This window comes from Lactuca virosa, chromosome 5 (genome assembly GCF_052849685.1).
Source record: "Lactuca virosa cultivar CGN04683 chromosome 5, Lactuca_virosa_CGN04683_v6, whole genome shotgun sequence".
In the NCBI taxonomy this organism is placed as follows: Eukaryota; Viridiplantae; Streptophyta; class Magnoliopsida; order Asterales; family Asteraceae; genus Lactuca; species Lactuca virosa.
The window spans coordinates 79,527,845-79,672,023 of record NC_136430.1 but is presented as its reverse complement, the minus strand read 5'-3'; the positions used below and the strand labels follow the sequence as shown (position 1 = coordinate 79,672,023).

Below are 144,179 nucleotides of genomic sequence, written 5' to 3'. Positions count from 1 at the left end.
ATAAGCATAATTTTGAGCCTCCTTCTTCAATCTAAGTCAGCCCCCATCCTCTAAAACCCTAGAACTCGTCCATAGTCATTCATGGTGGCATTTTGAGCTTATGGAGTCCTTTTTTGGAGTTTTTGGTCCATTTCCAAGAAGGTGGAGTTTGATGCAAAGATGGGGATCAAGGAGAAGCTTATGGATCTGGCTTTTGTGACTCATTTTCAGCTTGATGAAGGTATAAAGCTTTGAACTTGATCATTGGTGTCTTAGATCTACCATTTATGGGTTTTTGTTCATTTTGGTCCTCTTAGTGTTTCTGAGGTTCAAGGTCCATAAAGTTGGCACCTTTAGAGTTTAAGACCATCTATGTTGGAGTTTGAGCCATTTCCATGAAAGTACAATGCTATTTGGTCTTATTGGGGTATGCAAAGTCACCAAGTCAGTGACTTTATGGGTTTAGACGTTAGTTGGGACTCAACTATGTGGTTTGGACTTATTGGACCAAGCATTAAGAGTTTAATGAGGATGTGGCTTAATAGAGTAGTAAGCTGGGCGTACAAGTCTGTACGCGCAGCGTACAATCCAAACAGCCTGTACGCTTAGCGTACAGCTGAGTACCCCCTGCGTACTCAGTCAGATGGAGTTATGAGTATTGGGCTTCGGTGTGGGCCAGTTGTTGGGCTTGTTTGTCTTGGGCCCTGTTGGGCTATCAGGTTTTGGGCTGTTAGAGATGTTGAAAAGGCCCCGGAAGGAATTGGGCCCAATTTGGAAAATCGGGCCATGGTTTGGGCCACGAGTGGTTTTTAGCATTTTGGGCTTAAGTGTTTGGATTATTATTGGACCATCAGAATATAAGTGTATTGGACTGAAAAGAAGGATTGGGCCTCATGGCAAGACCATGTAGGGGTTTGGGCCTAATTTGGAAAATTGGGCCATATATTGGGCCTTGGTTAATTATTTGGCTTTTGGGCCTTCAGAGTGTGAGTTTGGGCCTTGGTTTTGAACCAAGCTAGGTTAGGGGTAAAATGGTCCATTTACCCCAAGTGTGGATTTATGGTTATGTATTGAAACCCAAATGGTTAATTAGGTTTTGTCTTGATGATTGATAGTATGAGGATCGGTCAGACAGCAGTCAGGGATTTATTCGCGGGTCTTCAGCAGTGTGAGGTGAGTCTCCTCACCATACCAATGGTTCGAAGGCACCAAGGCCGACCCATTTAGTTAGTTGTACTATTATTGTGGGTTCACTACTAATATGTATGGTATGGATGTATATGTGAATGTGCTAGTACTTTATTGATTAGATATGTGAGGACCCCAGGGGGGGAGCCCGTGGCAGTTGAATACAAGACCATGTGAGGGAGCCCATGGCATTCCAGGTAAATACCATGTGGGGGAGCCCATGGAAAGTAGTTAAGACCATGTGGGGGAGCCAATGACACAAAGGTCTAAGAACCTTGAGGGAGCCCACGACATCCTGGAGTAAGACCCTGGAGGGAGTCCATGGCATCCCTATATGTTTAGATATGTGTTATGTAGTATGATAGTTATTTCTGTGATATATGGTATGCTAGTTGACTCTGTGTCATTTACATGGAAGACCCCGGGGGGAGCCCATGGCATTTAGATATTAGACCATGGGGGGAGCCCATGGCATTCCAGGTAGAGACCATGGGGGGAGCCCATGGCACATAGGTATAAGACCTTAGGGGGAGCCCACGGCATCCTGGAGTAAGACCCCGGAGGGAGTCCACGACATCCTTATATGTTTATATGCATTGTTTATGTGATATGTGGTATACTAGTTGTTTATGTGATATGTGGTATACTAGTTGTTTATGTGATGTGTGATATGCTAGTTGTGTTTGTGATACTTGCATGGAAGACCCCGGGGGAGCCCGTGGCAGTTGGATATCAGACCATGGGGGGAGCCCATGGCATTCCAGGTAGAGACCATGGGGGAGCACATGGCACATAGGAATAAAACCCAGGGGGAGCCCACGATATCTTGGAGTAAGACCCTGGAGGGAGTCCACGACATCCTTATATGTTTGTATGCATGGCTTGTAACATCCGGACTCCTAGGTATATTACTTATATATTTATTTTTGAGATAGATTGAGAAACTCTATGAGTTGGTGCCTCAACTCGCCGAGTAGAGATGATTGACCACGTGGGTTTAATAACGGACTCGGTGAGTCAGAGAGTCGATTCGTCGAGTTGGCGTTGTGAGATGAAACCCTAAATCTCCGGGGTTGGGGCCTATTTAAAGGAACTTATGTCCTTATTTCCGCCTCACCAGCTACCCAACTCCCCTGTGTGAAACCCTAATCATCCATTGAGCCAAGAGAGAGTGATAGAGATAATATTTGAGTGTTTTGGTGAATCTTCTGGAAGAGAAGAAGTGAGATACAAGCAAGGAACGAGGAGAAGCTATGGGATCCAGTATTCTTTCACTTGGAGTTTCTGTTGGAAGGTAAAAGTCATCACCTTGCTCATCATGTTGTTTAGATCTTGTTAATGAGGAACTTTTGAGGCTTTTTCCATATTTCCTTGAGATTTGGTATGACTTGTGCTTGCCAAGCATTGAGACATCATATCTGGACCTTGTGAGGTCCATAGAGGCTAAAGGTTCCAGCTTTATCCAGCCATAAAAGAGTTATTGTGCCTAAACACCTTAGTTAGAGCTTGTAGTGGTATTATGGAGCAAATATGCCATGCATGAATGTAAAGATCGAAGCTTTACGTGAGATTTGAACCTTGGGAGGCTATATCTAGAGTTTGGAGTGGTAGAACTACCTTAAAACGTCTGAATGAGATTTTGACTTAAGGGACTCGACGAGTCAATGAGTTGACTCGACGAGTCGGCTAGGGTTTTCCCCGATAAGTCTGAACAAGGGTAACTCGGCGAGTTGATGAGACAACTCGACGAGATTAGTTAGGTTTTCGGGATGTTGATCTGAGGAACAATGGGGACTCGGCGAGTCACATAGATGCACTCGGCGATTCAGGTCAACATGGACAGTTGACTCGAATGTTGACTTTTGTTGACTTTAGGGTTTAACCAATCATGACTTATGGAGACCATGGAGGGGAAAATGGTCTTTTTCCCAATCCAAGAGTTAGATTTAGAATTTGTGATTAAGGTGTTAATTAGAGATAATTATCATATGTGATAAGGCGGAGGCTAGATTCGGTGATTTGTGTTCGAGGAGTACACATTTTCTTAGCCTACTTATGAGGTGAGTCTTCTTACTATACTTACCATGAGTGGTATCTTTGTGCGAACGGAGGGTCCTATGTGCTTACTTAAGTTATATGATATTATGAATTTTGTATGTGTGATATATAGGCTATATTCTGTGTTTACTGAGATAGCACCGGAGGGTCCAAATCGAGTTGTGGGACCGGAGGGTCTTCACTGAGATATTGGACTGGAGGGTCCAACCGAGTTGTGAGACCGGAGGGTCCTCACTGATACACATGACTGGAGGGTCCACATCGATACGCATGAGACCGGAGGGTCCACATCGAGACGCATGAGATCGGAGGGTCCATGTCGAGTTATAGCCATGAGAGGCTTATTATTTGTGTATGTGGTATTTTGGGGAACTCACTAAGCTTCGTGCTTACCGTGTTGTGTGTTATGTGTTTCAGGTACCTCTCAGGACCGCGGGAAGGCACCGACATGATTGTACACACTTGTTCGATACTATGTTGAGGATTCTGGGATTAACTTTATTTGTGGATTTATGTTGATATTTTGGGACACTTGTGGCTTTATGAAATACAATATATGAGTTTTTTTATGTGTTTTTAAATATGAAAAATTTGGTTTGAAAATTTATGGTGTTACCAGTTGGTATCAGAGCGTTGGTTTGAGGGATTCGGATGCACCTTCGGGTATGTCTGGACTCAAAGTGAGGATTTGAGAAAAAATTTCAAAAGAAATGATTTTTCTAAAACCGAGTAAGAGTTCTAAGAGGAAAACAAGAAGGAGCAGTGCGTACAATCAGCCAGAGCCCGAACAGTGGTTTTCCAATATACCCTTAGTTGTTTACTTTATGAGATATTATGAGATGTTTATGAGATATTAAAAATGCATGCTAGAGAATAGGCTAGGTATTTCATATTCTAGGGCTAGAGTTGCCTGATTTGTGATGCCTTAGCCTAGGAGATGCTATTGATCAGTGTTATCTGTTATTTTCCCTGAGAGTTTGATGGGACACAGGATCTGATTGCTACCATGAGATGGATCACTGACATTGAGGGATGCTTTTATACATGTTCATGTCCAGAGCATCTGAGAGTCCGGTTCGCGCTGAACCAACTTTGCTTGGGAGCGAAGGACTGGTAGAAGTTTGTGACGACTGATTTTACCCCTGCAGATCATGCTGCGGTGACTTGGGTGAGGTTCAAGAACTTATTTTGAGATGAGTATGTTCCCCAGGTGGAGAGGGAACGTTTGGCGCAAGAGTTTCTGTCTCTCAAGCAGAAGACAGAGTTGGTGACTGAGATTACTAGGATGTTTCATGAGAGGGCGATGTTCTGCCCTAAGCACGTGTCCACGGAGCAGGCACGTGTGAGTCGGTATTTGAGCATCTTGAGGAGGGATATTCGAGAGTTCGTGGCGAACTCGTCTTACCGGACATTGCCTGAGTTGCAGACCAATGCCAGGAGGAGGGAAATTGAGTTTGAGATTCAGACCGTAGAGGAGGGAGAGTAGTAGTGGAGAGAGTGGACACCGACATAGTCGCAGCCGGCGGCTAATCAGGCTAAACCCACTGATTCGAGAGTTGGAGGCCAGAAGGGCCGCACTTGTAGCAAGTGCGGCAAGACCCACGAGGGATCTTGTCGGGCAGGTATTTGCGACAAATGCGGCAAGGGAGAGCATATGGCGAGGGACTGTCACAAGGGATTTTCTGTTTGCTTTCGCTGCAACCAGACAGGCCATCGGAAGGCCGAGTGTCCTCAACTTACCCAGGGATCCGCCCAGACTACCACTCCTGCTGCTTTGCATGTTACTGATGGCCGGCCAGGGAAGGCCGAGCCTCCGAAGGCTCGTGGGAGAGCATTTCAGCTGACAGCGGAGGAGGTCTGTGCCGCACCTGATGTTGTTGTTGGTACGTATCTCCTTATCAATGTTGTTTGAATTTTGTTTATACTTACATTGTGCTGTCCATAGGTACTTCTCTTGTGATTTATGTACATGCTTTAGTGTTGTTTGACTCGGGTGCGATTCGATCTTTCGTGTCCTTAGCCTTTAGTCGCCACATCAGTATCCGACGTGAGGCGTTCAGTCGACCTCTGATAGTTTCTATAGCTGAAGAGCATGCGGTTTTTGCTACTGATGTATTCCGAGGGTGTGTACTAGAGATTTTCGATGTTGAGTTCCCGATAGACCTGGTGCCGATCGCGATGGGTGATGTCTGTGTCATAGTGGGCATGGACTCGTTGAGTCGGTTTGGAGTTGTAATCGACTATGAGCGTCAGATGGTGACTTTACGAGACCCTAGTAGGGGAGTGCTTAATGTGTATGGAGAGGGTACCAGATCTGGAACAACTTTCTGCTCTGCTGCCAGCGCGAGACAGAGCCTACAGCAGGGTCGTAGGGGCTTTTTGGCGTACGTGATAGATACGCGGGTCGCTACAGAGAGGCCGAGTTCTATCTCTGAGGTTCCGATAGTGTGCGAGTTTCCAGATGTTTTTCCCGAGGAGTTTTCGGGTGTACCTCCCGACAGGCAGGTGGAGTTCCGGATTTATTTGATTCCGGGTGCGGCGCCTATTGCCAAGGCACCTTATCGCCTTGCACCGCAAGAGATGCATACAGGCTAAAGGTTCTAGCTTTATCCAACCATAAAAGAGTTATTGTGCCTAAACACCTTAGCTAGAGCTTGTAGTGGCATTATGGAGAAAATATTCCATGCATGAACGTAAAGATCGAAGCTTTACGTGACATTCGAACCTTGGGAGGCTAGATCTAGAGTTTGGAGTGGTAAAATTGCCTTAAAACGTCTGAATGAGATTTTGACTTAAGGGACTTGACGAGTCAATGAGCTGATTCGACGAGTCGGCTAGGGTTTTCCCCGATAAGTTTGGACAAGGGTAACTAGGCGAGTTGATGAGACAACTCGACGAGTTTAGTTGGGTTTTCGCGATGTTGATATGAGGAACAATGGGGACTCGACAAGTCACATAGATGCACTCGGCGAGTCAGGTCAACATGGACAGTTGACTCGAATGTTGACTTCTGTTGACTTTAGGGTTTCACCAATCATGACTTATGGAGACCATGGAGGGGTAAAATGGTATTTTTCCCAATCCAAGAGTTATATTTAGAATTTGTGATTAACGTGTTATTTAGAGATAATTATCATATGTGATTAGGCGGAGGCTAGATTCGGTGATTCGTGTTCGAGGAGTACACATTTTCTTAGCCTACTTACGAGGTGAGTTTTCTCACTATACTTACCATTAGTGGTATCTTTGTGCGACCGGAGGGTCCTATGTGCTTACTTGAGTTATATGATATTATGCATTTTGTCTGTGTGATATATATGCTATATTCTGTGTTTACTGAGATAGGACCGGAGGGTCCAAACCGAGTTGTGGGACCGGAGGGTCTTCACTGAGATACTGGACTGGAGGGATCAACCGAGCTGTGAGACTAGAGGGTCCCCACTGCGACACATGACTGGAGGGTCCACACCGAGACGCATGAGACCGGAGGGTCCATGCCGAGTTATAGTCATGAGAGGCTTATTATTTGTGTATGTGGTATTTTGGGGAACTGACTAAGCTTCGTGCTTACCGTTGTCACACCCCCGGACCAGACGACGGAAACGTCCGGAGGGGGGTGACTTCATTATGCAGTATCATAACAATTGAATATAAATGAAACAGAGCAATCCAAACATCATACATTGAGATAACAAACTTACATTGTTTACATATTGTATTTGTTCTTTGAGTTACACAAAAGAGACATAAGCAGAAAAATCCAAGCTACAGCTAAAAATCTTGCATTCGCGTCCCTTGTTACCTGCTTACTAGATCCCTGAGAATACAAGTCGTTTTGAAAAGCGTCAACTAAAAAGTTGGTGAGTTCATAAGCATTTTTGTATAAAATCGTTTACAGTTGTTTAGAATCGTTCGTATTGTACTTTCAGAAAATCCGATATTTTCTATGAAATCGTTTGAAGTCTTGCCTTGAAAATCATGGATATATGTGTGCATGTCATTACTTTTATTCATCCTTATAAGGAGTGATTTTGAAAAGTAGTGTGATTTGTAAAAGCGAGCTGTGTACGAGAATAGTTCTTTTGAATAGTAATAGTCAACCGTTTCTAGAAAAATCCCTTATTTTCAAAAAGAGAATATGGTTGAAAATCTTGTTCCTCTTATCGAGTAAAATTGAGTGTGCGTTCTAGTTTATCGTTATCGAAATCGTAGAAAATCGTTTTCTCCAGAAAATCCTATATGTTCTGCTATAAAATATCCGTATGTTCTAGTTCCAACTATGTACATGTGTGGTTTAGATTATCGTTTTCAAAATCATTTACAAACGTTTTGCATAGAGTCCTACACTTTTTAATTTGTAAAATAGCAATATTACGACTCTATACTTGTTAGGAGAAAGAATTAACATGGCTATTGTGGACGTTCTATGCTATGAAAAAGGATAGTGAATGCAACAAATGCGGACCATCACTTATCACTTGTAGGACAGTCGACACAACATGCCAAAATTTATTTATGAGGTTTTCCTTACATAAATTTCTAGTTAATATAACATATTCTAGTGAGCCGTTATAACCATACTAATCTGACGGAGTGCCTGTTTTGGCGTTTCTCAGGCGCCCTCGGTTTGGAAAAGACATTTGTCACCCTAGACTGGCATGTCTAGCTGTAGCGAACAGCGAAGGTGCGGGGTGTGAACCCCGTATAGATCTATACACAAATTCCCGCTCTCCCTCCAGGAGACTCTGGCTATAACTCCTTACAGGATATTAACAAACTTTTGAGCAATCGTTAGAGATCCATTATTTGTTAGATAAATAATGAAATTCGTAGTTATTGAATAAAAATATCGTTATCGTTCCATATCGTTGATTGTGCTCGTTAACTAGGTGCTCGTGTTCGTTCCTTGTATAAATTTATAACTGCCGGTTATGACACGCATTTTCTGTTTTATGACACATAGAACATTACTTATGTTGTTGAAGGTTTTACGACAACAGTTTATGACATGGAAATATTTCTATCATAAAGGCACTATTTGTGTATTTTCTTGACGCAAACTTTTATATTGGATATTTATAAAATACTCCCTGATGGTTTGCAAAAAAGTCACAAAGTTCCCATTTTCGAAAATCACTAGAAATAGTGTCAACTTATCAAGGTCCCTTTTTATAAGTTTTATCTCTAGACATGAAAGCATAGATAAAGGGGTTAAGTTGGACACAACCAATAGTTGGGAGGCTCTTTTGTTCACAAAGTATCCTCTGTTCCTTATGAAGTTGTGAAATCTTACGTTCATGAGGATATTACTAAAATAAGAATTTAATAATATTTCACACACACATACAAACATACATATACATGCAATTATTCAAGTATTTAGGCAAGATTTGCCTTGTACTCCCCCCCCCCCCCCGAAAAAACATTAAAATATTGAAAAAGGTGGGGTATGAAGCTCACCTTGAGTTGGTTGAGGAGTTGTTTGGAGTGGTGGAGTGGAGATTCCAAGCCTAAACTTTGGCTGAGATGAGGAACTTCTTTGGGGAAAATGTTTTCTTTAAGGTGATTATCACATATTATTATGAATAAATAATATGGATTCATCTTGAAATATTATAAAATATTAGATGAGTGGAGGAATTTACCTTACAATTTCCCAGGAAGAAGTTGAGAAACTTCCTTTCAGCAAGATTCCTTGTTCTTTCTTTGGAGATGAGTATGTGAGAGAAGATGAGAGGAGTGAGAGGAAATGGAAAGCCCAACCTTTCTTCTACTGTCGTTGCTTAAGAGTATAAGAAAAGGAAGGGAATCTTTGGTGCATGGGGATCTGGTGTTCCATGCATGGTTATCTGGTGGGTAAAGCATGGGATACTGTGATTTGCATGGGAAATGAGGATTTCATCAAATCACAAAGTCAAACTTCCTTGTCCTTTTCTTGATTTAGGATAAGGTTTTCCTACATCCTAAACCTTTTATTCTTATGTAAATATAATTTAAATAATTAAATTTGGTATAAAATAGAGGTTTTAGGGGTCTTAGTTAAGAGAAACACGAGTTTGGTGGGATTCCCGACCCCAAAATACCCCAAAATGGAGAAAAGGTCCGAAATAGTCCAAAATCTGGAGCTAAAGGATGAATTCTGGAGTCATAACGTGAAATCCAAAGTTGTAGTTCAAATTCCGGAGAGGAGGGTTAAGCTTGCGAGGGTCCGAAATGGCAGCATGGGAGTTCCGGAGTCACAGCCAAGTTTCTGAAGCTCTTCTATTTCCGGAGTACTCCCTTCGGATGCGAGGCCAGCTGATCCGGACCGAAGTTGCGAGGCAGGTTAAGGATTCCGAGGAAACTAAAGTGTCCGGGTGGGTGGCTTATTCCGGAGTGAAGCCTTCCGGAGTGAGGGAGGTTCCGAAGCAAAGGAGGTTTCGAAGTGTAATTCCTCTTGGCTCCTTAGAAGGTGTTCCGGACTAAGAGGGTTCCGGACCAAGAGGTTCAGGACCAATAGGATTCCGGACCAAGAGGGTTCCGGACCAAGAGGATCCGGACCAAGAGGTTCCGAACCAAGAGGGTCCTTTTGGGGTTTCCTCTTCCGGTTTTGAGCTGTTTTCGACTGAGGAAGGTACTCAGGGAGATCTGAGATACGTGGAGAGATTTGGGAGAGATTTCACAGAGTTAGAGAGATTTCGGAGAGATTTCACATACTTGGAGAGATTTGGGAGACATTCACTATACTTGGAGTGATTTCGCATACTTAGAGAGATTTGGGAGAGATTTCACACACTTGGAGAGATTTGGGAGAGATTTCACATACTTGGAGAGATTTGGGAGAGATTTCACATACTTAGAAAGGTTTGGGAGAGATTTCACATACTTGGAGAGATTTGGGAGAGATTCACTATACTTGGAGAGATTTGCATTCTAACACTTTATGGCTCCTTAGGAACTCATATTGAACACTCAGGTGTGTTAGCACCAGTCTCACAATAGTCCTTGCTTATTTAAGGATGAAATTTCCTAGCCAAAAAGGCTAGTTGTGACAACCGTGTTGTGTGTTATGTGTTTCAGGTACCTCTCAGGACCGCGGGAAGGCACCGTCATGATTATTCACACTTGTTCGAGACTATGTTCAGGATTTTGGGATTTGACTTTATTTGTGGATTTATGTTGACATTTTGAGACACTTGTGGTTTTATGAAATACAATATATGAGTTTTATGTGCTTTTAAAAATGAAAAATTTGGTTTAAAAATTTACGGTGTTACAAGTTGGTATCAGAGCCTTGGTTTGAGGGATTCGGATTCACCTTCGGGTATGTGTGGACTCAAACTGAGGATTTGAGAAAAAAATTCAAAAGAAATGATTTTTCTAAAACCGAGTAAGAGTTCTAAGAGGAAAACAAGAAGGAGCAGTGTGTACAATCAGCCAGAGCCCAAATGGTGGGTTTCCAACATACCCTTAGTTGTTTACTTTATGAGATATTTATGAGATGTTTATGAGATATTAGAAATGCATGCAAGAGAATAGGCTAGGTATTTCATATTCTAGGGCTATATTTGCTTGATTTGTGATGCCTTAGCCTAGGAGATGCTATTGATCAGTGTTATCTGTTATTTTCCCTGAGTATGTGTTGAGTTCTGAGTCGAGGGGTAATCTAGGAGAGATACCTATATGAGCATATGATTAGCCTACTGAGAGAGTAGTCTGATATTAGTGAAAGGTAGAGTACTTGTGAATTAGAATCCTAGGAGGAGGACTTGGGATGACTACAGGTTGGTGTGGAAGGTAGTATTGGACATGTACTACTGAAAGCACCGGATCTGTATGCAACCCAAATAAGAATCCTTAGGATACTAAGGAGCGTGTAGAGGTGGTAATTCGAGTGTGAGTATGCTCGAATGAGTTTCTGATTATTTTCATGTTGTGTTTCAGAGACACTATGGTGGGTACACGCCACAATCCTGAGGGCACCAGTGGTACTAGTGATGAGGAGATCCGTAGGATCATCCATGTTGAGGTGGGCACAGCTATCTGAGAGGCGATACCGGAGATGTTTAGGTCTATTAAGACCACGTTGATTGAGACTTTCGATGAGCACTATGTGGCTGTTACTGAGGTTGCTGCTGCCACACCTACCGCATCCCTAGCTGCTTCGAGACCACAAGGAGATGACTCGTTGTTGTTACGGGAGTTCAGCAACACGAACCCATGAGAGTTTGATGGGACACAGGATCCGATTGCTACCATGAGATGGATCACTGACATTGAGGGATGCTTTTATACGTGTTCATGTCCAGAGCATCTGAGAGTCTGGTTCGCGCTGAACCAGCTTTGCTTGGGAGCGAAGGACTGGTGGAAGTTTGTGACGACTGATTTTACCCCTGTAGATCATGATACGGTAACTTGGGAGAGGTTCACCAAGTTGTTTTGAGATGAGTATGTTCCCCAGGTGGAGAGGGAACGTTTGGCACAGGAGTTTCTGTCTCTCAAGCAGAAGACAGAGTCGGTGACTGAGATTACTAGGATGTTTCATGAGAGGGCGATGTTCTGCCCTGAGCATGTGTCCACGGAGCAGGCACGTGTGAGTCGGTATTTGAGCATCTTGAGGAGGAATATTCAGGAGTTCTTGGCGAACTCATCTTATCGGACATTGGCTGACTTGCAGACCAATGCTAGGAGGAAGGAGGTATTTTTCTTATGAATTTTGTACCTGCTTTAGTTTTGTTTGACTCGGGTGCGAGTCGATCTTTCGTGTCCTTAACCTCTAGTTGCCACATCAATATCTGACGTGAGGCATTGAGTCGACCTCTGAGAGTTTCTATAGCTGACGAGCATGCATTTTTTGCTACTGATGTAATCCGAGGGTGTGTACTAGAGATTTTCGGTGTTGAGTTCCTGATAGACCTGGTACCGATCGCGATGGGTGATGTTTGTGTCATAGTGGGCATGGACTGGTTGAGTCGGTTTGGAGTTGTAATCGACTGTGAGCGTCAGATGGTGACTATACGAGACCCTAGTGGGGGAGTGCTTACGATGTATAGCGAGAGTACCAGGTCTGGATCAGCTTTCTGCTCTACTGCCAGAGCGAGACAGAGCCTACAACAGGATTGTAGGGGATTTTTGGTGTACGTTATGGATACGCAGGTCACTACAGAGAGGACGAGTTCTACCTCCGAGGTTCCGATAGTGTGCGAGTTTCCAAATGTTTTTTCCCGAGGAGTTGTCGGGTTTGCCTCCCGAGAGGCAGGTGAAGTTCTGGATTGATTTGATTCCAGGTGCGGCGCCTATTGCCAAGGCACCTTATCGCCTTGCGCCGCCAGAGATGCAAGAGTTATCCTCACAGCTCCAGGAGCTGCTGGGGAAGGGGTTCATCAGACCGAGTAGCTCACCTTGGGGAGCTTCGATCCTTTTTGTCAAGAAAAAGGATGGTTCACACCGGATGTGTATTGATTACCGGGAGTTGAACAAGCTGACGGTCAAGAACCGTTATCCACTTCTGAAGATCGACGATTTATTCGATCAGTTGCAGGGGGCATCTTGGTTTTCCAAGATTGATTTGAGATCTGGATATCATCAGATGAGAGTTTGCGAGGAGGATATTCAGAAGACGGCCTTTAGGACTCGTTATGGGTACTACGAGTTTATGGTGATGCCTTTCGGGCTCACCAATGCACCGGTGGCGTTCATGGACCTCATGAACCAGGTGTGCAGGCCCATGTTCGATCGATCGGTGATCGTGTTCATCGACAATATTCTGGTGTACTCGAGGTCCAGAGGGCAGCACGAGGAGCATCTTAGAGAGATTCTTGGAGTATTGAGGTCGGAGAGGCTTTATGCCAAATTCTCCAAGTGCGATTTCTGGTTACGAGAGATCCAGTTCCTGGGACATCTCGTTAATAGGAATTGGATATTGATCGACCCTGCCAAGATTGAGGCAGTTATGAGATGGGATGTGCCGAGATCTCCGTCCGTGATCAGTGGTTTTCTGGGATAGGCCGGTTACTATCGGAGATTTATCAGAGACTTCTCCAAGATCGATGTTCCTCTCACTAGATTGACCCGGAAGGGTGTTACTTTTACTTGGGGGCCGGAGCAGTAGGCCTCATTTGAGACTCTTCGCCAGAGATTGTGTGAAGCCCCGGTGTTAGCCTTTCCCGAGGGAGTGGAGGATTTTGTAGTTTACTGTGATGCCTCTATATCAGGAATGGGAGTGGTGTTGATGCAGAGGGGACATGTGATTGCATATGCATCGAGGCAGTTGAAGCCTCATGAGACGAGGTATCCCACCCACGATTTGGAGTTGGGAGAGGTGGTGTTCGCCCTCAAGATCTCGCGTCACTATCTGTATGGGGTCTGGTGTACCATATATACGGACCACAAGATCCTGAAGTGCCTCATGGACATCAGATCTGGACCTTGTGAGATCCATAGAGGCTAAAGGTTCCATCTTTATCCAGCCATAAAAGAGTTATTGTGCCTAAACACCTTAGCTAGAGCTTGTAGTGGCATTATGGAGCAAATATGCCATGCATGAACGTAAAGATCGAAGCTTTACGTGACACTCGAACCTTGGGAAGCTAGATCTAGAGTTTGGAGTCGTAGAACTGCCTTAAAACGTCCGAATGAGATTTTGACTTAAGAGACTCGACGAGTCAATGAGCTGACTCGACGAGTCGGCTAGGGTTTTCCCCGATAAGTGTGGATAAGGGTAACTCGGCGAGTTGATGAGACAAATAGACGAGTTTAGTTGGGTTTTCACGATGTTGATCTGGGGAACAATGGGGACTCGGCGAGTCACATAGATGCACTCGGCGAGTCAGGTCAACATGGACAGTTGACTCGAATGTTGACTTCTGTTTACTTTAGGGTTTGACCAATCATGACTTATGGAGACCATGGAGGGGTAAAATGGTCTTTTTCCCAATCCAAGAGTTAGATTTAGATTTTTTGATTAAGGTGTTACTTAGAGATAATTATCATATGTAATTAGGCGGAGGCTAGATTCGGTGATTCGTGTTCGAGGAGTACACATTTTCTTAGCCTACTTACGAGGAGAGTCTTCTCACTATACTTACCATGAGTGGTATGTTTGTGCGACCGGAGGGTCCTATGTTCTTACTTGAGTTATTTGATATTATGCATTTTGTCTGTGTGATATATATGCTATATTCTGTGTTTACTGAGATAGGACCGGAGGGTCCAAACCGAGTTGTGGGACCGGAGGGTCTTCACTGAGATACTGGACTGGAGGGATCAACCGAGCTGTGAGACTAGAGGGTCCCCACTGCGACACATGACCGGAGGGTCCACACCGAGACGCATGAGACCGGAGGGTCCATGCCGAGTTATAGTCATGAGAGGCTTCTTTTTTGTGTATGTGGTATTTTGGGGAACTGACTAAGCTTCGTGCTTACCTTGTTGTGTGTTATGTGTTTCAGATACCTCTTAGGACCGCGGGAAGGCACCGGCATGATTGTACACACTTGTTTGAGACTATGTTGAGGATTCTGGGATTTGACTTTATTTGTGATTTATGTTGACATTTTGAGACACTTGTGATTTTATGAAATACAATATATGAGTTTTATGTTCTTTTACAAATGAAAATTATGGTTTGAAAATTTACTATGTTACAAGTTGGTATCAGAGCCTTGGTTTGAGGGATTCGGATGCACCTTCGGGTATGTCTGGACTCAAACTGAGGATTTGAGAAAAAAAATTCAAAAGAAATGATTTTTCTAAAACCGAGTAAGAGTTCTAAGAGGAAAACAAGAAGGAGCAGTGTGTACAATCAGCCAGAGCCCGAACGGTGGTTTCCCAAAATACCCTTAGTTGTTTACTTTATGAGATATTTATGAGATGTTTATGAGATATTAGAAATGCATGCTAGAGAATAGGCTAAGTATTTCATACTCTAGGGCTAGAGTTGCCTGATTTGTGATGCCTTAGCCTAGGAGATGTTATTTATCAGTGTTATCTGTTATTTTCCCTGAGTATGTGTTGAGTTTTGATTCGAGGGGTAATCTAAGAGAGATACCTAGATGAGCATACGATTAGCCTACTGAGAGAGTAGTCTGATATTTGTGAGAGGTAGAGTACTTGTGAATTAGAATCCTAGGAGGAGGACTTAGGATGACTACAGGTTGGTGTGGAAGGTAGTATTGGGCCCGTACTACTGAAAGCACCGGATCTGTATGCAACCCAAGTAAGAATCCTTAGGATACTAAGGAGCGTGTAGAGGTGGGAATTCAAGTGTGAGTATGCTCGAATGAGTTTTTTATTATTTTCGTGTTGTGTTTCAGAGATACTATGGTGGGTACACGCTACAATCCAGAGGGAACCAATTGTACCAGTAACGAGGAGATCCGCAGGATCATCCATGTTGAGGTGGGTGCACCTATCCGAGAGGCGATATCAGAGATGTTTGGGTCCATTAAGACCGCATTGATTGAGAGTTTCGATGAGTGCTATGTGGCTGTTACTAAGGCTGCTGCTGCCGCAGCCACCGCAGCCCTAGCTGCTTCGAAACCACAAGGAGGTGACTCGTTGTTGTTCCGGGAGTTCATCAACACGAAGCCACGAGAGTTTGATGGGAAATAGGATCCGATTGCTGCCATGAGATGGATCACTGACATCGAGGGATGATTTTATACGTGTTCATCTCCAGAGCATCTGAGAGTCTGATTCGCGTCGAACCAGCTTCACTTGGGAGCGAAGGACAGGTGGAAGTTTGTGACGACTAATTTTACCCCTGCAGATCATGTTGCGGTGACTTGGGAGAGGTTCGCCAAGTTGTTTTGAGATGAGTATGTTCCCCAGGTGGAGAGGGAACGTTTGGCACATGAGTTTTTATCTCTCAAGCAGAAGACAGAGTCGGTGACTAAGATTACTAGGATGTTTCATGAGAGGGCGATGTTCTTCCCTGAGCACGTATCCACGGAGCAGGCACGTGTGGGTCGGTATTTGAGCATCTTGAGGAGGGATATTCAGGAGTTCTTGGCGAACTCGTCTTATCGGACATTGGCTGAGTTGCAGACCAATGCCAAGAAGAGGGAGATTGAGTTGGAGATTCAGAACAGAGAGGAGGGAGAGCAGCAGGGGAAAGATAGGAGACTGACACAGTCGCAGCCGGCGGCTAAGCGGGTTAAGCCTGCTGATTCGAGAGCTGGAGGCCAGAAGGGCCGCACTTGTAGAAAGTGCGGCAAGACCCACGAGGGATCTTATCGGGCAGGGATTTTCTACAAATGCGACAAGGAGGGGCATATGGCGAGCGACTGCCCCAAGGGACTTTCTGTTTGCTTTCGCTGCAACCAGATAGGCCATCGGAAGGCCGAGTGTCATCAGCTTACTGATGGCCGGACAGGGAAGGCCGAGCCTCCGAAGGCTCGTGGGAGAGCATTTCAACTGACAGCGGAGGAGTTCCGCGTTGCGCCTGATGTTGTTGTTGGTACGTATCTCCTTATCTATATTGTTTGAATTTTTTTTTATACTTACGTTGTGCTGTGCATAGGTACTTTTCTTGTGAGTTATGTACTTGCTTTAGTGGTTTTTGACTCGGGTGCGAGGTGATCCTTCGTGTCCTTAGCCTTTAGTCGCCACATCATTATCCGACGTGAGGTGTTGCCTCGACCTCGGAGAGACGAGCATGTGGTTTTTGCTACTAATGTATTCCGAGGGTGTGTACTATAGATTTTCGGTGTTGAGTTCCCGATAGACCTGTTACTGATCGCGATGGGTGATGTCTGTGTCATTGTGGGCATGGACTGGTTGAGTTGGTTTGTGTGACAACCCGAAATTTCCATTCGTACAAACCCTACTGTCAAGCACTTCAGATAAAAGTCAAATAGTTTTCTGCTAAAATTTAGCCGGTTTAAAGTCCGTTTGAGTGTATTAAAGCTTAGTACTTCATGAGATAACTGGAGAGAGGATACCCTAGGGTTTATTGTGCAACAATAAAGTCTAAAAACTCCAAGAGTTTGGAGTTTACGGCCCAAACATGGTGTTTACAGTCGTAAACTCTAAGGAGTATACATATGACACTTAGTCATTTCTATCACTTTTTCACCATTCCAAGCCTAGAAAACTCATTTCTCTCTCAAGTATCATCCGAATTTTCTTCAAGATTTTCAAGAAAGTAAGTGTTTTCCTCCTTGATTAGTTGTTATCTACCTTAATCTAGTGATCTTACATGATTTCATCCATGAAATCATTCCATTTGTGTAGATCTTCAAGTATTCTTCATTTCACCAAGAACACCAAGAACACACACTACTGTTCTTGGACTTTAAACACTCTTACAAGCTTCCTATAAGTAAGTACACTCTTCCTATCTAGTTGTTTGCTTAGTATACTTGCTAAACCATTGGAAAACATCAAAAATCCCCAAGAACACATGGGTTTACGGTCAAGGGATCTCCTTGAACCGTAAACACCATGAAGTGGTGTTTAAGTGCCCCCAACACTTTCTAGGGCTTGGATATTGGACTAGAACCTTACATGCATGAGCTAAAGACCCCAAATCACGAAATGGTAGGAGTGACCATGATTTTACGGCCGTAAACTCATGGGTTTACGACCGTAAACTCCATGGGAGTTGGTCCCAAAACCGTAAACTCCAAAGAAGGGCCATTTTGAGCCCTAGTCCCTTCCTAAGCCTTGGATTCAAGCCTAGAACACTTCCTTGAGGGGTATAAGACCTTAAAACACACAATGGTACAAGTTACCATGAGTTTACGGCTGTAAACTCATGGGGGACATGACCATGGGTCGTAAACTCATGTGTTGTTACCATATGGGAAGTACACTCCAATGTGAGGCCATACTCTCTTTAGATACAACCCTTTAGTACTCCTAGCACTTGAAACAAAGTGTTTCCATGTATTAGGGTGTCTTTACTTGATTAATTAGTTGTTAAATGACTAATTAGATACATTTATGTATCACTACATGTTAAATAGGATCCGTGTGTGTGTGTTCAAGTCCTCACTTGACACCTAGCATCCTATCCGGCACTTCCATCCGAACCACTCACTGCAGGTGAGTTCATACCCCTTAATTAACCTTTTAAATGTTTTAAAATGCTTTTATGGGGGGGGGGAATACAAGTTGAATCATGATAGTTATCATATCAATCACATGTGATTAATAACTATTAAACTATGGATTTACTACACTATTAGCTGTTTTATCAAGCAAACTACTTCAAAATGATTTCTCGAATGCTTTTACACGTTGAACTCTTTATCCAACTTGTTTTCTAAACTACATCTTTCCTTTCAAATTCTGTTATGACCATGTTTCAAACAAAGGTTTTCTTGTACTTTAAACTATGTTCCAAATAAGGGATTTCTTATACTTTAAACCATTTATATCAAACAAACGGCTTTTAAATCGTTTTATAAATTGACATCAAGTCATCAAGTCTTATTTTTAAACTTTTCAAATGTTTTACGAAACTTCTTTTAAACTGTTATATTGTCAAATGCATGCCTATATATATATATAGTTATATAAGTAATGTTTAAAGGACTTAGGACTGCTAACCCGCCTTATTTCATGTTCCTTGTTTGGTTGTGGACTTAGGGTATCCTGTTATTTATCCGAAGGTCGTCTAAATATTAGTTATATATTATCTATACCTATATAGACATAAAAGTTATATCAGTCAGTTCAGTACCTTTGGGTAGCAAAGGCATACTTCCATTTGTTCATATACTTATATTACTAGTAACTATAATGGGTATAGTTAGGAGATACTATTTACTATTCCTAGTGCAAGGAATCACACAAGAGTCAGTTCATTCATGAGTCTATACAAATATATTACATGCTATTTGAAGAGACACTATTGTATACTATATGAAGATGCACTAGTACATACACTACTCCCCACGGGACTGACCATCCTACACCTGGAGTCTGCATTTCATTCATTTAGACTTTCCGAGGCGTATTGTTCATTCAATACCACCTGGAGTCTGCATTTCATTCATTTAGACTTTCCGCGGCGTATTGTTCATTCAATACCACCTGGAGTCTGCATTTCATTCATTTATACTTTCCGAGGCGTATTGTTCATTCATAACCAGCTGGAGTCTGCATTTCATTCATTTAGACTTTATGAGGCGTATTGTTCATTTAATACCACCTGGAGTCTGCATTTCATTCATTTAGACTTTCCGAGGCGTATTGTTCATTTAATACCACCTGGAGTCTGCATTTCATTCATTAAGACTCTCTGAGGCGTATTGTTCAGTTAATACCACCTGGAGTCTGTGTTTTAATCACTTTATAGCCAGCAGTGTTACTGCTGAGGTAAAATATTATTTTCCCTATCACAGTTACTATGTGATTTTATCGTATACACATTTATGTATAATTATATTCAGATAATAATAGTTATACAGGGGAAAAACCTTCATTTTTGCAGAGGGGTAAACCTTCAAAACAGTCGGGCCTTGATAGAAGACTGCTTTTATACTAATACGAAATATGGGATTTTCTAGGGTTTTCATACTTATACAAAGTTTTCATCAAACAATTACAAGACTTTTCTTTACAGTTTTACAAATCAATGACACTAAAATACTTATGAATTCACCAGCTTAAATGCTGACCTACACTTTCAAAATAACTTGTATTCTCAGGTCACCAGTAGACAGGTACGATGACCAGGTTTTGAGAAGACGGAGCAGTCAAGACTCGTCTTTTATTTTGATACATTATATTCATATCTTATTCTATGAAAGAACACATGTATTAAAATCTTACTATTAATGCAATGGATGATGTTGTTGCTTGTTTACTACTTTACACTGTTGTGATACTTTACATGACTTCCTCCGCCCCAGAACGTTTCCGCCGTTCTTGGTTATGGGGTGTGACAGATTGGTATCAGAGCAGTGTTTATAGTGAATTGAGTATATCAACCCATAAAAGATATACAGACTATAAATACAATGGGATTAAAATACTCTGACCAAGAGTTATACTTTTAAATAATAAAATATTTAACTAAGTATACATGCCTGCATTCATACTAAAATCAGTGTCACAATGACAAAAACAAAAGTATTACGATTGTTGAATATCACAAGTAAGCTCGGGGATGTATGTTCAGTCCTGGGAGTGGCATAGCCTGATCAACTATGCTGGTCCGAAGAGTGATTAGCATATGCCCAAGAATGGTTGTGATATGGCAACAAGTCTAAAAACTTACCAACACTACCGCAATGAAAGCATTAGGAGTACTTTGTGTTACTATAATTACTTAGTTGAGAACTAAAGATCTTCATTAATAGGTCAATAGTTGCTAAGTGGATACGCTAAGGTTATATGTAACTAGGATGACATAGACTTAGAATCTGTGAAATTTTGCCTTACCCCCTGTTCCTTGTGAATTTGGAGTAACTGATGAAGATTATCAAATAATTATCTAGTACGCCTAATAATTATTTTGTTACCCCAATTCTCGTGTAGATAACATGGCTGGACCCCATCCCCACGGCGACCCGTACTTCCCGAACGAAGGCAATGCTGCATGGTTTGGAGAAGAGCCAGGAAATGATCATCCAATCCCTTTGGACGATCACCCTGCTGAAGGCTTTTCGGATGGTGCTAACTCCGAGCCCGAGGTTGAGAACCTACCCCCGGTGGCTCCCAATCCAAATCCTAACCCTCGTCCGGCTTTCCAAGGCCCGAAGAGCAAGATCAACCCATGTCGTTTAACGGAGACCGAATCTTCTATAACATGTGCGAGGGAAGCTCAACAGACAGGGTTCTGCCAATCCTGGTCCGCAGGGTTGCCCAAAACGACATTCAGGGCAGGACAACACTCCGTCAAATCACGGAAGTTGACGCCAATGCGAGAATGCATACCCTCTGCACCATTCATCTGGAAGATGCTCGCGAGAGATCTAGGGGAGACCATGAGGCCCTACTGCAAACACTAGATGAAACTCGAGCCAAAGTCATAGAGCTTCGAGTACGCCAGAGGGTGTACGAAAGACACCTGCTAGATGTGGAACGTCAACTGGCTGAACTAAGGGTTCACCAGAGGGATGACCATCACCAGTAAAAGATGCTCTATTTTTCCTTCCTTGTGACAAGGAATCGTTTTCCTGTCTATGCCCTATGTAGCACTTTTTTATGTAACTACCCCAGTACCGTAAGTACTTTTAGTTAGGCCTTTATGCTGTCAAAACTTTTCTACTCCAGATATGATGTAAGACCTAATACAAGGTCAATTTTCCCAAACTTATTACATCATAAATATCAACGATATGGACAGTCGGCTAATTTCTGTGTCAATCTTTGTTCAAATACTTTCATCCTACTATCGCTAGAATTCTATCTAACACTCACTCTAGTCAAGTTATTGAGCTATGGTAATTTAGCTCAGGGATCACTTCCAATCCTTGTCGAAGGCTGGATAGCAATCGTCTTATAACCATTCTATGAACTTACTTCTACTCCTTACTAGGACTGCATCATAGGGATGTAGGTCAAACCCTCGAGAACTTACTCCTACTCTTTACATGAATGGTCGAAATACATCTAGGTTCAACCATAATCACTCACGAACTCATTTTCTTTTGTATAATAGAATCATGTCGTCATCCAGAAATAACCAGCCGAGCAACGAAACCCCTATCCTTCATATCGACGCCGCTACATTCCAAGCCGCGGTAACAGCTGCAGTGGCAGCTGTCCTTGCAAACCTCAACGCTAACAGCGCAAGCAAGGCTGGCAAGGAGGTTGACAATTCCGATCGTTGTATCGATCCGGGAAGCCAACAAATGATGACAGTCACTGACTTGCAAAGCCGTAAAACGGAGAATAGGAAACAAAAGCGTCAGGCCCAAAAGGAGCGCAAGCGATCCCAAAGACTTTCCATGCAACAGCAACAAGTGGCAACCCCTGCCATCCCAGCACCGATCAGACCATACGAAGGAAAACTTCCGAAGTGTGACAAGTGTAGCTTTCATCATAATGGGGCTTGCCATGAAATGCAATGCTGCAATTGCCACAAAATAGGGCACCATGCTCGTAGCTGTGGAGCACCGGCACGACCCATCACTCAAGTCCCTGACATCGGAGCCAACCAGGCCTGCTATGGTTGCGGTGAAATCGGACACTTTAAGAGGAATTGTTCGAAAAGGAGGAGCAACGAAAGCAACCGTGTCCACATAACTCCGACCCGACACATCACTTCCACCACCGATGTTGGTGCTAGCCAGATATGTCACCTAAGCGGTGAGATAAGACACCTCGAGAAGGATTGTCCAATAACAAAGAACTATGGCGCAGACGGGAAGATACTAAGGATCACTGCCGCGGGAGAGACTACTCCGGACCCACGTTGAAATACTAGGGCGTTTCGTTATAATAGACTTGTAAACTGTTAAACACTAGTGCAACTCGAGTCTTGTCTTTTGCGAGATCCCGCCAGTTAAGGGGCTCTCGTGCTGCGTATACTTGCTTTTGTAGTATACCTTATTCGCAGCAGTAGTCTTGTAGTAAACTAAAGTACTGAAACTCTGTTAAAGGTTGCACCCTTGTGTTTAGTTTGTAACATCTTTATGAACTAAGTCTAATGCCTCTTATTCCGAGTAGTCCGACATTTTCATATAACTTGAGCAAATCCTACCTTCACAATACCAGTCTCACACGTAAATTCTTTTCTCCAAAATCGCCTTTCTAGCGAGGCCGTCATTCCAGAACTCCGAGGTACTCATGCGGAGAGTATCTTATGTTTCGTATCCTTCCCGAAGACACCTCAGCAAACCTCCCTAGAGTATCACTCGTACAGTACGTCAAGTTCAACCCGAAGACCCATACGGTTGATCTATCGCTTGAGAAGGTATACGCAAGGGTGGTATATAATCAAGGTTCTACAGGCTTAGAATTAATGATTCCGCTTTAACTTCTTTTCCTTGTTTGGATGTGAGCTTAAAGAAGAATCATTTATTCGACTGCCTTTTCAGTCTTAATTATATACGACTCGTATACACGAAGTTGTGATTGATGAACCAAATATGACTTCTGATATGAACTTTAGGACGGAGACTGCCCAAGACTACGAGTGATTGTACTGCCATGTGGATAAACTTAGAATCCAATCAAATACCTCCTCGCCGATCGAGACAATAGATTCAGATAGAACAGAAAACTCCCAGGATTACCTCCGCAACGTCAAGGCAAAATTAGGATCGACTTGGTTTCAGGGGCTACCCCAGTAGCCGAACCGCCCTATAGTCTAGCACCTGCATTGATGCAAGAACTGTCCGATCAACTTAATGAACTGCTCAGCAAGAGCTTTATAAGACCAAGCTTCTCACCCTGGGGAACTCTGGTCTGGTTCGTCAAGAAGAAAGACTGATCACTTCGTATGTAAGTCGACTATGGGGAGCTCAACAAGCTTACCATCAAAAATCAGTACCCTTTGCCTATCATAGACGAATTATTTGATTGACTGAAAAAGAGCGGTCTTCCTTTCAAAAGTCGATCCAAGATCCGGGTATCGCCGACTACGAGTATGAAGGGAGGATGTTCCGAAGATAGCCTTCCTAACTTGTTATGGGCACTACTAATTCGTAGTGATGCCGTTCGGATTAACAAACGCACCCGCAGTATTCATAGATTTAATGGATAAGGTGTGTCGTACTTACTAGGATCAGATCATCATCGTCCTCATCGGTGATATACTTATCTACTCTCGTAGTAAGGAGGAGAACAGTCAACATCATCAAGAGATCTTGGAAACATTTAGATCAGAGGAGCTCTACGCGAAATTCTCTTAAATGCGACTTTGGATTCGAAGGGTCAAATTCCTGTGTCGCATTGTTAGCGAAGAGGGAATTCAAGTAGACACTTCCAAATCCAAGGCTCAGTTGCATTTTGATGTAACGAGGTAAGATCATTACCTAAGCCTCCCATCAGTTAGAAACCCTCAAAGCTAGCTATGAAATTCACGATCTAGAGTAAGAGGGCATCATTAGAGAAAATCGTCCAGATTAGTGGACGATTAAAGCCTCTAGTGACCGACAGAAAAGTTACACAGGGCTTTTCGAGATTCTCGCTAGAATCGGCCCTGTAGCTTACAAACTTAACTTACCCCGCGAACTCAGTAACGTACATTCTACTTTCCACGTCTCGAACTCAAAAAAGTGCATGTCCGACGAGACTCTCGTAATCCCACTCGACGAGATCGAGATCAACGAGAGCCTCAACTTCGTAGAAGAACCTGTAGATATCATGAATCGAGAGGTCAAGCAAACAAAGCAAAGCCTAATCCCGATAGTGAAGGTTCGCTGGAACACCAAGCGAGGACCTGAATTCACTTGGGAGCGAGAGGATCAGTGGAAACGGAAATATCCTCGTCTTTTACTTAGTTACTTGTGACTACTTTATTTGCTTAAACTCTAATTTCGGGACGAAATTCCCTCTAACAGGGGGATGATGTGACAACCCAAAATTTCCATTCGTACAAACCCTACTATCAAGCACTTCAGATAAAAGTCAAATACTTTTCTGCTAAACTTTAGCCGGTTTAAAGTCCGTTTGAGTGTATTAAAGCTTAGTACTTCAGGAGATAACTGGAGAGAGGATACCCTAGGGTTTATTGTGCAAGAATAAAGTCTAAAACTCCAAGAGTTTGGAGTTTATGGCCCAAACATGGTGTTTACGGCCGTAAACTCTAAGGAGTATAAATATGACACTTAGTCATTTCTATCACTTTTTCACCATTCCAAGCCTAGAAAACTCATTTCTCTCTCAAGTATCATCCGACTTTTCTTCAAGATTTTCAAGAAAGTAAGTGTTTTCCTCCTTGATTAGTTGTTATCTACCTTAATCTAGTGATCTTACATGATTTCATCCATGAAATCATTCCATTTGTGTAGATCTTCAAGTGTTCTTCATTTCACTAAGAACACCAAGAACACACACTAGTGTTCTCGGACTTTAAACACTCTTACAAGCTTCCTATAAGTAAGTACACTATTCCTATCTAGTTGTTTGCTTAGTATACTTGCTAAACCATTGGAAAACATCAAAAATCCCCAAAAACACATGGGTTTACGGTCAAGGGATCTCCTTGAACCGTAAACACCATCAAGTGGTGTTTAAGTGCCCCCAACACTTTCTAGGGCTTGGATATTGGACTAGAACCTTACATGCATGAGCTAAAGACCCCAAATCACGAAATGGTAGGAGTGACCTTGCGTTTACGGCCGTAAACTCATGGGTTTACGACCGTAAACACATGGGTTTAAGACCGTAAACTCCATGGGAGTTGGTCCCAAAACCATAAACTCCAAAGAAGGGCCATTTTGAGCCCTAGTCCCTTCCTAAGCCTTGGATTCAAGCCTAGAACACTTCCTTGAGGGGTATAAGACCTTAAAACACACAATGGTACAAATTACCATGAGTTTACGACCGTAAAATCATGGGGGAAATGACCATGGGCCGTAAACTCATATGTTGTTACCATATGGGAAGTACACTCCAATGTGAGGCCATACTCTCTTTATATACAACCCTTTAGTACTCCTAGCACTTGAAACAAAGTGTTTCCATGTATTAGGGTGTCTTTACTTGATTAATTAGTTGTTAAATGACTAATTAGATACATTTATCTATCACAACATGTTAAATAGGATCCGTGTGTGTGTTCAAGTCCTCACTTGACACCTAGCATCCTATCCGGCACTTCCATCCGAACCACTCACTGCAGGTGAGTTCATACCCCTTAATTAACCTTTTAAATGTTTTAAAATGATTTTATGGGGGGGAATACAAGTTGAATCATGATAGTTATCATATCAATCAAATGTGATTAATAACTATCAAACTATGGATTTACTACACTATTAGCTGTTTTATAAAGCAAACTACTTCAAAATGATTTCTCGAATGCTTTTACACGTTGAACTCTTTATCCAACTTGTTTTCTAAACTACATCTTTCCTTTCAAATTCTGTTATGACCATGTTTCAAACAAAGGTTTTCTTGTTCTTTAAACTATGTTCCAAATAAGGGATTTCTTATACTTTAAACCGACAAACTGCTTTTAAATCGTTTTATAAATTGACATCAAGTCATCAAGTCTTATTTTTAAACTTTTCAAATGTTTTACGAAACTTCTTTTAAACTGTTATATTGTCAAATGCATGCCTATATATGTATAGTTATATAAGTAATGTTTAAAGGACTTAGGACTGCTAACCCGCCTTATTTCCTGTTCCTTGTTTGGTTGTGGACTTAGGGTATCCTGTTATTTGTCCGAAGGTCGTCTAAATATTAGTTATATATTATCTATACCTATATAGACATAAAAGTTCTATCAGTCAGTTCAGTACCTTTGGGTAGCAAAGGCATACTTCCATTTGTTCATATACTTATATTACTAGTAACTATAATGGGTATAGTTAGGAGATACTATTTACTATTCCTAGTGCAAGGAATCACACAAGAGTCAGTTCATTCATGAGTCTATACAAATATATTACATGCTATTTGAAGAGACACTATTGTATACTATATGAAGATGCACTAGTACATACACTACTCCCCACGGGACTGACCATCCTACACCTGGAGTCTGCATTTCATTCATTTAGACTTTCCGAGGCGTATTGTTCATTCAATACCACCTGGAGTCTGCATTTCATTCATTTAGACTTTCCGCGGCGTATTGTTCATTCAATACCACCTTGAGCCTGCATTTCATTCATTTAGACTTTCCGAGGCGTATTGTTCATTCATAACCACCTGGAGTCTGCGTTTCATTCATTTAGACTTTCCGAGGCGTATTGTTCATTTAATACCACCTGGAGTCTGCATTTCATTCATTTAGACTGTCCGAGGCGTATTGTTCATTTAATACCACCTGGAGTCTGCATTTCAATCATTAAGACTCTCTGAGGCGTATTGTTCATTTAATACCACCTGGAGTCTGTGTTTTAATCACTTTATAGCCAGCAGTGTCACTGCTGAGGTAAAATATTATATTCCCTATCACAGTTACTATGTGATTTTATTGCATACACATTTATGTATAATTATATTTAGATAATAATAGTTATACAGGGGAAACACCTTCATTTTTGCAGAGGTGTAAACCTTCAAAACAGTCGGGCCTTTATAGAAGACTGCTTTTATACTAATACGAAATATGGGATTTTCTAGGGTTTTCATACTTATACAAAGTTTTCATCAAACAATTACAGGACTTTTCTTTACAGTTTTACAAATCAATGACACTAAAATACTTAGGAATTCACCAGCTTAAATGCTGACCTACACTTTCAAAATAACTTGTATTCTCAGGTCACCAGTAGACAGGTACGATGACCAGGTTTTGAGAAGACGGAGCAGTCAAGACTCGTCTTTTATTTTGATACATTATATTCATATCTTATTCTATGAAAGAACATATGTATTAAAATCTTACTATTAATGCAATGGATGATGTTGTTGCTTGTTTACTACTTTACACTGTTGTGATACTTTACATGACGTCCTCCGCCCCAGAACGTTTCCGCCGTTCTTGGTTTTGGGGTGTGACAGTTTGGAGCTGTAATCGACAGTGAGCATCAGATGGTGACAATACGAGACCCTAGTGGGGGAGTGATTATGGTGTATGGCGAGAGTACCAGATCTGGATCAGCTTTCTGCTCTGCTGCCAGAGCGAGACAGAGCCTACGGCAGGGTTGTAGGGGATTTTTGGTGTACGTGATGGATACGCAGGTCGCTACAGAGAGGCGAAGTTCTATCTCCGAAGTTCCGATAGTGTGCGAGTTTCCAAATGTGTTTCTCGAGGAGTTGTCGTGTCTGCCTCCCGAGAGGCAGATGGAGTTCCGAATTGATTTGATTCTGGGTGCGGCGCCTATTGCCAAGGAACCTTATTGCCTTGCGCCGCCAAAGATGCAAGAGTTATCGTCACAGCTCCAGGAGCTGCTGGGGAAGAGGTTCATCAGACCGAGTAGCTCACCTTGGGGAGCTCCGATCCTTTTTGTCAAGAAAAAGGATGGTTCACACCGGATGTGAATTGATTACCGGGAGTTGAACAAGCTGACGGAGAAGAACCGTTATCCACTTCCGAGGATCGACGATTTATTCGATCAGTTGCAGGGGGCATCTTGGTTTTTCCAAGATTGATTTGAGATCTGGATATGATTAGATGAGAATTTGCGAGGAGGATATTCAGAATACGGCCTTTAGGACTCGTTATGGGTACTACGAGTTTGTGGTGATGCCTTTCGGGCTCACCAACGCACCGGCGGCGTTCATGGACCTCATGAACCGGGTGTGCAGGCCCATGTTGGATCGATCGGTGATCGTGTTCATCGACGATATTCTGGTGTACTCGAGGTCCAGAGGGCAGCATGAGGAGCGTCTTAGAGAGATTCTTGGAGTATTGAGGTCGGAGAGGCTTTATGCCAAATTCTCCAAGTGTGATTTCTGGTTACGAGAGGTCCAGTCCCTGGGACATCTGGTTAATTAGAATGGGATATTGGTCGACTCGGCCAAGATTGAGGCAGTTATGAGATGGGAGGTGCCGAGATCTCCGTCCGAGATCAGGAGTTTTCTGGGATTGGCTGGTTACTATCGGAGATTTATCAGAGACTTCTCCAAGATCGTTGTTCCTCTCACCAGATTGACCCGGAAGGGTGTTACTTTTACTTGGGGGCCCGAGCAGCAGGCCTCATTTGAGACTCTTCGCCAGAGATTGTGCGAAGCCCCGGTGTTAGCCCTTCCCGAGGGAGTGGAGGATTTCGTAGTTTACTGCCATGCCTCTATATCAGGAATGGGAGCGGTGTTGATGCAGAGGGGACACGTGATTGCATATGCATCGAGGCAGTTGAAGCCTCATGAGAGGAGGTATCCCACCCACGATTTGGAGTTTGGGGCGGTGGTGTTCGCCCTCATGATCTGGCGTCACTATCTGTATGGGGTCTGGTGTACCATATATACGGACCACAAGAGCCTGAAGTACCTCATGGATCAGCCCAACCTGAATATGTGACAAAGGAGGTGGTTGGATGTAGTGAAAGACTATGACTGCGAGATCTTATATCACCTGGGCAAGGCTAATGTGGTAGCCGATGCCATGAGCCGCAGAGCAGAGAGTGCTCCGATCTGAGATGTGTGTATGAGAATGACAATGATGACTCCAGTCTTGGATACCATTCGAGAGGCCCAGGTGGAGGCCGTGAGACCGGAGAACCGCAAGAGGGAGCGGGTGATTGGGAAGGTTTCCGAGTTTGAGACGGATAGTCGTGGGCTTATGACCTTCCGAGGGCGGATTTGGGTGCCCTATACGGATGGAGCTCGGCATATACTGATGGAGGAGACACATAGATCGATATTATTGATCCACCCAGGGGCCACTAAGATGTATTTGGATCTGAAGAGGGATTATTGGTGGCCCTGTATGAAGAGGGATGTGGCTTGGGTAGTCGAGAGACGCTTGACCTGTCGCCGGGTCAAGGCAGAGCACCAGCAGCCCCATGGTCAGCAGCAGCCTTTAGAGGTTCCCCAATGGAAGTGGGAACAGATCACCATGGATTTGATCACCAAGTTACCGAGGACTGTGCGTGGAGTTGACGCGATATGGGTGATTGTAGACCGGCTGACGAAGAGTGCTCACTTTATCGCCATCAGTGAGAGCTCTTCTGCAGAGAAATTGGTCGAGATCTACGTGCGAGAGGTAGTGGCACGGCATGAGGTGCCGACTTCGATAGTGTCAGATCGGGATGTGCGTTTTACTTCCAGGTTCTGGAAGAAGTTTCATGAGGATTTGGGTACCCTGCTGCACTTCAGTACAGCTTACCACCCACAGACACACGGACTGAGTGAGCAGACGATTCAGACGCTCGAGGACATGCTGCGTGCATATGTTAGGGACTTCGGTGGAAGTTGGGACACTTATTTGCCCTTGGCTGAGTTTTCATACAAGAACAGCCATCATACTAGTATCGGCATGCCTCCCTTCGAGCTTTTATACGGGAGGAGGTGTCGGACTCCCATCTGTTGGGAAGAGGTAGGGTAGAGAGTGATGGGGAGCACTGAGATAGTGCTCAAGATGACTGATCAGATTCAGCAGGTCAAACAGAGGTTACTGACAGCCCAGAGTCGCCAGAAGAGTTACGCAGATCGGCGACGATCCGAGCTAGAGTTCCAGGTCGGAGATTTTGTCCTTCTGAAGGTATCCCCATGGAAAGGGTTGATCTGATTCAGGAAACAGGGCAAGTTGGGGCCCCGATACATTAGTCCTTTCAGAGTGATCATCGGGGTGGGTAAGGTAGCTTGCTGGCTGGAGCTACCTATAGAGTTTATTCAGATTCATAACACCTTCCACGTGTCTCAGTTGAGGAAGTGTGTAGCCGATGAGACGGCGGTGGTACCTTTTGAGGACATTTAGATGGATGCGAGCCTGAATTATATTGAGAGGCCAATCGCGATCTTGGATCGGAAGGTGAAGGTTCTGAGGAACAAAGAGGTACCCCTAGTTCAGGTTCAGTGGCAACATCGGAAGGGATCCGAGTGGACTTGGGAGCCGGAGTCCGAGATACACGAGTAGTATCCAGAGTTATTTCTGGAGCATGACTTCGAGGGCGAAGTTTGATTCTAGTGGGGGAGAATTGTAATATCCGGACTCCCAGGTATATTACTTATATATTTATTTTTGAGATTTATTGAGAAACTCAACGAGTTGGTGCCTCAACTCGTCGAGTAGAGACAATTGACCACGTGGGTTTAATAACCGACTCGACGAGTCAGAGAGTCGACTCGCCGAGCTGGCGCTGTGAGACGAAGCCCTAAATCTCCGGGGTTGGGGCCTATTTAAAGGAACTTATGTCCTCATTTCTGCCTCATCAGCTACTCAACTCCCCTGTGTGAAACCCTAATCGGCCATTGAGCTAAGAAAGAGTGATAGAGCTAATATTTGAGTGTTTTGGTGAATCATCTGGAAGAGAGGAAGTGAGATACAAGCAAGGAACGAGGAGAAGCTGTGGGATCCAATATTCTTTCACTTGGAGTTTCTGTTGGAAGGTAAAATCCATCACCTTGCTCATCATGTTGTTTAGATCTTGTTAATGAGGAACTTTTGGAGCTTTTTCCATATTTCCTTGAGATTTGGTATGACTCATGCTTGCCAACCATTGAGACATCAGATCTGGACCTTGTGAGGTCCATAGACGCTAAAGGTTCTAGCTTTATCCAGCCATAAAAGAGTTATTGTGCCTAAACACCTTAGTTAGAGCTTGTAGTGGCATTATGGAGCAAATATGCCATGCATGAACGTAAAGATCGAAGCTTTACGTGACAATCAAACCTTGGGAGGCTAGATCTAGAGTTTGGAGTGGTAGAACTGCCTTAAAACGTCTGAATGAGATTTTGACTTAAGAGACTCGACGAGTCAATGAGCTGACTCGAAGAGTTGGCTAGGGTTTTCCCCGATAAGTCTGGACAATGGTAACTCGGCGAGTTGATGAGACAACTCGACGAGTTTAGTTGGGTTTTCGCGATGTTGATCTGAGGAACAATGGGGACTCGGCGAGTCACATAGATGCACTCGGCGAGTCAAGTCAACATGGACAGTTGACTCGAATGTTGACTTCTGTTGACTCTAGGGTTTGACCAATCATGACTTATGGAGACCATGGAGGGGTAAAATGGTCTTTTTCCCAATCCAAGAGTTAGATTTAGAATTTTTGATTAAGGTGTTAATTAGAGATAATTATCATATGTGATTAGGCGGAGGCTAGATTCGGTGATTCATGTTCGAGGAGTACATATTTTCTTAGCCTACTTACGAGGTGAGTCTTCTTACTATTCTTACCATGAGTGGTATCTATGTGCGACCGGAGGGTCCTATGTTCTTACTTAAGTTATATGATATTATGTATTTTGTCTGTGTGATATATATGCTATATTCTGTGTTTACTGAGATAGGACTGGAGGGTCCAAACCGAGTTGTGGGACCGGAGGGTCTTCACTGAGATACTGGACTGGAGGGTCCAACCGAGCTGTGAGACCGGAGGGTCTTCACTGAGACACATAACCGGAGGGTCGACACCGAGACGCATGAGATCGGAGGGTCCATGCCGAGTTATAGCCATGAGAGGCTTATTATTTGTGTATGTGGTATTTTGGAGAACTGACTAAGCTTCCTGCTTACCGTGTTGTGTGTTATGTGTTTCAGGTACCTCTCAGGACTGCGGGAAGGTACCGGCATGATTATACACTCTTGTTCGAGACTATGTTGAGGATTCTGGGATTTGACTTTATTTGTGGATTTATGTTGACATTTTGAGACACTTGTGGTTTTATGAAGTACAATATATGAGTTTTATGTGCTTTTAAAAATGAAAATTTTGGTTTGAAAATTTAAGGTGTTACATGGCTTATGTGGTTTATGTAGCTGATATAGCTAATATGGTTTATGTGGTTATGTGGATTATGTGGGGTATGCTCTTGGGAACTCACTAAGCGGCGTGCTTATAGTTATGTTTTTTGTTTCAGGTATCATCAGTTCGGAAAGGAAGGGCTTGTCTTGATCGCAGTGCACACACCCATGTTTTTCGCATTACGTGATTTTGGGATGGACTCTGATAAATGCTTTTAATTAGCAACGTTTTTGAATGTTTGGATTAAATGATATATGTTTTTTACTATAATAAAAATGAAATTTTTACCCTTGATTTTTGGGTCGTTACATCTCTAACAGTGAAGACTAGTACAAAGAATCACCTAATCATCAATATAGAAGTACCCTCACAGTCTACACCCTAAAATCCTCAAGCTGACCAAAAGTCAATTTTGTCATAAAGTCAACGGTTAAATTCAGCCCCAGCTGACCGTTACCACCTACAGGCCACGTCGTGGCAGCTACACAACAAAATAGTCGTGGTGACACCAGCCTCCATGTCGTGGCAAGCGGACGGCCACGTCGTGAAAACTACGCTCCAATAGCTTAATGATTTAATCTTTTAACCCTTAACCTCATGAGCTACAAATCTCAAATATGAATCTTCCCAAGGACTCGATGGATAAAGTTTCCAACTCTATCCATTAGGACATCCCAATAAGTCAAGATTTCAACTCTTAAGCTCTTAATGGTTACACCCATTGCATGGAAACCAAACTAAGGCATGAAAGTCCCATTTTCTAACCACCACAATGGTCTAGAAGTCAAATAAGGCACACAAAGGTTCTAGAGTTCACTCAAACTCCAAGAACAAGAAGATATGGATCAAAAAGCTCATAAAACGACCTAGAACGATATCTAGAGATCTCATGAGCAAGGTGAAGACTTTATACCTCCAAAAAACCAGAAATGTGATGAAGATGCTAGATCTAAACTGGAACCAAGCACACAAGCACCAAAATGGACTTCTTCTTCCTTCAACCCACCGCCATTACCATGAGGTAGTGGCTGCCACCGCCATTTTCTAACCAGAAATGTTGTTGTATGCCAGATCTGTGTGGGTGTGTGTTCGAGTGTACATACTGCTTTCGGTATTTGTGTTGTTGTATGCATATTATTTGGCCAGAAAACCCACCGCCATTACCATGAGGTAGTGGCTGCCACCGTTTGCTGCCGCCTGCCACCGCCTGGGTGGTTGTGTGTGTGTGTGTCGTTAGGTGTGTGTGAGTGTGTTTCCTCTATGTTGAGATTTTGATTGGGTGTTTTGGCCAAAGAAAGTCAAGGAAAACCCCCACCACCACCATGAGGTGGTGGTTACCGTCGTGAGCCGCCATCGACCACCACTGCCCAAGGTGGTAGTGAGTGGTGCTCGACATAGTGAAACTTTATTCAGCCAAAACAATTTGGACAAATTGGTTTTTGATTGGGTTGAAACCCTAATTAGGGTTTAGAAAACCCTAATCTTGGATATTTTAGTTTGGACTTGCCAGGACCCGCGTTTTGGACCATTGGATTGATGTTATGACTTATGCCCGGATACATTGTATGTTTGGCCTAGTTGTAACGCCCCGATTCTCAGCTATTGTTTAAATAAGAATTTAATTGGTTTCAAGGCCTACCTGACGAGTTGTTGCCCTACTCGTCGAGTAGCAGCGGGTTGGTTCGTGTATTTAGTGGCCTACTTGCCGAGTCCATGAAGGGACTCGACGAGTAGGAGCTGGCAGATGAAACCCTAAATCTCGGGGTTTTGCACCCTATTTAAGGAAGCATAAGTCTCCTTTGGCCTCTTTGCAGTCTTTTGAGAGCTTAGAAAACCCTAATTTGTGTGGTGCTTTACACTTGTGTGTCTAAAGCTTTAGAGAGGAGATCTTTTGAGAAGAAGAGCTTGGAGAACAAAAGGCTAGGAGCAAGGAAGTGTGGGAAATCAAAAATCTACCTCATATAGCATCATTTGGAGGTATCAAGTCGTCACCTTTTCTTCTTTTCCTTCTAGACCTCTTTTGGTTGAGATATAGGGTTTTTATGGTTTGGTTGAGATGGTAATGTAGGATATGAGCTAGATCTGAAATTGTAACTTCAGATCTGTACCCTTCTTGGGTTCTAGAGTCATAAAGCTCCGAATTTGGTCATGTATGAAGCCTCTTTGAGTATGAAACCCCCCATTGTGAGCTTGGATTTGACATTAAGAGACTTTGTAGCTATGCATGCACGTAAAGTTTGCAACTTTACGTGAAAAGCATGCCTTAGAAGCTTGGATCTATAGTTTGGAGCCGCTGCATGGCTCAAATGAGTCTGTATAGCAAAAAGGACTGAAGGGACTCGGCGAGTCATATGAAGATAGGCATGAACTCGGCGAGTTGGAAGAACAACTCGGTGAGTCCAATGAAGATTGTCGTAGACTCGACAAGTGGATGAACAACTCGGCGAGTCGGTTGAGGTTTCCCCAATTTATGTATGCGCGTGTAACCGTCGAGTTGCAAGAAGGAAGCTCGACGAGTGGCCTTAGGGTCTCGATCGTAAACCGAAGGAACTTGACGAGTCACTCAGGTGACTCGGCGAGTAGGTTAGTACTTCAAGGAACTCGGCGAGTAGCCGAGGGTACTCGGCGAGTCAAGGTCAACATGGACTGTTGACCTTGACTGATGACTTTGACTTTGACCAAGGGTTGACTAGTAGGTTTATGGAGTACCTTGTAAGGTTGAGGACTTATGGGTATATTCATACTATGGTAATAGGTGGTGGAGTTTGTGGCAGTGATCCGAGGGTTGAAGTTTATCTACCGAGTCGACATCTGCAAGGTGAGTTATCCTCACTATATCGATAGGGTCTAAGGCACCAAGGCCGACCCTTTTGTTGTTATCGTTATGGTATGCTACATGTGGATATGATCTGTTAGATCGGAATCAGGATAGATAGTATGTTATGCTCTTATGATCCGTAGGTATTGATATGTTAGTGACCTGCTAGGTCAGTGCTCTAGTTATGAGAGATTGCTATGTTTGGTAATCAGTGAGATAGATATGTTCGATGTTTGTATATGCCAGTAAATGTTAGTTATGCACACATGGTTATTTGCTAGTTGCTTGGGTTGAGTCGGTCCTGCTTTATGCTGAAGGCCAAAACACCTTATGAGCGGTCCGGGGAGACTGTAGGTCGGAGATGTAGAACCCCAGTCTGTTGGGGTGAGGTTGGACACAGAGTGATGGGTCGGACGGAGGTACTCTTGCAGACTACCGAAAAGATCCAGCAGATCAGACAGCGGCTGCAGACCGCTCAGAGTCGGCAAAAGAGTTACGTTGATAGACGCCGATCGGATTTAGAGTTTCAGGTTGGTAACATGGTACTTCTGAAGGTCTCGCCCTGGAAGGGTGTGATCCGCTTTAGGAGGAGGGGAAAATTGGGTCCCCGTTATATTGGGCCATTCAGGATTATTGCCATGGTTGGCAAAGTGGCTTATAGGCTTGAGCTACCGGAGGAGCTCAGCCGAATTCATAGCACGTTCCATGTTTCGCAATTGCAAAAGTGTATTATGGATCAGGAGGCAGTAGTATCGCTGGATGATATTCAGGTCGATGAGCGTCTGAATTACGTGGAGAGGCCTGTAGCCATCTTGGAAAGGAAGAAGAAGATTTTGCGGAACAAAGAAATACCTTTGGTAAAAGTGCAGTGGGAGCATCGGAAAGGATCCGAGTGGACGTGGGAGCCGGAGGCGGAAATGCGAGAGCATTACCCGGCGTTGTTTATTCCAGCAGACTTCGAGGGCGAAGTCTAGTTCAAGTGGGGGAGAATTGAAACGCCCCGATTCTCAGGTATTGTTTAAATAAGAATTTAATTGGTTTCAAGGCCTACTCGACGAGTTGTTGCCCTACTCGTCGAGTAGCAACGGGTTGGTTCGCGTATTTAGTGGCCTACTCGCCAAGTCCATGAAGGGACTCGACGAGTAGGAGTTGGCAGATGAAACCCTAAATCCTGGGGTTTTGCACCCTATTTAAGGAAGCATAAGCCTCCTTTGGCCTCTTTGCAGTCCTTTGAGAGCTCCGAAAACCCTAATTTGTGTGGTGCTTCACTCTTGTGTGTCTAAAGCTTTGGAGAGGAGATCTTTTGAGAAGAAGAGCTTGGAGAACAAAAGGCTAGGAGCAAGGAAGTGTGGGAAATCAGAAATCTACCTCAGATAGCATCATTTGGAGGTATCAAGTTGTCACCTTTTCTTCTTTTCCTTCTAGACCTCTTTTGGTTGAGATCTAGGGTTTTTATGGTTTGGTTGAGATGGTAGTGTAGGATATGAGCTAGATCTAAAATTGTAACTTCAGATCTGTACCCTTCTTGGGTTCTAGAGTCATAAAGCTCCGAATTTGGTCATGTATGAAGCCTCTTTGAGTATGAAACCCCCATTGTGAGCTTGGATTTGACATTAAGAGCCTTTGTAGCTATGCATGCACGTAAAGTTTGCAACTTTACGTGAAAAGCATGCCTTAGAAGCTTGGATCTGTAGTTTGGAGCCGCTGCATGGCTCAAATGAGTCTGTATGGAAAAAAGGACTGAAGGGACTCGGCGAGTCGCATGGTCGACTCGGCGAGTCATATAAAGATAGGCATGAACTCGGCGAGTTGGAAGAACAACTCGGCGAGTCCAATGAAGATTGTCGTAGACTCGACGAGTGGATAAACAACTCAGCGAGTCAGTTGAGGTTTCCCTAATTTATGTATGCGCGTGTAATCGTTGAGTTGCAAGAAGGAAGCTCGACGAGTGGCCTTAGGGTCTCGATCGTAAACCGAAGGAACTCGATGAGTCACTCAGGTGACTCGGCGAGTGGGTTAGTACTTCAAGGAACTCGGCGAGTCAAGGTCAACATGTACTGTTGACCTTGACTGATGACTTTGACTTTGACCAAGGGTTGACTAGTAGGTTTATGGAGTACCTTGTAAGGTTGAGGACTTATGGGTATATTCATACTATGGTAATAGGTGGTGGAGTTTGTGGCAGTGATCCGAGGGTTGAAGTTTATCTACCGAGTCGACATCTGCAAGGTGAGTTATCCTCACTATATCGATAGGGTCTAAGGCACCAAGGCCGGCCCTTTTGTTGTTATCGTTATGGTATGCCACGTGTTGATATGATCTGTTAGATCGGAATCAGGATAGACAGTATGTTATGCTCTTATGATCCGTAGGTATTGATATGTTAGTGACCTGCTAGGTCAGTGCTCTAGTTATGAGAGATTGCTATGTTTGGTAATCAGTGAGATAGATATGTTTGATGTTTGTATATGCCAGTAAATGTTAGTTATGCGCACATGGTTATTTGCTTGTTGCTTGGGTTGGAGCGGTCCTGCTTTGTGCAGAAGGCCAACACACCCTATGAGCGGTCCGGGGAGACTGTAGGCCCACGTGGCGGTCCAGTCATGTCGAAGGCTCGGTATAGATTCAGTTAGACTGTAGGCCCTGTAGGGCGGTCCAGTCAGGCCGATGGCCCAGTATGCATGATGATTGATTGATTATTACGGATATGGTATTATCAGTGTGGTATTGGTATTTTTTGGGGTAGCTCACTAAGCCCTCGGGCTTACAGTTTTCAGTTTATTGTTTCAGGTACTTCAGGAGATCATGGCAAGGCAAAGGCGTGACCGTACCGCTCCTCATCCTTATGATCTGGTTATTGGGACACTCTGATGAATAATGATTGAAAACATTTTGTAAACAATTACTATTTGGTTTTATTTATGATTGAAAAAGTTTAAATTTTGCGTAAAATTTTTGGATGTTACAAGTTGGTATCAGAGCCTTGGTTTGAGTGAATTGGGGGAAACACACGTGTGAACCCAGTCTCAAATCAAGGAAATTTTCGGAATAAATTCTAAAATGGTTTTCAAAATAAAGGATGGAGGATGCAGAGGGTACGATCAGCCGGAGCCTGTAAGTAAACCCCAAAATACCATACAGTTATTGATATTATGATATGTTAGAACAGTATGCTAGTGCTAGGCTAGGGATCTTCAGGAATCGCATGATAGACTTGCCTGATTATATGTTGCTTACAAGCCTAGGGTTTCTTGTATATGGAATTGACATCATTACTATAGTCGTTAGTGTAGGCATCACGGTTTGGATGGGGTATGATCTCAGAGGGTGGAGTGTAACGTCCCAAAATACAAGGTAAAATTTTCATTTTTAAATCAACTAATTTTTTCAGTGATTACTTCCCAAAAGATAGTCAGAGTGTTGAAAAGTGTTTTCAAAATAACATCAGAGTAGTAAAAAAATCATAAATGTGAAATCTCTAATGGATGCGATGCAATCGTGTCGGGCCCATCCCATTGGAACTAGAAGTACCTGAAACATTTAAACATAAAACCGTAAGCACAAAGCTTAGTGAGTTCCCCAAAATACCACATAACATGTGAACGTTGTGGTCCTCGCACAATCTTACAATCACTCATTGTTACAGTCCTCCTGCAGTCTTCATTGATATTGTTGTAACATTCTGTTTGAAATTAAGTAACTAAATCATAAACCGTAAACCTCAAGATGTAAATTTAAATTTATATTTTATTTTATTTTATTTTAGTCCATAATCCATAATATTTTAGCAGGGTGTTGGTTCCAGGAGTAAAATGTCATAATTTTGGGTTTAATGGGTTAAAGTGGAATATTCGGGGTAGTTTTTGTAAAGATTTTCAGAAGTCAGGGGGTGTTTGATAAATATTGGACTTAAATTGAAAGGATTTTGAAATGCTGAGGGCTGAATGGTAAATTATGTATTTGTTTTGAAAAGAATTTGGATAGGACGGACCGAAGTGTAAATTTGGTATTAAGTTGTAATTAGGGTCGGGGACTTAAGATGTCATCTCCCTTCCCCCTTGTTTCCCTTGTATCTACCCTAACCCTAACTACATTTTCAGCCGCCACCATTATTGAAGACATTTTCAGCCGCCGCCTGCTTTGTTGAGTCCGACCGCAGCCCTACTCCTCTACTACCTCGTCGTCGAGCGCCACCATCCACAACCACGCTGCCGGTGACGTCGTGGGCAGCCGGAAGACCACCGAGACCGAAGTTTTCATCTGTGATTGGCGAAGTTCAGGTCGTAAGCCACCGGAAGCACTCGGTAAGTCTAACCGCAACCCACCTTTCCTCTCTCTTGTTCTTTTATGTGGATACGACGTTGCAAACGTCGTTACTGTCGTCGGTGGCCCTTGGGCTGCTGTTTTCGTCTTTTCCGACGACGCCTGCCGCCTAGGCGGTGGCTGTGTGGCTGTGTGTTCGAGTGTACATACTGCTTTCGGTATTTGTGTTGTTGTATGCATATTATTTGGCCAGAAAACCCACCGCCATTACCATGAGGTAGTGGCTGCCACCGTTTGCTGCTGCCTGCCACCGCCTGGGTGGCTGTGTGTGTGTGTGTGTGTGTCATTAGGTGTGTGTGTGAGTGTGTTTCCTCTATGTTGAGATTTTGATTGGGTGTTTTGGCCAAAGAAAGTCAAGGAAAACCCCCACCACCACCATGAGGTGGTGGTTACCGTCGTGAGCCGCCGTCGACCACCACTGCCCGAGGTAGTAGTGAGTGGTGCTCGACATAGTGAAACTTTATTCAGCCAAAACAATTTGGACAAATTGGTTTTTGATTGGGTTGAAACCCTAATTAGGGTTTAGAAAACCCTAATCTTGGAGATTTTAGTTTGGACTTACCAGGACCCGCGTTTTGGACCGTTGGATTGATGTTATGACTTATGCTCGGATACATTGTATGTTTGGCCTAGTTGTAACGCCCCGATTCTCAGCTATTGTTTAAATAAGAATTTAATTGGTTTCAAGGCCTACTCGACGAGTTGTTGCCCTACTCGTCGAGTAGCAGCGGGTTGGTTCGCGTATTTAGTGGCCTACTTGCCGAGTCCATGAAGGGACTCGACGAGTAGGAGCTGGCAGATGAAACCCTAAATCTCGGGGTTTTGCACCCTATTTAAGGAAGCATAAGTCTCCTTTGGCCTCTTTGCAGTCTTTTGAGAGCTTAGAAAACCCTAATTCGTGTGGTGCTTTACACTTGTGTGTCTAAAGCTTTAGAGAGGAGATCTTTTGAGAAGAAGAGCTTGGAGAACAAAAGGCTAGGAGCAAGGAAGTGTGGGAAATCAGAAATCTACCTCATATAGCATCATTTGGAGGTATCAAGTCGTCACCTTTTCTTCTTTTCCTTCTAGACCTCTTTTGGTTGAGATCTAGGGTTTTATGGTTTGGTTGAGATGGTAATGTAGGATATGAGCTAGATCTGAAATTGTAACTTCAGATCTGTACCCTTCTTGGGTTCTAGAGTCATAAAGCTCCGAATTTGGTCATGTATGAAGCCTCTTTGAGTATGAAACCCCCATTGTGAGCTTGGATTTGACATTAAGAGCCTTTGTAGCTATGCATGCACGTAAAGTTTGCAACTTTACGTGAAAAGCATGCCTCAGAAGCTTGGATCTGTAGTTTGGAGCCGCTGCATGGCTCAAATGAGTCTGTATAGCAAAAAGGACTGAAGGGACTCGGCGAGTCGCATGCTCGACTCAGCGAGTCATATGAAGATAGGCATGAACTCGGCGAGTTGGAAGAACAACTCGGCGAGTCCAATGAAGATTGTCGTAGACTCGACAAGTGGATGAACAACTCGGCGAGTCGGTTGAGGTTTCCCCAATTTATGTATGCGTGTGTAACTGTCGAGTTGCAAGAAGGAAGCTCGACGAGTGGCCTTAGGGTCTCGATCGTAAACCGAAGGAACTTGACGAGTCACTCAGGTGACTCGGCGAGTAGGTTAGTACTTCAAGGAACTCGGCGAGTAGCCGAGGGTACTCGGCGAGTCAAGGTCAACATGGACTGTTGACCTTGACTGATGACTTTGACTTTGACCAAGGATTGACTAGTAGGTTTATGGAGTACCTTGTAAGGTTGAGGACTTATGGGTATATTCATACTATGGTAATAGGTGGTGGAGTTTGTGGCAGTGATCCGAGGGTTGAAGTTTATCTACCGAGTCTACATCTGCAAGGTGAGTTATCCTCACTATATCGATAGGGTCTAAGGCACCAAGGCCGACCCTTTTGTTGTTATCATTATGATATGCTACATGTGGATATGATCTGTTAGATCGGAATCAGGATAGATAGTATGTTATGCTCTTATGATCCGTAGGTATTGATATGTTAGTGACCTGCTAGGTCAGTGCTCTAGTTATGAGAGATTGATATGTTTGGTAATCAGTGAGATAGATATGTTCGATGTTTGTATATGCCAATAAATGTTAGTTATGCACACATGGTTATTTGCTAGTTGCTTGGGTTGAGGCGGTCCTGCTTTATGCTGAAGGCCAAAACACCCTATGAGCGGTCCGGGGAGACTGTAGGTCGGAGATGTAGAACCCCGGTCTGTTGGGGTGAGGTTGGACACAGAGTGATGGGTCGGACGGAGGTAGTCTTGCAGACTACCGAAAAGATCCAGCAGATCAGACAGCGGCTGCAGACCGCTCAGAGTCGGCAAAAGAGTTACGTTGATAGACGCCGATAGGATTTAGAGTTTCAGGTTGGTAACATGGTACTTCTGAAGGTCTCGCCCTAGAAGGGTGTGATCCGCTTCAGGAGGAGGGGAAAATTGGGTCCCCGTTATATTGGGCCATTCAGGATTATTGCCATGGTTGGCAAAGTGGCTTATAGGCTTGAGCTACCGGAGGAGCTCAGCCGAATTCATAGCACGTTCCATGTTTCGCAATTGCAAAAGTGTATTATGGATCAGGAGGCAGTAGTATCGCTGGATGATATTCAGGTCGATGAGCGTCTGAATTACGTGGAGAGGCCTGTAGCCATCTTGGAAAGGAAGAAGAAGATTTTGCGGAACAAAGAAATACCTTTGGTAAAAGTGCAGTGGGAGCATCGAAAAGGATCCGAGTGGACGTGGGAGCCGGAGGCGGAAATGCGAGAGCATTACCCGGCGTTGTTTATTCCAGCAGACTTCGATGGCGAAATCTAGTTCAAGTGGGGGAGAATTGAAACGCCCCGATTCTCAGGTATTGTTTAAATAAGAATTTAATTGGTTTCAAGGCCTACTCGACGAGTTGTTGCCCTACTCGTCGAGTAGCAGCGGGTTGGTTCGCGTATTTAGTGGCCTACTCGCCGAGTCCATGAAGGGACTCGACGAGTAGGAGTTGGCAGATGAAACCCTAAATCCTGGGGTTTTGCACCCTATTTAAGGAAGCATAAGCCTCCTTTGGCCTCTTTGCAGTCCTTTGAGAGCTCAGAAAACCCTAATTCGTGTGGTGCTTCACTCTTGTGTGTCTAAAGCTTTGGAGAGGAGATCTTTTGAGAAGAAGAGCTTGGAGAACAAAAGGCTAGGAGCAAGGAAGTGTGGGAAATCAAAAATCTACCTCAGATAGCATCATTTGGAGGTATCAAGTTGTCACCTTTTCTTCTTTTCCTTCTAGACCTCTTTTGGTTGAGATCTAGGGTTTTTATGGTTTGGTTGAGATGGTAGTGTAGGATATGAGCTAGATCTGAAATTGTAACTTCAGATCTGTACCCTTCTTGGGTTCTAGAGTCATAAAGCTCCGAATTTGGTCATGTATGAAGCCTCTTTGAGTATGAAACCCCCATTGTGAGCTTGGATTTGACATTAAGAGCCTTTGTAGCTATGCATGCACATAAAGTTTGCAACTTTACGTGAAAAGCATGCCTTAGAAGCTTGGATCTGTAGTTTGGAGCCGCTGCATGGCTCAAATGAGTCGGTATGGCAAAAAGGACTGAAGGGACTCGGCGATTCGCATGGTCGACTCGGCGAGTCATATAAAGATAGGCATGAACTCGGCGAGTTGGAAGAACAACTCGACGAGTCCAATGAAGATTGTCGTAGACTCGACGAGTGGATAAACAAATCAGCGAGTCGGTTGAGGTTTCCCTAATTTATGTATGCGCGTGTAACCGTCGAGTTGCAAGAAGGAAGCTCGACGAGTGGCCTTAGGGTCTCGATCGTAAACCAAAGGAACTCGACGAGTCACTCAGGTGACTCGAAGAGTGGGTTAGTACTTCAAGGAACTCGGCGAGTCAAGGTCAACATGTACTGTTGACCTTGACTGATGACTTTGACTTTGACCAAGGGTTGACTAGTAGGTTTATGGAGTACCTTGTAAGGTTGAGGACTTATGGGTATATTCATACTATGGTATTAGGTGGTGGAGTTTGTTGCAGTGATCCGAGGGTTGAAGTTTATCTACCGAGTCGACATCTGCAAGGTGAGTTATCCTCACTATATCGATAGGGTCTAAGGCACCAAGGCCGGCCCTTTTATTGTTATCGTTATGGTATGCTACATGTGGATATGATCTGTTAGATCGGAATCAGGATAGACAGTATGTTATGCTCTTATGATCCGTAGGTATTGATATGTTAGTGACATGCTAGGTCAGTGCTCTAGTTATGAGAGATTGCTATGTTTGGTAATCAGTGAGATAGATATGCTCGATGTTTGTATATGCCAGTAAATGTTAGTTATGCGCACATGGTTATTTGCTTGTTGCTTGGGTTGAAGCGGTTCTGCTTTGTGCTGAAGGCCAACACACCCTATGAGCGGTCCGGGGAGATTGTAGGCCCACGTGGCGGTCCAGTCATGTCGAAGGCTCGGTATGGATTCAGTTAGACTGTAGGCCCTGTAGGGCGGTCCAGTCAGGCCGATGGCCCAGTATGCATGATCATTGATTGATTATTACGGATATGGTATTATCAGTGTGGTATTGGTATTTTTGGGGGTAGCTTACTAATCCATCGGGCTTATAGTTTTTAGTTTATTGTTTCAGGTACTTCAGGAGATCATGGCAAGGCGAAGGCGTGACCGTACCGCTCCTCATCCTTATGATCTGGTTATTGGGACACTCTGATGAATAATGATTGAAAACATTTTGTAAACAATTACTATATGGTTTTATTTATGATTGAAAAAGTTTAAATTTTGCGTAAAATTTTTGGATGTTACACTAGTGGGGTGATGGACTTAATGGATTAAGTCCTTAATGGGTTAAGTAAGAACACTTAACCCTAATCGTCATTTTATGTGAAAAACCCAAATGGTTTTGGGCCTGGACTTGCTGGTGTTTGGGCCTGAAAGTATCTTTGGACCAATGTTGTAAAGGTTAGGCCTATTGGGCCTTGTGGCCCAATATAGAAATAGACTTCGCATTTGTGGGCCTCGGGTTGGGCCATTTCTTGGGCTAAGTTGTTGTGGGGCTTCGTGGTCTAATTGTGAACAGGTTTGTGGACTAAGGATATTATTGGGCTTTAGGATAAGGCCCATTGGAAAGGCTTGGGCCCAATTTTGAAAATTGGGCGTAAGTGGGCCATAATTAGGCCTTGGTTGATTATTTGGCTTTTGGGCCTTTAGAGTGTGAGTTGGGGCCTTGGTTTTGGACCAAGCTAGGTTAGGGGTAAAATGGTCTTTTTACCCCCAAGTATGGATTTATGGTTATTCTTTGGAACCCATTTATTAATTGGGTGTTGTTTTGATGTTGACAGTTCGGGGATCAGTCAGTCAACAGCTAGATTTTATCCGCGAGACTTCAGAAGTGCGAGGTGAGTCTACTCACCATACCAATGGGTCTAAGGCACCAAGGTCAGCCCATTCAGTTAGTTGTAGTGTTTATTATGGGTTCACTACTGATATGTCTGGTATGCATGTATATGTGAATATGCTAGTACTTTATTTACCCGGGAGGAGCCCGTGGCAGTTGGATTTTAGACCATGGGGGGAGCCTGTCGCATTCCAGGTAAAGACCATGGGGGAACCCATGGCAAGTAATTAAGACCATGTAGGGGAGCCCATGGCACATAGGTATAAGACCATGGGGGGAGCCCACGACATCCTGGAGTCAGACCCTGGAGGGAGTCCACGACATCCTTATATATTTATATGCATTGTTTATGTGATATGTGGTATACTAGTTGTTTATGTGATATGTGGTATACTAGTTGTTTATGTGATATGTAATATGTTAGTTGTCTTTGTGATACTTGCATGAAAGACCTTGGGGGGAGCCTGTGGCAGTTAGATATCAGGCCATGGGGGGAGCCCATGGCATTCCAGGTAAAGACCATGGGGGAGCCCATGACACATAGGCATAAAACCCTGGGGAGAGCCCACGACATCCTGTAGTAAGACCCTGGAGGGAGTCCACAACATCCTTATTTGTTTATTTGCATGGCTTATATGATTGATATGGTTTATGTGATTATGTGGATTATGTGGGGTATGCTCTGGGGAACTCACTAAGCTTTGTGCTTACAGTTTTGTTTATGGTTTCAGGTATCATCAGTTTGGAAAGGAAGGGCCCGGCTTGATCGCAGCGCACACACCCGTGTTTTCCGCAATATGTGATTTTGGGATGAACTCTGATAAATGTTTTAATTAACAACGTTTTTGGAATGTTTGGATTAAATGATACTTGTGTTTAACTATAACAAATATGAAATTTTTACCCTTGATTTTTGGGTCGTTACAACTTGGTATCAGAGCCTTGGTTTGATGGATTCGGACATACAATCGGCCGAGCTCGAGTAAGTTTTCCCCATAATACCCATATAGGTTATCTGTTATGACTTGATTTATGAATCTGTGAATCGAATGCTAGTTAGGGCTAGGAGAGATGCCTTTGTATGTATGTTGTATGAGCTGGTAGACTTGCATGCTAGTGTTGATTAGTCAGGGATACTGGATGATATGCTGGAATGGGAATGATTATTGGTATTAGTAGCTGCTAAGTGTATGCTTTAAAAATTGTATACGGTTAGGATCTTATAGCCTTAGAATAATTGATTTGGCCTTATTTCCTGTTCCTTGTTTGGTTGTGGTCCTAGGGTAAAGTCTATTATCCGATAGTCTATTAGATCCTGTTCTATGTATAATTTCCATGCATAAGGCAGCCGACAGTGAGGGTGGATGTGGATAGCATGAGTTGTGGTATGTGGGCTGAATGTTCTATGATTGTTTCATGGGTTGGAGAGTTACTGCACGAATGCTGCTTGCTTTGTGCTTTATGGAACTCTTGGATGATGTGAGTCAGCTACCAAGTGAATATGACGATATTCAGGAGGTGGATGGTTGGCATCATGAGGAATTCTTCAGCAGCTGATGGCAGGGTGAGGTCGGGAACCTAGGAAAGCCTAGGATATGCTCCAGTGAGTTTAATGAGGCGATTTAGCGAGGTTGGTGCTTTGGTTTGAGGAAGTGACTTAGAGAATTCGGGAGGATTACTGAGAAAAGTATGGATATGTGTGGAAGGTAGTATTGGGACCGTACTACTGAAAGCACAGGATCCATACTCGAATCGGTGAGAGTCTTGGAGAATCTAAGAATTCTTGGTTATGCTCTGACCGTGGGAATAGCTGCTTTTCCAGATGAGGATGAGCACACATGGGGAAGGACCAGGGTTTGGTCGCGGCTCCGGTGGTGATCCAGTTAGTGGAAGGACTGCCATGGATTTGAGTTCGAATTGGATTAAGGAGATGGAAAGTGTTTTCCGCACTAAGTCCCTACCCCTTAGGAGCTAAGGTTCGGTTCGCCTTGGATCTCTTGTATCGGGCGGCAAGGATTGATTGTGCGATCTATTGCGCTTTTGGGATTGGAGACTATGTCTTTGGAGTAGTTGTAGCCCATTTTAGGGCAGAGGTTGCCTCAGCTACTGCAGTTCATCCGTGGAAGATTGAGCTGGTGAGGGTGTCAGGGTGCCAGACCCTAAATGATATGAATCCCAGAGTCCGAGGGTGGGAGATCGATTTGGGGTACCTCGAGGAGAGAGGATCAGGTCAGCTGTATTAGTGGAGGTTCTCAGGAAGAGACCCAAGACTTCTGAACAGGGTTGGATAGGCCATTAGGGTCGGGGTCGGTGTAGCGCGTGCGAGAAAGGTACAATAGAGCTTGCAAATCCAGAATTATGGTTGCTACGACCGTAACAGGTTGATCATGTTAGTAGAGATTATTCCCTAGGGAGGCAAGGGAAGCCAGTGCTCTAGCAGGTGGTTCGGCGGGTGTGTTATCGTTTACGATTCTTTCGGTTGCTATTGGTTTCTTGTTGCCTAGAATCTTATAGTATGTTGGGTTCGCGTTATCTTTGGGCTGTGATTATGTCATCGTTGGGCTGTATCTTCAGCGAGTATCTTACGTCTTTTGCATGCCATGAATCAGTAGTGGGTTATTAAAGGGTCATTTCCCTATTTGCGGGTTGGGGTTGTTCAATATTATCTTGGTTTATTGTCGAGATCGATTCAGGGGTATTATGTGGAAGGTCTGCGGACAGGGTTCCGCAAGATGGCTATTCAGCATCGTCAAGATTCAATGGTTTTAGTAACGGTTATTGATTGGCTGATGGAAGCGCCAAGGGAAGTGGCTCGCTGCTGAGGTATTGGTTGGAGCATCTGTCTTTTGGGTCTTCAATATTTGAGTGTGGTATCATTTCAAGCATAAGGGGATATCGGTTTCGATGGGATTCGGGAGGTGTTCATCTGGTCTTTAGAAGTTTTGTGGTCTTTGGGAGATTGGCTAGTGATGGAGCACTAGTTGGTAAGCACTAATTGGCATCGGGTCAATCGTTGTAAGGTAAGAGGGATTGGGAATCCTTCAATTCTCGTGTGCTTTGGAAATTAGTCAATTCAAAGTGGGGAAGAATCATTCAGGTATTCAGAAACAGGAGCGGTTTTGAAACTAGGAGGAGTTTCGCATCCCCGTCAGGGAGGAAAGCGGCCCAAGCGGCTGTTTGGTTTGAGGGTTGTGTGAGTTGGGAGTTCGGTAAAACTCCCCAGCATGTGAATTGCGTCGTGTTGGTGCTTGATAGCAGAATTTGGGGAATCGGGTTGGGGTTCCGGTCATGAATTGAGTTCATTTTGGGTATTCGTCCGAGTGCGTGCTCGACTCTGTGTGTGATTCGAATTGATAGATTAGGGGTAAGGCATTGAGCTGCGGTTGTGTTAGGGAGAAAGTGTTGTAAGACTGCGGGGGAGCTATAGCATTCACTACTGGTCCATTAGGGCGAAAGTGTTGTAAGACTGCAGGGGAGCCGTAGCATTTATGGTCAGTTGGGGTGAAAGTGTTGTAAGACTACGGGGGAGCCGTAGCATTCACTAGTAGTCAGTTGGGGCGAAAGTGTTGTAAGACTACAGGGGAGTCATAGCATTCACTAGTAGTCAGATGGTGTGGGAAGTGTTGTAAGACTGCGGGGTAGATGTAGCATTCACAAGCGGTCAGATAGTATGGAAAATGTTGTAAGACTGCGGGGGTAGCCGTAGAATTCACAAGCGGTCAGATAGTGTGGAAAGTGTTGTAAGACTGCGGGGGAGCCGTAGCATTCACAAGCGTCTAGATAGTGTGGGAAAGTGCAGAAAGACTGCAGGGTAGCCGTGGCATTCACAGATTTGTTCATATGACTTAGGCCAGGGTGGGCCAGTTCGAAAGGTTGTGAGTAGGTCACAACATAATTGGAATCGGGAAAAAGTAAGTCGAAGGAGACTAGTATGATGTAAGACTACATATATTCTGGTAGCATTCACCTTGTTGCATCGGATTAGGTGGCGACAGGTTGTCAGCCTATCATGATCGGATGGATCAAAGGATTAAAGGAGCCATGAGTCGGATACGGCAGTTATTGTCAGACGAGGTATCCTTCGGAGGTCGCGTGGGACTGTTGTGTGTGTTTTGGGCCCAACAATCGGTTAGGTGTCCGGTGTTTTGAGTAGTTGACAGATAAGGTGGGATCAGAGAGGTCTCGGCTGCTTCTAAAAAGCAGCAAGTGGTAGCAAAAAGAGTCTAAGTGGGTTCAGTGACTTGGGATTCGTGTGTGGAGTTGCTTGTATTCGGGGTATACGCTAAGTTGTTTTCAGTTGGATTTAATAATCTCAGAGTGGTTGATTTGACCCTGTTGCGCAACTTTCGTCTGAGTCTAACCATTCCAGGGATAAGTCTCCTACTCGAAGGATTATCTGAGCTTCTGTTAGGTATAAGTGTTCTGCAGAGATATATGGTCTGTGATTTCGTTTCTCGTGGGAATCTCAAGTTATCAGAAGTTAAGTAGTCAGTGGGAGATAAGTGGACCGAGTTCAACAATAATCATTCAATATGGGCGGTCTGTCAGGGAGTCAGACCATCTCGAGACTTCAGATTTCAGATAAGTAAATGTTGTTACGTTGCAAGGAATTCTTTCAGCTACGGACTGGAGAGCTATACGAGGGTTGGTTTCGGTTGCCTGGGGAAGGTTGTGGTATGCTCGGGACTGTGGTCATGTTGCTCAGGCTGTTTGGCAGGTCGAGAATGGTAAGGAATGATTTCGAAGACAAAATCTAATTTAAGTTGGGGAGAGTTGTAACATTCCATTTGAAATTAAGTAAATAAATCATAAACCCTAAACCTCAAGATGTAAATTTATATTTATATATTATTTTATTTTAGTCCTAAATCCATAATATTTTAGCAGGGTGTTGGTTCCGGGAGTAAAATGTCATAAATTTTGGTTTAATGGGTTAAAGTGGAATATTCGGGGTGGTTTTTGGAAAGATTTTCAGAAGTCAGGGGGTGTTTGGTAAATATTGGACTTAAATTGAAAGGGTTTTGGAATGTTGAGGGCTGAATGGTAAATTATGGATTTGTTTTGAAAAGAATTTGGATATGAGGGACCGAAGTGTAAATTTGGTATTAAGTTGAAATTAGGGTCGGGGACTTAAGCCGTCACCTCCCTTCCCCCTCGTTTCCCTTGTATCTACCCTAACCCTAACTACATTTTTAGCCGCCACCATTGTTGAAGACATTTTCAGCCGCCGCCTGCTTTGTTGAGTCCAACCACCGCCCTACTCCTCTACTACCTCGTTGTCGAGCGCCACCATCCACAACCACGCTGCCGGTGATGTCGTGGGCAGCCGGAAGACTACCGAGACCGAAGTTTCAAGCTGTGATCAGCGAAGTTCAGGTCGTGAGCCACCGAAAGCACTCGGTAAGTCTAACCGCAACCCACCTTTCCTCTCTCTCGTTCTTTTCTGTGGATACGATGTTGGAAACATCGTTACTGTCGTCGGTGGCCCTGGGGCCGCTGTTTTCGTCTTTTCCGGCGACGCCTGCCGCCTAGACGGTAGCTGTGTACGTGTGTGTTCGAGTGTACATACTGCTTTCGGTATTTGTGTTGTTGTATGTGCATTATTTGGCCAGAAAACCCACCGCCACCACCATGAGGTGGTGGTTGCCACCCTTTGCTGCCGCCTGCCACCACGTGGGTGGCTGTGTGTGTGTGTCATTAGGTGTGTGTGTGAGTGTGTTTCCTCTATGTTGAGAAGTTGATTGGGTGTTTTGGATGGAGAAAAGTCAAGGAAAAGTCCCCCCACCACCGTGAGGTGGTGGTCGAAGCCGTAAACCACCACTGCCTGAGGTGGCAGTTGGTGGTGCTCAGCATAGTGAAACTTTATTCAGCCAAAAACGTAACAAATTTTGACATATTGGCTTGTGATTGGGTTGGAAACCCTAATTAGGGTTTAGAAAACCCTAATCTTGGAGATTTTAGTTTGGACTTGCTGGGACCCGCGTTTTGGACCATTGGAGCGATGTTATGACTTATGCCCGATTACATTGTATGTTTGGCCTAGTGGGGTGATGGACTTAATGGATTAAGTCCTTACTGGGTTAAGTAAGAACAATTAACCCTAATCGTCATTTTATGTGAAAACCCCTAATGGTTTTGGGCCTGAAAGTATCTTTGGACGATTGAGCTGGTGAGGGTGTCAGGGTGCCAGATCTCTTGTATCATGGTAGGCCTGCCACTACGTTGTGGCAGTGTCTAGGTAAAAACATTCGTGAGAAATGTATTTTATTTATATTAAAATCAGAGTATCCTTTTTGAAGAATAATATTGCGGAATTTTTTCCCAAAAAACGTGATAAAGATGTTATTAAAGCATTTCCGAATAAATGTATTTTATTTATATTAAAACATTGGGATGTCATCGTCAATACAGAAACATAAGCATAAACAGACATTGACACTAATGATTTACATCTCCTTTAATCTTTCAGTGTAATATATCTTTGCATCGATACCTGTGATACAAATAAACTGAGTGGGTCAGGTTGGGAAACGTGGTGAGTACATAGGGTTTTGCAACCCACAATAATATAGTTAATTTGTTTCTTCACATACTTCATGCCAAACAATTAACCCGATTACTCATCCCCGTTATCTTTATTTATTATTCCATAAGGGTCATGTCCTATATCGTATTTACCTCTCATCGCCTTAAATCGCATTTCCTTATATGTTTGTTCCTAAGGACTTTTCCTAAGGATCATCGCCTACATCTCATAGACAGTATTGTTTTCGGGGATTACTCCCCCAATACGTGTCCAATAAGGGTTAGAGTATCATCGCATGAATACGTAGTTACTACATCGCCTGAAATCGTAATTCATCACCTACATGTTATGAGCCTGCCTGTGTTTCCACATGACTTGTTTAGATTACTCAGTGGTCGTCGTCTATACTCTGGTAGATGACTACATCGCAACATCGTAACATCACAGGTCAACGTTATGGCATCTCATAATCATCTCTTATCTCACATCACCTATTCATCATCGCATATCTATCATCACCTAGTTATCATCACCTTTCTATCATCACCTATCTCTCATTACTCATCTACCCATCTTTACCCAATATATTTATAGGTATAAAAATACATATACAATTTAAATCACGTAAAACATTTATAAATCGTTCATCTAGAATAGATATCAGGAACATAGATAATAAGCACATATAGCATGTATTAATATTAAATATTTCATATCTATGTGTAAGATGAAAGTAACTATGCACTCACCTGTTAAAGTGATAACTCAAAATTTGGGCAGCGCTTCGCTTCTAAAAATCGTCTTTTCCTTCGACGAAATCTAGCATTATTATCGTTAAATTTTAGTCTAATATTTATTGCGACAAATTATTAGTCCAGATTCATCATTAACTCAAAGTCTACTTTCATGATCTATCAAGTAAGGAACAACCAGGTAGGATTATATCGGAGGTAGGTTCCTTTTGGTATACGAAGTGTATTGTTTGGAAAGCCCACTTTAAACACCTCACTAAATCACAGCCTAAACATCATCCCCGTAAGTAGATCAATCAGTATAACGAATTGGAATCACTATTAAATCTTTTTTATAGGTTCATAATAATGATAATGAACTTAAACATAAGTTATACTTAAAGTACGATAAGCATAACTCACTTACTCGGGGTTTTAGCGAGGAACCGGGCTCTACATGGACAGAACTTCTGAGCTGAAAGCTCTTCGTCTCAGAGCCTTTTGGTGCTTCGGGACTCACTACTAACTCCTAAGAAGGACTAGAGAAAAGCCTTGAGGCTTTGGGGAGGTTTGGGAGAGACGTTGAGAGAAGGTGTGTGGAAATGAGGTGATTTGCACCTCTATTTATGGGCTGGAAATCAAGCAACACGGCGCGTTACTGAGCCCAACACGTCGTGTTGGGGTGCCAAGTGTCACCATCTGGTGGCAAGGCGTGGAGAAGAAGCAGTGGCTTAGATCGTGCCACGTGTCACTCGCAGATTACTCCAAAAACTAATTATCTTCTAAAATCCGTAATTTTCGCATACGAGCTCCGTTTTTGACGTTCTTTATATCTACATGTAGGTAGCAAAGAGATCACCAACTTTCATTTAGACTCTGTCAGCTAATTTTGAATTTATTTTTAAAGTTATATTTTAATAGGCTTAGACAGTTAAAGTCCGTTAAAAATTCATAACTTTGTCATTCGACGTCCGTTTTCGGCTGTCTTTATATCGATGAGCTCCTATTAATGAGATCTTTAATTCTCATTTATGTTGGGTTGACTAAAAATGTAACGCATGGTTCCTGGTATGCATTTAACTCATTTATTTATTCATTTTAAGAGAGGAACTCGACGAGTTGGTGGCCCTAACTCGTCGAGTAGAAGGCAGATTATGCGCGGGGTTTGAGCCATCTACTCGACGAGTCAAGAGCCCTCGACTCGGCAAGTAGATCGACCAGAATGAAACGCTAATTTCAGGGTTTTGCACCCTATTTAAACTCCTTAACCCCCACCCATTGGCCTCATTTACAGCCTCCTTGTCCCAAACCCTAATCCACGAAACCCTAGAGCTTTCTTTGAGTGTGTGAGCCATTTTGAGTGACCATGTGTGCTATTGAAGCTTGTGGAAGAAGAAGAAGATAAAGGGCTCAAGAGGGAAAGAGTAGATCCAGAAGCTACACTCCATTTGCTACATTTTCTGGTAATCAAGTTTCTATCTTGGCCATTAGTTCATTAGATCTATTTATGTCCTCTTTATGTGGGTTTTTGGTCCAAGATTGGTAGCTTTTGGGAAATGGTCGACCCAAGAGGATATTCTTCCAGATCTAGTACTTAGATGGGCTGTCATGACATAAAGGTGCAAACTTTATGCCATTGGAGCCCCCATGCAAGCTTTAGAGAGTCATATTGGCCTTTTTAGCCCCAAAAGGCCATGCATGTGGGAAGGTGGGAACTTTACTTGTCCAATTAGTGTTAGGAGTTTAGATCTGAGGTTTTAAGATTGAGTTTGGTGTAAGGAAGGCTTAAGGACCAAGTTCTAGGCCCCAAGGAATTAGGGTTTGAGCTAAACCCTTTAAGAAGTGGTATTAAGGGGTAAAGTCAGAAACTTTACCCTTAAAAGGACATTTTCAGGGTTATTGTGAAGTATGAAGCTCGGATCTGAAATGTAGGTGCTTAATCCATTAAGATAGCCCATACAGACAGGGGAACTCGGCGAGACTATTAAGGGACTCGACGAGTTGAAACCGGGTTGTGCCGATTGTATGCGAGGTGGAACTCGACGAGTCGCTGAAGGAACTCGACGAGTTGACTCGGTTGACCACGAGTCTGAGTAGTACATGAACTCGCCGAGTTGGGAGATAACTCGACGAGTTGGGTTGACTGGGATTTGACCTTGACTTTGACTTTGACCAGGATGTTGACTTTGACCAGGGGTAAAATGGTCATTTTAGCCTAAGAAGGATTATCAGATTTTGATTAAGTGTGATTGTGAAATTGATAGTCGGGGAGTCGTTGGAGCAGCCGTTAGAGATTCCTCACACGAGATTTCACAGCTAGCATTCAAGGTGAGTTTCCTCCAGCAGGAACGGGTCTAAGGCACCAAGTTCGGCCCGTTTAGCTAGTAGTACTTCTGGACTATGATCTGATGCCGGGCGGGGCCCGATGTAGGTTTACATGCTTTCCGGATTTCGATCCGATTCCTGGGCGGTCCCGAGGAATGCTTGTATGCTTGATGTCTTTGTGATTCTCGCATGTGTTTGTATTGTATGTTTCTGGACTTCGGTTCGATGCTGGGGCGGTCCCGAGGAATGTTAGTATGTTACCGGACTACGGTCCGATGTCGGGCAGGGTCGGAGGAACGTTTAAGTGTTAATGTTATGTGCTTAGGTTTATGTGTATTATGGATTATGCTCTTATGTATTCCGAGATTTGCTCGATGTCGAGCGAGGCTCGATGTCGGGCAGGGCCCGATGCCAAATAGGGTTCGATGTCGAGCGGGGGCCTGATGCCGGGAAAGCCGATATCGAGCTTGTCTTCATGTAGCAGGGGCGGGGCCCAAGATATGTTTATGTGTTATGTGTATGGTATGTGGTAGTTAGGGAGACTCACTAAGCTTCGTGCTTACAGTTTTCAGTTTTTGTTTTCAGGTGCTTCCGCTAGTAAGGGGAAGAGCTCGGGATGACTGCATGGCACACACCACTGTTTTTAGCCTAGGAGGATTCACTCTGATTTATGATATATGATTTTGATACATTAACAGATTTGATGATGTTTTCGAGATCCATGACTATGATTTCTATGTGATTGAGGATATTGATGGTTTTTATTATCGAATTAAAACGAAATTTTTGGTCTATATTTTTGGGATGTTTCAAGTTGGTATCAGAGCCTTGGTTTGAGGGATTCGGGCACACTCTCGGGTGTGTCTGAACTCAAACTAAGGACATGGTATGAAAATTTTCAAAAGAAAACCATTTTTACAAAAAGAATTTTGAAAAGAGAAAAGAACTTTGAAAAGAGAAAAAGGGTGTGGTGCATGCTATCAGCCGAGCTCAAGTAAGTACTCCCAAATTACCCATAAAAGTTTATGTTATTATATGTCTAGGAGAACTGCATGCTAGATTAGGACTTATGATCTAGGAAGGATGCCTTATGTGCCTGTTATATGTGTATCAACTTTATGAACTGCATGCTAGTGCATATTAGTCAGTGATGGCCTGAATGTGATATACTTGATTATGTTTACTCGATCCTCGAATGCTGCTTACTTTGTGCTTTTAGGAGTTCTAGTTATCTTTTACTAATTAGTAAATGAATATGTTAAGTTACATATTGCGAGGATTAAATAATTTCAGAAGGTTAGGTCTAGCTCTATTGCGCAGCTCTTGTTAGAGTCCAACCGTTGTAGGGTATGATCTCTCATTCGAAGAATTATCTAGTCTTAGGGCTTGTTCGGCAAAATTAGTTGGTAGCGGGTAGCAGGTAGCTTGTAGCTTGTAGCGTTTTGTTAAACGCTACATGAAGTAGCATTTGGATTTGGAGCGTTTTGTTTAAAGTAAACGCTAGAAGCTTGTAGTGCCGAACGAGGCTTTCTGTTCAAAATGGAGCGTTTTGTCAAACGCTAGAAGCTAAAAGCTCTCAAACGCTCCCAAACGCTCCATGTCGAACACGCCCTTAGTGATGTCTAATAGTATTCACGAGCTAGCTATGAAGAGATAGTAGGGAATTCTTATGCAGCTGATGGCGGAGAGTGGGTTGGAGAGTACCCTAGGGCAAGCCTAGGATGAGATTAGCATGAGATCAGCAGTAGTAGTAGAAGGGACTTGGTGGAGTCGAGGCAGTTCTTGAGGAAAGTACGGATAGATGTGGAAGGTAGTATGGGCCCGTACTACTGAAAGCAGAGGATCCGTACTCGAGTCAAGGAAGGCTGAGATGAACCCAGGAAATTTGTAGAATGTGAGATCCCTCGAGTTATTATGAGTATACTAATGCTTGTTATGGTGTATTTTCAGTATGGTAACGCTACGCACTAGGCCAGTTGGCACTTCAGGAACTGGTGAGGGATCAGGCTCGGGCTCTGGAGCCGAGCAGATGGATGAGCAGACGAGGGAGTTTATCTCGTCCAAGATCACGCGCATCATTTTAGAGCAGACTCCTGTGACCTTTGGTTTTGTCAAGGAGGGTATTTTGGAGCTTCTTGATGAGAAGCTGAGCGCTTTCCGCACTGAGGTGGCGGCCATGACGGGGTCGCGCACACTGACCTTTCGGGAGTTCAGGGCTTGTGGAGCTCCCGACTATCATGGGGATCGGGACCCCATTGTTGGTAGCAGATGGTTGGCTGATGTCGCCAACGCGTTCCGTACGAGCCATTGGGGATGATACAGTTCTAGATGCTATGACCTGGGGTGATTTTTCGGCTAGGTTCAGGGCCGAGTTTGCACCTGTGATTGAGGTGCAACAGCTAGCGAGGGAGTTCCAGGATCTTAAGTAGACAACAGAGACTGTGGCGGAGATCACTACCAAGTTTAGGGAGAGGGCCCTTCTTGTTCCGCAGTACGTGGCGGACGAGGAGATGAAGAAGGCCCGATATCATGAGATGTTGCGGAGTGATATCGACCAGTTTATGAGCCGCTTCAGCTGCAAGACGCTGGAGGATATGATTGCTAGGGATCGAGAGAGGGAGTTGGATTTGGAGATGGAGAGGAAGAGGAAGAGGAAACCATATGGGGTTTAGACAGGCAGTTCGGGCAAGAAGCCCAAGGTATCAGATCACAGATCGATGAGCCAGCAGGGCCACAGCCGGTGTGGCAAGTACGGCAAGATGCACGAGGGAGCGTGCAGGGCGGGGAGTTCAGGCTGCTTCAAGTGCGGTCGAACTGGTCATATGAGCAGGGATTGCATAGCTACTACCACCACCACAACAGTTTCAGATCTGATTTGCTTTCAGTGCAATCAGAGGGGCCACAAGAAGGCCCAGTGTCCGAGTCTGGCAGCAGCAGGACAGGTGGCGGCACCCGCTCCTGCCATGTTGAGGATTACAGATGGCCGTCAGGGCCGGGCAGAGGCGCATACGGCAAGGAGTAGGGCTTTCCAACTTACTACTGAGGAGGCACGTGCGACTCCCGATGTGGTGATAGGTATGTATTCTCTCCTTATCTCTTTATTTGTTATGATTATTTCTTATGTTTATGTGTTTGTTATAGGATCGTTCTTAGTGAACGGTATATCAGCCTTAGTACAGTTTGATTCGGTTGCAACCTGATCTTTTTTGTCGCTCGCGCTCAGCAAGCGATTCGTAGGAGCTCCGGGGGATCTGGATTGCCCACTTGATGTGGAGATAGCATATGACAGGACCGCTAGGGTTGCGAGAGTTCATAGAGGTTGTACACTATAGTTATTCGACAAGCAATTTTCAGTGGATCTGGTTCCTATTCCCCTGCGAGGGGATAAGGTTATAGTGGGTATGGATTGGTTTAGCCCCAATAGGGCAGTGATCAACTGCGAGCAGCAGCTATTGAGGGTTCGGATTCCTAGTGGGGGAGGGTTAGTGATTCAGGGCGAGAGGCCACAACGCGGACTGGTTTTATGTTCAACAGCGAGGACGAGGCGTTATCTTCAGCAGGGTTGCGCAGGCTATGTCGCTTATGTGATGGATACCCGAGATAAGGGTAAGGCGACAATGGATGATGTATCGGTCATGCGAGAGTACTCGGATGTATTTCCGGAGGATTTTCCTAGGATACCTCCAGAGAGATAAGTTGAGTTCAGGATCGACTTAGTTCCCGGTGCGGCTCCGATAGCCAAGGCACCATATCGGTTGGCTCCCCCTGAGATGTAGGAGTTGTCTATGCAGCTGCAAGAGCTGCTAGACAAGGGATTTATCAGGCCGAGTAGTTCACCATGGGGAGCACCGATCCCTTTTATTAAGAAGAAGGATGGTTCGCATCGAATGTGCATAGACTATCGGGAGCTAAATAAGGTAACGGTGAAGAACCGTTATCCCCTCCCAAGGATCGATGATTTGTTTGACCAGTGATGCGACCTGGCTCCGAACCACCTTTGCTGCTGGGAGATGATCGATGGAATAGAACCTAAGAGGTCACACAGAAGGAAGAAATGTCAGCCCCCTTCCGGGGGGAGGTCCCGGAAAGACGCTCCGACGGTCAAGTTAATGAGAGGAGTATGGAAGTATGAGGGTGAATGATCAGGTTCTATTCCATGCAGTCGCCTCTCATGAGTTTCGGGCTCTGGTTATGCTCTTTGTCGCCTGGAGCCGTTATCCTTGGACTGTAGCTGAGGACAACCCTTGGCGAGGGCGGAATTCCCATGCGGTCGCCTCTCATGAGTTTCGGGCGGTCGGGGCGACCGAGTCGCCTACCCAGGCTTCGTTCGGGCGGTGGGGGTTCTCTTGTCTCTGGCCCGCTCTGAGGGGCGCGTCATCAAGTCCCCCGGTCCAGTAGTCATAGCGTATGCTAGCTAGCTATGACGTTCTGGACTTAACTGTTGGCGTACGTATCACGCTCTTACTTGGTCGTCGTTTCATTTTCGGCGATGTGACGCTTCGACGTGCGTGTGGTGGTTACGTCAGCCATGTCAGGGAGTTTTTGTAAATCCCACTTTTTCTTTTATTGCTTGCAGGTGGTTTTCATTTCAATTTCTATCTTCTTCCTTCATCTCCTTTCCCCTTCTTCTTATTCTGTGTTTCCATCATGGCTTCCTCTCTAAGTTTGATCCCTAGCTCTGCCGAGTTCGCCACTCTTCAAGAGGCTTATGGCCTTACTCCGGCTAATGGGGTAGTGTTTCCGGCTTCCCGATCTCTGATTACCTCGCCTCCGCCCGGGAAGGTGGGTGTTTACTTGAAAACCTTCGACGCCGGCGTTCGCCTTCCGCTGACTGATTTTCAAGAGGAGATGCTCCGGCGTAATGGGTGTAGCATCTAAATGTTGACCCCTGGTGTCGTTCCTAAAATGGTAGCTTTCGAGATGATATGTCGGGTTAACGGCATCATCCCTGACTATTTTGTTTTTAAGTTCTTCTTTTGGTTTGCTGCCACCAACGATAAGTACACCTTTTCTGCCTATCGGGGAGGTCATAATCTTGTCCTTGACAGTAAGCCTCCAAAGAACTGGCAGGACAAGTGCCTATGGGTCAACCGAGAACTGCTTGGTCGTGAGTACCTCCGGGCGAACACACTATCTGATACTATCCCCAAGCTGTTTCCCCATAACCAAGCGACCGCTGATCTCTTGCGCACTCTCCAGGTGGATATTGATGTGATGTCGGAGGTGATACTTGTTGGTGTTGGAATGAGCCCTAGTTGGCGTGCTCGGGGGGAGATGTTTTTCTTCTATACTGTCTCTAATGGTAAGTCATTTTTACTTCTTTCTTCCTTTTATCTCCTCTCTCCTCCCCCCCTCCCTTTTTTTTATGATGGTGGGAGCCTCATATTTGCTTTTGTTCTACTATGCTGCTCCCTTATGTTCGATATTTATTTGATAGGTGTCGAGTGTTATGTTTCCATGGACTCCTTCCTACAGAAACGAAACCAAAGGAAGCTGGAGCATCGTGTGGTTCCTTTGTACAAGACTTTGCCCCCACCCCGCCATTTGAGTACTTCTACCCCGGCTCCCCCACAACCGGTGGGGATCTCTACTGCGTCGAGGAGCCGACTGGGTTCCAATGTTGCTGTAACCCCACACATGATGTCTCGCCCACCTGTCGAATCATCCACTGATGGTGTAGTGGATAGTAAGGATGGGATCATTGCCAGCGTCCGTCGAGTTGCAGAGAAACGGAAGGCCGCTCAGGCAATGAGTGGGTCAGCACCCGAGGGCAGTTCTGGGCCTATTGGCCGTCGTGTGTTGCAACGCTGTGGACTTATGTGCTTGCTATCTTCTGCATTGTCGCCTTTAGGGGATGTTTTGGTGATACCCGATGATGACGTTCAACGGTCTGAGGGTATCGAGGGGGCGTCTCATCAGCCCATTGTTCCTATTCCAATCTCTTTGAGTCCTGGTTTTAGCCCTCGGTCTTTCGAGGGATAGTGTTGAATGGTTGCTTCACGAGTCTGCTGCTATAGGGATTCCTCATCATGCACCTGCTTTTGTTCCGGGATGGAGTTTGCGATCTGATTATCGCCTGTCTATTCGTTCTGTTGCTTTGGATTTTACTCGTCATGCTCTTCCTCCCGCCACTGTAGAGGACATGGATTCTATGAGTAACGTTGTTCTGGCTCATAACCTTGCCTACGTCGCCGCGCAAGCCATGACTTACTTGGCCGCCGGGTCTCGGCGTGTGTAGCGGTTCAGCGAGTTGGAGCATGCACATTCTGTTCTTGCAGCGAGCGAAGCTGGTCTGAGGAGTGAGGTGGCGGACCTTGGTGCCACCATTCGTCGGTTGGAGAAGCAAAACAAGTTGTTGGTGTCGGAAAAGTTGGTGTTGGAAGATGTTCGAAGCGCTTTGGAGACCCAGTTGGAATCTTTGACCCAGGCGAATGAGGGTTTAATGATACAAAATGAGAGTCTGGAATGCGACCTTGTCGACTATGAACGAGAGTTGGAGACGTCAAAAGTTGATCGTGATTGTCTTCTCCAGGTTGGCCTTGTACGTGTGATGGATAAGCTCATTGAACATCCTGAGTTTACCGGTGGTATTAGCCGTATCCGTCACGTTGCATTTGTTGTTGGCGAAGAGTCGGGTTGGGCTAGTCTAAGGGCACAGGTTGACGCTGGGACCTATGACCCTTCTGCTAGTGATTCGCGTTCGATTCATTCTTCGATCTTGGATGATGCTCTCTTGGCTTTTGCGACCATGGATTTTGCGGGCTTACTTAGGTTGGGTCAACTGGATGTGGACGGAGTGAAAGCGTTGTGTGGTTTTGATGAGGGGGAGGATGTTGTGGAAGGTTTGGGAGTAGGGATTTTTGGAGCGGGTGATGGAGCTGGTGTATTCGGTGATGCTGGTGGTGCAAGTGATGGTGGAGTTGGGGCTGGTGGAGCTGGGGCTGGTGGAGCTGAAGCTGGTGGCGTTGGGGCTGAGACCGGTGGTGTTGGTGATGGAGTGGATGACGGAGCTGATGTAGGTGGCGCCGATGGTGGTGCCTGAAGTTGTTTAGAGCTGCCCTTTCAGGGTGTTAAAAAATCTTGGTGAAGCTTTTGTTTTGTTTTATTTTGAACAATTTGTGGCCTCTAAGGCCCTTATCGCATTACATTGATGGTTATTTTGGCACAGTTTGTGGCCTCTAAGGCCCCTTATCGTATTATGTTTGTATGAATCGACGATGGCTTTACTTGCCTACCATGCATTTTGTGCTTTTGGGTGCTATGTTGCGTTGTTTGTTGAGTATGTTTGCTTACTTTGAATATTTCCTTTTTGTGCTGAACCTCCTGTGTAGGTTTTGCTGCTTGTTAAAGTTTTGTTTTGAGATTTTCCATCTCGTTTTGGATTCACTAAGTATCCTCTATGTTTTGTTTGTTTATATATATATATATATATATATATATATATATATATATATATATATATATATATATATATATGTGCGTGTGTGTGTGTTAAACATACTCATTGCACCACATACTGGGGTTAGTGCATCTTCTTTTATTTATGTAGTTCTGATACATGCTAATTTTTGCACTATAATTCCCTATCGGAATACCCTGAGCGTCCGCCTGCTGGTCCGGGTGATCAATCCGCCCAAGGGGTGTTTCATTGTCCTCCCTTCTACATAGGGGTTTGTAATTCTGCTCAACAGTGGTGTCTCCTCGTCCTCCCTTCTGTATAGGGGCTTGTGGTTCTGCTCAAAAGTGGAATCTTCTCAAATTCCTTGCGTTCCATGTTCTTGGTATTTGCCTTCCTTCCGGTGTTTCCAGGGAATACGAGTCGTTACGATGCGCCTCTATCACCTTGTATGGTCCCTCCCACGTCTAACTCAGTTTCCCCCGGGGCTGTGCGTGGCTGACCTCGTTCTTTCGCAGGACGTAATCCCCGACCCGGAAAGCCTTGTCCTTGACTCGCTGATTGTAGTATCTTTCTACTACTTTTTTGTAGGCGGCCTGACGCATACTTAAGCGCTCTCGTCGTTCTTCCAAGAGATCCAAATTTTCCCTTAGACTTTCATTGTTTTCTTGCTCCTGACAATACCCTATCATTATTTCTGCTGGTAACATCGCCTCGGCTCCGTAAGCCAGGCTGAACGGTGTCTCTTTTGTTCTAGTCCGTGGTGTAGTTCGGTATGACCAAAGGACTTATGGTAGTTCGTCTACCCAATTGCCTTTTGGTTTGCCCAATCGCTTTTTAATCCCTTGTACCAACGTCCTGTTAGACACATCTGTTTGTCCGTTGGCCTGGGGATGTGCTACAGACGTGAACCTTTGCTCTATTCCTCTTTCGATGCACCAGTTCCTGAAAGGATTCTCGGAGAACTGCAAGCCATTATCACTGATCAAAACTTTGGGCGTCCCAAATCTCGTTATGATGTTTTTCCACACAAACTTAATTATCTGTTTTCTGGTGATACATGTCATCGATTCAGCCTTTATCCACTTCGTGAAATAGTCAACCGCCACGACTAAGAACTTCACTTTCCCTGGTGCTTCTGGGAAAGGACCGACGATGTCGATTCCCTACTGATAAAAGGGCCACGGGCTGACTATACTCGTTAGTTTGGATGGGGGGCTCCCTACGCTGGTGAGAAAGTTTGGCATTCTACGCACGCCCGGGTTAGCTCGACGGCATCTTGATGTATGTATGGCCAGTAGAGTCCCATGCGTAGCACTTTGCTTGTGAGTGCCCGTGCTCCCTCATGGGCTCCAGCTGACCCCGCGTGGGCTTCCTTTAGAGCCTTATTCCCTGATTCGCCGTCTATGCATTTGAGCCATGGGGCCGTATGGCCTTTTCTATACAGCGCTCCCCCCAGGATTGCATACTGGGGGGCTCGTATCCTCGTTTTCCATGCCTCTCCCTGGTTGTCGGGAAGTATGCCATGTTGCAGGTAATCCATGATAGGCGTCATCCAGTTGGGTTGTGATTTAGATAGGGAGTAGACTTGGCGCTCGTCAATGCTCCTTTCTTTTAATACCTCCACCAAAACTTCCATAGAGAGGTGCCCGAAACATGTTGATGCTAGCTTGCTGAGGACATCTGCTCGCCTATTGCTTCCCCTCGAGATCTGCTTTATTGTGAAACTCTTCAGTGAACTTGTGATTCACTGTACTGCCTTAACATACCTTTCTATCCGTTTATCTTTTGCTTCGAATTCTCCCGTGACTTGGTTGGCTGCCAGGCGTGAATCAGTCAGAGCTATAACCCTCTCCGCCCTCATTTTTACTGCCAATCTCAGACCGGCCAACAAGGCTTCGTATTCGGCTTCGTTGTTGGAGGTATGGAAATAGAAACGTAAAGCGTATGTGACTTCTTCACCCATAGGGCTGGTTAGGATTAGCCCTGTGCCCGAGCCTTCTTTGCTAGAGGCTCCATCCGTGTAAAGAGTCCATTGCTGGTCAGACTTTTCCTCCGGACACCCTTGTCGGGTCGTACCTATCATTTCTTACTGAAATTCCCTTGGGATTTCAAGTAGGAAATCCGCTAGTGGTTGTCCTTTGATGCGCACCCTGGGATGATAACTGATATCGTGTTCTCCCAGTTCTATGGCCTATTTTGCGAGTTGTCTGGATGTTTCTAGTTTCAGGAGCACTTGCTTGATCGGGCAACTGGTTAACACCTCTATCTGGTGGGCTTGGAAATATCGGCGGAGCCTTCGCGCTGCGTAGATTAAAGCGAGCGCCAGCTTTTCGATGATTGGATAGTTGATTCTGGGTCCCTACAGGGCTCGACTCACAAAGTAGATCGGGATTTTCCGCTCTTGTCTCTCAACTACTAGCACTGACGAAATGGCGTCTTTTGATGCGGACAGGTAGACCTGCAGCGTTTCCCCCGGTATCGGGCTGGCCAGAGTAGGGAGCGTGTGTAGTGCGTTTTTTATTTTTTGTAGCGCGGACTCAGCTTTCGGTGTCCACCTGGAGTTGTTCTTTTCTATTCACCCCTTGAGTGTGTGGAACAGGGGCATGGCTTTTTCAGCTGACTTGGAGATGAATCGGTTGAGCGTTGTTAGCTTTCCATTCAGCCCTTGGGCGTCTCTTAGCATGTTTGGCAAAGGTGTCTCCTCGAGCTCGCTTATCTTGGCTGGGCTTTGCTGGATCCCCTCCTTTGTCAGATAATACCCTAAGAACTATCCTTCTTCCACCCCAAAGGTATATTTGGTGCGGTTCAACTTCATTTTGGCTCTTTCCAAAGTTTGCAATGTCTCATCCACGTCAGCACTAGCCTCTGCTCGTCCGGGATTTTAATAACATTGTCGTCGATGTAGACTTCGATGTTCCTGCCAATTTGGTTGGCAAACAGGGAATCGACCAGTCGCTGGTAGGTTGCACCGGCGTTCTTTAATCCAAATGGCATTTTTGTATAACATAAAGCGTCGTGATCTATGTAGAAGGCTGTCTTCTCTTCGTCATTTTTGCTCATCAGGATTTGGTGGTACCCCTTGTATGCATCCAAGAAGCCTTTCCACTGGAAACCTTGCAGGGACTCTGCCTTCTGGTCTATCTCCGGTAGTGGGTAGCAATCCTTGGGGCATGCTTTATTGAGATCTGAGTAATCAATACACATGCGCCTACTGCCATCGTGTTTCTTCACCATTACCGGGTTGGCGATCCACGTGGGGAAAATCGCTTCCCTAAGGATTCCGGTGCTGGTCAACTTGGCCACCTCTACGTTGATTGCCTTGTTTCAGTCTCCTCCTTGGACTCGCTTCTTCTGCTTTATTTCCTTAGCTCCCAGTTTTATCATAAGTTTGTAATCTATGATTCCTCGGTCAACCCCCACCATGTCTGTGGGCGTCCAAGCGAACACATGTTTATACTTCTATAATAGTTGAACCAACACTTGCCTTGTTTTGCGGGAAAGGTCGTTCCCACATTCACTTGCTGGTCTGGGTATTCCCTATTAATTATCTCTCCCCCATTTGATGAGTCTGGCCTTGGTCTCTTGGCTTCAGCTAAGATGTCTCTGGGTTGCATGATCTCGTAGCATTTGAACTCCCTTGGGGGAGTAGCTAGGATTGTCCCAGGTCCCCGGCCTGTGCTGAATTTCACTATCTCATGTATTGTTGATGGGATTGCTCCGAAATTTAGTAGAGTCGTCCGCCCCAATATGACATTGTGTTCTGACGAGTGTCGTATGACCACAAAGTCCACCAGGGCGGTCCGTCGCTTGGTTTTGTCTTGGCCGGTTAGTGTAAATGGTAGGTGAATCGTACCTAGGGGCCACAAGTTGTGCCCTGTGAATCCTGTGAGTTGGCATGCAGCTGGCCTCGGGCCTTCCTTCCACGCATTCGGTAGCAGCCGAAAACAATGTTCATAGATGATGTTTGTGGAGCTTCCCGTGTCGACGTACACCCGGTGGATGATGACATCTCGAATGGATCCTTGGATGACTAGGGGTTGTCCTCACTCCAGCCGGTTGGGCTTGGATCGCCCATGGAGAACTTCAGCCCCTACATTTCTTTTGTGATGCTTCGTGCATCTGCTGTGAATTCTGCTCTCCCCCTTTTGTGGTGGATCGCAAGGATTTCTATCCTACGATCTTCCCTTCCAGCGGCATCTTTGGGGTTTTCTGCATCAAATTTGGCTCGTAGGCTCTTGGCAATTTCTATCACATTTCCCTTTAGTTGCTTTTCTTCAATTTCCCTTTTTAGGACTGAGCAATAGATCGTGTTGTGTGTCCTGCTCTTGTGGTATTCACAACACCGTGTCTTGGTACCTTTTGTCGTCTGTTTCTCATCGGCCGTGTAGACTTCTGCTCGTCTTTCCCGCCTCTCATCTTTAGTGAAAGGCCTGAAGCGCCCCTGCAACCATCTGTCTCGCCCCGTGAACCTGCCCCCCCCCCCCTGAGGATCGTGGTGGGGAGTAGGGTGGTGGTTTCGTTTGCCATCGGAGGATGTCATGTCGTTGAGGTATGCTTGCTTCGACGCTTTGCCTTCTTCTTGGGTTAGGAATCGTTCCACTCTCTCCTTTAGTTCCAGCCTTGTTTGGGGTTGCTTGCCCATGAGTTTCTGGGACAGCGACCCTGGTAACAATCCCCAGGTGAATGCTCCCGCGATCAACCCCTCATCATGCCCTGGGACATCTAGTGTTGTTTTGGTGAACCTGGCGAAATAGTCCTTGACTGTCTCCCCCTCTCTTTGTTTGCACCCAATGATCGAATGGCAGTCACCCTTGTACTTCCGGAGCTGCATGAAGTTAGTTAGAAAAAGGTACTTCAGCTAGCTAAAGCTGCTGATGCTGCCTGGGCGCAGTGTCTTAAACCATGTCCATGCGTTACCATCTAAGGTAGGGGGAAGTATGTGCACCAGAACTGTTCATCTAGCTTGAAGGATGGCATGGTCCATTCGTATGTGTCAATGTGGCTATCTGGGTCGGTAGTACCATTGTATGTTTTAAGGTGAGGCAGTTTAGCGGTGTTAGGGATTTCGTATTCCAGGAGTTCTTTGACGAACGGTGATGTGACACTTCGTGATAAGCAGTCTTGGTTTGGGGTCCGCAGAGTGAAGTGATACCATGGTTGTTGCATTGCCAAAAAGGGTTGTACTAACATGTTGTTATAGGTCGTGAGGTCTGGTGTTACTGAGCCGTAGAAGTTTGACGGCTGAAATAGAGTGGGGAAGGTGTGGGACATGGGTATTTGTTGTTGGGTCATGGGTATTGGTTGTTGGGCTATGGGTATTTGCTGTTGGGCCATGGGTATTGGCTGTTGGGCCATGGGTATTTTCTGGTAGAGTGCGAGTGGTAATGTTGATGCAGTGCCCGCCATCAATGACGGGTGGTTTTGTGGTTGTGGTGTAACACTTGGGCCGATTATAGTGTTGTTCGCATGTAACCTGTTTATGAAAGGCGCTATGGGTGTTGTTTGGGAGTTGCTAAAACCAGTGGTGTTAGGGAAGAACGGCGGCAAAGGAGGCACAATGTACTGTTTAGGCACACCGATGTTTAGAAATGGTGGGGGCGTTGCGTGGGTTAGTGTAGACGTCGATGTTTGGTTTTGGGTTAAGACCGATTGATTGGTTGCTGCGATGGAGAGTAGCAGACCATCTAGTGATGGTGCCGTCACAAGATACGGTGGCAGACCACCAGATGACGGCGCTGCCTCAAGAGATGGTGGCAGACCACCGGAGAGTGGCACTGCTTCAAGAGATGGTGACGGACCACCGGAGGGTGGCGCTGCTTCAAGAGATGGTGATGGACCACCGGAGGGAGGCGCTGCTTCAAGAGATGGTGGCGGACCACCGGAGGGTGGCTCTGCTGGAGTGTTGGTTTCCAACAACGCCATCGGATGTATCAGGCTATGCGGTGATTCCGATGGCTCACCCGTCGTCTTCTTCGTCATGTATGATTAGGTTTAAGGAGAAAGAGAAAAAAGGGTTTGCATATCTGTTGTCACACAAACGGATGGCGCAAAATGATGCGACCTGGCACCGAACCACCTTTGCTGTTGGGAGATGATCGATGGAATAGAACCTGAGAGGTTACAAAGAAGGAAGAAACGTCAGCCGCCTTCCGGGGGGAGGTCCCAGAAAGACGCTTCGACGGTCAAGTTAGTGGGAGGAGTATGGAAGTATGAGGGTGAATCATCGGGGGAGAATAGCTTACCTCTCAAGGCAGAGTGATCGGCCTTTTATACTGAGGTTCTTCCTCGATCCGTACGAGGGACAAGGACTGCGTCGTCGACAAGATCCGCCGTCCTTATTGGATGACCATGCTCCACATTCATGTCCGGTCCAACAATTGGTCCAGACGATAGTGCTCTGGTTATGATCTTTGTCGCCTGGAGCCGTTAACCTTGGACTGTAGCTGAGGACAACCCTTGGCGAGGGCGGACTTCCCACGCGGTCGCCACTCATGAGTTCCGGGCGGTCGAGGCGACCGAGTCGCCTGCCCAGGCTTCGTTAGGAACTCATCGTCGGGGGTTCTCTTGTCTCTGTCCCGCTCTGAGGGGCACGTCATCAACCAGCTACAGGGTGCATCTTGGTTCTACAAGATTGATCTGCGATCGAGTTATCACCAGATGCGAGTCAGAGAGGAGGATGTACAGAAGACGGCTTTTAGGACTCGCTAAGGTCATTATGAGTTTGTGGTGATGCCGTTTAGGTTCACCGATGCTCTAGCCGTGTTCATGGATCTCATGAACCGAGTGTACAGACCGATGTTGGATCGATGTGTGTGATGAAGTGATGAATCAAGTAAGAAACAAATCAGAGTAAAACAAATGTAGTTTGAACACGAGATGTAAATATAATATGGTTTCAGCTCTATTATGCTTTCAATTCTTACAGAGAGAATGTTTACAAGTTCATACACTGACCTCCTTGTATCTCTAAGTAATGTCCCTATTTATAGGAAACATGAAAGCACACAAAAAATTACAAGGACTATACATCTAAGCTTCGTTACAAAATGCCTTGTAAAATAACATTAAGTCTTTGACATATTACAACAGGTCTTTGACCCTTACAATCTCCCCCTTTGTAATAATGTCGACCTTCTTAAATTCGAGAGAATCTGTATATCATACAGCATCACCCTTCGTATTTCTGAGTACCAGGAAATAATCCTCTTCAACTCTTTCTTGTCCCCTTCATTATTCTTCTTGGAATTATTCATACGAACAATAAAGTTCGTATATTGGGACGTAGTATATCTCTCTACTTCGCATGCCTGGAACAAAAATCTCTTGGCCTTCCCATTCTTATCCTTCCCTACGAAGATCAATCCAAATGGCTTCAAGCATATCTCCCCATCTGCATACTTCTTTAACTCAGTTTGGGGCTTCATTGGTTCCATGGGAAGTTTCACTTCCAATACCTTCGCAGTTGCCAACTCCACATCAGTTAGTGCCAAACATTCATAGTAGTTGTCTATGAATATTTTGATCTGATCAAGATCAAGACGAAAAACTTCTGGATCAGTTTCTCGAAGATACGAAGCATCTTTATCTTTCAAAAGCAATGCAACTTGTACAAGGTCATACAAGTTCATCAACGGAAAATCAGCCACAGAGAAATCACATACTTGACCATTCGCCCTTGCAACATGAAAACGAAAGTTCTGCATCATGTTCTCGAATAGAACATCCTTCTTAATGCAGATCACCTTCTTTATTTTCACAAGAGACCATATTTCCTCTGGAAGTTTCCCAAGAACAGCATGAAACCTGAGTTTCATATATGTGTATTCATCATCATTGTTAAATTTCTCAGCAATTTTGTACTGAGCCATGATGAACATCATTTCGTTGATTGGAAAGTCAAGTTGACTCATATCTGTATTAACAACAGCATAGCTTTGTTTTGGCTTCTTCTGAAAGGCATAAATATGATTATATGCAACTCTTGCTTCGATCGTTTCATAGTTGTAATGCTTGCTTGGATCACCCTTGTTCATTCTAGGTGGATCACTTGCACGAAGACTCATAATGCTCTGAACTACTCTTAGTTTCTCCACTTCAGCTTCAGCCTCAGCTTTCTTCTCCTCTTTCGACTTTTCAACTACAATCGTTTTGCCTTTGTCTTTGTGTGAAGAACTATCAACATAATCCTTTTGCTTCGAATTACTACCACCTTTAGCAGAAGAACCAATCATAATTCCTTTAGAAATTGGCCTTGTAATTGGCATCGTGGTAACAACCATTGAAGTAACAGGCCCAGCATTTGAAACTATTGGCTTTGTTGACAGAATCTTTGTTTGAAAAATTTTCCCAACAGTCTTAACGGCTTCATGCGAAACCTCACCAACCTTCGCATCACCAACCTTCTTTTCTCCCCCTTGCACCCTTGTGATAACAGGTGGGGCATCTGTTGGTAGAAGACTTGAGAACCTGGACAATGGAGCCAACTATTTATGCAAAACAGTTTCGAATTGAGAAAACTTTTGAGATAAGAATTCTGGTGTAATGATCGAAGAGGAAACAGGCTTGACAGATAATTCTTTCAGCTCCTTTAGCAAAGTACTAATCTCCATAAAACTTTAGCTGTTATCCGTAGAAAGTTGAGTTACTTGAAGACTCAAACTTTCATACAGCTTAACATACTTTGTGATAGCATCACAAATAATATACACCTTCTAATTGAGAGATGCATAGTCTTGCTGAGCACTAGCAATCTCTTTGACCATATCTTCACGAAGTTCTTGAAGCTTCAGATTTACATCTTCACGAACTTTCTTCACATCAAGAACGAATAAGGTATGTCTTTCTTTGGCCGCACTTTTTAGGTCTTTTACTTCACACAGATAAGTCGTGGACTGAGAGTTCATACGTAACTCATTGTTCTGATCATTATGGTCCACCTTCTCCAAGATTCTAGACTCCGAGTCTCGAATCATTCCAGAAACTTTGCTAACCATCCTGGCTTCGAATGCTTTCATCATAACATCAATTTCTAAACATGAGACAGATTGACTTCCCCCCATGTCAGCTTGAGACTGAATAATTGAATTCATCTTTTTATTCAGAATCTTGAACTGCTTCATCGTCATTAACATATTATCTGGAAAAGTTTCTTCTTCTTCATCAAATTCCAACTCTTCAAATGTACCTCCAAATCCTCCTTCTTCAGGATCAGTGTCCTCGGTAGATTTGGGTGGATCAGTTGATTGAGATGAGAACAGAGTAGTGAATAGTTGATTGAGAATGGTTGCAAAAGTGGGTGAATTGGTAGTGTTTGAAACAAGAATGATAAAAGGAGGTAATGAAACAAAAGTATCCATTACAGAAGGTTTAGGAATACCTTGAGTTGTAACAAGAATTTCTTTATTTGAATCTCCTTCACCCATAGTGACATTTACATCCGTATCAGATACGTATGTAGTGATGTCTGAAGTTCGAACCTCCTCAGGAACTGACTTGGTTAACGAAACTTCGGGTGGTGTGACCTCAGTCTTCTCAGGAGTCGATGTTGGTATAGAAATATTAGCTTCAGGTGTTTCAGGAACTTTCTCACCTTCGGACGATTCCTCTTGAAGAACCAGCTTTCGTTTCTTTATCTTCTTCTTGGAAATATGTTTGGCCACATCTTCAGCTCTTCGTTTCTTTGATGAAGGAGAAACAGGAGCTGGAACCTCACGAATAAGAACCCCTTGGTGATTAAGATGTGGTTTACGAACCATGGTAGGAGAAAAACTAAAAGATCCATCTATAGACTTTCGTGAACCACTAGACTTCTTCTTAATTCTTCGAAAGATACCAGATTTTGATGGAATGGTTTCTTTTGCGTGTTCATCAATAACAGGCTCTACCGGCTCAATCAAAACAATCGAAACTTGTTCTTCTGGCTTCGTCTGTTTCTTTGGTGACTTCTTTTTCTTGGGCTCCTGAACAGGTTTCTCAGGAGTAGTTGTTGCATCCTTCTTTGATTTTCTTGACTTCTTAGAAGGACCTGCTCCTTCTTCTGGAAACAACTTCCCAGTTTCAACATCAGGATTAATTGTTTTCAAATACTCCACGAGTACTAAGTTTGTTGGATCAACACGCTTTAACATTGCATCAGGGATTCTTGCAATGTGCGTAAATACTTCAGCATCATCAGTAACCTCCTTTGGAAAGTGATATTTCATGAATTCAGCTGTCTCTTCACCAGCAGGCACCTGAATCCCTTCTTTGTCATAGAAATAGCGAAGAATCAAACTCCAATACCTTGCACACGAAATTCCTTGAACAACATTCGTGTTTTCAACACTCTTCTGAAACTCCTTCCACAGCTGTGTAGAGTAATCAAATGAAATATCATAATACAATCCAGCAACCATAACATAAACTTCCATTCGACCTTTATCTAATCCAACACTGCGACCAGTCAAGCAGCGTTGAAAGATTCCAAATAGAAAATTCCAAACAGTCGGAAGTCCAGACTTCTTGAAATCACTGATCTTGGTGAGTGGGGGTTGATGACCCATCTCATTGAACATGTAGTTGACTTGAGCAGAAGAAAGATCAACATATGGTGGAGAATTAGGGATATTAAGAATCTGACAGAATATCTTCTCGGTCAAACGTATCTTCTTATCATTCACCAGTTGGAAGGTAATAATATCCATTGCTTTGCTGTAAGTAGCAGTGGATCCTGCTTGTGATAGCCATGAAAGAGGAACAGCAAATGAATTGAACATGGATGTCGATAGAACAGAACTTTTCAAAGCGACTACCAACATCTTCAATTCTTCTGGATAAAGTGAAACATCCGCTTCGACTTGATAGTCCGTGCCTTGAATCTTCATGATTGGTTGTGAAGTAACATCTTCAGTGGTTTGGGATTGAGCATTGACATCAGCAGAAGTGGCCATGATTAGGGTTTGTTGAAGCTTTGAAGAACAACGTGAATTTGCAGAGAAAATTTGGGAATTTTCCTTTTGAAAGCGTAAACTGATAAAAACCCCTTGATTCCCCTTTTATATGTAACCCTAGAGTTTGAATTTGAAGCGGGATGTGCCTTAAATGAGATCCGACATGGCACCTTGAAACTCGCACCACTATTCCGATAAAGTAGGCATGCGTCAAAAAGTAACTGTCACTTCTCCTTGAAAACCGGAAGAAATACAAGACGTCACATCAAATAGCCTGTATTGTTTCACCCAATGGAATTGTAACCATCACCAACCTTCGGATGGAAGTAAGGCTCTTTCACTTTTGGGATGAAAAGCAAAGTCATGTGCCAGATGTTCGAAATCATCAGCCTGAGTTGGTATTACTCAGAACCTCAAGGATTCCGTGAGTGCAGTGTGCCAAACGAATAAGATAAGAAGCAATTTAACAAAAATTTTGGAATCTGTGATGTCAAAAATTAAAATTTCGACACGAAGGCGGTAAAACTCCGGGCAAAGATTGCTTCGTTAGTCATCAAGAGAGATGATCAACAGCTTGTGTATTTTCCCGTGAATTACAATCGAATACTTATAGAGAAGTATCGAAGGGATTCTTTTATAAGTCTTCGTGGGTGGCTTACTAATTTCGTTACATATCAACCTAAACATAAGGTGAGTAATTGTAACAGAAATTACATGTTTGACCAGTGTAGTCAGTGACAAGTATGCTTTGGAATAATTTTGAAAGTGACTTTGAAATCGAATGAAACTCACACGGAAATCATATTCATGAAAAAAAAAATATTTGTGCTGGATCCTGTTGGGTAACAAACATCGTGGGTTTCGATAGTTTGATCAAGACCACTCATAAGAAATGAATATGATTTGGAGTGTTGAAAATCGGTACTGAACCAAATGTTTCGTTAAAATCTGGAACATAGTTCCTCGTTAATTCCTTACAAAGTTAGAATTTTGGGTTTCACTTTCATCACGGCCTCATGATGTCAGATCATTAACACAGAGTTTTGATATGTCTAAATCTTTATTGGTTGTATCAAAGACCTCTTGGACATATGTCTTCGTGTGTGTAAGTGTAAGAAATTTGTAGAGGAAAAAGATTGGTTTAAGAAACGACTTGTACCTCTGTTATGTTCGGACCAAACAGAAAACTCTTAACTCGGTTGAGAAGAGTAAGGTAGCTCATTGGACTAATGTGAATATAAGCCTGACTTGCGAAGAAATTTTCGTATGAAAAATTTCATTAAGGCTTTCGTACACACATTGAGTCTATGGAGGCTCCGGTCGACATGCTGCAGCATGCTTCTAGGGACGTCCTATCTAGTGCAAAGTTTTCAAAAATTTACCTGACCCTAGAACTGCAAGCATTTACCCAATACAAATCTTCATTGATATCTGCAATAAAACACTAAAAACAAACAAATGAAAATATTTTTGTTGTTTTTGACTTTTTCTAAAATGAAAGACAAAACAAATGAAAATATTTTTGTAGTTTTTGAAATTTTTCTAAAATAAAAGACAAAACAGATGAAAATATTTTTGTTGTTTTTGAATTTTTCTAAAATAAAAGACAAAACAAATGAAAATATTTTTGTGGTTTTTGAATTTTTCGAAAGAAATAATTTTACAGACTAATGAGATGTTATAACAAACACACGAAAATTATGACAAACTAACGAAAGTTTGACAAACAAACGAAAATTTGTCAAACTAACGAAACTTTTGTCAAATTAACGAAAATTTTCAACTAATGAAATGTTACATGTTGTCGAATTCGAAGGAGGTCGAAGCGTTGAATATGAACAGTAACCTCTGAATCGACACCTTTTAACCATTATAGCTTGTTCCCTAGAACAGAATTCCCTTCGATCATTCCAAGACCTCCTAAAATTCTCACAAATGATTTTTCATCTAATGGTTTCGTGAAAATATCAGCCAATTGATCAGTAGTTTTCACAAAATGCACTTCAATATTTCCATCCTCCACATGGTCTTTTATGAAATGATAACGAAGAGCAATGTGCTTGGTCTTCGAATGTTGCACCGGATTATGACAAATACGTATTTTACTTTGAGAATCACAATATAATGGAATTTTCTTCATATTAATTGCATAATCACGCAATTGACTTTGAATCCAAATTATTTGTGATGTGCAAGCTGCAGCAGCTACATATTCTGCTTCAGCTGTGGAAATCGAAACACAAGTTTGCTTCTTCGACTGCCAGCTCACCAATTTTCCATCAAGTAATTGACATCCTCCACTTGTGCTTTTTCTATCCAGATTGCAACCTCCCAAATCAGCATCTGAGAAAGCTTGAATGAAGAATCCAGTTTTCGAAGGATACCACAATCCTAACGAAATTGAGCCTTTGAGATAATGAAAAATATTCTTGACTGCTGTGAGATGTGGTTCTCGAGGATTTGACTGGTACCTATCACAATTACAAACAGAGAACATAATGTCAGTTCGACTTGCCGTGAGGTAAAGTAACGAACCTATCATGCTTCTGTAAAGAGTTAGATCAACAGCAGGTTTATCTAACGAAGGTGTAAGCCTTGTTCCCATTGCCATTGGTACTCGCAATTTCGTCTTATTCGTCAATCCAAACTTTTCAAGCAGATTCTTCGTATATTTTTCTTGATTGATAAATATTCTTTCTCTGTTTTGACGAATATTTAAACCAAGAAAATTATTGATTTTTCCCATCATACTCATCTCAAATTTGCTTTTCATCATATTTTCGAATTCATTAGACAAAGCAGGGTCAGTAGAGCCAAAAATAATATCATCGACATAAATTTGTACAAGCATTAGATGATTCCCAACTTTCTTTCGAAATAATGTGGGATCAACTGATCCTTGTTTAAATTTCAATTGTTTTAAGAAAGAGGTAAGAGTTGCGTACCAGGCTCTTGGTGCTTGTTTTAATCCATAAACTGCCTTATCTAAAATATAAACATGATTAGGATACTCTTCATTTATGAATCCTAGAGGTTGTTCAATGTAAACTGTTTCTTCGAGTTCACCATTGAGAAAAGCACATTTCACATCCATTTGATAAACATCGAAATCTTTGTGAGCTGCATAAGCCAAAAATATTCGAACAGCCTCGAGTCTTGCGACAGGGGCAAAGGTTTCTTCATAGCCGATACCTTCTTGTTGCGAATATCCTTTTACGACTAATCATGCTTTATTTCGTACAATATTTCCATCCTTGTCGGTTTTGTTTTGGAAAATTCATTTTAATCCGACAATCGAAACATTTTCAGGTTTAGGAATTAATCTCCAAACCTTGTTTCTATCAAACTCAGCCAATTCAGATTGCATTGCAACAACCCAATCAGAGTGTTCCATTGCAACCTTATATGTCTTTGGTTCGATTTTTGAAATGAAAACATTGAACATACAATATTCTTGATGAGTATTCAGTACCTCATTCTTTGCACGAATTTGAGCTCTTGTTAAGACTCCTTCTTGTGGATTCCCAATCACTTGTTCTTTCGGATGATTTCTTGTCCATTTCTCTAATGGTGGATATGCTGGATCAAAATCCAAATGTGCATCTTCGTATAATTCTTCATTTTCTGAACCTGCAACAGAAAGATTATCATTAATTTCTTGAAATTCATCATTCTGATCAAGACTTATCATATCATTGTTATTTTGTTCAATTTCAACAAAAAGATCATTCTGATGCTCCCCCTCAACAGGATGCTCCCCCTCAACATATGCATTCTTTCTCCCATTCTCCCCCTCGAAAGAATGCTCCACCTCAAGCATAGTATTCGAATCCAAGTGCTCCCCCTCCACTGGATTATTGTGCATACTTTCGCCAAAATTTGGAGAATTCGATGTTGAATCACTGTCTACAATTGTTTGAGGGATTTCCAAGTCAACAGTATGCTTCGTAGATTCAGATTGATGATTATCATTCGCATGAACTTCAGCATCCACTGCCCTGTCAGGAACACCAAAAATTAAATCATAATCAAAATCAGATGAACTCACAATTGCAGATTCATCAGTTGATTCATTAATAATCGGCTTTTGTTCAAAATGTTTTTCAATTTGTTTGACATAATAATCATCAAAAGTAAGATTAAATGTCTCTTCGACTTTTCGTGTGCGCTTATTTAACACTCTGTATGCAACCGAATTGTGCGAATATCCCAAAAATATGCCTTCGTCACCTTAGCTTGAAATTTCAAAAGATTATCCTTGAGATTCATGATAAAGCACCTACAACCAAACACATGAAAGAATTTAACATTTGGTTTGCGGTTATTGATAATTTCATACGGAGTGATTTTGAAATGTCGATTAATAAAAGAACGATTCTGAGTAAAAATGTTGTTGACACTGCTTCGGCCCATAGATATTGAGGAAGATTTGCATATGTCAACATTGTTCTGGCTGCTTCGCAAAGTGACCTATTTCTTCGTTCAACTACACCATTTTGTTGTGGTGTATATGGTGATGAAAAATTATGCGAAATTCCTTTCTCAATTAAGTACGAATACAGCATATTGTTTTTGAACTCAGAGCCATTATCACTTTTGATTTTTCGAACATTCTTTTTCAAACTCATATCAATTTTCTTGATAAAATCAATCATTGTTTGAGCGACTTCAGATTTTAACCTGAGAAAATACACCCAAGTGAATCGAGAAAAATCATCAACAATAACCAAAATGTACCGTTTCTTGTAGAGAGTTTCAACAGTTGATGGTCCACAAAGGTCAACATGAAGAATTTCCAACGGTTCCACAATTTTCGAATCTATCACAATTGGATGTCCTTTCCTATGTTGTTTCCCTTGTTCGCAAGCTGCACATAAGGTATCATTGTCAAATTTTAAAACCAGTAAGCCTCGAACAAGATCATCTAGTACCAACTAATTTAAATTTCGAAAATTTAAATGTGATAAACGACGATGCCATAACCAGCTAATATCAGATGTAGCTTTCGAAAGTAAACAAACTGAAGGTTTCCCAACACTCGGTTTTAGATCAAGAGTAAACATATCGCCATAGCGTTTTGACTTCAGTAACACTTCGTTCGTTTTAACCTTTGAGATGATACTCCCTTCTTCGTTAAACACAACTTGATTGCCAGTGCCCACAACGATTTGTGAAACACTTATCAAATTATGTTGAAGACCTTCGACATAAGAAACTTGATTTACAGTAAATTGTGCATTCGTTACTTTCCCATATCCTTTCACTTGACATTTATGATTGTTTCCAAACTTTACAACACCTGCATTTTCCAAGCTTCGAAAATCTCTCGAATTTTCCTTTCGTCCAGTCATGTGACGTGAGCAACCACTATCAATATACCATTTCTCATCATATTGCTCGTCACATAGCACCTGCGATTAATGAAAGAATTTAGGTACCCAAGGCTGTTTGGGTCCTTGGAAATTAGCTTTAAAAACATAATGAAATGTAGAACTTTTAACCCAATCACAAACTTTAGTTTTGAAACTATCAATTAAGTCCACATCACCAGGTAAAGGAACTGAAACATAAGTTTTTGATAGTTTGGGATTGTCACTGACATATGCCTTCGTCTTCTTAGGTTGTGTTTGAACATGCTTCTCTTTCGAAATCGGTTGCCAAGTCTTTACCGATACATTCGAATCTTTTGAAGATGAGCTTTCAGTTGACGAAGTATTCACATGCTTCTCATAAGCTTCTTGAATTTTTTGTTGAGAGTATTTCCTTGATTGATACATTCGTCCTTTTCCTTCAAGCCAATGATCAATGTTTTTGTCACGAGACAACCCTTTTGTGTACAAAACTTTTAAGGTTTGTTGTTTAGATGGATTCGCAAAAATTCGGTTTTTGTGGAACGAAATCAACATTTGATTTAGGACGAAATGCCATGGCATATCGACTGCCATCATTATTTCCAACACTTGTATTTTGAGAAAATCGATTGTGAAATTGTTGTTTTGAAGAAAATCTTTGTTGATGAGTAGAAGAAAATCGTTTTGGTGAGGGTTGATTTTGAAATCTCTGTGATGTATTTTTGACATTTGTGGAAAACGTTGTATTTTGAACTTTCGAAGAATTTGTTTTTGGATAAAATTCAGATTTTGTGTTGTTTGATTGAGCGGGATTTTTCTTTTGGTCTGAATAAGATGCTAAATTTGAAGACTTGTTCTCAACAGATTTAGTCTTTATGTTTTCAGACGTTTTCAATGTCAAACCGTTTTGTTTCTTTCGAGACTCAACAGTTTGCCAGAAAATTTTCTTTCGTGCTTGTCTTTTTGAAATTTCATTTTCTTTTGAAAACTTTTCTATTTGTTCTTTAAATTCTTGTGAATTTAATTTGACAACAATTTCATTTTCCTCAACAACTTGTTTTGTAACTTCTTTCTCAGCTTTTTGTTTTTCAACCCATTTGCGTTGAGGTTTTTGTCTTTGAAAAACATATGAATTATTTGTATTTGTTAGATTATTTTCGAGAGTGCTTTGATTTGAAAAGAATCCTTCGTCTGTTGTTTTCTTGTTATCATTTTCGACCATTTTGTTGAATTCTGGTTTAATGTTTTCAACATTCCCAGTAGTAACAAACACTTGATTCGGGAATATAACATCATCAGTGCACTTGAAATTTGGATACACCACAGTGTTTGTTTCCAGAAAATGAGCTCCTTGTTCTGACAATACTTTGTCGAATTTTTCTGTATCCCCGTACACTTGATCAACGACTATTCGTGGAATTTCAGTTTCTTTCGAACCTTTGTTTGATGAGACCTTTTTGTGCGAATTGTCTTCATCATTTTCATCATCACTGCTATCAGTTTGACTATCTCGAATATCCACAAAATCAGGATCACAAACTTTCGAAGTTGAAGGTTTGTCAGTGTCAATCTTAACCATCAAATCCTTGATCTTTTCTTTTCCTTTAGATTTTGATGCAACATTAATGACAGACAACTGACAACAATCAACTTCCTCAATATCACTAATTTCACTAATATTGTCAGAGTTATTTTCAATATCAGCAAAATTAGATTGACAATCAGATGTTGAATTCTTAGTCTTTTTCAAAATTTTGATTTGTTCTGATTTAGTCAAAGTATCATTCACAATGTTAACTAATTCATTTGAATCCAGACATTCGTCAATTTTGACAATTCCATAAGCATATCTATCATCAGGAATTTTGTCAAACTCAGCAATAGTTTTCTCACAATCATACGAAATATTATCAACCTTCTCTCTCTCATATGCTAGAAAAGGTAATAATTTCCTATGTTGCTCCTCGCTAATTTCACATGAATGATGCAATGCAGTCAATTTGCCATAAAGTCTTTTAGCAGAGTTATAGTATATGTTTCGTTGAGCTAATAATAGTTTTACATCACTAGACAACGAATCCCTATCACACATAATGTTTGTAATTTGCAATTCTAAACTCTCAATTTTTATTTTCTTGGCATCTAACTTCTTATGTACTTCTATCAACTGAGAAGTTGATTTCTTAGCCTCATTGCTAGCAGAGATAACCAAAGCATCGAAATAAGCAACAGTATCATCAAAAGCAATTAATTCAGAATCATATGCACTTATAGGAATATTGAAAGACTGAAGAATAGTACGTACATTGGTAGTCATTGGAGATTTATCAGCACTTTTGGTCATGAAGCAATGACCAGTCACCTCTTCGTCAGAATCTTCCTCCAGCTTCGCATACATGGCACCATGCGTAGGATTACGCATCTCTTCATCATCGGATTCGAAAGACCAGATCTGATATGTGCCCTCTTCCTCCTGTTCACCTCTAGCCACCAATGACAAATTTTTCGCCTTCGAACGCACCTCTTCCAATCTCTCCACATAATACGCTTCGTCCTTCACTTTGTTCTTTCTTTCATCCTTCTTACGAAGCATGCAATCACTTGCTAGATGATTTGCTCCGTTGCAATAATGGCAATCTACACCTGAATCTCCTTTCAATTTCTTTTCCTCATTAACCTTCCCATCATTCTTCTCAATTTTCTTCTTCTCCTCTCCAGCAGCCTTGTTCAAAAAACTACCTTTTCCCTCACTTTGCTTCACCTTTGGAATGAACGGTTTCTTGAAAAACTTTTTGACTCTGTTGTTTGAGTAAAAAACTAATGCCTCATCATCCGAATTCATGATAAACCCCTCTTCATCATCAGAATCACCTTTTTCGACTGCTTCCTTTTCAGACACTTTAGAGACAAGTGATAATGGACCTCCCATACTAAGCTTCGACTCTTCTGCTATTTCATTCACTTCACTTTCGCGAGTTTTCAGTTGATTGTACAAATCATTTAGAGAAGATGTGTCGAAACTCTGTTGATTTTTCACCATCATACTAACACTCTTTCATTCTTTACGGAGTCCCATAACGAAGATGAGATTGAATTCCATAGCAGTCCTCATGATTCCATAACGATTGCATTTGTAGATCAACTCATTCAGCCTATCATAATAGCATTCAATCGTTTCACCATCTTTTTGCTTGAATTCCTTCGATTCAGTCAAACATTGCTTAACTAAATTTATTTTTGTCTTCTCACTTCCCTGAAACTTGTCTTTGAGATTATTCCAGATATCTTTTGCAGTTGTACAACTCCTGACATAGTTATATACAACTGGAGGTAATGCACCGCGTAACTCTCTTATGCATCTTTTCTCAAGTTTCTTCAATCGATCAGATTGATCACCAACACTTGAAGTTCCAGACGATGATCCAATTGGTTGAACATTTGTCGGAGGATTAATATTCCCAGAGATACATGACCAGAGCTCTTCATTGAGTCCATTCAAGTAATCTTGCATACGATCAGCCCATTGATCATAATATTCAGGAATAAGCATAGGAATCTTAGTTGAAGATCCTAGCAAATGAGAGAATGAAGTCATCGAGTTGAGATTGAAGTTCGCCATTGATGTACGGATGAAAATTTTTGAGAATTTTTGAGAAATCAAAGAGAATTTGAAAGCAAATTGTTGAATTGAACTGAGATAACAAATAGAACACTCGATTCAACAAATCAGTTGTAGAATCGAATCACAACTGAAGATCTAGAATGCTTTTTCACTTCAAAAGGTGCGGAAACTTTTTGAATCAGAAATTTGATTCAAAAACCTTTTGAATCAGAGTGAAAATCAGATTGCAGATTATGATTCCTGCTCTGATACCAATTGATGAAGTGATGAATCAAGTAAGAAACAAATCAGAGTAAAACAAATGTAGTTTAAACACGATATGTAAATATAATATGGTTTCAGCTCTATTATGCTTTCAATTCTTACAGATAGAATGTTTACAAGTTCATACACTGACCTCCTTGTATCTCTAAGTAATGTCCCTGTTTATAGGAAACATGAAAGCACACAAAAAATTACAAGGACTATACATCTAAGCTTCGTTACAAAATGCCTTGTAAAATAACATTAAGTCTTCGACATATTACAACAGGTCTTCGACCCTTACACTGTGATCATTTTCATTGATGATATCTTGGTTTATTCCAAGACTCAGGAGCAGCATGAGGAGCACCTGAGGGAGGTGTTGGACACACTGAGGAGGGAGAGACTTTTTGCAAAGTTCTCCAAGTGTGAGTTATGGTTGCGCGAGGTGCAGTTTCTTGGGCATCTCGTCAACCAGAAAGGTATTCTGGTCGATCCGGCCAAGATAGAGGTCGTGATGTAGTGGGAGGTTTTGAGGTCTCCAACTGAGATTCGGAGTTTTCTTGGTCTAGCGGGTTATTACCGGAGATTCATCCAGGACTTCTCCAAGATCGTTGTTCCTTTGACCCGACTGGCCAAGAAGTCGGTGACATTCCGCTGGGGGCCTGAGCAGCAGGCAGCCTTCGAGACTCTTAGACAGCGGTTATGCGAGGCACCGATTTTGACTCTGCCCGAGGGAGTTGATGACTTCGTAGCTTACTGTGACGCGTCGATTACAGGCATGGGTGCAGTTTTGATGCATAGGGGTCATGTGATAGCTTACGCGTCGAGGCATCTGAAGCCTCACGAGGCTAACTATCCGACGCATGATTTAGAGCTGGGGGTTGTGGTTTTCGCCCTCAAGATTTGGTGGCATTACCTCTATGGGTCCGTTGTACCATTTACACTGACCACAAGAGTTTGAGTTACCTCATGGATCAGCCGAATCTGAACATGAGGCAGCGTCGGTGGTTGGATGTGGTGAAGGATTATGACTGTGAGATCCTTTACCACCCGGGCAAGGCCAATGTGGTGGCCGATGCCCTGAACCGCAAGGCGGCGACGGCTCCGATTAGATACATATGTTTGAGGATGACAGTGATTACTCCATTGTTGGAGTAGATTAGAGAGGCGCAGGTTGAGGGCCTAAAGGAAGAGCGCCAGAAGTGCGAGCGGATTGTAGGCCGGGTGGCCTCATTTGATTATGACGGCCGAGGATTGTTGAGCCTGCATGGGAGAGTCTGGGTTCCGTACTGGGGCGGAGTATGGCAGGTTCTGATGGATGAGTCCCATAAGTCGAGATTCTCCATCCATCCGGGGGCGACGAAGATGTATCAGGATCTTCGCCCTGATTACTGGTCGCCCTACATGAAGCGGGACGTAGCATGGTATGTGGAGAGGTGCTTGACCTGCAGGAAGGTCAAGGCTGAGCACCAGAGACCACACGACAAGATGCAGCCACTAGACATTCCTGTGTGGAAATGGGAGGATATCACCATGGATTTCATTACCAAGCTTCCCAGGACCGCACGTGGAGTAGATTCGATATGGGTCATCATGGATCAGTTGACCAAGAGCGCTCATTTTATCCCGATCCAGGAGATCATATCGGCCGAGATATACGTGCGCGAGATAGTTGCACGACATGGAGTGCCTGTCTCGGTGGTGTCAGACCGAGATGTCCGCTTCACTTCCAGATTTTGGAAGCGGTTTCACGAGGAGATGGGTACTCATCTCCACTTTAGCACCGCTTTCCACCCTCAGACAGACGGACAGAGCGAGAGGACGATACAGACTCCCGAGGACATGCTACGCGCATGTGTTTTGGATTTCGGTGGCGGTTGGGATACGTATCTTCCGTTAGCGGAATTTTTGTATAACAACAGTTACCACGCCAGCATACACCGACCTCCCTTCGAGATGCTCTACGGGAGGAAGTGTAGGACCCCAATATGTTGGGGTGAGGTCGGTCAGAGAGTCATGGGGAGTACTGAGGTAGTACTCAAGACTACAGAGCGGATCCAGCAGGCTCCAAACTGCTCAGAGTCGGCAGAAAAGCTACGCCGACAAGCAGCGTTCAGACTTAGAGTCTCAGGTGGGCGATATGGTCCTTCTGAAGGTGTCACCTTGGAAAGGTGTCATTCGGTTCCGAAAATGGGGCAAGCTGGGCCCCAGGTACATTGGTCCTTTCAGGGTTATAGCCCGGGTGGGCAGGGTGGCATATCGGTTGGACCTACCAGCAGAGCTCAGTCAGATCCACAACGCTTTCCATGTTTCCCAGTTGCAGAAGTGCTTAGTGAATGATTCAGCAATTGTGCCCTTGGAGGATATTCAGGTTGACGACATCCTGAACTACATCGAGAGACTGGTGGCGATTCTGGATCGCAAGACGAGAACCTTGAGGAACAAGGTTGTTCAGTTAGTGAAGGTGCAGTGGCAGCACCGCAAGGGTTCAGAGTGGACATGGGAGCCCGAGGAGGAGATGAGGGAGCACTACCCGAAGTTATTTTCAGATGCAGGAGACTTCGAGGACGAAGTCTAAGACAAGTGGGGGAGAATTGTAACGCCTGGTTCCTGGTATGCATTTAACTCATTTATTTATTCATTTTAAGAGAGGAACTCGACGAGTTGGTGGCCCTAACTCGTCGAGTAGAAGGCAGATTATGCGCGGGGTTTGAGCCATCTACTCGACGAGTCAAGAGCCCTCGACTTGGCGAGTAGATCGGCCAGAATGAAACCCTAATTTCGGGGTTTTGCACCCTATTTAAACTCCTTAACCCCCACCCATTGGCCTTATTTACAGCCTCCTTGTCCCAAACCCTAATCCACGAAACCCTAGAGCTTTCTTTGAGTGTGTGAGCCATTTTGAGTGATCTTGTGTGCTATTGAAGCTTGTGGAAGAAGAAAAAGATAAAGGGCTCAAGAGGAAAGAGTAGATCCAAAAGCTACACTCCATTTGCTACATTTTCTGGTAATCAAGTTTCTATCTTGGCCATTAGTTCATTAGATCTATTTATGTCCTCTTTATGTGGGTTTTTGGTCCAAGATTGGTAGCTTTTGGGAAATGGTCGACCCAAGAGGGTATTCTTCCAGATCTATTACTTAGATGGGCTGTTATGACATAAAGGTGCAAACTTTATGCCATTGGAGCCCCCATGCAAGCTTTAGAGAGTCATATTGGCCTTTTTAGCCCCAAAAGGCCATGCATGTGGGAAAGGTGGGAACTTTACGTGTCCAATTAGTGTTGGGGGTTTAGATCTGAGGCTGTAAGCTTGAGTTTGGTGTAAGGAAGGCTTAAGGAACAAGTTCTAGGCCCCAAAGAATTAGGGTTTGAGCTAAACCCTTTAAGAAGTGGTATTAAGGGGTAAAGTCAGAAACTTTACCCTTAAAAGTACATTTTCAGGGTTATTGTGAAGTATGAAGCTTGGATCTGAAGTGTAAGGGCTTAATCCATTAAGATAGCCCAAACAGACAAGGGAACTCGGCGAGTCCAATAAGGGACTCAACAAATTGAAACCGGGTTGTCCCGATTATATGCCAGGCGGAATTTGACGAGTCTGTGAAGGGACTCGACGAGTTGACTCGGTTGACCACGAGTCTGAGTAGTACAGGAACTCGCCGAGTTGGGAGATAACTCAACGAGTTGGGTTGACTGGGAGTTGACCTTGACTTTGACTTTGACCAGGATGTTGACTTTGACCAGGGGTAAAATTGTCATTTTACCCTAAGAAGGATTATCATATTTTGATTAAGTGTTATTGTGAAATTGATAGCCGGGGAGTCGTTGGAGCAGCCGTCAGAGATTCCTCACACGAGATTTCACAGCTAGCATTCGAGGTGAGTTTCCTCCAGCAGGAACGGGTCTAAGGCACCAAGGCCGGCCCGTTTAGCTAGTAGTAGTTCCGGACTATGATCTGATGTCGGGCGGGGCCCGATGTAGATTTACATGCTTTCCGGATTTCGATCCGAAGTTGGGGCGGTCCCGGATAATGCTTGTATGCTTGATGTCTTTGTGATTCTTGCATGTGTTTGTATTGTATGTTTCCAGACTTTGGTTCGATGTCGGGGCGGTCCCGAGGAATGTTAGTATGTTACCGGACTACGGTCCGATGTCGGGCGGGGTCCGAGGAATGTTTAAGTGTTAATGTTATGTGCTTTGGTTTATGTGTATTACGGATTATGCTCTTATGTATTCCAAGATTTGCTCGATGTCGGGTGAGGCTCGATACCGGGCGGGGCCCGATGCCGAATAGGGTTCGATGTCAGGTGAGGGCCCGATGTCGGGAAAGTCGTTGCCGAGCTTGACTCGATGTAGCAGGGGCGGGGCCCAAGATATGTTTATGTGTTATGTGTATGGTATGTGGTAGTTAGGGAGACTCGCTAAGCTTCGTGCTTACAGTTTTCAGTTTTGGTTTCAGGTACTTCCGCTAGTAAGGGAAAGATCTCGGGATGACTGCATGGCACACACCACTATTTTTAGCCTGGGAGGATTCACTCTGATTTATGATATATGATTTTGATACATTAACAGATTTGATGATGTTTTTGAGATCCATGACTATGATTTCTATGTGATTGATGATATTGATGGTTTTTATTACTGAATTAAAACAAAATTTTTGGTCTATATTTTTGGGATGTTTCAACAAATCGATCGATCTAAAATCCGATTTTCGGGTTGTGTACTGCTATGCAAAATCTTAGAAAAAAATCATAACTTCCTCAAACGAAGTCAGATTTGGACGTTCTTTTTATGTACGTTCTCGGTTTAACGTATACTACAACTTTGGTTTAGATTGCTAAGGCTAAAAAGTAGTTTATCAAAAATTTACTTTTTACAATACGCGACGCCGTGCCGGTTTTGTCGCAAAACTTCGACGGGTCATAACTTCTTCGTTATAAGTCAGATTTCAACGTTCTTTATATGTACAGAATCCTTGTGATATATATTATACTTTGGTTAAGATTATTTATTCTAAATAATCTTCTATCAAAAAGTCATTTTTAACGTTTATTATCTTTAAATTGTCTAACCCGAATCTGTTGGCGTTACATGAGGAACCCTAGGAGTTAATGCCTTAAATAGGGTACAAACACGGATATCTAGGGTTTTACACAAAATGTGTAACACCTAGATAACTAGGTAATTTCCATTTTTGACCCAATGTGTAATATTGTTGCAATTTTGGTCCTTACGTCATGCGTACTCGGGGCATACGCATGGCGTAGCTCATTTAAAAGGAATTGTGTGTCCATGTGCATACGTTGTACGTACTCATGCGTACGTTGGTTGTACATGGAAGGTGAGCAAACCCTAATTTTTAGGGTTTGAGTAATATTTAAGCATCCTTTTCTCCTCAAAACCCTTTCCTTCTTCAGTCTCCATCTCCCAAATCGTCTCTTGCAAACCCTAATCCTTTATGTGAGCCGTTTTGAGTTTGAGAGTGTGTTTTTGTGCTCTTAAAGGAAGAAGAAGGGAGTGGAATCATCTTGGAAGCTTCCAACAATTGTAGATCTGGAATTTCCACCTTGTAAGCAACCTCCAGAAGGTATAAAGCTCTGGACTTGATGCATGTTTCTTTAGATCTTGCTATTTAGTAAAGTTTGTTCATTTTGGTCCCCTAGTCTTGGATCTTGGGAGTTTAAGCAACTCCAGACCTAATGAGGAGTGTTTCTTTTCATTTTAGAGCCTTATGATTCATAAAAATGTGATCTTGGTCTTTCCCATTCATGCATTCTAAATCTATTGAGCTTTTGGCTCATGAATAAGATTTAGGGTTGGGTTTTGGACCCCTTATAGCCATTCAAAGGCATAAAGGTTGCAACTTTATGATTTTAGACGTTCATTTGGGTTAGATTTGAAGCTTAGACGTTAAGTCTTTATGCATTAAGACCTTTAGTTAAGATTTTGGACTTCAGGTGGTTACGCTAGGCGTAACCCCTGAGTACGCTGAGCATAGTAGGCAGCTGCCACGTAACCCTTCCAAGCTCAAGCAGTACGTTGGGCGTAATGGGGAGTACGCATGGCGTACTCCCAGGAAACCCATTTGTATAACATCCGATTTCGAGAATCTTCCTATTTCGGGAATTATGGGCATTAATGGATCAAGTTAGGGCCCTAGATTTCAAAGGGTTTGGGTTTTGGACCCAATTGGGTGTGTATTATAAAATTTGTGTGATCCAAGCTTTCGGTTTGCATTTTGGGAGTCCAGAGGTAGAATGGTAAAATTGATGCTTCAGGCCTTTTTATTGAATTAAGGATTCTAGTTCGGAAGGTTTTGAGACAAAAGAGAATAGATGGGATGATAGGTTTTTTCATTACCTTTCCGAGCATATAAAGAACGCCAAAATCGGATTAGGGGCGCGAGAGTTATGATCATTAGAAGTTAGGAAGGTTTTGGGTTTAGGCTAGTACGTTGGGCGTACTAGGCTTAAATGATCGTGGAGGTTCACCCTGGTACGCTGGGTGTACTAGGAGTATGCTGGGCGTACGCAAGTCAGAAGCAAACCCTAATATTTAGGTCTTGGACCCTATTTAAAGACCTTAACTTATTGCAAACCCTTCTTACGTTTAGCCTCCATCCTCTCTAACCCTAAATTCGAAACCCTAGCCCCATTTGTGAGATCCTTGAGCTTTTGAGTGTTTTGGAGTGTTATTGGTGCATCTTAGGGAAGAAGGAGCTCATTGGAGAAGTGTTGGTTGTCTTGGAGCTTGTAGATCCATACCTTGTTCACCTTGATCTTTTTTTAGAGGTATAAAGCTTCAAACTTGATGGTTCTTTTTGTAGATCTAGTGTTAGGTTATAATTTCCATGTTTTGGTCCCATGGTTTTGGTTCTTGTGAGTAAAAGCTACTCCAGAGCTTAAGGGTGTCATTTTTTTGTCAGATCTGAGGTTCATGTAGCATAAAAATCAGATCTTGATGAGTATAATTCTTCCATGCATGAGTTAGTGGCCTTTTTGGTGAAGTTATGACTTTTGGGCTTTGATTTGGACATCATTAAGCCATGCAAAGTCATAAAGTTAGGAACTTTATGACTTAAGATGTCCCTTGGAATCGCATCTGGAAGTTAGACATTTTGTCTTATGGCATTAAGAGCTTATAATGAGAAATGGAGCTTTAGCATGCAGTACGTCGGACGTACTGGGGTAGTACGCGGAGCGTACTCACCATAATGGCTTTTGGGCCTTGGGACTTTTGGGTGTTGGGACATGAATCGTTGGGTCAAGTATGGGAAGGGTAAAATGGTATTTTACCCCTTAGCATGATGGAATATGATTAGACCTTGGATTATGGGTGATTGCTTTAATTATTGATTCTGGATGATTTTGGATATTGTCAATGTGAGACTGTTGGATTAGATGTCTAAGCCCATAACTATTATTGGTATGTACTTGACCCGAGAGTAGCATGGTCCATTTGGGTTGTATATCATCAGGACAATTTGTTAGGATGGACTTTTGAGAGAAGGTTATTTATGGTTTATTAATATATTATAAGTTATAATATATTAATATAAAATCATATGTTTTAATTAGTATCGATCAAGAATTAATTTGGAATTAATTTAGTGATCAAAAGAGACTAATTAAATCTATGGGGACTAATTATGATAACTAGTTATATTTATATGTGTTGGGCTTATGATCCATGTTGGACCAAGTTTATGTATGGATACATAAAGAGTTGGGCCACATGAACCATGGATCATAAAACCCATGGGTATGGATTATGGGTTATACCCATGACCCTTGGAATCCTACATATAAATAGGTTACTCCATAGCCAAAATCACCACTTCTTTTCTTAGAGAAATATGGAGGGGTTTTGGTGCATGGAATTCTCTCTCAAGAGCCACCTTTGTCCTAGGTGTGTTGTGATTCCATTTGAGGCTTCCACACTATTGGGGTTAAGCTCTTAAAGCTTGAAGACATCAAGCTACATCAAAAGGTATGTCATCTAACTAGAACTTTGTAGTGTAGGTGCTTCATAATATGCTAGTTAGGATGAAACCTTGGAATAGTTAATATTTGCATGTATAATAGAGAAAACATAGATCCAAGGTTTATAGGGTTGCATGTACACCATAGGAGTGTTAGAATGCTCAAAACCCAACAGTGGTATCAAAGCCATGGGTTGTTTTCTGTTATATTGATGCAAATGTTTTATTTTCAAGTTGAAAAAAAAAGGAAAAAAAAACATGACGTTTGTCAAATTTTAAGATAATTACTTGTTTTGTGAAAAACGAATTATTTGTAAAATTTGAATCATTTGTTATATGAGTTGAATTAGGTCAAATTTAGTAAAAGATAAAATGATATGATTATCTTATTAGTTTTAAAAGTTTGATCTAAATGTTTTAAGGAGTTACATATTTTGTCATAAAATTTTGGAGCTCAAAAGTTTTTTTTAAAGTTGTGATCTTAAGGGTTTTTGAAACTTCCATAAGTTATGGATATGAAAGTTTTTTTTTTTTAAATTTGATTCAAAGTTTTTATGGAGTTACAAAATTTGGTGTTAATGTTTTAAAGAATTCCATAACTTGTTCTTAAGTTATGGAACATGGAAGGTTTCATCATAAAACACCATTAATTCCATAAGTTATGGAATCCAAAGGTTTTCAAGAATTACAAAACTTGCCCTCAAGTTTTGGAATTTGAGAAAAGTTTTTTATGAAAAAAAGAATTGAATTCTAAAACTCTTGGGTTCATAACTTAAACAATTAATTAAATGGTTTTAATTTTGAGTTTAATAATTGGAATTATGATGTTTTGTTGAATAGTTCAAATTAACTTTTATGGACTTTATTAATAGTTAATTAAAGCGTTTAATTAAAAGAGTATTATTAAATCCATAAATATATGGTTTGAGTTTAATTAAATTAAAAGTCTAGTGTAATTAATAGATTAAACCATCAAGTATTTTAAATGTCTAAAATACACCCTTATACTATTATAATATTAAAAGTTTAATATATTATATGTATAAGAGCAAGTCGTCTTACCATTAGTAGGCCTCATTCACGAAGCTGGTCTATATGGGGGGTATAAGGTTGTTGCCTATAAAATGGCAGCTTAATGGGTGTCCACTCTCACCCACCGCTTCCTTGACTGGTGGAGGGTCGTTAGCCGAACAGGTAGGACAAGGACTATAATTCTCCCTTCATTAAAAGTATTAATGATAAATACTAAGTAACTAAACCTTTTATTAATTCCCAATCTTAGTTACTTAGGAAAATGTGAATAAGGTGCTAATCCATGAAATTACACTTTGCACTTTGTTTAAGCTGTTAGTGGAGCGTGTGTGGTTAACCGGCACACTAACCTGGACTTAACAAGGTAGGCAAAGGGTAACTTAATGTTTATCATAGTATCGTTGGAGCGTGTGTGGTTAACGGGCACATCGATTGAGGGGTAAATATTAAGGGTACCAAGTATATTTGCATGATTACTTCACACCTTGTTTTGTGATCCTCGGCATCCCAGTCACAAAACCTGAAGGGCACACTCGAGATTGAAACATGTCATTGAAAAGTTCAATGAATCTCAAAAGAATCTAGGAGTTTCAAAACCAATTAAAACCTAATAATACATTTCGTTTATCTTGGTGGAATTGGTGAATCGTCATTCACCTACCTTCAAATATTTTATAGCTTGGATTACGGCATCCCTCTTCCAAGTTATAAAATAGTTTGTTGGGTCCTAGCCTTAATATATCATATTGGGTGTTATATTAAGGACTTAAATCAACTTTACGTGAATTTCTCCCATTGTTGATGTCTGGTTTAGACAACAATGATCTTCCCAAACCAAGCTTTCCTAATGAATATGACTTCCCGAGTTTGGCTCATGGAAGTCATACTTCTCTTCCTCCACCTCCTCCAATTATTCTCCCTAACCCACAAGTTCAAGGTCACTCAAGCCCTAATGGCAAGCAAGGTCTATGTGTGATCACATCTTAGAGATGAAGTCACATATTGACAAGCCGGGAGAGTTGGGTGTCAAAGTCTTGAGAAAGTTGGATGTTCAATCACTTTCTAAGTCACATAGTGAGTTCCTTTGGGACTACTATGAAACAGACTATGACATGAACCTTAATGATCATATCTATTTGTTTGGTGCTGCTGAATCAGCAATGATTTGGAACGATAGTAAAGCAAATTTGATTAGAAGATCAACTTCCCAAAAACTTTATGGACAGTGACAATGGTGACACTAGAAATCCAGAAAAAGCATTCTCTTCCCAATGGAAAGGGATTGGCCATAGTTAACCCGGTTGACCAAATGGTAAAGAGAAAGGCTAAGTCTGAGATAGTCCCATTACCAAAGGGTCCATATGTTTATTTTGCCAAAGGAAGGGGCGTTGATTGCAAAGCTGCCAAATTTACCTAAGGATGTTAAAGTCAATAAGTTTGACTCTACATCAGGTAGAGCCCATTATCTAACTCTGTTAAGTTCTATTCTGAGATCCTCATTACATGATGTGACTGGGTCACATGTTGATGTTTTAAGAATCAAAGAATAGAGAGAAATCTTAAAGGAAGTATATGCTGATTCTGATCATGAAGGTGGATTTCGATCGCATCAGAATTTTGAGCAGTTGCTTAAGAAGTTATGATATATTGCTAAGGAATAGATAACAACAATTTTCCATGTGGATTGTAAGGATAAGTTTTTCCGCAAAGTTTTAAAATAAAAAGAAAATTGTTTAATTTTATTTATTTGAAGTATCCTTACAATGGCATTTGTGGAAAATTGTTGCTTATATGATTCCACTGACAGCAATATTGGAAAATGGATTTGATTCTTTCATTTGTGGTAGTGTCTAAATTTACCAAATCAGGAAAGTTCTTCATCGCCCAAGTTTCAATTGGACCGAAACTTGGAATCATGCAAGTTGAATAGTATGATGAATGAGAACTTTCAAGCATTGGAAAATCAAGACTAATTACTTGTTCACATGGATGTGTGAGTCAAGTGAAGGACTAAAGGGATCGAGTACACATTCTTGTGCACTGGTCATGTCCACCACAAAGCTCGTTAAGACTATTTGATTTACTAAAGTTTAGTAAATATGGTTATACTTACAAGTTTAAGTATATTCTGAAACATTGGAAAAGTCTCAATGTATGGCAGAACGAACGGGAAGAATCAAATTAGGCAGAAAGATAAAAGTTTCTCAAATCTGAAAAGATGGGAGAGTACTTTAGTATCATGTTTGTGATCATCTTAATGATTTAGAAATCATATCACAATTAGTCCTCTAAAGGTCATCTTAGTGCATTCTTATGACTAAGAAGAGGAGTCATGAATTGTTGAAATGGTTAGATCAAGAAGATGAGTCATACTTCGTTCCAAAAAAATTCTTAGAGTCATACTCCAAGATTGTAACTTGAGTGACATATCTTAAAGAAAGGTTTAAAACACTTGTCAAATGTAAGAGTAAAAGTGTCCTACTCTTGTACATTTGAAATTGGTAAGTTGTGATGTTTTGGATAAAACAAAGACCAACTAAGGCCAATTGTGTGAAGTGTTTGTCTTGATAAAGAATCCGCACTATCTCTTGAATATTTGGCAAGATAGTCTTATATGTCAAGAGGATAGTGGGAGTCTTAAAGATCCTAAAAAGAATTTCAAGAACTAATCAAGAATAAAACCTAAGGTTCTTCACTAGCACACGACTTGAGGTTTATAACCTATCGTGTTGACATATTCTGTGCCCATTCCAGTTAAAGTTGGCTTTGCATAGGAGTTCTGAAAGTTCTCAATTGGTTGCATAACAACTTGGAAGCAATGGCAGGCCCTGTACTGCCAGGTGGCAAGAAGTTAAGATTGCATAAGTTCAGTCCATATGAGTTTGGATTTTTCATTATCCTTGTCTTGTGACTATGGTTTTGACGATTCACATGGATAAGAACACGTACACCATAAAATCTAAGGGTCATAAGGTTTCTCTCCGATTCATGAAAATGATGGTGAGGAAACACTTCCACCAAGTAGATTTGAAGCAGATGGCAAAAGGTCTAAACAATTGAGACTATGATTACGGCATCCCTTTTCATAGTTCTGAAATTGTTTAGACACACATGCATGCTATCTAAGGAAAGGTGTATGATTTTGATAAAGTTTTATCAAAGTATCTCGTATCAGAAATCTGAACTATGGTAAGAAAGTCAATAAAGTATTGATTTCTAGAAGTCCAGCTGATTTCTGAGTACATGTCAAAGCTAGTGGGAGCATAAGTGTTATGCTAATAATCATCATGTTAGTGGGAGCATGATAATTGTTGTTAGTGTTGCAAGTTAGCAATGTTAATTATAGAAAACAAAAGTTTCAATTCGTGAGGCTGCAGGGATTGAAAAAGTTGTTTTGCTATAATTGAGGGAGAGGATATACTTCATTTCAGTTCTAAAGGCTTAGATTGAGACCTTAATCATCTTTAGTCAAGAATATATATATGAATTTCATGTTGGATTGGTTCAACTTAAGGAAATTCTATATATTGCGTTCTCAAAATTCGATTATGATTACGGCATCCCTCTTCATAGTCAAATTTTGAAAACATGGCAAATAAAAATATTGTAACAAAAGACTAGTCTAGAATCATGTCTTTATGTGAGACATCATGAATCGTGTACCATTTGCTTTGGGTACAGGATCGATTGCATGTGCTATAATATTTGTCATTTCTAAATTTTTCCAAATGCCCAGAGGCATTAAGAAGGGAAAAGGTCTAGAATTGGATATGACTAAAATGATTAAGCAATTGTCGAGGACAATCTGAGGTTTACCAAAGATTGGTTGCTCAGGGACAGTTGGAAGTATAATGCTAATTTTGGAAGGACCATATTGACATATTCTGAAAAGAGGCATCTCTTATAAAGAAGTGATAGTCAAAATGAGAATATGGAGTTGTCTCCATAGGTGGAAGTTATCTGTGTAAGATTAGAAAACTTAATGCAAGAAGCATGTCCAAAGCAATGTACTTTGAATATGAGACTTAGTTTCCATGGAGTTGATCTCCATTGGAATACCTTATAATGACTGTTGACAAGTCTTTGTGACTTTGTACATATTCATTACAGGAGTTTCAGTGCATATAAGTTTAAAATCTAAACAGATTTCGATAAATGATAGGAATTTGAAATTCTCACATTTTTCGATAAGGATTTGGGAGTGTGAAATTAGAATCATTGAAATTATGTTCAATTGGTTTATTTAACAAAGTAAGGATCATAGACAAACATAGAGTGCATACTTGGTGTATGGCAAAGCTATTGTTTAAGAAAAACATAGTGTACATGCTTGGAGCATGGGACAACTAGTGTTTTTAATTCAAGTATAAAGTTGATAAAACCGAAACAATGAATAATGAGTAATCAGTATGGGGACAACTAGTGTTTTTAATTCAAGTATAAAATTATTCAAACCATCCACAGTCGGTCATATGTTGGAAGTAGATATGACTCAAGACTGTTATGGGTTGGTTTGTAGAGGTCCAAGTTGGTGGACAAAGTGGTGCTACAACACTCATGAGTGCTCATAAGTTCTGAGTATTGGATTCAACCCGCGCTCATTTGAATCACTTCATGGATTTTATCACGAGTGATCATGAGACGATAATATCTTATATTCTTCAAACCTAGAGATATGAGTTGTTACTATGAGTTGGTTATACATTGATTGCACGAAAACGCATTTGGTAACTCGATGTTATAAAACGTGCCTTTGTGTATGATTCAACAAGTAGTAGAACAAGCCATATGAGTCGAAGTTTATCCATTCCGTTTACCTTCGGGATAAAAGCGATATATGTGGGCCCCTCGATGATTTAGCGATGACACATGTGAGTGCTTGGCCAAGCCAGGACTGATTTGATTTATTCAATCAGTCAGTCATCATAAATCGAAAATCGGGAAACAACAAATGGACAGAGAGAATGATTATAATCCATGTCTCAGTCCATATGATATCTAGAATGGAGGAATATATGATCCCTTATCTAATGGACGCGTCATTGATTTGCTCAGAGTTCGACAGCGGCTTTAAGAGCTACGATTGCTAGTCGGGTTATGAAGTCGTACTTGCAATAATAGTTTTAGACTGTTGGATTAGATGTCTAAGCCCATAACTATTATTGGTATGTACTTGACCCGAGAGTAGCATGGTCCATTTGGGTTGCATATCATCAGGACAATTTGTTAGGATGGACTTTTGAGAGAAGGTTATTTATGGTTTATTAATATATTATAAGTTATAATATATTAATATAAAATCATATGTTTTAATTAGTATCGATCAAGAATTAATTTGGAATTAATTTAGTGATCAAAAGAGACTAATTAAATCTATGGGGACTAATTATGATAATTAGTTATATTTATATGTGTTGGGCTTATGATCCATGTTGGACCAAGTTTATGTATGGATACATAAAGAGTTGGGCCACATGAACCATGGATCATAAAACCCATGGGTATGGATTATGGGTTATACCCATGACCCTTGGAATCCTACATATTAATAGGTTACTCCATAGCCAAAATCACCACTTCTTTTCTTAGAGAAATATGGAGGTGTTTTGGTGCATGGAATTCTCTCTCAAGAGCCACCTTTGTCCTAGGTGTGTTGTGATTCCATTTGAGGCTTCCACACTATTGGGGCTAAGCTCTTAAAGCTTGAAGACATCAAGCTACATCAAAAGGTATGTCATCTAACTAGAACTTTGTAGTATAGGTGCTTCATAATATGCTAGTTAGGATGAAACCTTGGAATAGTTAATATTTGCATGTATAATAGAGAAAACATAGATCCAAGGTTTATAGGGTTGCATGTACACCATAGGAGTGTTAGAATGCTCAAAACCCAACAAAAACAACAAATATCACAAGGGACCTAGTCTAAGGATTTTCATCGGGATGGACATTACTGCAAAGGGGTTTCCTCGACAATAGATGTCCTAAAGGCAACCATGAGGGGGATAGAGTACACCGGTAAACACATCATTCACAACACCTACAGGTTATGAACCTGCCAGCGCTCCACTGGACAGTCTAGAAAGAGTTCGTGGTCGTCATCCATACTCCGCTAGATGACTAGATCAACAACAACATCGAGGCCTCTCATCATTTTTATTTCATCACACATCACTATCTACCCATGTTCTACCCAACATATTTGTAGATAAAATATACTTGTTTATATACAGCTTAAAACCTTTATAACATATTCATTCAATACTCATACCACATAGCAAATAGTATATAATCACATAGCACGTATTTCATAGAGTATAATTCATATATGTGTATTATAGAAAGCAACAACACACTTACTCATATCATATATCTAATACGTTCATCAATACTTGTATTAAAATGGTGTATATGAAAGGGACTATGCACTCACTTGATAAGAAGATTATCGGACAGCACTACGGCTCTTCGAGTAGTATTCTTCAGTGAAACCGGGATATCTTCACACACCGGGCTTCTCGCGGGCAGAGCTTCGGCTCGGAAACTCTTTTCTTCTTGGGATCTTCGGAGCTTCGGGACTTGTTTCGGGTCTCGGGATGATACCGGGGCTTCGGGGGTACTTCAAAACAGCTAGAGAGGATATCGGGAGTGAGAGAGTGAAGGAATTAGCAACAAAAACCGGCTGCCCTTCGATTCTATTTATAGGGCTGATTTTTTGATTTTCACGTCGTGAAACACTTATTCACGTCGTGGCCTTGGACGTCATCAGGTACGTAGTCGCAATGTTCAGTCTGTCAGGCTCCAAAAGACGTCAGCTCTGAGTTCACGTCGTGAACCCTATTTTCACGTCGTGAACCCTGACACAGCTTTGGGGTTTGCGCCCCGAACTTCAGAAATGCATAACGTTCGCATACGAGCTCCGTTTTTGACATTTTTTATATCCACGCGAAGGTGAGATTATGCTATACAACTTTTGTTTAGACTCCGTCGGCTAATTTTGACTTTATTTTTATTATATTATTTTTAGTAGGCCGGGACAGGAAAACTCCATTAGAAATTCATAACTCCTTCATCTGACGTCCGTTTTCGTCTGACTTTTTACCGTTTGACTACTATCGACTATATCTTCGATTCTCGTTTAGATTGTTTTGTCTAGAAATCACTCAATCTCATATTCGAACTTTGGGCTGCATACCGCTAAGTCGAAACTTCGAAAAATCATAACTTCCTCATACGAAGTCAGATTTAGACGTTCTTTTCATGCACGCTCTCGGTTTAACGTATTCTATGACTTTCATTTAGATCACTAAGGCTAAATATTGCTCTATCATAAATTTACTATTTACGTCACGCAGTGTCGTACCGGTTCTGTCGCGAAACTTCGACAGGTCATAACTTCTTCGTTATAACACGGATTTCGGCATTCTTTATATTTTCGGAAACCTTGCCATGACCACTACAACTTCCTTCATAGATATCGGGCTTATCTAATATTTTACTTTATCTCTTATTTTTATCCTTAATTCATTTAAATCACACAATTAATCAATAAACACATAATACTCAAATAATACATTCTTATTATTTCAAAACGAGTTACAAAGGTTAACCTAGACTATTACATCATCATTAATGCCTAGCCTAGAAACACGGGCGTTACAATTCTCTCCCCCTTAGGATAATTCCGTCCCCGGAATCACACATCAACAAACAAATGCGGATAGCGACTCATCATGTCACTCCCCGTCTCACAGGTGAGATTTGGCCCATTCGTATGTTTCCAACGGACAAGCACTAATTCGACCATCTTGCGTCGCAACTTCTTAGTGTTACGGTCAACGATTTCCTCTGGTTCTTCACTTAACCTCTTGTTTTCATCAATTCTTGACTCAGAAATTGGATTTATGTCGGGAACTTCTGTCACACCCCTGAAACCAGACGGCGGAAACGTCTAAGGGCTCGCGTGACTTAAATTGAATATCATCACAATGAATATACATGAATCATAACATAAACATCACCATGCATCAATACATTACAATTGATATTGTTCACATCCAGTACATTGTTTTAAATATTACACATCCATAACATAAATTGTTTGAGAGTTTTCAAAACATAACATCCTAATATACTTGATATTACCCTTCAGCTTACATGTTACCTGAGAATACAAGTTATTTTGAAAAACGTCAACATATGAAATGTTGGTGAGTTCATAAGCAGGGTTGTGATAAAATGATTTGTGTAGTTTATAAAACCCAGAAAATCCGATATTTTCTGAAAAGATAATTGTTTACCAAAGTGTGAAGATCCATAAGTTGATGCATGAATGATTTCAAAACGTGTATGAATGGGAAGTTTTGTATTATAGTTATAGAAAAATACAAGCGAGGGTGTTGATTTCCTCGAAAAACCCGATGTTTTCCGATAACATAAAATATAATTGTTTTCAAATTGATATACCGACACAACGAATGATTTTGATTACTCTTCCTTGATTACTCGGATGGTATTGGATTTATTTAATTATGTGAGTCGTTATAACCATGCATAATAATGACTAGTTCGTCTGTCTTGGCAACCTAACGTACGCCGGGATTGATCTTAAGATTTTGTCACCCTAGACTGGCCGAGTCTAACTGTAGCGAACAGCTGAGGTGTGGGGGAGTCACCCCCGTATAGATCTATACAAAAACTCTCGCTCTCCTTCCAGGAGACTTCGATTATAACTACAGACTACGAACGACCCTTAGAGGTGTCGCCCGTTATTACTCACTTAATCCAAACAAAATTGATTAATGACCTGGATTTGTTTACTTTGATTTCAAATAAGCCTAACAGACACGGAGAAGAGGAATACAAGGTCCTGCTAATTACGCGTGTTATTTAAGGCTGTTGGTTATACGAAGGACACATTGGCCCATTTCATATTTGATTAAACTTTGACCTTACTAGCAATGCTAATGGGCCACCAAGGCCCAATAGCACATATGAGCCATTGAGGGTCCCTTAAACATGTAATTGGGTCACAGGAGGCCCAAAAGACATGTATTATTATTAGCGTTAGGCCCAAAAGTCATGTCAATGGGCCACGAAGGTCCGATAAGCATGATTAGGATCTTTCAGGCCCAACTATTTGGATGTTTACTTGTTTTAGGTATAGTATAAATGTTGGAAAGTTTGATTGACGATGGTTATCTTCGTATCGACACGAGACCGGTCGATTGTTTATAACGATATTTGGATTTATACATATATTTATCTTTCCATTTTCATGAGTTGTAGTTTTTGGTATTTTTGACTCAAATATCTTAAAATTAAAATAATTGGTTCCAAAATGTTGGTTTGACCTTTTCAGCCTTTTTTTTAATAAAAATAACAATTTTAGTCCTTTATACAAAAAAAAAAGACATTTTAAGCCCTTAAACCATTTTCTTGACACTTTTGACCCATAGACTTGTTCAAGTAATATTTTTAGCTCAAAACTTATTCTTTGGCAGTTTCAGCCCTTCCAGAAAAGTGTTTTTCGGTTAAAGCCCAAACTTTTTGCAACTTTTACAATTTTGGCCCAAAATCCAAAAACTTTACATTTTTGATCCTTTTTGGAATAGAAAAGCATTTTAACCCCTGAATTGGTTTTGTTTACACTTTTTACCTCCTGTTTTGTGAAATTTATCATTCAGCCCCTTGAAAATGTGGTTTTTCGCAATTTTGGCTCATTGGGCCGAAAAGCCCAAAATTTGGCCCATTAAGCCATAAATTTCATTTCTAACCTTTAAAAGAGTATGATATTCATAAAACACTTATTTTTACTGTTTTGACTCTTTTAATCCTTGGGAAAACCGTGAATAGTAATTTTTCAACCCAACTTTTGTTTATTTGACAATTTAAGTCCAAAAATGGGTTTTATGTTGCAATATGTTTATCATAATCTTAGAGGGTAATATTCTTGACTTGTTTAGTGTAATATAACTTAGATCATGTTTGTTTTCCTTCTTATGCCATAGATTTCGTGATTTCTTCCCTTTTTGTTACATATTTACCACATAAACACATATAATCACACATACATGCATAAAATCATACATAGCATACACATACACATAGATCTACACATTTTACTTGTATTCTCCCCCATAAAACTTATGAAAACCGAAAAGAGAGGGGTATGAACTCACCTTGAGTTTGTAGGTTCGGTTTTGAAGAAGAATGGAAGAAGTTTGATGCTATTCTTGGCCTAGCAAGCTTCTTGAAGGATCTTTGGCTTAGATGTGTTCTAAGAGGCAAGATCACGAATTTGAATAGATTAAGAGGAGATTTTTGATGAAATGAAGTAATTAGATCATGGATTTAAGCATCAACTTACCTTAGATGATGGCTCTTATGGAAAATCCTACTTGGAAGGCTCTTAAATCTCGAAATTTTTGAAGAAGAAGCAAGAGTGTTCTTTGAGAGTGTTTGGAGAGAATTTGTGAGGTGTGTGTGTCTTTCTTTTGTGTTCTCGGCCGAAGAAGAAAGAGAAGGGAGAAGAGAGAGAAGTGAAAGGATGGTTGCTTGGAGATATGAGATGTTGCACGGAAGACCATAATATAATTGTGAGGTGGCATGTAAAAAGTCAACTCTTCCTCCCTATGTTTTGTGGTTGGGCCGAGAGAGGTAGAAGGAAGAAAAGAAGTTGGGCCTTTTTGTGCTTAAGTCCATAATATGGCCCATTTAAATGATTCTCGGCCCAATTGGTCTTTGGAGATGGCTCACGACCCAAAATAAATCAAGGAATGAGTTTTATGGCCCATTAGGGCTATTTAGATTTGTTATGGCCCAATAAGGCCCATTGAATATAACCTAGTTCATTTTAGGCTTATAAGGCCCAAAATATTAAGTTTCATGCATATGGGTCCAATTAGGGCCCATTTAAGAGTTCTAAGTCCAAAATAGTCAAATTGGAAGCTTATTGGTCCATTAGGCCCAATAAGAAAATCCTAATCTAAAAACGAACTTAAATCAGGATTTTTAGGGTTTCCAATCTTTGTTGACTATTTGAATGCTTGTACAGGAATTTTGTTGTCATTTATTTAACACAATATATGTTTTCAAGTTTTAACTACAATGTTACTCTTGGTTAAGTGTTTACAGCGTATCAGAATTCCTAGTTGTGACATCATCCCCCCGTTAGAGGGAATTTCGTCCCGAAATTCTTTTGAAAGCTAGATTTGAGAATGCGAGAATAGGTGAGGGTACCTCTGCTTCATTTGGTCTTCACGTTCCCATGTGAATTCTGGTCCGCGTCTCGCGTTCCATCGAACTTTCACAATCGGAATGCGACTTTGCTTAGTACGCTTCACCTTCCTGTCCATGATTTCGACTGGTTCCTCGATGAACAGGAGATTCTCGTTGATTTCGATTTCTTCTAATGGAATGACGAGAGTCTCGTCGGATAAGCACTTCTTTAAATTGGAAACATGGAACACAGGGTGTACACTGCTGAGCTCAGCGGGTAGCTGCAGTCTATAAGCCACTGGACCGATTCGGGCTAGAATCTCGAAGGGTCCAATGTATCGAGGGTTTAGTTTTCCCCGCTTCCCAAAACGAATCACCCCCTTCCAGGGAGAGACCCTTAATAACACCTTATCCCCGACTCTAAATTCCAAGGGCTTTCGCCGCTTATCGGCGTAGCTCTTTTGTCTGTCTCGTGATGATTGCAGTCGGGCCCTGATCTAAATTATCTTCTCAGTCATTTCGCGTATGATTTCCGGTCCTGTTAATGCATTGTCTGGTGTTTGTCCTCTTGCTAGCTGGGTGTCTCCTACCTCAGCCCAACACAACGGTGATCTACATGTACGCCCGTACAATGCCTCGAAAGGAGCGACTTTGATGCTTGAGTGATAACTGTTATTGTACGAGAATTCGATCAAAGGCAAGTGGATATCCTACGACGTTCCAAAGTCTATCACACATGCGCGAAGCATATCTTCTAGTGTTTGAATGGTTCGCTCTCTTTGCCCATCCGTTTGTGGGTGGTAGGCAGTGCTCATGTCGACTTGCGTTCCCATAGCTTTCTGAAGTGATTACCAAAAGCGTGAAGTAAACCTACTATCTCTATTTGAGATGATAGATATTGGCACTCCATGGAGTCTCACAATTTCCTTGATATAGATCCTTGTCAGACGCTCCATCTTGTATGATTCTCTTATTGGCAGGAAATGACCGGATTTTGTTAATATGTCAACTATTACCCATATGGTATCCAAACCATCAGTGGACTTGGGTAGTTTGGTCACAAAGTCCATAGTAATCCTTTCCCATTTCCACTCGGGAATTACTGGCTGCTGTAATAATCCTGAGGGCTTCTGATATTCTACTTTTACTTTAGCACATGTGAGGCATTTGCTAACATAAGTGGCAATCTCTGCCTTCATGTTAGGCCACCAATAATGTTGCTTGATATCCAAGTACATTTTATCTGAACCCGGATGGACGGAGTATCGTGTTTTGTGGGCTTCATTCGTGACTACTTCTCTGAATCCCCCAAGTTTAGGGACCCAAATGCGGTTCATGAAGTAATATGCTCTGTCCTCCTTCACTTCGAAATTCTTTTCCATTCCACGTAACGCTTCGCTCGTTCTGTTTTCTGCCTTCATGGCATCCGACTGGGCTGCTCTGATTTGCGAGGTCAGGTGGGATTGGATGGTTATGGAGAGAGTCTTCAAACGACGATTCGAGTAATCCTTCCAACTCAAGGCATCAGCTACTACGTTAGCTTTACCTGGGTGGTACTTGATTTCGCACTCGTAATCGTTCAGCAATTCAACCCATCTTCGTTGCCTCATGTTTAACTCCTTTTGATTTAAGATGTGCTGGAGACTCTTGTGGTCGGTGAAAATGGTGCACTTGATACCATAAAGGTAGTGCCTCCAAATCTTCAGGGCGAAGACCACAGCTCCTAATTCCAGATCATGGGTGGTATAATTCACCTCATGTGTCTTTAGTTGCCGGGACGCATAAGCTATCACCTTTCCACGCTGCATGAGAACACAGCCTAAACCCTGATTCAACGCATCACAGTAAACTACAAAGTCTTCTGTTCCTTCCGGTAGTGATAGTACCGGCGCACTGCAGAGTGCTTGCTTCAGAGTTCGGAATGCAACTTCTTGCTTATCCGTCCACTCGAAGGGTACGCCCTTTTGGGTAAGCAAGGTAAGTGGCTTGGCTGTTTTGGAGAAGTTCTGAATGAATCTCGTGTAGTAGCCTGCGAGACCTTAGAATTAACGAATTTCGGTGGGTATTGTTGGGATCGCCCATCCTTCGATGGCTTTGACTTTAGAGGGATCCACATGTATCCCTTCTTGGCTAACAACATGACCTAAAAAGTTAACACTACGGAGCCAAAACTCACACTTAGAGAGTTTTGCGTATAACCTTTCGGTTCGCAGGGTTTCCAGGATTTGTCGGAGGTGTCGGTCGTGTTTTTCTTCGCTTCGAGAATAGACGAGGATATCGTCGATGAAAACGATGACAAAGTTGTCAAGGAATGGTCGGCAAATTCGATTCATTAGGTCCATGAATGCGGCAGGGTCATTCATTAGACCGAAAGACATTACGACAAATTCATAATGTCCATAACGAGTTCGGAAGGCGGTTTTGGGGATATCCTCCTCCCGGACTTTGAGTTGGTGGTATCCAGATCGCATATCTATCTTAAAGAAGTAACTTGCTCCTTGGAGTTCGTCAAATAGATCGTCGATTCTTGGAAGTGGATAGCGGTTTTTGATAGTGAGCTTATTAAGTTCCCTGTAGTCAATACACATCCTGAAGGTACCATCTTTCTTCTTAACAAAGAGAACCGGAGCTCCCCAAGGTGCGAAACTGGGTCGGATGAATCCTTTGTCCAAAAGTTCGCTGAGTTGACTGGACAACTCTTGCATCTCCGCAGGAGCCAGTCTTTAGGGCGATTTGGCGATGGGAGTAGCTCCTGGCACTAGATCAATTCGGAACTCGACTTGTCTTTCTGGGGATATTCCTGGAAGATCCTCCGGAAAGACATCCGGGAAATCGCGAGCCACAGGGATGTTTCAAATATTGATCTCTTCTTTGGACTTATCCACTATATGAGCTAGAAACGTCAAGTCCTTCTTTCGCAGATACTTATGTGCCTTAATGCACGAGATAAGACGAAGGTTCGTGTTGGGTTTGTCTCCGTATATAATTAGGGTTTCGTGATTTGGGAGATGAAGGCGAACGGCCTTCTCGTGACACATAATTTCAGCATGGTGGGGGCTTAACCAGCCCATGCCGATAATCACATCAAAACTCCTAATGGAAACATGCATTAAGTTTATTTGAAAGACGTGATGATTTAAGGTCAGGGTACATCCGATGTAGATTTCCCCAGTGGATTCTATTTTCCCATTAGCCATTTCCACCGTAAAGGTTTCATTAAGCTTCTGGGGTTGTTGTTTTAACAAGTGTTTGAATTTATTACTCACAAAACTTCATTCTACTCCGGTATCAAATAGGATGCATGCATAAGTGTGGTTTAGGAGAAACGTACCGGTAACAACAGCGGGATCCTGAACCGCTTCTCCCTGACCCATAGCTAGCACTCTTCCTGTTCCTCCATTCCCAGGGTTGTTGTTGTTGGGGCAGTTTCGACGGAAATGCCCAGTCTTTCCATATCCATAGCAGGTGCGGCTTGATCCTGCATTGTTGTCGATGTTGTTGTTGTTGTTGTTGTTGTTGTTGTGGTTTTTGTTGTTGTTGTTGTTGTTGTGGTTTTTGTTGTTGTTGTTGTTTCCTTGTTGTTGGTTCTAGGGAGGATAGGTCCTGCAATATTTTGTCGTGTGACCCTTCCGATTGCAACTGGTACAATGCATCTATCTGCATTCGCCATTATGATGAAGACTGCACTTGTTGCACTTTGGGAGATTCCCGGAATACTGCCTAGGGGCACTTGGATTAGCTGAGGTTGGAGCATGTGGTGTGGAGGGTACTTGGGTGGTTCCAGCATTGACTGTCACTGTTTGTTGTTTCTTTGACGACTCTGAGCCCTGTCGCCCTTTTCTCTTGTTGTTCTTTCCCTTCTTGTTGTCACTCTCCTTCTTGCCTTCAGTTTCCACTGGCTTCTCGCCCTTCTTGTTGTTGTGGTCGTACAGTTTCTTAGCCAACCTCTTGGCACTGTCGAAGGTTTCACGATTTGCAGCTATTACATTTCCTTGAATTGGGGAGGTTAATACCCAGATGAATCGTTCGATTTTCTTTCCCTCTGAAGTGATCATGCCAGGGCACAATAGTGACAGTTCGCTAAACCTTGATATGTATGCCTCTATATCAGAGTTTCGGACGGTGAGATTCCATAACTTTTGCTCCATTTTCTGAATTTCGCCTCGCGGGCAGTACTCGGCCATCAGCATTTCTTTCAACTCCGCCCACGGCATAGCGTTGGCTACGGGGAGAGTCATGGCCTCTACATGTCCATTCCACCAGGTGAGAGCCTGGTCAACAAATTTGCATGCGGCAAACTTCACTTTCACCTCCTCGGGGCATTCACATATCTCAAATACTGATTCCACCTTTTCCATCCATCTCTTTAGGGTTATCATTCCACCCGTGCCATTAAAGGTTCGTGGCTTGGCGTTGGTGAAGTCCTTGTAGGAGCATGTCTTGGTAGGTCCTTGATTTATTCCGTTGTTCGAACTTCCTGCCCCTTGTCCATTGACTCCACCATTGTTCCCTTGGTGGATTTGCGCCATGGCCGCAGTAACCGCAGCAGATACAGCTGCTTGGAATGCAGCTGAGTTGACTTCGGGTGTGGTTGGTCCAGGGTTTCCACGGGTTGGTCGTTGGGGCATCTTTCTGTCATTGAACGGAAAGATGTTGAGCGCCTATGATTTTTGTGAGATTGTGGTCCTAAAAACTAGGTGTATTGTGTATACTTAAGTGGTTCCGCATGTTGACATACAATCATGGATACATAACACATAACAGATAACAACATCACAATAGAACACATAAAATTTTCCATTAATATTATTCGCATTTTGATACATGAAAATTTGCTCGTAAGAGCATACATAAGTGGTGCAAGTTCGGCAGCGTAACGACTCTATGAGTAGTGTAATCACTTAAACGTAGAGTCGATGGTACATAGCATAGATCATATAAGCATAATACTAAAGATAGATATGACTAGTCCTAACACTCTAAGGAGCGCTCGACTGCGGTAGTGAGGTCATATACCGAAGTGTTGTGCCAACAACTGGGCCATCTCAGTCATTTCTCCAATGACTTCATCTCTTTCCTGTCCAGCTTGCACCGCTCGTGCTTCCATGGCGAATAGATGTTGCCGCAGAGCAGCAATCTCAGCTTCTGGAGAGCGATTCTCCCTCGCGGGATTCCCTGGTGGGGCGGGGTGGTCCTGCTGCATCTCGCTGGTAGGTGATGTGGCAGAATCCTTGCCTGAGTCTTGTTCTTCATCCATGTCGTCGTCGGTACCATCAAACTCGTAGTTTGTGTCCGTGTACTCGTCGGGCCCCACGCCATGTGCTCCTCCCTGATCTCCCTCAGGCTCATCCTCGATCATCCTGTGGGCCACTAAGACCTGATGAAACTGAATACCCTGGTGTTCTCCTTCCATGGTGACTGAGAGGAGGTATATGAGTAAACTATTATTACTCCTAATATGTTTTAGTTATTATGTAATTTGAGTTGATGTTCTTTTCTTGGTAACAGGGGGTATGTTTTTAGGTTTACCGTCCATCGAGGTTTTTACCGAGGCATGTATTAGTTGTACTTCGGAGAAAATGTAGTTGATCAGGTTACATTCACCCGTTAATACAACCATGAACAGTCTCGACTTAACCGAGATGTCAGTATTATCTTATTTGATTTGGTATTATGTTCTTTTTCCTATATCGCACAAGTAAAGATGTTTTTATCGTTGTGTTTTATTTTGTTTTGTTCAGAGTTGTTTTAGTCCCTCTTTGGTTTATAGTTGCATATCAATGTGTGGTTAGATATGCCAGTTCACTATAAACAGAGCTCTGATACCAACCTGTCACACCCCCGAAACCAGACGGCGGAAACGTCCGAGGGCTCGCGTGACTTAAATTGAATATCATCACAATGAATATACATGAATCATAACATAAACATCACCATGCATCAATACATTACAACTGATATTGTTCACATCCAGTACATTGTTTTAAATATTACACATCCATAACATAAATTGTTTGAGAGTTTTCAAAACATAACATCCTAATATACTTGATATTACCCTTCAGCTTACCTGTTACCTGAGAATACAAGTTATTTTGAAAAACGTCAACATATGAAATGTTGGTGAGTTCATAAGCAGGGTTGTGATAAAATGATTTGTGTAGTTTATAAAATCCAGAAAATCCGATATTTTCTGAAAAGACAATTGTTTACCAAAGTGTGAAGATCCATAAGTTGATGCATGAATGATTTCAAAACGTGTATGAATGGGAAGTTTTGTATTATAGTTATAGAAAAATACAAGCGAGGGTGTTGATTTCCTCGAAAAACCCGATGTTTTCCGATAACATAAAATATAATTGTTTTCAAATTGATATACCGACACAACGAATGATTTTGATTACTCTTCCTTGATTACTCGGATGGTATTGGATTTATTTAATTATGTGAGTCGTTATAACCATGCATAATAATGACTAGTTCGTCTGTCTTGGCAACCTAACGTACGTCGGGATTGATCTTAAGATTTTGTCACCCTAGACTGGCCGAGTCTAACTGTAGCGAACAGCTGAGGTGTGGGGGAGTCACCCCCGTATAGATCTATACACAAACTCTCGCTCTCCTTCCAGGAGACTTTGATTATAACTACAGACTACGAACGACCCTTAGAGGTGTCGCCCGTTATTACTCACTTAATCCAAACAAAATTGATTACTGTTGATTAACGACCTGGATTTGTTTACTTTGATTTCAAATAAGCCTAACAGACACGGAGAAGAGAAATACAAGGTCCTGCTAATTACGCGTGTTATTTAAGGCTGTTGGTTATACGAAGGACACATTGGCCCATTTCATATTTGATTAAACTTTGACCTTACTAGCAATGCTAATGGGCCACCAAGGCCCAATAGCACATATGAGCCATTGAGGGTCCCTTAAACATGTAATTGGGTCACAGGAGGCCCAAAAGACATGTATTATTATTAGCGTTAGGCCCAAAAGTCATGTCAATGGGCCACGAAGGTCCGATAAGCATGATTAGGATCTTTCAGGCCCAACTATTTGGATGTTTACTTGTTTTAGGTATAGTATAATTGTTTGAAAGTTTGATTGAGGATTGTTATCTTCGTATCGACACGAGACCGGTCGATTGTTTATAACGATATTTGGATTTATACGTATATTTATCTTTCCATTTTCATGAGTTGTAGTTTTTGGTATTTTTGACTCAAATATCTTAAAATTAAAATAATTGGTTCCAAAATGTTGGTTTGACCTTTTCAGCCTTTTTTTTAATAAAAATAACAATTTTAGTCCTTTATACAAAAAAAAGACATTTTAAGCCCTTAAACCATTTTCTTGACACTTTTGACCCATAGACTTGTTCAAGTGATATTTTTAGCTCAAAACTTATTCTTTGGCAGTTTCAGCCCTTCCAGAAAAGTGTTTTTCGGTTAAAGCCCAAACTTTTTGCAACTTTTACAATTTTGGCCCAAAATCCAAAAAATTTACATTTTTTATCCTTTTTGGAATAGAAAAGCATTTTAACCCCTGAATTGGTTTTGTTTACACTTTTTACCTCCTGTTTTGTGAAATTTATCATTCAGCCCCTTGAAAATGTGGTTTTTCGTAATTTTGGCTCATTGGGCCGAAAAGCCCAAAATTTGGCCCATTAAGCCATAAATTTTATTTCTAACCTTTAAAAGAGTATGATATTCATAAAAACACTTATTTTTACTGTTTTGACTCTTTTAATCCTTGGGAAAACCGTGAATAGTAATTTTTCAACCCAACTTTTGTTTATTTGACAATTTAAGTCCAAAAATGGGTTTTATGTTGCAATATGTTTATCATAATCTTAGAGGGTAATATTCTTGACTTGTTTAGTGTAATATAACTTAGATCATGTTTGTTTTCCTTCTTATGCCATAGATTTCGTGATTTCTTCCCTTTTTGTTACATATTTACCACATAAACACATATAATCACACATACATGCATAAAATCATACATAGCATACACATACACATAGATCTACACATTTTACTTGTATTCTCCCCCATAAAACTTATGAAAACCGAAAAGAGAGGGGTATGAACTCACCTTGAGTTTGTGGGTTCGGTTTTGAAGAAGAATGGAAGAAGTTTGATGCTATTCTCGGCCTAGCAAGCTTCTTGAAGGATCTTTGGCTTAGATGTGTTCTAAGAGGTAAGATCACGAATTTGAATAGATTAAGAGGAGATTTTTGATGAAATGAAGTAATTAGATCATGGATTTAAGCATCAACTTACCTTAGATGATGGCTCTTATGGAAAATCCTACTTGGAAGGCTCTTAAATCTCTAAATTTTTGAAGAAGAAGCAAGAGTGTTCTTTGAGAGTGTTTGGAGAGAATTTGTGAGGTGTGTGTGTCTTTCTTTTGTGTTCTCGGCCGAAGAAGAAAGAGAGGGGAGAAGAGAGAGAAGTGAAAGGATGGTTGCTTGGAGATATGAGATGTTGCATGGAAGACCATAATATAATTGTGAGGTGGCATGTAAAAAGTCAACTCTTCCTCCCTATGTTTTGTGGTTGGGCCGAGAGAGGTAGAAGGAAGAAAAGAAGTTGGGCCTTTTTGTGCTTAAGTCCATAATATGGCCCATTTAAATGATTTTCGGCCCAATTGGTCTTTGGAGATGGCTCACGACCCAAAATAAATCAAGGAATGAGTTTTATGGCCCATTAGGGCTATTTAGATTTGTTATGGCCTAATAAGGCCCATTGAATATAACCTAGTTCATTTTAGGCTTATAAGGCCCAAAATATTAAGTTTCATGCATATGGGTCCAATTAGGGCCCATTTAAGAGTTCTAAGTCCAAAATAGTCAAATTGGAAGCTTATTGGTCCATTAGGCCCAATAAGAAAATCCTAATCCAAAAACGAACTTAAATCGGGATTTTTAGGGTTTCCAATCTTTGTTGACTATTTGAATGCTTGTATAGGAATTTTGTTGTCATTGATTTAACACAATACATGTTTTCAAGTTTTAACTACAATGTTACTCTTGGCTAAGTGTTTACAGCGTATCAGAATTCCTAGTTGTGACAACTTCTCCCGTGAACTTCCTCAGATAACACACATGGAAAGTGTTATGAATACCATTCAGTTCTTCTGGTAATTCGAGCTTGTAAGCTTGGTTCCCAACCCTCTGAAGAACTTTAAAGGGTCCAATAAATCTTGGACTTAACTTTCCTCTTTTACCAAATCTTATAAGTCCCTTCCACGGCGAGACTTTAAGCAAAACCGAATCCCCAACTTCAAAAGTCATCGGTCTTCGCTTGTTGTCAGCATAGCTCTTTTGACGATCCTGAGCTGCTAACATTCTTTCTCTAATTATTTTCAGCTTTTTAGCGGTTTGATGGACTATCTCAGGCCCCATAAACTGCTTTTCCCCAGCCTCAAGCCAACAAGACGGCGTACGACACTTCTGTCCGTACAAAGCTTGATATGGTGCCATCTTTATGCTCGAGTGGAAACTATTATTGTAGGAAAATTCTACCAAAGGGAAATGTTCATCCCAGTTACCTTGGAATTCCAGGGTACATGCTCTCAGCATATCTTCAAGTGTTTGTATCGTCCGTTCGCTCTGACCATCAGTCTGTGGATGGTAAGCTGTACTCAAACACAAATTGGTACCCAATTCCTCTTGTAGACTTTTCCAAAACCTTGAGGTGAAACGGCTGTCACGATCCGATACAATCGTTAAGGGAACACCGTGAAGCCTCACAATTTCCTTCACGTAAGAATTTACAAGCTTATCCATAGACCATTTCTCATTAGCTGTTATGAAGTGCGCACTCTTAGTGAAGCGATCCACGACCACCCAAATCATGTCGTGACCGTTCTTTGTTCTGGGCAGTTTAGTGACAAAATCCATGGCAATGTCTTCCACTCACCCATCGGTACAGGTAAAGGTTCTAAACTCCCATATGGTTTCTGATGTTGTGCCTAAACTCTCGCACATGTCACACACTCGGCCACATACTTTGTAATATCGAGCTTCATCGTCGGCCACCAGTAATAGGGTTTTAGGTCCCTATACATTTTAGTGCTACCGGGATGAATCGAGTACATGGTTTTGTGAGCTTCTTCCATCAGAAGATCTATTATTCCTCCTGAATTAGGCACCCAAATTCGATCTTGGAATACCTTCAGTCCGTGACTGTTTATACCGAACACTAACGTTTTTCCCAAACGTTCTTCCTTTCGGTCATTCTTCCTTAAAAGCTTCTTCTTGAGCTTTCTTTATACTCTCCACAATTGTCGAGACAACTTCTATTCTCAACACTCTTGGCCTTTTTCTTTCAAGATTGACTTTCCGACTGAGAGCATCAGCAACCACATTTGCTTTACCGGGGTGGTAAAGTATCTCACAGTCGTAGTCCTTGAGTAACTCTAGCCAGCGTCGTTGCCTCATATTTAATTCTTTCTGATTAAAGAGATATTGGAGACTCTTATGATCAGTGAAAAGTTTGCATCTCGTGCCATAGAGGTAATGCCTCCATATCTTTAGAGCAAATACTACCGCTGCCAACTCCAAATCATGAGTGGGGTAGTTCTTTTCATGCTCTTTCAGCTGTCGACAACCATATGCTATCACCTTTTCTCTTTGGGTCAACATACAACCCAATCCAACACCAGATGCAGCGCTATAGACAGCGAAGTCTTCAACCCCATCGGGTAGAGAAAGAATCGGTGTTTCACATAGCTTCTTCTTTAGCAACTCAAATGCTTCTTTGTGCTTATCACACCAAGCATAAGTAGCTCCTTTGTGAGTCAAAGCTGTTAATGGAGTAGCGATCAAAGAAAAGCCTTGGATAAACCTTCGGTAATATCCAGCTAATCCCAAAAAGCTTCGGACATCCGTGGGACTTTTCGGTTGTTCCCACTTCATCACAGCTTCAATCTTTGCTGGATCAACCATTATCCCTTCTTGGTTGACCACGTGACCCAAGAATTTGACTTCTTGAATCCAAAAATCACATTTGGAGAACTTAGCATACAGCTTCTCCTTTTTCAAGACTTCCAACACTTCTTGCAAGTGTCTGCCATGCTCCTCTTGGCTTTTCGAATAAATCAGAATGTCATCTATGAACACTATCACAGATTTATCAAGGAACGGTTTACAAATCCTGTGCATTAAATCCATGAATGCTGCTGGAGCATTGGTTAGTCCAAACGACATAACCAAAAACTCGTAGTGTTCATATCGTGTTCTGAATGCAGTCTTCTCGATATCCTGCTCTCTCACCTTCAGCTGATGATATCCTGACCTAAGATCGATCTTTGAAAAATAACTTGAGCCTTGAAGCTGATCGAACAGGTCATCAATCCTTGGCAACGGATATCTATTCTTTATCGTTGCCTTATTCAGCTCTCTGTAATCAATGCACATTCTCATACTCCCGTCCTTTTTCTTCACAAATAACACCGGAGCTCCCCAGGGTGATGAACTAGGTCTAATGAAACCTTTGTCCAATAAATCCTGAAGTTGCATCATCAGCTCCTTCATCTCCGTTGGTGCTAATTGGTAAGGTGTTTTTGCTATTGGCGTCGTTCCTGGTAACAAGTCTATTCTGAACTCCACTTGCCTATCAGGCGGTAATCCAGGAAGATCTTCGGGAAATACTTCCGGATACTCACACACGACAGGAATGCTCTGCATCTCCTTTTTCTCCTTCTTTGCATCAATCACGAATGCCAAATATGATGTACATCCTTTGGCCAAACACTTTCTGGCTTTCATTAGAGAAATGATCCCAGAATTCACTCTGCGTTTTTCCCCATAAACCATAAATGACTCTTTCCCTGGCGGGTTTACTTTTACAATCTTCTTCTTACACAGTATCTCGGCATCATTGGCGCTAAGCCAATCCATTCCCAGCACGATGTCGAAATCATTTAACTCAATAGGCAATAATTCATCGTGGAACTTATTCCCATTCAAATCAATTAAGATGTTTTTCATACGATGGCTAACAGGTATAAACTTGCCACTAGCAACTTCGACTAATAAAGCATTATCTAGTCTATCAATAGGCAAAGCTAGTTTTCTACCAAATTCATGCGATATAAAGGAGTAGTTGGCTCCTGAATCAAATAAAATTTGGGCAGGCAATTCATTTACAAGAAAGGTACCTGAAGCGACATCAACTTCATCTTTCGCAGCCTCAAGTGTCATCTGAAAGGCTCTCGCCTTCGGCTTTGTCGGAATGTTGGGTTTTGCTGCCTCCTTCTTTTTCGGACAATCCCTCGAGATGTACCCCTCCTTACCACACCCATAGCAGACTTTCTTGGTAAGGGTGCATTCGTTGGCATAGTGCCCTGGCTTCCTATATTTGAAGCATGTGGCTTCCCCACCACATTTCCCATGATGCTTCTTCTTGCATTTGTCGCACCATTTCGCTTCGCCTCCTCCACCTCCTCTCGAACTAGACTTCGAGAATTTACCCTTTTTGCTGGACCCCGAGGGTCCATCGAACTTCCTCTTCTCACCGACCTCTGACCTCTCCAGACCCTTCTCCCTGATCTGGGTCTCAACATTTCTAGCAGCCCAGATGGCGGCTTTCAATGTGGTTGCTTGCTTAACCATTGGACCAAAGTCCGCTGGTAATCCGAGGGAAAACTTATTGACCTTTGAGAGTTCTGTTGGAACTAGGTATGGGATAAGCTTCATCTTTTCTGTGAAACTTGCAGCGTATTCAGTAACGCTCATTTTTCCCTTCTTCAAATTCTGAAACTCATTATTGATTTCCAGAAGGTCCTGCTCTGAGCAGTATTGCAGTTTCAGTTGTTCCACAAAGTCTTCCCAATACATCTTGCTAGCTTCTCACTTGGGCATCGAGTCGGCTAATAGCTTCCACCAACCCAATACTCCAGATTTTAACAAAGGGATCGCAAGAGCGGTCTTCTGCCTGTTCCTGCATTTGCAACTTTCAAACATTGTCTCCATTTCGGAGATCCAGTTTATAACTTCTACCGGCGTCGGGCTTCCGGATAGACATGGTGGTTTGGATGCCATGAAATCTTTATACTTGCATCCTCGTCCATCATTTCCACCATCCAGGTTGTTTTGTCTAACAATCGGTGGGTTGGCTTGACCAATAATCCCACTGAAGTTTCCTCCTTCCGACCGCCCTTCACTTAATTCGGGCTGTACGATCGGCATCGAAGGTTCTTCACGATTCTGCTGAAGCAGACGTCTAGTCTTCCATCTGACGATCCAACATCGTCTGAATCATCAATTGTACACCAGCCATTGTCATTGGCTCAGGTGTTGCTGCTATAACAGGTACTTGCTCAATTACAGGTGGTTAATTCCTGTTTTCGTTCATGTTTCCAACTCCGCTTCTTGTTCTTGCCATCGTTGATCTATACACCGAATAAGATGAATTTAGATCCTTATTCACGATAGATAATTAAATTATCCAAATCACTCCGAAACGTTTACATGCTAGTTCTAATTCCGTAGTCGCACGCTTAGAATCCTAAACACATAAGGTCTCCAGATCCGGTTGGCAACAAACCGTAGATCCGAACAAATAATATCATATATGGCAACCATATAACATTTAGCACATAAAAGCATTTTAGGTAACTTTCCTAAAATAAACTAGTGCTCGTGTCTTAAATATAATAGACACTCATCTCACAATCTTCACTTAGCATTCTAAGTTTAAGTCTAGAAATCCTACAAATTCCTAGTTCGCTTAAACTAATGCTCTGATACCAACTGTGACATACCCAAATTCACGGCCAGAAAAGACCGGTTTCATTTATGTTTTTAAAATAATTTCAGAGTAAATCCATTGATTTAAAAGAGTTGCGGAATTTGTCCCCAAAACAATACATGATAAAATAAGGTTTATCAAAGCATTTCTTAAAGAAATGTATTTTCATTATATATCAAAACTCGGGATGTCATGTTCCGATACAGACACAAAAGCATAAACCATAAAACGTAGACCTTAGACAGTTATATCCAACTACTGGTCTATAAACAAAAACATATTCACAAGTTCTCCAACTTATGCTCTCGCGCCACTACCTGTAATACAAATAAAAACTGAGTGGGTCAGGCTTGGGAGCCTGGTGAGCATATAGGGTTTTCAACCCACAATAAATAATTATATTTAATTTCACCAACCAACAATAACCCGATTACCCATTCCCGTTATCCTCACTTTACGTCCCTAAAACAACAACTATCACAAGGGACCTAGTCTAAGGATTTTCAGCGGGATGGACATTACTGCAAAGGGGTTTCCTCGACAATAGATGTCCTAAAGGCAACCATGAGGGGATAGAGTACACCGGTGAGCACATCGTTCACAACACCTACAGGTTATGAACCTGCCAGCGTTCCACTGGACAGTCTAGAAAGAGTCTGTGGTCGTCATCCATACTCCGCTAGATGACTAGATCAACAACAACATCGAGGCCTCTCATCATTTTTATTTCATCACACATCACTATCTACCCATGTTCTACCCAACATATTTGTAGATAAAATATACTTGTTTATATACAGCTTAAAACCTATATAACATATTTCATTCAATACTCATACCACATAGCAAATAGTATATAATCACATAGCACGTATTTCATAGAGTATAATTCATATATGTGTATTATAGAAAGCAACTACACACTTACTCATATCATATATCTAATACGTTCATCAATACTTGTATTAAAATGGTGTATATGAAAGGGACTATGCACTCACTTGATAAGAAGATTATCGGACAGCACTACGGCTCTTCGAGTAGTATTCTTCAGTGAAACCGGGATATCTTCACACACCGGGCTTCTCGCGGGCAGAGCTTCGGCTCGGAAACTCTTTTCTTCTTGGGATCTTCGGAGCTTCGGGACTCGCTTCGGGTCTCGGGATGATACCGGGGCTTCGGGGGTACTTCAAAACAGCTAGAGAGGGTATCGGGAGTGAGAAAGTGAAGGAATTAGCAACAAAAACCGACTGCCCTTCGATTCTATTTATAGGGCTGATTTTTCGATTTTCACGTCGTGAAACACTTATTCACGTCGTGGCCTTGGACGTCATCAGGTGCGTAGTCGCGATGTTCAGTCTGTCAGGCTCCAAAAGACGTCAGCTCTGAGTTCACGTCGTGAACCCTATTTTCACGTCGTGAACCCTGACACAGCTTTGGGGTTCGCGCCCCGAACTTCAGAAATTCATAATTTTCGCATACGAGCTCCGTTTTCGACGTTCTTTATATCCACGCGAATGTGAGATTATGCTCTACTATCGACGTCTTAGCTACCACGTCGTGGCACACCCAAAAATCCTCAAAATTAATATTTAATAAATTAAACTTGGAAAAAGCATTACATGGAAAAATGGATGTTAAAGCATAAGAGATATTTGGACGAGTGAAAGTAAGATATTGCATGGCTCCAAAAATACTCTTGAACAAAGTGGGGTTAACCATATGCTTACCGTCGGAGGAAAGTATGGGCTTAATGCTCGTAGGTATGTTGCACGGATTGAAGTCAGCCATATCAGCCTTATTGATGATTTCATGGGCAAAAGCGACTTGTGACATGAATAGTCCACTGGTAGTCCATATGGAAACAATACCGAAAAATAAAGATAAAGACCTTAAGTTAGTCATGGGAAACTCGAAAGAAAGACAATTAATAATTGTGGTGATTAAGGAAGAAGAGGAATCAGTGAGCATTATATCATTGTCATAAAGCAACAAATAAATGGTGTCATGTCCACAATGAAAGGTGAACAGAAAACTATAAGAATGGCTGCTGCAAAAGTTGATATAGGTGATATAGGTGATATAGGCATTAAATCATCGATACCAAGCCTGCATTAAATCATCGATACCAAGCCTTGAGTTTTTGACCAGTTAGTTGAAAAAAATATTTATTATTTTAGTGTTCTTTCAAAACTATTTACAATTTTAGTGTTTTTTTTATTTTTCTTTATTTTTTAGTTTCCTTTTCAGTTTTTTTTTTAATTTAAATATTTTATTTTTCTTTTTTTCTTTTTTATTCCGTTTTTCTCATTCATCTTTACTTTTTAGTTTTTTTTCAGTTTTTTTAATTTAAATATGTTATTTTTCTTTTTTCTTTTTTTCTTTTTTATTCCACCTTTTTATTGTTTTTATATATATATTTTTAAATGACAGCTTTCATTTTAGTTTTTTTTTAACCTTTTTTTACTGTTTTTTTTAATAAATGTTTTTTTATCTATTTTTTTCTGTTTTATATAAATATCCGTTTTTCTTATACAACATTTTTACCATCAAATTTTAGCCTCAACATTAAAAAATATCAAAAACCACCACTATAATCAAATTTTAAGGTGCAAAAATTCCAACATTCACATACAATGTTTTTAAAGTGAAAAAAAAAGACATTTCAACATTGTAAATCGGAGTCAAAATCGATAATTTTGCATACCTTGCAGATCTCCGGCGACGAGGGAGGAGGCGCAGGCAGCCGGCGACGATGGAGGAGGTGCAGGCAGCCGACGATGGTGGACGATGCGACGACAGAACTGGAGGTGGAGCCCTAGCTGCGTTTACGATTTTTTTTTTTTTCTAATTGTTCTCGCTCCAACGTTCCAGGGACAAAGGGACAAAAACGTGTGTTTTTTTTTTAAACAATAATATTAGTATTAAATATAAGGTAATACTATTTTGGCAAATATTTTTGAAACAACACTAATATGGTAAATATTTTTTCCATTAACACTATTATGGTTAAAAACTCACCAAGCCTTAGGGGTTTGTTTGAGACAATAGAGAGCTTTTTGAGACGACATACATGATCAAGATATTTGGGGTGAACATAAAATGGAGATTTTTACATGTAGACTTCCTCAATGAGGTCACCATGCAAGAAACCTTTTCTGCCAGCAAGTTGATGGATATGCTAATTTTTTGAGACAACAATGTTGAGGACGGTGCAGATGGTTGCCATTTTGGCTTTCGGGCTGAAAGTATCATTGAAGTCAAGACCAGGTTATTATGAAAAGTCTTAATCAATGAGGCGACATTTATACCAATCAAAGTTATCTTTGTAATCAAATTTGTGACGATAAAGCCAACGATATCCAACATATTAGCAAAAGGGGGACGATGGACTAAATCCCATGTACGGTTGGCAGATAAAGTAAACATATCATTATCCACAGCTTGCTTTAGTGAGGATCATATAGAGCCTAAGTAGTGAACCTAGGAATTATATATATATATATATATATATATATATATATATATATATATATATATATATATATATATATATATATATATATTGATGTTGTAGAGAGATTTAGAAATTGAAGGGGTTTAAGTTACCAATTCGTGATCGGGTGGTCATAGAGTGACCTTCTGCGTAGACCGTAAAGATAGCAATCTTGGGAATGGAAGCTTCCTCGATGATGTCTTGTAAGGGGATGAGGGGCTCGGTTTGGACCAAGGAAGGGGGAAGGATCACCTACATAGGTAGATGTGGAAGATGAACTCATGGGAGATGAATTACATAAGCGGAGAATGATGGCGGGTGTTGTTGATTCATCAACAAATAAATCATAAAAAGATAGATCATGAGACGTGTGAAATTGAGGAAAGGGGAAGTGTTTCTCGTAAAAAACGACATTTCTTAATATAATAACCTTTTGTGTGCTAAGGTCAAGACAATGAGAGACATGACGATATTGAGAGGGGACAAGATAGACACATACAGAAGATTGTGGCTTAAGTTTGTGAGGAGCGGTTGCAACAGTGTTGGAAAAAAGATTCGAAGATGATGGTAGGTAGGAAAAATACCAAAGAGGATCTCAAATTGGGTTTTAAAGGATAGGGTGGTTGTGGGAAGAAGATTCAAGGTGTGAACTGTTGTAAGAAGAGCTTCCACCCAAAACTTTAGAGGAAGAGAGGCTTGAAATAAGAAGGTTCTTATGATATTATTTATTGTGTGTATGGTACCTTCAACTTTCCCATTTTGTTATGACGTGTACGGACAAGAAAAACGAACTTTTATATCTTGTTGTTGAAAAGAAAGTGAGTGAAGGTTGATTGTTGAACTCGTGGCCATTGTCATATTGGAAAAGTTAAATATCTACTTTAAATTGGTTTAAAACATAGGCATGAAAATTATGAAAAACATGAAACACATCATATTTGGCACGTAATGAAAAAACCCGTAAAAATGTGAATAATCATCTAAAAAAGAACATAATATTTTTGACCACTTAGACTAGTAACATGGGAAGTCCATGTCTGAATAGACTAATTCAAAAACATGAGATGTTTTAGTAGTTGACGAAGAAAAGGATAAACGATGGTGTTTTCCAACTTGAAAAGCATGACAAGTTGGAAATTTATTGTAGAACTAATAAAAAACGACGTGAATGTAAAAAATGAAGGACGGAGGAGCCGGGATAACCAAGTTATCAATGCCAAGTACGGAGAGACACAGCAGCCAGGGCAGTGACATGGAAAGAAACAACATTAGATGGAAAGTAAATGGGAGAACTGGATGTAGGTCACCAAGAATGTCACAACGTTGCAAAATTGTACATGTTTCAAGATCCTTAACAGGAAAATATAGAATGATCAAATTCAACGAAAACGGAATTATCAAGTAGTAAACCTACGAACCGACACTAAAATTTTGACCATTTTATTGAAAACGAGGACATTTCTAAGAAGAAATAGGTTGTTTGAGTGGGGGAAAAAGTATGGCCAACAAAGCTAACCGATAGTAAAGCATCATTTCCAATCACAATGGATTTGACGTTATTACATTTTGTTAATGAAAGCATGTTACCTTGATTGAAAGTCATGTGAGAACTTACATCTGAATCCATGTAGTAGTTATTGTGATGCAAAGGGATGTTGGCCCGACTGCTAAAGTGGCATATTTAGGCTGATGGTGGGGCTTGGTTGAAGCGGAAAAGCATCCACAGTTGTTCCATATAATGGTTGCCAAAGTTATTTGTTGCATGAGTAGCATGCTTGGTTGTTTCCAAGGATTCCCTCTTTAACACCCCCGGAAGCACTTTTGCTATTGTTTCGATTTTTATTTCATTTATTTTTCGATATCCTAAGGTTATTGGAAGATGAAAAAAGAGTGGAATTAGAAGACAAAAGCGGATCGACAGGAGTCTATATGAGTTCTTCACGAGATTCATGAAGTTTAGCATGTTTTTGGCTTCAAGAAATGACGAGAAAGGCTTTGTATTTGTGATGACATCAACAATAATACTATGATATAAAGTAGGTATTTGACGTAAAATTTGCATAACTAATTTGATTTCAATAATTGGAGAATCAACATCAGATAATGTATCAACAAGGCTTTTAAGTGGGTGAAAAAAATTCAGTGATTGACAAGGAACCTTGTTTGGTGTTACGAAACTGGTCTTGTAATTCAAACATACATTGATTCAAGTCAACTAAACATGAGAATAAAAGGTGTTACAACTAAAAAAGTCAAGACCATAGTTGAAGGGTCAAAGCAGGAACATAAAGATTAATATTTTCAATGAACAGTGGATAAAGTTGTTACTCCAGCCAATTTGAATCAAAAATGGACCAAAAGGGCTGCCAAAGAAAAAAAAAGGAAAATGGTACAGAATGAGGGTCTTGTGCAAGAACAAGAACCTGTGTTGTTTAGAAAGAAACCTCATATCATTTATTTATGTCCATAACAATCACAAACATAATCATTCATGTTCTACCAAACAATAACAATATATATGGCAACTCCAATAACTAAAAATCCAAGTATAAAAAGTCTAAATAGAGTAGTTAGAGATTAACTTGTCAACATGAATGATGATGTCATCTATCAATGGTCGAACCGTGGGTTGAGGCTGTAGCATCCATGATACAAACTGATGAAGAGCATCTGGATATGGTGGTTTTGGAACTCCTCCTCCTCCTGTTGCACTTGGCCACTTTATCTGTCCATTCATAATAGCCAATTGCAAGCTCCCTCCTGATTCCCCTAACGCATACTCAAATGGAGACACGCCATACCTGTTAAAACTAAATACCCATCATTCATTTATCTTTATACAGAAACACACACAACACTTCAAGAAACAAATATGGAGGGACTTACATTATGGCAAACAAAGTGCAACCCAGTGACCATATATCAGTTCGTTCATCGATGTCTATTTGACTTGGGCAATCCCATAGCTCTGGAGCTCGGAAGGGTGCTGAAACATGCTCTGATGCCCATTCCTAAACATTATTCAAACAACCTATAATTATCTGCCATTGGCATTGGATGGATGGAGGTAAGACTGTCTACATCTATCTACCTGCAACTGCAGTGCCTCTGATCGAGAGCGGATTTGCCTTTTAGCAGGACGCGCACTTCCAAAATCCATCAATACGGCGAGAGGTGGCTGACCTTTACGATGTGTTAAAAGGACATTTCCCGGTTTTACATCGTTATGTGCGTATGGAGGGTCAAGAGAATGCAAATGCTTCAGTCCTGCACACAACTGCAAAACCCAAATCCTACAATTAGACCCCTTAGAAGACCGTGACAACACAGAACAGGTTGTACTGCATTTGTCATGCAATGGACAAAAATTACGGTTTATATTTACATGAAACAGAGAGTGAGGATTCTAGATGCATAATGGTTGCTGGTTACCTGTCGGAAAATATGAAGAACATCAGATGTAGAAAAAAACTGTTTTTTAGATTTCATTGTTGTTGAATTGTCCAACAAAGTCCCATCCAGATGAACTGGAAACAACAGGTATGCTTCATGTGTCCAAGGTTGTTCCGGTGTGGCCTGCCCAACAAAACAGAATCATGTTAACAGATTACAGAATACAAATTATTTGCTCAATCACACTCAACAAATTTTCATAGAGTGAATGAAAAAAGTCGATGATTTTAGATGATCACAGATCTGATTGTATATAGAAATAAGCTACCTTTACTGGAATAATGGCATGATCCAACAATGGCAGCAGATTCGGGTGGCTAAACAAGGCGGATACACGGATCTCTTCCTTCACCAACTCCAGCTGATCATTATTCTGAATCAAAACTTTCTTCATCGCATACGTTCCATCCTCTGGAGATCAAATTAATTCGTAACTATAACGAAATCAACGAATGCAATGCGGATACTTTGAAACCTAGAAATGGAATCTCAGATTGTGGGATTTGTATTTACCGGCGATGTGAGAGGGGTCTTTGAACTTCTTAGAGACGCCACCGCCGGAAGCGGCGGTGAAGGCCTCCCTAACAAGGAAGACGTAGGCAAAACCACCCTCGCCGAGCTGGCGGACGATCTTGAAGCGGTTGTCGTTGATCCAAACATCAGCGCCTCCGTTAACGGCGTCGTATAGGGCGTTTAATCCTGAAAAAGAACACCCCATTTCCTAGCTCAGCTATTGGTAAATGGCGATGCTCTCCCGTAAAGAGCAAAACCCTCTCCCTCTGTCTATACTCTCCGAAAAGATTGTCGGAAGGAATGAATCTTCGATATTAAGGAGTTCGTGGGTTTCTGTGTGTTGACATAAGAACAGATCATGGGATATCTGGAGCTGATTGTAAATCGAGTAGAATTCACACAATCATGGCGATTGATCAATTCTTGTTGAATGGGAAGGGTTAACTAGGTGAAAAACTAAAAAAAAATGATGTGAAAAACTAATAAAAATGATTAGGGTGTTTTTTTAGATAATCACAAAAATACGACAAGCTATTTCACCTAATAAAAATAAATAAATAATTGGATTAGGGCCTTTTTTTAGATAATCTTTTTCACGTTATTTAAGTTTAAAGGGTGTTTTGGAATATTTTTTTTTTTTCAAAATAGGTTATTGATTTATTAGATTTTTAAAAAGTCCAATTATAGCTCGACACCCTCTTCGATGGTTATTTTATAACATTTTATACTAACATTGTATTTTGAAAATGTTATCCAATTATGCACATTCAAAGTACAAACATATGAAAGTAAGTTGTTAAAAGTAGGCAATGTTTGGTATGGTGCAATATAGGAAAGAACGGAATGGTTCATTCGATTAGAATTAAAAAAAAATGTTTCATTTGTAAAGAAATCATTTCTTTACTTATTTATTTTTTTTATTCTTTTGTGGGTGTGTATTAAACATGTTTATTTGTTTTATTTTGGGAAATCTCCAGAAAAATCCTAAAATTTTACCCTAATATACGGAAAAGTCTCAAACTAAATTTTGTTTACGAAAAAACATGAATTACCGGTAAAAATGACGATTTGACCCTTTTTTCCGGTTTACTGGTTTTATTACTTACATGTTTCACTAAAGTCTCATTATTTTACCCTAATTTGCGAATAAGTCCCAAAATAAAATTTACTGATGATTTGGTCATTTTCTCTATGTAACATACATTTTACCTGTTTCATTGTTGACTCGGACGCCTAGTCATTAAATGGATGATGAGATGGATATGTTGAGTTATATAATGTTATGTTTAGCATAAAACTTGATATCCTGATGTATTGTGTATTTTTTTGGAACATAAAATGCATCCAACGAAGACTACAATAATTACATAAACTAACAACAACTGCGTTATTTTTTACGTTTATAGGAAATATCAAATTGTTTATCTAATCTTATGTAACCCAATATATTCATCTCATCAAACATCAACTCATTTTCTGCCCTTTTTTCTTTGAAACACACATTTTATTGGTTTCATTACTAACGTAGATACATAGTCATAAATGAGCTGATGAAATGGATATCAAATTTTACAATAAATGTAGCATTATATAATCCATCGTATCCATCTTATCAACTAATTTAATGACTAGGTGGCTAAGTCATCAATGAAACCGATAAAATGTATTTTACATGAAGAAAAGGGTCAAATCATCAGTAAATTTTATTTTCGGACTTATTCGCAAATTAGGGTAAAATAATGGGACTTTAGTGAAACAGGTAAGTAATAAAACCGGTAAACCGGAAAAAAAAAAAGGGTCAAATCGCGATTTTTACTGGTAATTAATGTTTTTTCGTAAACAAAATTTAGTTTGAGACTTTTTCGTAAATTAGGATAAAATTTTAGGACTTTTCTGGAGATTTCCCTTTTATTTTTACACAAACCCAACATCATTTGCCCCTTTCATTGAAGAAGCCATGACAACCATTGAAGAAGGTGGTGACCCATATCATATTTTCATTGTCATTGCTGATAAGAGGTAGGCCCGTAGGATTCTGTTTCTTTTTTACTGGCATTGCACATTCATTTTTCTTGGAAAATCTACCAAAATATATTATTTATGTATAAATTTAGAGTTGGTTACTAAGTTGGATTAGTGTAAAAGCCATCGTTTTAGTTGTTATTGTCTTGATGGTCTATTTGTGATGTTTATGTTGAATTTTAGTTTTATGAAATCATTCTGCTGTGATCATGGTATATGTTTACTACTTTAGTTGTTTAGTTGAAAAAAAAAATCCAGAATCTCATGCTACACAAATTAGACCACATTAAATTGAGGATCAAAGCATACACAAAAAGTTCATGCTAATGTCATCTTTAGCGGTTTAGTTACTTAAATCCAAAACGAAAGATTATCATCATAACATCTTTAAGATCAAAAACTATAGTGTAACATCCAAAAATTTTACGCCAAATTTAAACTTTTCAAGCATAAATAAAACCCCATAGTATTGTTTACAAAAAAAATTTCAATTCATTATTCAATCAGAGTGTCCCAAAAGCCAGATCATAAGGATGAGGAGCGGTACGGTCACGCCTTCGCCTTGCCATGAACTCCTGAAGTACCTGAAACAATAAACTGAAAACTGTAAGCCCGAGGGCTTAGTGAGCTACCCCCCCCCCCCCAAAAAAAATACCAATACCACACTGATAATACCATATCCGTAATAATCAATCAATCAACATGCATACTGGGCCATCGGCCTGACTGGACCGCCCTACAGGGCCTACAGTCCAACTGAATCTATACCGAACCTTCGGCATGACTGGACCGCCACGTGGGCCTACAGTCTTCCCGGACCGCTCATAGGGTGTGTTAGCCTTCAGCACAAAGCAGGACCGCCTCAACCCAAGCAACAAGCAAGTAACCATGTGCGCATAACTAACATATACTGGCATATACAACCATCAAACATATCTATCTCACTGAGCATCAAACATAGAAATCTCTTATAACTAGAGCACTGACCTAGCATGTCACTAACACATCAATCCCTACGGATCATAAGAGCATAACATACTGTCTATCCTGATTCTGATCTAACAGATCACATCCACATGTAGCATACCATAACGATAACAACTAAAAGGGCCGACCTTGGTGCCTTAGACCCTATAGTGAGGATAACTCACCTTGCAGATGTCGACTCGGTAGATAAACTTCAACCCTCGGATCACTGCCACAAACTCCACCACCTATAACCATAGTATAATCATACCCATAAGCCAACTAATCAATCTTGGTCAAAGTCAAAGTCATCAGTCAAGGTCAACAGTCCATGTTGACCTCGACTCGCCGAGTACCCCCGACTACTCGCCGAGTTCCTTGAAGTACTAACCCACTCGCCGAGTCACCCGAGTGACTCGTCGAGTTCCTTTGGTTTACGATCGAGACCCTAAGGCCACTCGTCGAGCTTCCTTCTTGCAACTCGACAGTTACCCGCGCATACATAAGTTGGGGCAACCTCATCCGACTCGTCGAGTTGTTCATACACTCGTCGAGTCTACGACAATCTTCATTGGACTCGCCGAGTTGTTCTTCCAACTCGCCGAGTTCATGCCTATCTTCATATGACTCGCCGAGTCGACCATGCGACTCGCCGAGTCCCTTCAGTCCTTTATGCCACACAGACTCATTTGAGCCATGCAGCGGCTCCAAACACAGACTTAAGAAGGGTCCAGATCTGAAGTTACAACTTCAGATCTAGCCCATAGTCCACCTTATCAACTCAAAGATCCATAAAAGCCCCAAACTCAACCAAAAAGAGATCTAGAAGGGAAAAGAAGTAAAGGTGGCGACTTGATACCTATGAAAGATGCTAACTGAGGTAGATTCTGATTCCCACACTTTCCTTGCTCCAATTCCCTTGCCTTCCAAGTTCCTCTTCTCCAAAGATCTTCCTCCCAAGCTTAATACACACACAATAGAGCACCACACGAATTAGGGTTTCTCAAGAGCTTTCTAGAACTGCAAAGAGGCCAAAGGAGGCTTATGCTTCCTTAAATAGGGTGCAAAACCTCGGGATTTAGGGTTTCCTCTGCCAGCTCCTACTCGTCGAGTTCCTTCGTGGACTCGGCGAGTAGGTCACTAAACACGCGTACCAAACCCGTTGCTACTCGACGAGTAGGGCAACCAACTCGTCGAGTAGGCCTTGAAACCAATTAAATTCTTATTTAAACAATACCTGAGAATCGGGACGTTACATATAGAGAATTGGTTGTTAACTTGAAAGTGTCTCTTGGTTACTCTCAACAAGTGGCAAAAATAAAATTGATCCCTACATGAAACTGCAACAAAGAAACCGGTCTATCAGTACATACAAATATGACACAATCGTTTATTGGAACGAAATGTCCAACCTAGTTTGAACCGGTCCATGGATCCAATTATTAGAGGGGAGAAAAAGTCAAAATAGAGAATAGCAATATATTTACTATAGCTACCAATACATGCAATGTACTTTTCTTTTGACCCATAATAGCATTGTATTTACATCTCTTTATCAAAAGGTGAAACACATCAGTAGACACACAAAAAAAATACCTTCCGCTGCGCGCAATGCACGTAAAAACCCTTGAGTTAAAATAAATATTGGTAAAACATGTACATGCAACACATTTTAATGGTATTTTTTGTAAAAAAAAAAAAATAATAAAAAAGATTAATGGTTTTTTTTTTCATACCAAATGCTTAAATAGTTACCCTTACAATTTATTTTCCCAAAAATTAGTATAGATATTTTCAAAGGATACGAGACTCAAATCTCAGTCCTAGTAAAGGTCGTGGTCGATATTGTAAATTTGTAATCGAAGAACGTATGAGCGAGTTTTAGGAATAAATTTGACGACGTGGTGGATTTGCAATCCATGCTTCCTCCGTCGGCTCCCCACTGTCTTCTATCTATTCTCTCGGCCTCTGTTTCCGTCTCTGAGAACGCCACCTGATGTCTAGGCTTCTCACCACCACCGTCCACATTTCCGCTGTTATCCTCACCAAATCCCGGCCGCCGCGTTACCTTTCCCCTTCTCAGTTCTCCCTTCCACATGTCACTTCAACTCGCTATTATCTGAAACCTCATAGGAGCATCTCCATTCGAGCTATTAATTCCTCATCTGACACCAAAAGTGAAGATGTTTCCTCAGAGAATCAGGAAGATAAAATCGAGATCAAGTCTGAGTTGAATAATAATGGCAGTTTAAGAGGCGATGATGCGTATCCTACTGGAGAATTTGAGTTTGAAAGTCCAGGTACGTGGAAGAGCTTTGTGGTGAAGCTACGCATGCTAATTGCTTATCCATGGCAACGTGTTCGCAAGGGCAGTGTTTTGAATTTGAAATTGCGTGGCCAGGTCCGTTGTTTTCATCTACTTTTTCACATATCAAATCCTGGTTGTGCATCTATATTTTAGTTATTCGATTGATGATTCTTAAATCGAAGGCCGCTTTTCTAGTTCATTACATCATTTGTTTGTATATAATATATATTGTTCATTTTCTATATGGATCAGTCAAAATATCAAATTCAATATATTTCTATAGATTCCTCTTAAAGAAATTCTCTCGAGTTGTTATGTAACAGCAAATGATGAAACTGTTTTGACTCATTTTGATCTACATGAATGAACAATAAACTCTACTGTTGCCAATTTCAGATATCTGATCAGGTGAAGACTCGTTTCTCTTCAGGGTTATCCCTGCCTCAAATATGTGAAAACCTAATTAAGGCAGCATATGATCCTCGTATATCCGGTGTTTATCTCCACATTGAAACCCTAAATTGTGGATGGGGTAAAATTGAAGAAATTCGAAGGCACATATTGGATTTTAGGAAGTCAGGTTGTTCTATGATCACTATCTTATACAGAATCTGATTAAAGTTTCAACTACCATAAATCTGATATGTCTACTCACCTTAACAATGTAATTCAGGAAAGTTCATTGTTGCTTATGCACCTGCATGGGGTGAAAAAGAGTATTACCTTGGCTGTGCTTGTGAAGAGCTGTATGCCCCTCCAAGTGCTTATTTTTCCTTGTATGGTTTATCTGCTCAAGCATCATTTCTTGGAGGTAGGTTTACAGTTTCCATTGATCAAAAGCCCAGATTAAACCCTTAAACCCTGAACTTAACCAAAGTGATGTATGTATATGTATATATAGGTGTACTTGAGAAAATAGGTGTGGAACCACAAGTTCAGAGGATTGGTAAATATAAAAGTGCTGGTGATCAACTAATTCGCAAGAATATATCTGAAGAAAATCGCGAGGTGCTTACAACATTAGTAGATAATATCTATGGGAATTGGGTTGATAAGATTTCTCAAGCCAAAGGTGAAGTTACTTTGTGGTTTGACTGGTTTCCCTAATCTTGATGTATTAAATTAAACAAGTTGGATTGTTTGTGTTACAGGAAAGAAAAAGGAAGATATTGAAAGTTTTATAAACGAAGGAGTTTACCAAATAGAGAAGTTGAAAGAAGATGGATGGATAACAGATATAAAATATGATGATGAGGTATACACACAAGAAGAACACATAGGAATAAAACATATTCTTCAAGAAATTACTTCCTAACTTTTGTTATTTATTAGATTTTGGAGTTCAAAAATGTTAAAAAGCTTGATTATTGATGATTTTGGTTTGCACTTTCATCTACTACAAAGGTAGTTCTAGTGCAACATAGACCTCACTATTGTTTTTTCCTTTATATTAATTATTTACAAATATACCATTTCAGATATATAGTATGGTAATGTAATGTGTAACCTTTTCAGGTTACATCAATGCTAAAAACAAAATTGGGCATTGCAGAAGAGAAAAAACTCCCGCTTGTTGATTACAAGTAAGATCCCTCATCTTTACGCAACCTGACATTCAACATATTTTTTCACATGTTACACTTTCTACCCTTACTTAACATTTCTATTTCAATTTGGTTATTTTCCTTGCTACAGGAAATACTCAAGAGTTAGGAAATGGACTTTGGGGTTATCAGGTGGAAAAGATCAAATAGCTGTAATTAGAGCTTCCGGAAGCATCAGTCGCGTACGTGGGCCCTTTAGTTCACCCAATTCTGGCATCATTGCTGAGCAATTCATTGAGAAGATTCGCACTGTTAGAGGTATGCAAAACATTATATATTTTAATTTTGTCTTCCAAATGCATAACAAAATAAAATAAGTATCTATATTTTTTTCAGAGTCGAAAAGGTATAAAGCTGTTATAATCCGAATCGATAGCCCTGGAGGTGATGCTCTGGCTTCTGACTTGTAAGTGCTTCGAAAAGTATAAATATTTTTAGCCTTTAATTTTATATATGCACTCATTTAAAAATTTACAAATTTTTATTAGAATGTGGAGGGAAATCAGATTATTGGCTGAATCTAAGCCTGTAGTTGCATCAATGGTTGATGTGGCAGCTAGTGGAGGATATTACATGGCCATGGCTGCACAAACTATACTCTCAGAGAACCTTACTTTGACCGGGTCAATTGGTGTTGTCACAGGTCGATTAATTTTTTTTTTATTAAATATTTTTGTGGATGTCATTTTTTTTTATTAACCATTAATTTTGGTTGTAGGTAAGTTCAATTTGGGGAAATTATATGAAAGAATTGGTTTCAACAAGGAAGTAATATCAAAGGGACGATTTTCTGAGTTGACTGCTGCTGACCAGCGGCCATTCAGGTGAGAAGATTTATTATCTTCATGATCCATATATTGATACTTATTTTTATATTATGATTATAAATTATAAATGCTTTGCACATGTATGTATGTGCAGACCAGATGAAGAGAAACTGTTTGCAGAATCTGCTCAGAATGCTTATCAACAATTTCGTAACAAGGCAGCATTTTCAAGATCAATGAGTGTATGTAGACAAATTTATGAAATTTTACAACTTTTAGATTCTCAATCATTGGTTACATAATTTAATAACAAGTAATTGATGATTATATGTATACTGTTTACAGGTGGATAAGATGGAGGAGATTGCTCAAGGGAGAGTGTGGAGTGGTAATGATGCTGCTTCACGGGGTTTAGTTGATGCAATTGGAGGCTTCTCACGTGCTGTTGCTATTGCCAAACACAAGGCCAACATACCTCACGATAAACAAGTTGGCTTTTTACAAATTTGCCCTTGTTTTGTTTTTTCTTACAGATTTTTTTTTAAACATGATTAATTGTGTCCAGGTTCGTTTGGTTGAGCTGTCAAAATCATCACCGTCTTTACCAGAAATCCTAAGTGGCATAGGGAGCAGTGTAATTGGAATTGACACAGCATTAAAGCAATTGATGGATGGATTGACATTGAGTGATGGAGTGCAAGCGCGAATGGATGGAATCATGTTTGAGAGATCCGAAGGGTCTCCATTTGCAAACCCTATTTTCAATTTGCTCAAAGACTACTTGAGTTCTCTTTAATTATATCCACATTCACAACTCATCGAATGAGTTAAGTGGATCATATTGGATGTAATATTGTTGTACAAGTTTCTAAATACATGTCTTATTTTTTTTTAATAAATTGTAAAGTTGATCATCATTCATCACCACAATTTCCTTCTCCTTTTGATTTATGAAAAACAATCTATCATATGAACTTGTGTATCACCAAGATTGATACTAGAACTAGAGTTGATTGAATGAAAGAAAAACAATCTATCATGTATGGTACAATATACTCCATCTCGACTAGGAAGCCAAGGAAAATTACAATAATAAGAAAGATGGATTCCGGACGACAGCATGATGGGTTATTAATTTGTTATGTTGGAATCCTTTAAATTTGGTGTTTGTGTTTGAAGAATTTCAAACCAATCCTCATTGCCTCGAACACCTAAACAACTAATTTGCTCAAAACCCAAAGGCAAACCTAGAACCCTATTAACATCTTCTCTTGTTACAGGAATATTTCCACATTCACTCTTAATAACCATCTCCTCGTGATCAAAAGAATCCACAACAAAATAACATAATTTTGTTGGAATACTTTGAGTTTTCATATCAAGCAATGATCCAAAACCAATTCTTCTTACACAATCTTTTGGATATCATTCATAGATTTTAAAGCCCCATAAATAGAATTAAGAGAAACATGAGCATACAAAGCTTTCACATTACCAGATTTACCATCATTTTTTTTCCTTTTTTATCAGATTTTACTACAAACTTCTTAAAACTTCTTATACTCGCCTCTTCATAATCGGAATCACTGGAAAATCATTAGAACCTACAAAACATAAGCAACAATTACATTAAAAATAGATAATAACTTGATAATATACTAAACTCCAAAATATATAACAATATCCTTCATATGTATATTACCATATAGTCTTTTTTTTCTTGTAAACTTTAGAAATTGACTTAGAAATCTGATCACTATCTTTCTTAAGCTTCAAAGAGTTACCGGAATGAATCTCAATTGACTTCTTCAAATCTGGAAAAAAAAAAAGTCAAAGTCAAAGTAAATGAAAAAACAACGCTTAAATTAAAGTTACTGGAATGAATCTCAATTGGCTTCTTCAAATCTGAAAAAAAAAGGTCAAAGTCAAAGTAAATGAAAAAACAACGATTACATTAAATTCAATTGCTAATTACATAATTATGCAAATGGAATATCAGGTTGTAGATTAAACGATGATGATGCAGTCAATTATTCAATGTATTGATTAAATTTCACTTATTTATAAAGGGTATCGCTGTCAATTTAATAATTGCATCATCTGAGTGTATTAGATTTGACAACTGATCGTTTAATTATATGAATCGAAGATTCAATTAATCAACATATTGATGAATCGAAACTTTGATCTTACAAATAAAAACGACAATTTAATTTCTTACTGGAAAAACGACATTGCAAAAAACGAATACCTTCATTGATTTTTTTCGCCTTGCTAATTACACCATCACTTGAAATAACGTCATATTCTTCAGGATCGTTCTTAATTTTACATGATTTGCTGGATTGTATCTCAATTGGATTCTTCATATCTGCAACAAAATAACAATAGAATACAACATAAATTTATTCAAAAACAAATTAAATCAATATTTATAATTGCATTTACCTCCATCGATTTTTTTTCCTGTATAAAATCTTCAACTGCACATTCTTCATCATCTTCAATTTCAATCGAATTATCAGCAGAGTTTATAATTCGATTCATGTTTCCTTCTACTTCCGTACGCAAGACATTCTTTTTTTTCCTTTGCGAATTAAACTTTTTTCTATTTGAACTAGCATCCAATATCGCTTTAAACGCAAACATCGACTTTGAACAAAATGTCCAATTCTGATGTCTTTCAATTCTCGGTTCTGTCCAATTCCAATTCTGGTATCTTCAAGGAAAACTAATTAGATCGACCACGTTGAGTAAGGAAGTTACAATATTAATTCAAAATTCAAAATTCATTATCCTTACTTAACTGATTCATAAAATCATAAATATACAATTACAATCTTGCCCTTATTTATGGTTTTACATGCTTAAAATAATTAGAAAAAAATATTAATTAACATATCTATGTGTCCAATTCTGATTGATTGTCGCATTTTCGCAAGATATATACATTTTCGCATGAACTTACATTTATATATATATATATACACACACACACACACAATGAACAAAAAAAATAGCTTAAAAATATAGATTTGAAAGTTGTATTATTGCATTTTTTTTCTAACATTTCAAAAAATGAATAAGGTTAAAAAAAAGTAAATAAAATGTAAGAAAAAAATTCATAAATGTAATATTGTTTGATGGAACCATGGAATCGGTATGTTGTAGTAATCTACTCTAATAAATGAATATCTATTTTACCACATGTTAACCTATCATAACTTTTGACACTTGTCATTTTGTGGTATTTTTGAAATTAATAGTATCCACATGTCAATTTCTAGGTTTTTTTAATTTTTAAAATTAAAAAGCCACATAATACATAAAGTTATATAAGTAAAGTATTAAATGTAATAAATATGTTTTTTCCTTTCTTATTTTAAAATTTAATTTTAAAAAATACTTAATGTTTACATTTTGATATTTAATTTTTTTATTTAACTCATGTAATACATGAGTTTCACACCTAGTTTTTCTTATAAATAGGTATCTTCTCCAATTTCATTTTCATCGTATCCAGAGTCTCCCTAATAAATAAAGAATTTTTTTGTCACATGTCATTCTCTAATGAGTTTTGACACTTGTCATTTTGTGATAATTTTTAAATAAATAATATACACATGTCAATTTATGGTTTTTTCTAATTTTTAAAATTAAAAAGCCACATAATACTTATAGTTATATATGTAAAGTATCAAATGTAATAAATATTATACTAAATTGCAATTAATATGTTTCTTCATTCATTATTTCAAAATTTTATTTTAAAAAATACTTATTATTTACATTTTAATATTTTATTTTTTTTAATCAACCGTGTAATACACGGGTTTTACACCTAGTTTGTTTAATTAACAAAATGAGTTGATCAAAATATTTGTCTATGGTTTGATGACTTTAATGACAATATATGTTCATTTATTACTATTAAGATATTCATATATATATATATATATATATATATATATATATATATATATATATATATATATATATATATATAGAGAGAGAGAGAGAGAGAAAGAGTTAGATTCAAATGTTTCTAACAACTATTGTGTGCCTCTTAGGACCAATCAAAATTCAGGAAATATTAAATAATTAATAAATTGTTTTGGGGGTATAATAGTAATCTTTACTTATTTAATTTTAGTAATTATTGAAAACATTTAATACCCCTTTTAAATAAGGGAAATCAATTTTAAACCCAACCAATCACCCCTCTGTTCATTCCGTCGACATACCTCCGCCTCTTTTTATCTCCTTAAACTCCCTCACCATCTTGTTCCTCCTGATCACCAGAAAAGAGCCCAACATCAACCGAAGTTGTTGCCATCTCTAACCCAACCTCTCTTCTTCCTTCTATTTTTGATGACAAACTGACCCAATCAGCATCATGGCCAGTTGAAGCAACCCCCGATCCTAAGCAGGCCCTGTCGGCACAGTTCACCGAAGAAGAAGGAGCAGCGGCCCTCACCAGTTCTCTTCCCTGCCTTCAAGTTATCTAACTCTCAAACAGCTCCCAATCACTTTTTCCTTGCTTCTCCATCGACCTCAGGTAGTTCTTTTCCTTATCTGATCAAAATTCACTTGAAAAACCACCAAAACAGTCGACACCACCATGGAGGCCGATGACACGGACTGTTCCTGCGAGATGGTCCTGGTGTTAGCTGTTGATCTTAAGCAGATTTAGAAAGTTCCTTAATCAGTTATTTTCATTTTTTTAGTGTTTAGAACAGCTCCAAAGACTCCCAGTGCAAGACCCATTCTTTTTACTGTAATTTCTAAAATTCAGAAGGCATTTGATTATTGTCCGCCAACTGCTTGTTAAAATGCTTGAATCAAATATTTCATCCATTCATTTGCACATGATGTCTATTGATAAGTATTTATACCCATTTGGAAATTAGAATATATAGTTTTGTTAATCTGTTATGGTGTTGGCCTAATGAGATCTTTATATTTCTCTATTTTGACTTTGCTTATCATTAGTTATTCCATAAACATGATGTCTACTGATAAGTATTTATACCAATTTGAAAATTAGCCAATGTAGTTTTGTTAATCTAGTCTTGTGTTGGTCTAATGAGGCGTTTATTTTCTTTATTTTGACTTTGCTTATGATTAGTTATTACATAAACATGATGATTTAATTTGCTTATGAAATCTGATTTGAATGCTAAACACACGGTAATTACTTCCTATTTTTGAATTGCTACTATTCTGTACAGGTAAACATATTCTTATATATCTTTTAGTTGCAAAACATCATACAGACTTCCTCTATACTTCTAATGACAGGTAATCATATTCTTATACTCTTTTTAGCAAAATTTTGATATGTAATTTGGTAATGGTGAATTTTGGCTTTGGTCTTATCAACAGGAAAAAAGAACACAAGATGGAGACTTGAACCAGATAAATGAAACAAGATTGGCTTGATGTATTAAAAAAACATAAGTTTTAGGAAAGAGGGAGTTCAAGAAGCTGATAAATCTGAAGATACATGATGTCTTCGATGAAAATATGAACCTACAAAGTTTGTCTCCAAAGTCAAAGGTAACAAAAACAATCACTTCGCATCGATTTTCTTTAGATTTGGTTGTTTTCATTGTATATGTATATTATTGCACTCTAGTATTCAAGAATCTTAATACTCCATAACATACAATTGAAAATGTTGTTCATACAATTTAGGAACCAGAAGATGTTTGTCGGGTTCAAGAATATATACATTCTATATCATATACACATTCTGTTAGAATTTTACATTGTAATTGTGTTTTTAGTTTAATGATTCTTTGTAACACCCAAAATTTCAAACCAATTTAAACCTTTAAAAACATTTCAACTATTAAAAATCATTACAACTTTGTTTTCAAAATGTATAATATCAGAGTTTTTCCCAGAAACATAGACAAAACATGAGGAGCTGTACGATCACGCCTTTGCCTTGCCGCGATCCCCTGATGTACCTGAAACAATAAACTAAAATTGTAAGCCCGAGAGCTTAGTGAGTTCCCCCAAAATACCGATACACATACAGTCCACATAAACATATCATAACAAACGGAACAGCATGCAATGGGTCCACAGCTTTACAAGCTGGATTACCCCTGGTCCCTCAGTACGAGTCTGGAATGCCTACCGGGCCCTCATCTCGTATCTGGAATACCATCGAGCCCTCAGTACGAGTCTGGAATGCCTACTGGGCCCTCAGCTCGTATCTGGAATGCTCCCGAGTCCTCAGTATGAGTCTGGAATACCTACTGGGCCCTCAGCTCATATATGGAATACTCCCGAGTCCTCAGTATGAGTTTGGAATGCGTACCGGGCCCTCAGCTCATATCTGGAATACTCCCGGGTTTGTTGGTTACCGCACGGAGCAGTATCACCTCAACCCATCCCACATAACATATCAACATATAATATAATTACTGAGCATGCAAATATTCATATAACAACACAGGTAGTCCTACAGATCTACCTAACTGACATAACCGCTAGCATGTAACACTAACTCATATTCAACATCTAATACTGCTAAAATAACATAACCAATGGGCCGGCCTTGGTGCCTTAGACCCCTTAGTATAGTGAGGATAACTCACCTCGCAACTGTCGTCTGAAACTAGAAGCTCAACTCTCGGATCACCAACACGAACTCCTCCACCTATAGTTACCATAACACCCTTTTCATAAATCTCCAAATTACCAGAATACCCTCAGAAGTCAACTGGTCAACTCTTGGTCAAAGTCAAAGTCCACAGTCAAAGTCAACAGTCCATGTTGACTCGACTCGTCGAGTTTGTTCACCGACTCGTCGAGTCCTTCCTGAACTCGAGAAGTTGTGAAATCCTTGATTGGCTCGTCGAGTTCCCTTTTAACTCGCCGAGTTCATACGTGTCCAAGAATTGGGAGAAACCCTAGCCAACTCTCCGAGCCTTCGAACGACTCGTCGAGTTCAAGGCAATCTTCAACGGACTCGCCGAGTTTGTTCATCAACTCGACGAGTTCATGACCATATTCATATGACTCGCCGAGTTGACTATGCAACTCGCCGAGTCCTTACAGACCTTCATCCATGCAGACCCTTTTTAAACCATGCCAAGGTTCCAGATTACAGATCCAAGCTTCTAAGGCATGTTTATCACGTAAAGTTGTAAACTTTACACACATGCAAGGCCCTAAAGGCTCTAAATGACCAATCTAAGCTTCTAATGGAGCTTTACACCTTGGGAGAGTCTCATCCTTGCAAGAGCTGGAAGCTTTATGGACTTAGGACTCAAAAGAGGTTCAGATCTGAAGTTTCAACTTCAGATCTAGCTCTCATACCAAAATCCCTTCATGAATAACTAAAGAAAGCCCTAGTTTTCACATATGAATGATTCTAGAAGAAAAAGAGGTTAAGGTAACAGCTGGTTACCTCCAAAACGTGCCCAAACTGAAGTAGACTCTGGATCCACACAGAAATATTGATGCTAGCCTCTTGATCTACCAATTTCCTTCACAAAAGTCACTTCCCAAAGCTCCAAAACATTCTCCAAGCTCTCACTCACGGAAATTAGGGTTTCTGGGTCTCAAGAGGGTGATAGAGGACAGTTGGAGGCGCTAATGGTCCAATATATAGGGTGCAAAACCCAGAAAATTAGGGTTTCCACTGCTAGCTCCTACTCGTCGAGTCCCTCATGCCGACTCGATGAGTCACTCATTAATTGACGTGTCCTGGCCCGCTGCTACTCGACGAGTCATAGCACCAACTCGTCGAGTAGACCTTAGACATGAAGTCTAAATGGAAGAAATAATAATACCTGACGGTTGGGATGTTACATTCTTTAAGAATGTTTTATGTTCGGATGGTTTTGGTTGTTATTTGTGAACTTTTTTTTATTAAGGATTAAACTCCATGATATGACACATAATTGTTTTTTTTTTCAGTATCTTGATTACAGCTTCAATTATATTTGTTGACATATCATCAAACATTTATAATCTTTCCAATAGAAGTATTGAACAATTTCCTAACCATTATTTATGTTTTATTCCAGAAATTTTGATAATCGTGGCGACAAGATATATCCAGTTTGTAGATTATGGGATACAAAAGTCCATATTCTCTCTACTGCGATGAAATTCGAGGCATGAAACTTTGATAATTGGCACCGAAAGACAGATAATTCATTCCTTAAGAATATTATGCAACAAGTATATTATTCTGTTAGAATATTCAACAAAGAATGTTATATTCTGGTAGAATAATCTACAAAAGAATGCTAAGATTTTCGCCAGCGAATGCACGTAAATCTAGGGTTTCAAATTTCATTCTTCTCACAACTTAGATCTGTTTACATCACTAATTCATACCATATTGTGTATATACTGATGGGGTTGATTTCGTATGCCAACACAGTGAATTAATTTTGTTTGATTTCATATACCAACATAGTAAAGGTTTGATATCATATGCTAACGTAGATTGGTGAAAGCTACTCATCTTGTTCTAGAAAATTGTTTAAAAAGGTAATTAATTTGTTTGTGTATTATTTTGGTTCAATTTGTGATTTTAAATTTCAATTTCTATTGTCCCTCGTTATTGTGTATTTGGAATCTAAAATTATATTAGCAGTAAATACGATAGTTTTGGATGTATTTTATGTATTCTGTCAGAATATATTCTGCCAGAATAAAATCTATGTATTCTGCCAGAATATATTCTATGTATTCTCTCATATTCTATGTATTCTACCAGAATATATAAAGTGATAGTTAATTACAAGTAACATGTTTTTAACCATTATTAGTTTTTGTTGTATTTGTGATAGGAATGGCTGAAAGAATGTGTTGAAGACCTAAAAGGAATAACTTGAAGAATGAATAAAGTTTGATAATACTCACATTTTAATAATGTTGTTATTTTTTAAGAATTTTATTCATTTTTGTTGGTATTCTTTTAGAATATGTATAATTAATTAATTATATTAAAATGTATAAGACTTTTAGTCTGTAAGAATATCTATGAATTTGTATTTAAGTTCGGATGTATAAGAATATATTAGTGTAATGCCGTAAATTTTCAAACAGATTTTTCATTTTAAAACCGCATACTTTTCATAACAAATTGTATAAAATCTCGTTTATTCAAATTACAGAGAACAACTCCATTAATAATCCAGGATCCTCAAAATATAATTCTTTCTCTGGTGTGTACAATCAAGCCGGTGCCGTCCCGCGATTTCGAGAAAACCTGAAACACAAAACACATAACACGGTAAGCACAAAGCTTAGTGAGTTCCCCAAAATACCACATATAACACATATTAGCCACTCAAGGCTATAACTCTGTGGGCCCTCTGGTCCTAACTCTGTGGACCCTCTGGTCCTAACTCTGTGGACCTTCCGGTCCTAACTCTATAAACTCTGGAATACACACAGCATAAATCACATAGAATAATGCAGTGCAACACATCACATACATAGCATACAAGATACTCTGTCACATAACTCTACTTACCACTCAAGGTAAAGTATAGTGAGAAGACTCACCTCGGATGAAGAACAACTCCTATAATCACTGCTGCTACGCACCAGACTCTAACTCTGTGCCAAACCCACAATAATCTCAATTAGGAGCTAAGTCCAACCTCTCACTTATTGGGTCTAAAGATAGACCACCTATCCGCCCATTAATGCCCTAAGTCCATTGGGCCCACCAAGGCCCAATAATAAATGGGCCCTCACACGGCCCAAATCCCAACCAAAAAGGCAAGTCCAAACCAAAGGCCCAAAGCACATACATACACTTCTCTAGTCCAAGACTCTATTACATGAGGTCCAAACTCCCGGCCCAACACTCAAGGCCCAACAAAATGCTTAGCCCAAAAACCCCCAGAAGGAGTTACGCGGGGCGTACCCCCCCTGGTACGCTCAGCGTACCCAAACACTCAAGGAACTGATCGGGGACCTCAACCCAGTACGCGGGGCGTACTGGAATTACACGGCGCGTACCATCAGGCTTGCTTAATCCATTTTTTGGGTCTTAACCCGTTAAGACCTTAGCTCAACTCTTGGATCTGGACTTCCTAACATCTCTTACTCCATAAAGTTAACAACTTTAAGCCTTTGCATGGCTGATAAGGCCACAACACATGAAAACTCTTGCTTTCTTAACCCAAAGTGCTCATAACTCATGCATGGGTAGATTCACACGATCAAGGCCTTATTTTTATGGTTCTCCACCACAAAAAACACTTAAAAGGACATGTTATTAAGCTCTGGAGTGCATCGACTCATAAAGCCTCAAGCTTGGGACCAAAAACCCTAAAATTGGTCCAAGAAGCACACAACCATAACAACAAGGAAAGTTTTGAGCTTTTTACCTCCAAGTGAAGCTTCTCCCTCTGTAGAACTTAGATCCAAGCTTGCACTCCAACTTCTAGCCTTCACAAGAATCTCCTCTTCTTCTTTACTAACACACAAAGGCACTTTAGCTCCAAAAACACTCACACAAGCTTAGAACGAAGGTTGGCTCTCTTTTAGGGTTTCACTCACTCAAATGGTGGCTGAGGATAAGGCCATAACCTTCTTTATATAGGGCTCAAGTCTAAATTAGGGTTTTGCATCTAGGCCGGTTACGCCCAGCGTAACTTTAGTACGCCCAGCGTACTTCATGGAGTCCGCGTTTATTAAAAGAGAATGAGTACGCGCAGCGTACTCTTCAGTACGCCCAGCGTACTCCTTTGCAACACTTCCATAAAGGGGCTTCTCTTGACAATTTGGAGAAGAGGAAGGGTTAAACAGATATACCCAAATTCCCGGATGTTACAATTAGAATGTTGTTATTTTTCAACCTTGGATTTAAGAATTTTGTTATTCTTCAATAATATTCTAATAGAATAAAATTCTGAAAGAGCATCATTCTAATAAAAAAAATATTCTGACAGAATAAAATCAGTTATGTTTACAAATTACGTTAAAATTAAAATTGAATTAATTTAAAATTTTCAGATTTTTAAAATTAGGAGAATTAATTATCTCTAAAAATCTGAAAATTTCCTTTTATAATTGTAGTTAATTGTCCAAAATACCCTTTTTCTAAAATTTATGTGATTATATGGTACATGTTATCACATTGTAATATCATACACTCTCAAATCATGTCCATTGATTAATTCTATCTGTTGGTTCAGATCTGTGCATTCTAGCACACAATAGTTAGTAAAAATAAAATAACTTAAGCCTATATATATATATATATATATATATATATATATATATATATATATATAGATTAGACTAACAATATTCACACAAACAATGCATCTCAAGATAGCGATAACAAAAATAGTTACTTTATTATTGACACGTCAGAATTTGAAACCGCCATAATAAAAACATTAGGTTTATTAATACGGTTAAGTTTATTAATTTATTATAAAAAGTTATTTTCAAGTATTCAATTATCGTTAACAATTAATAGACTTGGTTCAAAAGACGGGAAGCAGGCTTAGTTACATTATTGTTATAAAAAGATATATTATTAACATAAATATTTTTTCAGTGTGATCATGGTGGTGTTTACCAAAATAAGAAAAATATCCATAAAAAATACTACTGTAGCAAAAGAATAAATTGTCCATTCGAGTTGAAAGGACATTATTCTTCGGTAGATGATTGTTGATCCTTAAAGGCGATATGTGAAATGTATGATCACGAGTCTGCCTTACATTTAGAAAGACACCTATGTCCAAAAACATGTTTTCTGAAAATGAAACACCATTAGTCGAAGATTTAGTTAATATATTATAGATTATTTATATTAAAAAATAAATGAACTAGAACAAAAAATAATATATAAAATGAGAGACCATACATGTAAATTTTGTTTGTATGTGCTGGGTTTAGTCATAAATGATGATGTCTATAGCAATGATGAGTTTATAATTTAGTCAATTAATAAGGATCAAATAAAGGTGAAACCTATAACAAGATGTGAATAACAACACTCAGTCCCAATTCGGTTTGTTTGACTAAGCGTATAGTCAAAATCAATGCTCATTTAAAGCAAAACCTACTACTTAGTCATTTATGTTCTTCTTGTACATGACATCTCCATCAAGGAGAGTGTTTGTAACACCCATAAAAATCATGCCAAATTTAAACTTTTAAAAACATTTCAAATATATTAACCATTACAAACTTGTTTTCAAAATGTGTTATATCAGAGTATCCCAGAAACAAAGTCATAAAAAGTGAGGAGTTGTACGATCACGCCTTAGCCTTGCCACGATCCCCCTGATGTACCTGAAACAATAAACTGAAACTGTAAGCCCGAAAGCTTAGTGAGTTTCCCCCAAAATACCCATACCCGCAACAATACACATATAATCATAAACATCATACTATGGGTCCAGTCAACCATCGGGTTGGAATACCCCAGGCCCTCAACCTTCTGGTTGGAATTCCAACATACTATAGGTCCAACATCCTCGGGATGGAATACCCCAGGCCCACAACCAACAGGTTGGAATGCCCACATACTATGAGTCTAGTCATCCTCGGGATGGAATACTCACGGCCCACAACCAACAGGTTGGAATGCCCAGGTCTATTGGCTTTCGCACGAAGCAGATAAGCCTTAACCTCCAAATAAACATGTGCACATATAACAAATAATCACATAACAGTCTATAGACAACAACTGA

The 144,179-nt window shown here is 40.9% G+C and overlaps 3 protein-coding genes across 7 annotated transcripts; 1 reads left to right on the top strand and 2 right to left on the bottom strand.

The window, feature by feature from the left end:
- Positions 1-76,410: 76,410 nt before the first annotated feature.
- Positions 76,411-120,536, bottom strand: LOC145110900 (putative mitochondrial protein AtMg00820). 5 transcript variants are annotated; one of them, XR_013710113.1, is made up of 4 exons: positions 119,959-120,536; positions 119,057-119,591; positions 117,351-118,195; positions 99,010-99,291 (listed from the first exon to the last, which is right to left on the bottom strand). XR_013710113.1 is itself a non-coding variant. In XM_079047214.1 (2 exons), exons 1-2 carry the CDS (start codon positions 119,978-119,980, stop codon positions 76,411-76,413), a joined length of 375 nt encoding a protein of 124 aa, XP_078903340.1. In that variant the 5' UTR covers positions 119,981-120,536. The 5 variants fall into 5 exon arrangements, 1 of the variants encoding a protein (XP_078903340.1); XR_013710114.1 differs by lacking the exons at positions 99,010-99,291; positions 117,351-118,195 and adding an exon at positions 107,320-108,001; XR_013710112.1 differs by lacking the exon at positions 99,010-99,291 and having other exon boundaries at positions 117,328-118,195.
- A 1,737-nt stretch (positions 120,537-122,273) lies between these two features.
- On the bottom strand, positions 122,274-124,296 carry LOC145117456 (uncharacterized). Its single transcript, XM_079053745.1, has 6 exons — positions 123,812-124,296; positions 123,567-123,709; positions 123,278-123,421; positions 122,937-123,122; positions 122,732-122,856; positions 122,274-122,646 (listed from the first exon to the last, which is right to left on the bottom strand). Exons 1-6 carry the CDS (start codon positions 124,014-124,016, stop codon positions 122,403-122,405), a joined length of 1,047 nt encoding a protein of 348 aa, XP_078909871.1. The 5' UTR covers positions 124,017-124,296; the 3' UTR covers positions 122,274-122,402.
- A 4,350-nt stretch (positions 124,297-128,646) lies between these two features.
- SPPA (signal peptide peptidase) lies at positions 128,647-132,392 on the top strand. Its single transcript, XM_079051634.1, has 13 exons — positions 128,647-129,200; positions 129,504-129,687; positions 129,781-129,918; positions 130,009-130,179; positions 130,259-130,362; positions 130,623-130,690; positions 130,803-130,969; positions 131,048-131,117; positions 131,200-131,354; positions 131,430-131,535; positions 131,633-131,720; positions 131,824-131,967; positions 132,044-132,392. The coding sequence occupies exons 1-13, from the start codon at positions 128,796-128,798 to the stop codon at positions 132,272-132,274; spliced, it is 2,031 nt and encodes a 676-aa protein (XP_078907760.1). The 5' UTR covers positions 128,647-128,795; the 3' UTR covers positions 132,275-132,392.
- Positions 132,393-144,179: the final 11,787 nt, after the last annotated feature.

What these genes read in the sequence shown, in the direction of transcription:
- LOC145110900 (XM_079047214.1), bottom strand. Translation starts at nt 119,980, where the DNA reads ATGACCACCCGATCACGAATTG. An exon ending in GACCACCCGATCACGAATTG is followed by an intron (nt 76,764 to 119,958) that starts GTAACTTAAACC and finishes TTTCTGTTGCAG; the next exon opens with GTTCAGAAAATGAAGAATTA.
- LOC145117456 (XM_079053745.1), bottom strand. Translation starts at nt 124,016, where the DNA reads ATGGGGTGTTCTTTTTCAGGATTAAACGCCCTATACGACGCCGTTAAC. An exon ending in CAGAGGCACTGCAGTTGCAG is followed by an intron (nt 122,857 to 122,936) that starts GTAGATAGATGT and finishes AATAATGTTTAG; the next exon opens with GAATGGGCATCAGAGCATGT. An exon ending in TGCACTTTGTTTGCCATAAT is followed by an intron (nt 122,647 to 122,731) that starts GTAAGTCCCTCC and finishes TAGTTTTAACAG; the next exon opens with GTATGGCGTGTCTCCATTTG.
- SPPA (XM_079051634.1), top strand. Translation starts at nt 128,796, where the DNA reads ATGTCTAGGCTTCTCACCACCACCGTCCACATTTCCGCTGTTATCCTC. An exon ending in ATATAAAATATGATGATGAG is followed by an intron (nt 130,363 to 130,622) that starts GTATACACACAA and finishes TAACCTTTTCAG; the next exon opens with GTTACATCAATGCTAAAAAC. An exon ending in CTCCCGCTTGTTGATTACAA is followed by an intron (nt 130,691 to 130,802) that starts GTAAGATCCCTC and finishes TCCTTGCTACAG; the next exon opens with GAAATACTCAAGAGTTAGGA.